At 31.0% G+C, this 144179-nt stretch overlaps 5 protein-coding genes and 1 pseudogene across 5 annotated transcripts in view; 1 reads left to right on the top strand and 5 right to left on the bottom strand.

Annotated features, from left to right (window-relative positions):
• Window positions 1–38912: 38912 nt before the first annotated feature.
• LOC110656868 (patellin-3) lies at window positions 38913–41496 on the top strand. Its single transcript, XM_021813848.2, has 4 exons — window positions 38913–40345; window positions 40437–40561; window positions 40674–40824; window positions 40906–41496. The coding sequence occupies exons 1-4, from the start codon at window positions 39098–39100 to the stop codon at window positions 41158–41160; spliced, it is 1779 nt and encodes a 592-aa protein (XP_021669540.2). The 5' UTR covers window positions 38913–39097; the 3' UTR covers window positions 41161–41496.
• Window positions 41497–54409: 12913 nt separating this feature from the next.
• Window positions 54410–57321, bottom strand: LOC110652697 (patellin-3-like). The gene is made up of 4 exons (XM_021808311.2): window positions 55794–57321; window positions 55580–55704; window positions 55214–55355; window positions 54410–55099 (listed from the first exon to the last, which is right to left on the bottom strand). Exons 1-4 carry the CDS (start codon window positions 57150–57152, stop codon window positions 54845–54847), a joined length of 1881 nt encoding a protein of 626 aa, XP_021664003.2. The 5' UTR covers window positions 57153–57321; the 3' UTR covers window positions 54410–54844.
• A 13622-nt stretch (window positions 57322–70943) lies between these two features.
• On the bottom strand, window positions 70944–79845 carry LOC110651745 (protein NRT1/ PTR FAMILY 5.10). Its single transcript, XM_021807136.2, has 4 exons — window positions 79507–79845; window positions 79212–79429; window positions 77484–78031; window positions 70944–71918 (listed from the first exon to the last, which is right to left on the bottom strand). The coding sequence occupies exons 1-4, from the start codon at window positions 79652–79654 to the stop codon at window positions 71114–71116; spliced, it is 1719 nt and encodes a 572-aa protein (XP_021662828.2). The 5' UTR covers window positions 79655–79845; the 3' UTR covers window positions 70944–71113.
• A 3101-nt stretch (window positions 79846–82946) lies between these two features.
• LOC110651746 (protein NRT1/ PTR FAMILY 5.10) lies at window positions 82947–93864 on the bottom strand. The gene is made up of 6 exons (XM_058130565.1): window positions 93854–93864; window positions 93444–93565; window positions 86324–86407; window positions 86035–86252; window positions 84812–85359; window positions 82947–83864 (listed from the first exon to the last, which is right to left on the bottom strand). Exons 1-6 carry the CDS (start codon window positions 93862–93864, stop codon window positions 83060–83062), a joined length of 1788 nt encoding a protein of 595 aa, XP_057986548.1. The 3' UTR covers window positions 82947–83059.
• Window positions 93865–102568: 8704 nt separating this feature from the next.
• On the bottom strand, window positions 102569–105509 carry LOC110668427 (protein NRT1/ PTR FAMILY 5.10-like; annotated as a pseudogene).
• A 33148-nt stretch (window positions 105510–138657) lies between these two features.
• LOC110668426 (protein NRT1/ PTR FAMILY 5.10-like) overlaps window positions 138658–144179 on the bottom strand; it is a 6778-nt gene continuing 1256 nt past the window's right edge. Inside the window, exons 3-4 of the mRNA XM_021829638.2 lie at window positions 143393–143940; window positions 138658–139668 (exon numbers count right to left, since the gene is read on the bottom strand). Coding sequence (XP_021685330.2) covers window positions 138864–139668; window positions 143393–143940 — 1353 coding nt within the window. The 3' untranslated portion in view covers window positions 138658–138863. The remainder of the gene's footprint in view (window positions 139669–143392; window positions 143941–144179) is intronic.

Raw genomic sequence — 144179 nt, 5'->3', positions numbered from 1 at the left:
CCCACTCTTATTCCTCTTCATTGCGACAACAAGACTGCTCTTCACATTGCAACAAATCCTGCCTTCCATGAAAGGACCAAACACTTAGACATTGACTACCATATTGCTTGTGATCAATTGCTTAGCTGCTTGGTTAAGCTGATGCATCTCTCTTCATATAAAAGAACATTCATAAAAATAATAAAAATTTATGCACACGAATATTTTTTTTTTGTCAAAGTATGCACACAAATTGATCATATAAAACTATGGAGACTCAATGAAAAAAAAAGATAGAGATTAAATAATGTGTTTTGCCAATTTTAAATGACACTATATTGTCATGCCATTATTGTAACAATAATTTTGATTCAACAATAACAATATATATATATATATATATATATATATATATATATATATATATATATATATATATATATATATATATAAGTGTATTCTATAGTTACTTAGTTCAAAACAAAGTAAATATTACTTTGTTATGGAAAATAACGAGATTTAACGAAATTTTATAATTCATCTCATTTAATTTTTATAAACAATATTTTTTTCCGTAAAATAACCAATTATGGAAAATTTATTAATTTAATGGAAGAAATAAAATTTCTTCATATAAAATAATATATATAATATTTTTTTAATAATGTTAAAATATTATAAATAAAATTAAATAAGATATATTTATTTAGTATCTCACATTTAACATATATTATGTTAATTAAAATTTAAGATATTGTGAAAATTAAGATAATTTAATATATTAAAGAAATTTTTTTTCGTTAAGTTAATAAAATTTTTGTAATCAACTCTTTACGAAAGAAAATATCATTTTACAAAAATTCAATAGGATAAATTTTATAATTTTGTTAACTCACCTTATTTTTTATAATAAAGTAATATTTACTTTGTTTTAAACCAAATAACCATAAAATACACCATATATATATAATAATAAAAAGTTGACCCCTTAATTGATAAAATCAAAATTAAGAAGTGGCCAATATTATTAAGAACAATAAAATTTATCATTTTTTTTTTTTTTACATTAGGACTTCAAAAGAATATCTTAGCAAGTATTTTCATAGCTTGCTTGTATATCTCGTTCGTGAATTTTTGTTGCGTTCTGTCATTGTAAGTTAAGTTTGTTTAATAATTGTTACCCCAGCATTAAGGATGGGGTTTTGATTGAAAAATGTCTTGTTTATATGCATTGATGATGAGAATTGCTTAGAAGAAATGCTTATAAATTAGTCTCTGCATGTTTTGCTTATGTAGTTTAGATGTTTGCAAGAATGTTTGTGAGGAAGGATGTTCTTATTAGGGACGTGCACAGTTCTTAAGGTTTCAAGCCGAATTGAAATTAGAATAGAAAAAAATTATTATTATAAGAACCGAATTGAACTTATATTTATTATATTGGTTTGGCTCTGATTCTTTATTAAAAACCAAATCGAAATCATACCAAATCAGAATTGAACCAAAGAACTGATTTTATACATATGTTTTTTAAATACATTTTATCATTTCAATAAAATTATATATATAACTTAATTTTTCTTTAATTATAAGTACATATAATGTTAGAATTATGACTCAAAATCCTAGTGGGATTTGGAGAGACCTTTTCCTAATTTGAATGAGAGAAATATTTCTCAATAGGATAGAGAAATATTTTCTATATAGAGTAAAACTTTTATTTAAGTGTTATTCCTAAATTGAGTAGGACTCCTAATCAGATTAGGATTAAAGGAATTAACACTATAAATAGGAGAATGGTAGAAAAGATTATTTAGCTTTCAGCTGATGGAGTGAGGCTCTCACCCATTGTAGAGAGGGGCCTTGCCAATTACTGCAAATTTGGCTCTGCCCATTGATGAGAGGCTTTGGCCATTGCAGTGAAGAGAGACTTTGACTTAAGGTAGAGAAAGGACATAGAATTTAAGAGGAAGGGATTCTTGTCCATTGGTGAGAGGGCTCTTGCCCATATAATTAAAGACACCATTTGTGGTGTAGTATTGTAATAGTAAATATATTGGATTATATCTAGAGGAGACTGAGAGGGACTAACTAATATATTTACTATGAGCAGTTTGATGTTATATGGGTTCTCTTGGGTGTAATTGGGTTGATGGATAGTATAGCTATGAGCTTGTAATGATGATTTATTTGTTGTTGATAGTGAAAGATGGCATGCCCGTGGATGTAGCCCAATATTGAGAAGGTGGACTATGTAAATATTACTGTTTTGTGTATTTGCTTTGTTTCTTTGCAGTTTATAGGCTTTCGCTGTGCACAACAAATTGGTATCAGTGCATGGGATGATCTTAGTGAGTTTGGTTGAAGGTGGAGCTACTGTGACATGTAGAAATTCGCACATGCAACAATGGTGGTGGTGGACAGTTGAAATTGAGGTGGAGCTCTTGATACAAAATCAAAAAGATGACATGAAAATTTTTTGAAGAAATAAACAAGTTATACCCAAGATGAAGATTGAAGAATGGAGATTTGAAGGGTTCAAGCTCAAGCATGTAGATTTGATGATTTGATGACACTTAAAAATTTGAGGTATGCAATGGTTGATGAATTTTGAGTCAAGATGGAGATTGTTAGAATTATGACTCAAAATCCTAGTGAGATTTGGAGAGACCTTTTCCTAATTTGAGTTGGAGAAATATTCCTCAATAGGATAGAGGAATATTTCCTATATAGAGTAAAACACTTATTTAAGTGTTATTTCTAAATTGAGTGGGACTCCTAATCAGATTAAGATTAAAGGAATTAACACTATAAATAGGAGAATGGTGAAAAAGATTTTTTGACTTTTAGCTAATGGAGTGAAGCTGTCGCCCATTGTAGAGAGGGGCCTTGCCAATTGCTGCGGGTTTGACTCTGCCCATTGATGAGGGGCTTTTGCCCATTGCAGTGAAGAGAGGCTTCAGCATAAAGTGGAGAAAGGACATAGAATTCAAGAGAAAGGGATTCTTGTCCATTGGTGAGAGGGCTCTTGCCCATATAATTAAAGACACCCTTTGTGGTGTAGTGTTGTAATAGTAAATATATTGGGTTATATCTAGAAGAGACTGAGAGGGACTAACTAATATATTTACTATGAGCAGTTTGATGTTATATGGGTTCTCTTGGGTGTAATTGGATTGATGGATAGTATAGCTATGAGCTTGTAATGATGATTTATTTATTGTTGAAAGTGGAAGATGGCATGCCTATGGATGTAGCCCTATATTGAGAGGGTGAACCAAGTAAATATTGGTGTTTTGTGTATTTATTTTATTTTTTTACGGTTTACACACTTCCGCGATGCACAACATATAATTTAATATTATCTTTTATTTTTTTAACTTTTTAAAATAATTTTTGTTCCTTAATTATATGACTAAATCACATGTTAGTCATATAATATACTTTTTAATTCTTAATTATATATGTATCTTTTAGTTACAGACTATATAATTGGGAAATATGCTATAGATAATATAATATTCTTATTAAGAAATATATTTTTGATATTAATAATATTATTATTTTAATTTTAGTATTATTATTTTATTGTTACTTTTTGTAACGCTCTACTCCAATCACTAGAGGATTGTCCGCTTTGGCTCACTCCATCCTGAGCCTCATTGTGACACTCCTTACCCGACTAAAGTGTGGCCGAGCAAGGCATGTCACAATCGGTACCAAAGCACCCTTTCTTATCTTACCTTATTCCTTTAATAATTTTAAACTCATTATATTTTAAAATAATTCATATTCTTTGGAGAAACTAACGGAGTTTCCTTTAGTTTATTATCGTTTGACGTGATTCACTATTCACCTATTTGAAATTTTTCAATAACATTCTACAATAAAAATCTCATTAATTATTCTCATAATCATCTCATATTTCAAATATCATCCATATATTTCAATTACATATTCATTTCCATGCATTTCCATTCATGCACAATTTATATATAGAAATTTTCAAGTTTCATTAATTTACATGATTTACAGACTGATTATATAAATTCATAATTTACATGATCTACAAATTAATTATAATTTCATAATCTATATTTCAACATACAATTCATAGTTTACATTACAAATATAACTAATTATAATGTACAAAATACATAATATGACCTATATGGGCCCTATTCACATGCATTGTTGAGGAGGTAACAAGCTTGAACACTCTGCAGATCCGAACTCCAAAATCTCAGTCTAATGTCCACTGGGCTTTGTCTTCAGTACCTGCGCGAGGAAACAAATTCATCGCGCTAAGCATTGCTACTTAGTGGTGCAATAATATAACAGAGGAAATAATATACAATATTCAATTATTTAACAATATTAAATTTAGTCTTAATTTATTATGAGAGATGCATTTGTAATATTTATTTACATTCTACTTCTTTTACAAATCTTCTTATCTTTTCACTAATTTATTTCTAGGTATTTTAAATCATTGCATAGTAAATAAAATTTTAAAACTAATTCTAGTTTCTTTCTTATTCATTCATTTAATTCACATTATTCTCAACAAATTTCACTGCCCAAGTAACCTATGACAGGCTGACTAAACTGTATAACGGGTCGTGGGCACTGGACACCGAGTACCTCTAGCCGTCATACCATGGGACATGAAATGCAGAACGTCAACCACGTATGCAGTCAGAATGACTAAAAAGCCATGATAACATATAATTGGGCTTAAAAGCCATGAGTGTGGGTATAAAGCCATGAATATAGGCATAAAGCCTTACGCAATACTACTAAAACAATACCTTATTGGCATGCCAATCTATCCAATCTGACACACGTGTCTAGCCAATACATAGGCACATTAGTACCATTAAGGGTTTATAAGTATCATTGTTTCTTTATATTTTCTATTTATATTTTATAACATTTTAATTCTCGTTAAGATGGAAGCATAATTTCTAAATCACACTTATACATAGTCTATGTACTCATCATAATTTATACATTCATTTGATCATTCATATGATCACAATTCATATCAATTATACTTCTATACCATTGTACACAAAGTATTTTTTCTTTCTACAATAACAAGAACTAATGTCTCATGCTTACATTCATTTATTCAATTCACTAATTACACTATATATATTAGTACTCATAATAGCTTCTTTAATTTCTTTTATTATTTCTTATGTCTTTGGGATTACTATTCATATATCACTATTCACTCAAATTCTTGACTTTTTCATATATAATATGTATACAAATGTTTGATACATAATACCATATTTTGGGTTCTAAGTTTGCTGGCATTGATTGCCAATTGCAATTCAAAGTCTCCTAGAAGTATTTTCAAAAATTTAATTTTTGTGTCTTATGTTTACTGTTTCATTGGTCTAAGCTACAGTGAGAATTTGGCAAACTTTTCTTCATCAAAGTTGTTCCTTTATGTGTCTTCTTTAATTCCCTTTTTGAATCACTTCATTTGGAGTTTTGTAGCTCAAGTTATGGCCATTTTACCATAACTGGCCAGATTGACCTATACCCAAAATTCTGGGCAGAATTGGTTCTGCCAGATTTAGTGTCTTGACTTTGGTGGACAATTCTGTTAGTAGTATGCCCTAGAGCATATCATTTAGTATGTATCTTGTACATGTTCTATTAATAAAAAGGCATTTTCACTTTTTCGTTTACATAATATATTTATGTGTAATAGAAAATGTCCATTGATATTTTGTTAGAAATTCTATTCTTAAGTTGTTAAGAATATGAGTGACAGTATTTCTAGCACAAAGTATCATAAATTGGTTCACAATTGAGGATACTTCACAATAAGGATATGACTTATCCAAAAAGATTGTAATCATGTTTGTTCCCAAGTTATTTATATGAGATGTAAATAAGATGGAATTGTGACTCTCATGCCATATAACAAACATGATAGGCACTTATACATGATAAGTAAGCCGAACCAGTAACAATGTGACACCCTTACCCGTCTACAGTGTAGCCGAACAAGATATGCCACACAGTGTACCAGAACACCATATTTTATCTCAATTATTTTTATCCTTCCTTAATTTATTTCTTCATGGTTATGAAGTGTAATTTGTGAAATTTAACTCATTTAAGTCATTTATTGAAATTTTAAATTCATTTGAGGTTCCGAAAATTTTATAGAAAATCATGCAAAGTACCAGCTAAAAATGGAGAAAACAGTTCTTCGGAACCTGTGAAAAACACTTCCAATAATCATTCTATTCCACAACTCCCAATTATCACATCAATTTTCAATAATTTCTCAATAATTCTTTTATTTGTCATACATTCATTTAGCATCATAATCATGTACATTTCATTTATAAACACAAATTTACAAATACTGACATTCATACCAAATTATATTACACAAGTTTCAATTTATACATGAGAAAATAAAAGTTTGATTACAAACAGTACAAACAGTATAAAATACCAAAATGGGACCTAGTGTCCTACCAATGCACTGTAGCCTGTGAGATGACATGGACACTATGCAGAACTGTGAACGGCCTCACCCACTCTGTGGTCTACTGGGCGCTCTGTTCAAATCTTCAGTACCTATGCATTGCAAAAGCGACGCGTTAAGCATAAAGCTTAGTGGTGCCAATAATAAAAGGAAATATAATATGCAAATAAAAGTAAAAATTTCCTAGTTATTGTGCTTATAAGAAATAAATAATTACTAACTTATTGTTTAGTCGAAAGCTAATTATATCTTATGATATTAACTCTTTCTAGCATTTTCTTAATTGTTTTCTTAATGATTTTGAGCCTCTTTTTATTGTAATCATTCTTGTTCTTTATCTTGATATTTAATTTCCTTACTTCCTTTAATAATCAATTCAATTACATTTATACTTTTCAATGTCTAAGTAACCTATACAAATTGATCGGACTGGATAAATGGGTGAACTAACACTGGGTACCAGGTACCTCAGGCCGTCACACCATCGGTCACAATGTCTCTCTCGGTGTGCAGACAGAATGGCTAATAAGCCATAAAAGCAATAAGGCATAAAGCCAAGTATAACATCATAATCAGTATAGCCATAGGCTATCATATCACAGAATGGCATGAAGCCATATGCAGTACTGCTATCAAAACCCTATTGGCATGCCAACCTATCCAAACTAATCACATTAGGCCTATTAGGGCATATTACAAAGTTATTTCTTGAATATTTATACTTAACATGTAAGGTTACTATTCATTTGGTCATTTAAGTCAAAATATTGACTTTCTCATAAATAATAGTTACATGAGTTTTAATCACATAGATTTACCACATTTTGGTTTCCAAAAGTGTTGGCATTAGTTGCCAATCATTTCTTCTAATCAATGGAGAATAAATTAAAAATTTCAATTTTTGGTGTTAGAGTTTACTGTTCCATTAAGCCATTCTACAGTGAGAATTTGGCCAAGTATTCTTAATCAAAGTTGTTCTTTATTGTTTCTAGTTACATTTCACTTTTTGAATCACCCCATTTAGAGTTTTCTAGCTTAAGTTATGGCTATTTTACCATAACTGGTTGGATTGTCTTTACCCATAATTTCTGGGCAATTTTTGGATATTGGCAATTTTGTACACTGACTGCAAGTGAGTTTTTGGACAGGTTATGGTCAAAATTTGAGTTTTTTTTCTTTATAAAAGTTATAGGGCTATATCTCATCTTTCTTTTGGTATAAAATTCAGGTCAATTGGACCTTTCTACACTGACTTATGACCAAATGAATGAACATTGTTCATTTGGTCATTTTCCAAGGACAGCATATTGGTGACCAGGATTATGTTACTTTTTAAAGCCACTTAGGTTGGTTTTCTAGGCAGGGTTCCTTTACCAAAATTGTTGCATTTTGTGTCTAGTTTAATCTTCAATTAGCCTTGCACCAACTGGAGTTACCTAGCTTGAGTTATAGCTCTAGTTATAACTTTAAATTCTTGCACTAAACTCATAAATTAATGTTTTAAGTGATACAATCATATCAAGGGCAGCCTAGTCACTCATTTAATCCAAGGAAATCATCAAAACCATAACAAGTCCATGGCTGCCGAAAATAGGGTGACACTTTAACATGTTTATTTTTAATGAAATTTCACATATCCTAGCTCAAATTATCATTCTAACAAGAAATATGAAAGAAAGAGAAAAGGAATTGGACACTAACCTCAATTGATCACTCTTCCAAGTTTCAAAATCTTCCTTTTCTTCTCTTCTTTTTGCTGCCTAGAGGTGTTCTAAGGTGTGAGGATCAAATTTAGTGAAGTCAAGTTAGGGATTTATGGTGATTTAAGGTGGGAAGTAAAGCTTGGAGTAGTTTAAAAATGGTGAAATTTTCTTCTCTCTCTCTCTCTCTCTCTCTCTCTCTCTTAGTTCGGCTAATTGGGGAAGATGAAGCAAATTTCTTTTTCATTTTTGTCTCATTTTTATTTAGTTTTTATCCCTTTTAAGAGACTTGTCAATTTCCTATCGGTTAGCAATTTTAATTACCTCATGCATGATGTCATTAATTTACTTATATTTCATTTTTCTTTTTCTTTCATTTCTACTCAATTTCAATTTAATTTGTAGCAATATTTATTCATATTTTAGATCATAATAATTATTTACTTAACTGGACAATTCGGCCAAAATCATCTCTGAAGTTGAAATGACCAAAATGCCCTCTATTTGGCTTATTGAGCCAAAATCGTCTGTACCAATTGAAAATTTTTTCTAAACATTTTCTTGGCATTCTAATGCCATATAAACCTCAATGACTCTTCTCTGGAGTCCCAAAATTATTTCATAAATTTTCTCCCGAGTTTAGGGCTTCTAGCTGCGAAAACTACAACTTCCCACTGGGTTACCCATCGCTAGGGTACCGGCTCATTTAACTTAGTTGTATTTTATTTCTAAAATTTTTTCTAAATTTTTCTTATTATTATTTGAGTTATTTATGACTCCTCACTCTAGTCTAAATATTTTTTCAGATGTTCTAGCTGTCAGGACCGACACTGAACACTGGAATAGTAGAATGTACAGAATTGCTATAGTGAGGGTGTTACAGACATTTATGACAAGCACATGGAGTTTACTCTTGTCAATGCATTATCATAAATCATATCAGTACATATAATCTTTTGACCTGAGATAGCACAATTATCTTGTATATAGGTAGTTTGAGTTTGATACTACTTTCATACTTGTACTGTGTATGGGTATATGGGCATGTGTTAGCTCCTACTAGTTATATATGGAGGTAGGTGTTGATCAAGATGGAATCTGTAACCCTAAGTAAATAGGAATAAAATCCTATTTCATTTAATTGTTCTTGATGTTTCAAGTTCCTGGACAAGACAGATAGATTTAATCAAAAAAGAGTTTCTGATGAGAAAATTTTTTTAATCAAGAATTGGAATTAAAAGAGAACATAATATTCATAGCAAATGGAGTTTGACACAAACCATGACTCCAGCTCGAATTGGGATTTTGTAACAGAGAGATTCTAGTGCATGGTAATATATAATTAAAGGTTCATTTAAGGTATTCCTTATTACTAATTGGGTGGCCATAGCATGCTATGCTAGGTGTTAACCATGGTCTATAAGGTGCATAAAATGATTTAGAGAAATCATTTATGGTAAGAAAGAGTTCTGATGATATTAAGAGTTAATATCATATCTCATTGCCAATTAGTGATGAGCCTAGTGAGTCATACACATACACAAGTAATCACCAAGTTAAATGTGATTTAATTAATTAGCCAAAGAGTTTAATTGATTAATTAAATAGGTTTGGTTTGCAATTAGATTGCAAAGTCCTTAGCATGGCTTGAAACCAAATCTAGGTTATTGGATGTATAATATAAGTTAAATTTATATTTAAAGTGTTTAAATATTAAATATAAATTTAATTATGAGAAATTAATTAATAAAAATTAATTTATTTATTTATATTTAATATAAATTGATTAGAAGAGGAGAAATAATTATTTTGGTTGAGAACTCAAAATTACAATACACGGTAATTTGGTCATTTCACATGGTGACATGTGGCACCATGTGATGGTGACATGTGGCACCATGAGATGGTGACATGTGGCACCATCACCATGTGATGGTGACATGTGGCACCATGAGATGGTGACACATGGCACCATATAAGCTTGTCATTTATCTTCCAATCATGTAAGATCATCAAAGTCGAGATTAAATCTAGCTTTGACACTTGGCATAATGTGATTGGGTCAATCAAAATTAAGGTGCAATCAGAAGATGACATGTGGCAAGGGTTTTAAGTGATGACCTAATTATATAATGTGATGTTATGAAAGAATAACATCATATTCTAATTTTATCAAAGAGGTGCCGCCACCCTTGAAGCTTTCATCCTCTCTTCTTCTTCATCTCTCATCAATTCAAAGAGAATTGCCCATATTCTCTTGAATTAAAATTGCTAGAAATTGTTTCTAATGTCCTATATACATCTACAACCTCTTTAAAGGCAAATCCCTAATTTCTAATTGGTTGGCAAGGCTTTAGAAGCTGTTCAAGGGGCTGCCATTGGTGATCTTGGTGTGGACAAGCTAGAGGGACAACATCTGGGGTCCTAGGTTGATGCGTCCCACATCGGTTCTACAAGGAGGTCTTGGGTGTTATATATATGGGTTTGCAAACCTCCCCTTGTGAGCTAGCTTTTGAGGTGGAGTTAGGCAGGTTCATATCATTTGGTATCAGAGCCTCACTCTGCATGGGTCGGTGGGCCATGTACAAAGGTTCCCTAACGTTCTTCGGGAGAGGTCGGGGTGAATGAGTCATGACCCTGGTTACTTCACAAGGACGTTCAGTCTAAAGGGGTCGGGAATGATGCGTCCCACATCGGTTCTGCAGGGAGGTCTTGGGTGTTATATATGTGGGTTTGCAAATCTCTTCTTGCAAGCTAACTGTTGAGTTGGAGTTAGGCAGGTTCACATCATTTGGTATTAGAGCCTCACTCTGCATGGGTCGATGGGTCAGAGTTGTGTACAAAGGTTCCTAACGTTCTTGGGAGAGGTCGGGGTGAATGAGTCATGAGCCTGGTTACTTCACAAGGACGTTCAGTCTAAAGGGGTCGGGAATGATGCGTCCCACATCGGTTCTGCAGGGAGGTCTTGGGTGTTATATATATGGGTTTGCAAACCTCCCCTTGTGAGCTAGCTTTTGAGGTGGAGTTAGGCAGGTTCATATCATAGGTGCTTCACAAAGGTACCAAACATATCTACAGTGCATCAAAAGGTTAGTGCACATGTTCTTGAATTAATCTAGGATTCTAATGAATTAATTTGTTAATTCTAAAATCTTAAATGGCAAATGTAGATCCTAATATATATTAAAAGAGTTTTAATATGCAATTGAACATTGAAATCAATAGGTAAATAATGAATCTTGCATGATGCATGAGACCCTAGAAGAAAATTTTTGAATTTAATGTTCTAATCTGATAATTTTCATGCTTTCGCTCCTTTAATTGGTATCAGAGCCACTATATTTGCCATTTAGATTGTTTAATATGAAATTTAATTGTGTGATTTAATCAAAAAGTTGATTGATAATTGCTGGTTGGATGTCCATGTGTGGCGGCACACATGGTGGAGTCACCATAGGTGGCGGATTCAAGAGCACCTCAATGGTGCAATTGTTGTATGTTTGATGCCTATTATTATGTCTATGTCTAATTAAATTGTTTAATTAGAATTATAATCACACAATTAAATTTGTTTGAATGTGATTCAAATCTGAATTTTTAAATTTGTTTGAATGTGATTCAAATCTGAATTTTTAAATTTGTTTGAATGAGATTCAAATATGGATTTTTAAGTTGACTATGAGATATTCAATTTAATCTTAGTATGTATATTTTATTTAATTGTTAAATGGTGATACGCATGATGGATGATCATGGACAATAAAAGACCAATGTGATTGGATTTATTTCTTTTATGTTTCTTTGGGTTGTAAATTAATTAATTTATTTTAGTGGCATGTATTATAAAGATTGTAATATTTTTGGGTTGTAATTTCATTTATTTGGTTCTTGTAAATTCACCTTGGTATGCCAAGGATTACTATATAATTGGATTGCAAGAAGATCAAGGAGGTTAAGAGCATTAGTGGGACCAGTGGGAGGAATTCGAGATCAAGTGTTGATTATGTACTCATTCAGCAACTCTTGTAATATGAATGAATGAAATGCACCTAGGAATGCCCTGATTCAATTCTTGGTGGCTCAGAAATGAATCCCTTAGAAAGTCCATGATCATACCATATTATATGTTTATCCATGAATGCATGAGATGTATGAGAATGTATGCAAGTATATGATATATGCATGCTAATTGGATAATGTGCAAAGTGAGACCATATTAGGCCGACCATAAAATCTTCCAAACAAATGATTAAGTTGGAAATGGTATAATTAAAGGTAATTATATAATGGGCCCTCTATTGAGGCAATTATTTTAAGAAATTTTAAATACTTACATATGATGCAATTAATTTAAGAGATTTTCTTAAGAATAATTGTTAAGCATGAGATGTTGTAAATATGTAAATGGTTTGGTGGCCAATAATGGATGTGCCTGAGGGCATTAAAATTATTTGCATGTTTACTGGCTCAATGGGATCAACTTAACTAATGCAAGATAAGTCAATAATGGATGTGCCTGAGATTTTGAGCATTAGGGGCTAGGTAAAAGGATTGAACCTCACATGAGATGTGATGGGCAAGGAGTTTCTCACTTACAGTTTATTGTAATTCCAATAATGGATGTGCCTGAGGATGATCAATAAGACTATAAGAATTCAATCACCCACTAGAAATCCATCCAACTAGGATTTTCGTTTTCTACTTTGGAAGTATAGGATTCGCTAAGTTAGTGGGAGGACCAATTTGATTAAAAGACCATAATCATTTTAGTTAAATACATGATACATTTACTAATTAATCTGGTTATTTTCTGCAGTTAATTTTCTGATAATAATGAGCACACCACAACCACCACCATCCAATATCCTTGCGAGCATACTTGATCATAATAGGTTGACATGACCTAATCTTTCTGATTGGCTAAGAAATTTGAAACTTGTCCTAAACATTGAACATATAGGATATGTTCTAGAATCACAGGTTTTGTCTGAGGGATAAAATGTTGGGGATCATGTCCACAAGATGATTCGGCTTATTGAGCAACTGGAACATCTTGACTTTAACATAGATTTCCAACTGCAAACGGATTTGATCCTTCAGTCCCTTTCTGAGTCATTTGGAAATTTTGTGACAAATTTTCATATGACTAAGCAGGAATACACCTTGGCTAGTCTACTTAACCTGTTGGTTATTGCCCAAAAGAATATGCCAGTAAATAAAGAAAAAGAGGTAGCTTTGATTGCATATTCTTCTACTAGAAAGTCCAACAAGAAGAAGGGCAATAAGAAAAAGAAACCTCAAATTCCTGGTCCTTCCATGAAGATAGCTAAACAGAAAGGGAAGACCAAAGCTGATGGAGGCAAAGGAAAGTGTTTCTACTGCCAGAAAGATGGGCACTGGAAAAGGAACTGCCCAGAGTATCTTGCTTCTCTGAAGGACAAGAAGGATACACCTTCAGAAGGTATGTCTATATCTTGTTATTTAGATGTTGATGATGCTCATAGTTTATCTACAGCTTGGGTTTTAGATACTGGTGCTAGTTCTCACATTTCTTATGATATGCATGAACTAGCAAACAGTAGCAGCTTGCATTCTCTAGATGTTAGACTCCGGATTGGCGATGGCTCAACTGTTGAAGCTTTAGCCATAGGATCTAAATCTTTTTACATGTATGGACACGTTTTGTTTTTGAATAATATTTTATATGTACCTGATGCTTTTAAGAACATCATTTCTATATCTAGTTTGACTAGAAATGGCTATGAATTTCAGTTCACAGATGATGTTTGCAATATTTATTTTGGAAATAAATATGTTGGCTCGGGTTATATGCATGATGGTCTTTATTATTTGGATAATAATAACAAACACAAATTGAATGCAAGTGATCTAAATGAATACAATGCCATGGTGAAAATCAACTCAAGTTCAAAATATATTTGGCACTTAAGATTAGGTTATGTTGCAGAAGATAGGATTGCAAAATTGGAGAAAATGGGGATTCTATCCTCATTGGGTTCTGAACCTACTCCAACTTATGAATCCTGCCTTTAGGGTAAAATGACCATATCACCCTTTGTTGGACAAGGGCTAAGAGCTGAAAATATTTTAGAGCTAATACATAGTGATGTATGTGGCCCATTTAGAGAAATGGCTAGAGGCGGTTTTCATTATTTTATTACCTTTACTGATGATAAATCAAGGTTTGAGTATTTGTATTTGATGAAATACAAACATGAATCCTTTGAAAGGTTCAAAGAATTTAAATCTGAAGTAGAAAATCAAACAGGAAAAAGTATTAAAGCTCTTCGATCATATCGTGGAGGTGAATACTTGAGTACTGAATTTAATGAATACTTGAAAGAGCATGGCATTGTTTCTCAGCTGACTCCTCCAGGAACACCACAGCTGAATGGTGTATCTGAAAGGAGAAATCGTACCCTATTGGATATGGTACGTAGTATGATGAGCTATACTGATATGCCAATCTCCTTTTGGGGATTTGCATTAGAATCAGCTTTGCATATTCTGAATAGAATTCTATCAAAATCAGTATCTTCCACTCCTTATGAGATATGGCATGGAAGAAAACCAAGTCTTAAGCATGTTAAGATTTGGGGTTGTTCAGCTCATATCAAAAAGCTGAACACTGATAAATTGGAAATCAGATCAGAAAAGGATCGATTTGTTGGATATCAAAAATAGAGTTTTGGATATTATTTTTATTTGCGTACATCACAAAAGGTTGTGGTAAGTAGAGATGCCACATTTCTTGAATAACAGTTTGTTCAATAAAGAGGCAAAGGAAGGTAAATAGAGTTAGAATTGGAGAATTCTGACCAACCAACAGATCAGATGGATATAGATCCATCTAGTCAACCTACACCTATTGATGAAACATCTACAGCTGTTCCTCGCAGATCAACCAGGATATCTCACCCACCAATGAGATATGGTTTTCTTCATGAAGAAGAACAAGAGTTGTTTACTCATGAAGAAGTAGATCATGGAGATGATCCACTTACCTATGAAGAAGCTATATCAAATATAGACTCTTCAAAAAGGATTGATGCTATGAAATCCGAGATTGATTCCATGTATAAGAATCAAGTTTGGGATCTTGTTGACTCACCTGAAGGTATTGTATCTATAGAGAACAAATGGGTTTTCAAGAAGAAAATTGGTTCTGATGGAAAGTTAAAGGCCTATAAAGCAAGGCTAGTAGTGAAAGGGTTTCGTCAAAGGCAAGGAATTGACTATGAGGAGACTTTCTCGCCTGTTGCCATGCTTAAATCAATTAGGATTCTATTAGCAATAGCTGCATACTATGATTATGAGATTTGGCAGATGGATGTCAAAATAGCTTTTATCAATGGATACATTGAAGAAAACATTTTCATAGAACAACCTAGGGTTTTTGAATCCCAAGATGGTTCCAAAGTATGCAAGCTAAAGCGATCCATTTATGGGTTAAAACAAGCTTTGAGGAGTTGAAACATCCGTTTTGATGAAGCCACTAAGTCATTTGGTTTCATAAAAAATGAGGATGAGCCATGTGTATATAAGAAGGTTAGTGATAGTGCTATCACTTTCCTTGTCTTATATGTGGATGACATTTTGTTGATGGGTAATGACACAGGTATGTTGACAGCTGTAAAGGTATGGTTGTCAAATACATTCTCCATTAAAGACTTAGGGGAGGCAACCTATATTCTTAAGATTCGAATCTAGAGATAGAGCGAAAAGAATAATTGGTTTATCCTAAAGTCTATACTTGGAAAAGGTGTTAAAGAGGTTTAACATGCTTGATTCCAAGAGAGGATTGTTACCAGTGATACATGGTATCCACCTTTCTAAAGAGATGTCTCTAAAGACACTTGAAGAAAGAGATAAATGGCCAGGATTCCATATGCTTCGGCTATTGGAAGTTTGATGTATGCAATGTTATGTACTAGGCTGGATATAGCATATGCTGTTAGTTTGACTAGCAGGTATCAATCCAATCTAGGTTTGGAACACTGGATAGCTGTCAAGAATATCCTTAAGTACTTGAGAAGAACTAAGGATTTATTCTTGATATATGGAGGTGGTGACTTGCAATTGGATGGTTATACTGATTTTGATTTCCAATCAGATATTGATGATAGAAAGTCTACCTCTGGGTATGTGTTCATTTATAATGGAGTTGCAGTCAGTTGGAAGAGTTCCAAATAGAGTACGACTGCAGATTCCACTGCCGAGGCTGAGTATATTGTTGCATCAGATACTGCAAAGGAAGTTGTTTGGATAAAGAAGTTCGTGACAGAACTTGCAGCAGTTCCTTCCATTGAGTCAGTAGTTCCACTCTACTGTGACAACAATGGAGCAGTCATACAGGCTAAGGAACCCCGGTCTCACCAGAAATCCAAACACATAGAAAGGTGCTACCACATTATCAGAGAGATAGTTGGGCGAGGCAATGTAGCCATGCAGAAAATAGTATCAGCTGAAAATCCAGCTGATCCATTCACTAAGCCTATGTCACAAGCTCAATTAGACCGACATCTTGAGAAGATGGGTCTAAGATATTGTAATGAATGGCTCTAGTGCTAGTGGAAGATTGTTAGTAGTATGCCCTAGAGCATATCATTTAGTATGTATCTTGTACATGTTTTATTAATAAAAAGGCATTTTCACTTTTCCGTTTACATAATATATTTATGTGTAATAGAAAAGGTCCATTGATATTTTGTTAGAAATTCTATTTTTAAGTTGTTAAGAATATGAGTGATAATATTTCTAGCACAAAGTATCATAAATTGGTTCACAATCGAGGATACTTCACAATAAGGATATGACTCATCCAGAAAGATTGTAATCATGTTTGTTCCCAAGTTATTTATATGAGATGTAAACAAGATAGAATGGTGAGTCTCATGCCATATAACAAACATGATAGGCACTTAAACGTGATAAGTAGGCCGAACTAGTGACATTTATGACAAGCACATGGAGTTTACTTTTATCAATGCATTGTCATAAATTATATCAGTGCATATAATCTTTAGACCTGAGATAGCACAGTTATCTTGTATATAGGTGGTTTGAGTTTGATATTGTTTTCATACTTGTACTGTGTATGGGTATATGGACATGTGTTGGCTCCTACTAGTTATATAGGGAGGTAGGTGTTGATCAAGATGGAATCTGTTACCCTAAGTAAATAAGGATAAAATCCTATGTTCATTTAATTGTTCTTGATGTTTCAAGTTCCTGGCCACAACAGATAGATTTAATCAGAAAAGAGTTTCTGATGAGAAAATTTTTTTAATCAAGAATTGGAATTAAAAGAGAACATAATATTCATAGCAAATGGAGTTCGACATAAACCATAACCCCAGCTCGAATTGGGATTTTGTAACAGAGAGATTCTAATGTATGGTAACATATGATTAAAGGTTCATTTAAGGTATTCCTTATTACTAATTGGGTGGCCATGGCATGCTATGCTAGGTGTTAACCATGGTCTATAAGGTGCATAAAATGATTTAGAGAAGGTGTTAACCATGGTCTATAAGGTGCATAAAATGATTTAGAGAAATCATTTATGGTAAAAAAGAGTTCTGATGATATTAAGAGTTAATATCATATCTCATTGCCAATTAGTGATGAGCCTAGTAAGTCACACACATACACAGGTAATCACTAAGTTAAATGTGATTTAATTAATTAGCTAAAGAGTTTAGTTGATTAATTAAATAGGTTTGGTTTGCAATTAAATTGCAAAGTCCCTAGCATGGCTTGAAACTAAATCTAAGTTTTTGGATGTATAGTATAAGTTAAATTTATATTTAAAGTGTTTAAATATGAATTTAATTATAAGAAATTAATTAATAGAGATTAATTAATTAACTTATATTTGATATAAATTGATTAGAAGAGGAGAAATAATTATTTTAGGTTGAGAACTCAAAATTACAACGCAAGGGTAATTTGATCATTTCACAGGGTGACATGTGGCACCATGAGATGGTGACACATGACACCATATAAGCTTGTCATTTGTCTTCCAATCATGTAAGATGATCAAAGTCAAGATTAAATCTAGCTTTGACACTTGGCATAATGTGACTGGGTCAATTAAAATTAAAGTGCAATCAGAAGATGATATGTGGCAAGGGTTTTAAGTGATGACCTAATTATATAATGTGATGTTATGAAAGAATAACATTATATTCTGATTTTATAAAAGAGGTGCCGCCACCCTTGAAGCTTTCATCCTCTCTTCTTCTTCATCTCTCATCAATTCAAAGAGAATTGCCCATATTCTCTTGAATTAAAATTGCTAGAAATTGTTTCTAGTGTCCTATATACATCTACAACCTCTCCAAAGGTAAATTCCTAATTTCTAATTGGTTTGCAAGGCTTTAGAAGCTATTCAAGGGGCTGCCATTGGTGATCTTGGTGTGGACAAGCTAGAGGGACAACATCTAGGGTCCTAGGTGCTTCACAAAGGTACCAAACATATCTACAGTGCATCAAAAGGTTAGTGCACACATTCTTGAATTAATCTAGGGTTTTAATGAATTAAGTTGTTAATTCTAAAATCTTAAATGGTAAATGTAGATCCTAATACATATTAAAAGAGTTTTAATATGCAATTGAACATTGAAATCAATAGGTAAATAATGAATCTTGCATGATACATGAGACCCTAGAAGAAAATTTTTGAATTCAATGTTCTAATCTGATAATTTTCATGCTTTCGCTCCTTCAAATTCCATTAGGTTAAGTCTAGAATTTGAGTTTGTGTTCTACATGAAGGTTGTTTTAAATTGTCTAAGCTTTCCATTGATATAAATTTCAAGTCAATTGGACATTTCTACACTGAGTTATGAGCAAATGAATAAACACTATTCATTTGGTCACTTTTACCAGGTCTAGAATTGGTTACTCGGATTTGGCCAATTTTTAGGTCATTCTAAGTCTATTTTCTGGGCAAGGTTGCTTCATCAAAGTTGTGTCATTATGTGTCTAGTTTCATATCCAATTGGCCTTGCACCAATTGAACCTACACCTCTCAAGTTACAGCTGCCCAAACTTGCTGGACTCACATCCAGCCCTGCAGGTCACCTAAGGCAGCATACCTAACCTCAATTCCATTGGCATAAATCACTTCAATTCCTCATCAAATATAGCCAAATGGTCACTAATTGACCATTAAGACTTCCATTCACCAACACATGAGCAAAACCCTAAGTTTGACCCAAACCCTAAGTTTGACCCAAACCCTAACTCCAAAATTCCAATTACATCAAACACACACTAATCAAAATCTAACTTAAACATACTCATCAAAAACCATTTCTTAGTAAATTTAATTCAACCAATTCAACAAATTCAACTCTCTCCCATGGCTACTGAAAATTGATCTTGCAATTTTTCATCAACTTCTTTCAATTTTATAAAAATTTAACTTAATTTACTACACTAACAAGGATTAAAGAAGGAAAATAAATTGATTATAGCACTAACCTTATGAACAGAATGTTTCCTCACCCAATCTTCAATTTTCTTTCACTTTCTTTGGTTTTCTTAGCTGCCAAACACCTTCCCAAGATGAGTGGACAAGTTTAAATGAAGAGAAGAAGGTATTTTATGGTGGAAAAATGGTGGAAATTAAGCTTGAGATGGCTTTCAATGGAGGTTTTCACTCTCTCTCTCTCTCTCTCTATTTGGTTCGGCTGGTTTGGGAATGAAGAAGGCAGATTTTCTTTCTAATTTTTATCTCATTTATCTCTTTTTATTTGATTTAAATGTGGTTGTTAAGTTTTGATTGGTGGAGGCCTTCTTAATGACATCATAATGATGTCATAATTCCAATTTTAATTCATTTTCTTTTCTTTTCTTTTCTACTTATTTTCAATTAAATTTTTAGCAATATTTATTTTTATTTTATGTCATATAATTTATTTACTCAATTGGACAAGTTCGTCAAAAATTATCTCTGAAGACGAAATGACCTAAATGCCCTCCGTTTGGCTTAAGGAGCCAAAATTATCTGTACCGATCTTAAAATTTCTCCTAACCTTTTCTTGACATTCTAATGCTATCTAGGGAGCCATAACTCTTCTCTGGCATCCCAGAAATTATTTCACGGGATTTCTCTCAGGTTTAGGGTTATTAGCTATGAAGACAGCAACTTCCCGTTAGAGTTACCCATCACTGGGGTACCGGCTCATTTAACTTTGGTGTATTTCATAGCTTAAATTTTTCTAAATTTTTCCTTACCATTATTTGAATTATTTATGACTCCTCACTCTAGTTTACATATAGTTTCAGTCATTCTAGCTATCCGGACAGACATTGGTCACTAGAATAGTAGAATGTATGGACTAGCTAAAGTGAGTGAGTCACAATTTTTCACCTCTTATAAAAATTTCGTTCTCAAAATTTACCTGATGTACGTAGTCGAAGATCTGCATTAGTGTCACCTCAACTCATATGAATGCAATGCATGTTATGAACACAATCTTATTTTACCTATCGATGCCTAGGAATGTCAAACCGTGCTCTGATACCACTAAATATGACACCCCTTACCCGACTACAGTGTAGTAGAGCAAGGCATGTCACACTCGGTGCCGGAGCACCCTTTCTTATCTTATCTTATTTCTTTAATAATTTTGAACTCATTATATTTTAAAATAATTCATATTCTTTGGAGAAACTAATGGAGTTTCTCCTATTTTATTATCGTTTGATGTGATTCACTATTCACCTGTTTAAAATTTTTCAATAACATATTCATTTCCATGCATTTCTATTCATGCACAATTTATATATAGAAATTTTCAAGTTTCATTAATTTACATGATTTACAGACTAATTACATAAATTCATAATTTACATGATCTACAAATTAATTACAATTCTATAATCTATATTTCAACATAGAATTCATAGTTTACATTACAAATATAACTAATTATAATGTACAAAATACATAATATGACCTATATGGGCTCTATTTACATGCATTGCTGAGGAGGTGATAACCTTGAACACTCTGCAGATCCGAACTCCAAAATCCCAGTCTAATGTCCACTGAGCTTTGCCTTCAGTACCTGCGCGAGGAAACAAATCCATCACGCTAAGCATTGCTGCTTAGTGGTGCTATAATATAATAAAGGAAATAATATACAACATTCAATTATTTAACAATATTAAATTTAGTCTTAATTTATTATGAGAAACGCATTTGTAATATTTATTTACATTCTACTTCTTTTGCAAATCTTCTTATCATTTCACTAATTTATTTCTAGGTATTTTAAATCATTGCATAGTAAATAAAATTTTAAAACTAATTCTAGTTTCTTTATTATTCATTCATTTAATTCACATTATTCTTAACAAATTTCACTGCCCAAGTAACCAATGACAGGCTGACTAAACTGGATAACAGGTCATGAGCACTGGACACCGCAGTGCCTCGGGTCGTCATACCATGGGACGTGAAATGCGGAACGTCAACCACATATGCAGTCAGAATAGCTAAAAAGCCATGATAACATATCAGTATGGCTAAAAGCCATGATAACATATAATCGAACATAAAAGCCATGAATGCAGGCATAAAACTATGAATACAAGTATAAAGCCTTACGTAGTACTACTAAAACAATACCCTATTGGCATGTCAATCTATCCAATCTGACACACGTGTCTAGGCAATACATGGGCACATTAGTACCATTAAGGGTTTATAAGTATTATTATTTCATTATATTTTCTATTTATATTTTATAACATTTTAATTCTCGTTAAGATGGAAGCATAATTTCTGAATCACACTTATACATAGTCTATGTACTCATCATAATTTATACATTCATTTGATCATTTATATGATCGCAATTCATATCAATTATCCTTCTATACCATTGTACACAATGTATTTTTCTTTTCTACAATAATGAGAACTAATGTCTCATGCTTACATTCATTTGATTCATTTATTCAATTCACTAATTATACTATATATATTAGTATTCATAATGGCTTCTTTAATTTCTTTTATTATTTCTAATGTCTTTGGGATTACTGTTCACATATCACTATTCACTCAAATTCTTGACTTTTTCATACATAATATGTATATAAATGTTTGATACATAATTATACCACATTTTGGATTCTAAGTTTGTTGGCATTGATTGCCAATTGCAATTCAAAGCCTCCTAGAAGTATTTTCAAAAATTCAGTTTTTGTGTCCTATGTTTACTGTTCCATTGGTTTAAGCTACAGTGAGAATGTGGCAAACTTTTCTTCACCAAAGTTGTTCCTTTAAGTGTCTTCTTTAATTCCCTTTTTGAATCACTCCATTTGGAGTTTTTTAGCTTAAGTTATTGCCATTTTACCATAACTTGCCAGATTGACCTGTACCCAAAATTCGGGGCAGAATTGGTTCTGCCAGATTTGGTGTCTTGATTTTGGTGGACAATTCCATTAGGTTAAGTCTAGAATTTGAGTTTGTGTTCTGCATGAAGATTGTTTTAAATTGTCTAAGCTTTCCATTGATATAAATTTCAGATCAATTGGACCTTTCTACACTGAGTTATGAGCAAATGAACAAATACTGTTCATTTGGTCACTTTTACCAGGTCTAGAATTGGTTAACTAGATTTGGCCAATTTTTAGGACATCCTAAGTCTGTTTTATGGGCAAGGTTGCTTCATCAAAGTTGTGCCATTATGTGTCTAGTTTTATGTCCACTTAGCCTTGCACCAATTGAACCTACACCTCTCAAGTTACAGCTGCCCAAACTTGCTGGACTCACATCCAGCCCTGCAGGTCACCTAAGGTAGCATACCTAACCTCAATTTCATTGGCATAAATCACTTCAATTCCTTATCAAATATAGCCAAATGGTCACTAATTGACCATTAAGACTTCCATTCACCAACACATAAGCAAAACCCTAAGTTTGCCCCAAACCCTAACTCCAAAATTCCAATTACATCAAACACACACCAATCAAAATCTAACTTAAACATACTCATCAAAAACCATTTCTTAGTAAATTTAATTCAACCAATTCAACAAATTCAACTTTCTCCCATGGCTATTGAAAATTGATCTTGCAATTTCTCATTAACTTCTTTCAATTTTATAAAAATTTAACTTAATTTACTACACTAACAAGGATTAAAGAAGGAAAATAAATTGATTATAGCACTAACCTTATGAACATAATGTTTCCTCACCCAATCTTCAATTTTCTTTCACTTTCTTTAGTTTTCTTAGCTGCCAAACACCTTCCCAAGATGAGTGGACAAGTTTTAATAAAGAAAAGAAGGGATTTTATGGTGGAAAAATGGTGGAAATCAAGCTTGGGATGGCTTTCAATGGAGGTTTTCACTCTTTCTCTCTCTCTCTCTCTATTTGGTTCGGCTGGTTTTGGAATGAAGAAGGCATGTTTGCTTTCTAATTTTTATCTCATTTATCTCTTTTTATTTGATTTAAATGTGGTTGTTAAGTTTTGATTGGTGGAGGCCTTCTTAATGATATCATAATGATGTCATAATTCCAATTTTAATTCATTTTCCTTTCTTTTCTTTTCTACTCATTTTCAATTAAATTTTTAGCAATATTTATTTACATTTTATGTCATATAATTTATTTACTCAATTGAACAAGTTGGTCAAAAATTATCTCTGAAGACGAAATGACTAAAATGCCCTCCATTTGGCTTAAGGAGCCATAACTGTCAGTACCGATCTTAAAAATTCTCCTAATCTTTTCTTGACATTACAATGCTTCCTAGGGCGCCGTAACTCTTCTCTGGCATCCCAAAAATTATTTCACAGGATTTCTCTCAGGTTTAGGGTTACTAGCTGTGAAGACAGCAACTTTCCGTTAGGGTCACCCATCACCGGGGTACCGGCTCATTTAACTTTGGTGTATTTCATAGCTTAAATTTTTCTAAATTTTTCCTTACCATTATTTGAATTATTTATGACTCATCACTCTAGTTTACATATAGTTCCAGTCATTCTAGCTGTCCAGACAGATATTAGTCACCGGAATAGTAGAATGTATGGACTAGCTAAAGTGAGGGTGTCACACTCATGGTTTTGTCCCATAGGTGGAATGGAGAACTTTCCAGGAGGTCACCCATGCTATGATTTCTCTCAAGCGAGCACATTTAACTCCAGAGTTCTTCCAACTCTCCAGGTCATTCCACCAAAAGGCGCCTCTAGTGATTAGTTTCCCCCATTTCAATGTATGATTTGGTTTATTCTTGCCCCCTGCCTTGTGTCACGGGGCCACTTCCTAGCTTGGACAGTAGTCCCGTGTGGCACCTAGACTTCCACCCAATCTGGGCCAGCCTACACATATTCAACCCCTTATAGAGGATCTCAAATGTTCTTATCGAGGGTCTTTCACGTATCCAGCCTAGTAATTGAGCATTGATATTCCTTGTAGCACGATGTCGCCCTTCATCGTGTACATCCACAAGCAACTTTCGAAAGCAAGGTAATAAGCAACATCCAACCGTATGGCTGAACCCAAAGCCAATCTATAATATTTGTTCCCCTATACCGAGTAGCATTATTGGCCCTTATACAGAGCAGCATCATCGGCCTTATATGGAAACCTCGAGCCTAGGAGAGATGCGCACTACAAGCCCCTCGGCCTTGTAGTGTCCATGAAGCTCCTTCTTCATGGAGACACCGAGCTCCTATCTCTCGAGAGCACGATGCCCGCCGCCTAGTATAATGAGTACGTAGGGAGCTCACTTAAAGTCACGCCCTTGCGCCAGTGACTCCAGGGATGGTGGAGAGCTTGACACCAATTTCGACAACTAGCTGGGCCCGACCGTGCTCACCAGTGGCCAACTAGTCACACCCCTCTAAAGAGCATTAGGAACATAGTGACCTCTGGCAGGAGGAGACATCAGTATGTCTCAGTGGTCACACCCCCCTGCACTTTTCCATATTTATAAAAGTATCCGCCAAACTTCTCATTCTCATCAATTGTGCCCTTACACCATTTCATAGGCCTACGGCTTGGCTGGGTTTGGCTAGTCCTCATGGGGTAACGGGCTATCCCCCTTACATTCTCCCCCACTTAGAAAATCGATGTCCTCATCGATTTTCCCCGAACACCTCTTATTGAACAAAGCTCTCCTGAACATCAAGTGCCTCTCCATGTTATTCACCATGTTGAACAAAGCTCTCCCAAACATCTTGTGCCACTTCAAATCCTTCAACATGTCTGGTTCTCACATATTGATCTCACGATTCCCTTATGTATCTTCATATGAACTTGTGTGTATCTTCTTACACCTTCTTCATATCATCCTCATGTTAGGATTGTGGCATGGTTGCCCCACTCGATCAATGATAGAAGTGTTTTATTCTTCCTTGTGACATTTTCCCTCACTTAGACACTCGACAACCCTGTCAGCTACTGCTGTTGTTACCATGGCATTACACTTTAGTGAATTCTCACTTTGATGGATCTGTTCAATCATCTGCATACTCCCCACTTAATTCCTCATATCTCATGTTGTGATGGTTCCTCCGATGCTTCATTTCTCCGTATTGTGATTAACATGCCTCCGCATAAATATCCTCGGCCTTCACTAAGTTATTCTTGTGGCTTTGCCTTATAGTTGCTCCATCGTAAGTACCTCGCAAAATAATCACAATACAAAACAGTAGTGTTATACATGAACTCAAGCATAAGGAAGTAATAGTATTCCATTTCGGAGCTATGCTATAATATTATAGTTGCCAATAAGGAACAACATAGTTATCATGTAAATGAATAGAGAAACTTACACATTACCGACTTCGTGTATCACCACGTTCCTCTCTGGAACTCACATTATGCTCGTGGGACTCATTGCTCATGCTAGTTTTGCCCTCATTTCCTACTGCACACCCATTGTTCATACACCCATCTCTTGATGCTACCGCCTATCGACAATAAACAATTCTCGGCTACCAATTGCTTCCGCTCGCTTCATTCTCTTCCTGTTTGGTTTTAATTCATCTTGGGCACCACAAAGTGAGTTTGGCATTTATGTTCTCTTGAGGTCTCCACCTTTTGCTACTTCTCATCTTCCACTTGGAATGTGGTTGACACCTCGAAGGGATACCATATTGCCTATGATTGCACTCTCCACCTGTAAAATTTTCACAAGATTGCCTCGAGGGACTTCTCTTATCCCTCATGCTTCTCATTTTAGCTTCCACAGTGAAAAACACATATACACAACTGCCACAGTCATCAAGCTCGTATTGTTATCGCAATCTAAATGCTTGGCCATCACAATTGCTTAGATTTCCCACAGATGTCTAGAACTCTATTTGACATCACTATCATCACAATTATGATCCCAAGATCATTTGTTTGCCCATAACTCAATGTCACTTAACAAGTGCTTCATCATCTCTAAGTATTCTCATTTCATAGGTATTCAAGGTGGCCTCAAGCTCTATGGCACACCCAATTCATCATGGAGTCATTACCCACTCTTCAAAAGATTACATCTAATGAGGCGTGCAGCCCTCCCACGCGTGGTATCACCACTTTTATCACAATGTGGCTCTCATCACCACCATCTCGTATTTTAAGATTGTTTTTGGCAAGCTTTTTCTCATATAAGCTACTACCATCAGGCATTATGACCTAGTTACCAGTACTAGGCATCCGAAACTTTGAGTTTTATATGAATATTCGGGCTACTGTTTACCAATGCAACTTCATAGTGCTTACACGCATAATTGGGCCTCCGCCCTTTCTCGTGTTACCACCAGCCAACTTGTTACCTCCGAAATTGGACCTTGGGTTTTATACCCTTTCTAGGCTTATCGTAAGCCAACTCAATTTCTATGCAACATGATTTGGGATCCACCTGTCCCTTTTCCCAAATTTATTTTGTAGCTGATTTTACTTCAGCCGCTCTTAGCATCTATCGCCTCATAATTAAATGGGATTCAATGGAATCCGTGCATAATCCAAACTTACCATCAATGGCACATAACGACCGTCTCGTCTCAAGTTGCGCTCTTGCAACAGTTTCACTTTCTATGTTATCCATAGAATAGCAACATTCTTATTTCAAGGGACTCAATACATTTCCCATCCTTCATTTGAAGGTTATAGTAGCCAACAGCAGTGGTTACTCTCCAGGGATAAAACAATCGTCTCCATACCGATTAAGGGTATTTCAACCCATCATTCCGAAGGTTTTCACAACTGTTAAGCTATCTCAAATTTCCCATCTCTTTACTCGCACAAAATACGTTAAGGTATTTTGAAGGCTTTCATAGCCAATAAGTAATTCCCAAAATTCTGGCTCTTAACCCAATTAAGGTAAGACACCATCTCAATGAGATATGCTAACCATTCCGCAACTCTTGGGGATAACACACCCCATATCTCGAAAGATTTCCACAGTCTATTAACAATTAGCAATGGTCTTATCAATCCTTGGGGCTTGCTCGTTCCCACACATCTCAAAGTCTGTCACAATCTTTTAAGCAATCCCAAGTATTGTATCTCATCACCCGACAAGGGTCATTCACCATATCAATGGCTTTAGGGCTACCATTTACCCCATATTTTCTAATGTTTTCTCAATATCGATCATCTCATTTTTTTTCGACCAAAGTCTCAAATGATATTACTTGCTTGGCAAATGTCATTTGCCAATTTTGCACCCCGTTTCGCCCATGTTAGCATTCTTTGTATTAATGATCCCCAATTGGTGTACTGCACTCGCATACCACCTCTTTAGGACTCAACAACATCAAGAATACTCATTTGCCCAACATATCACTTATACGTTGTGCATGTCACAATATGTTTCTAATAAGGACATCATGCCCTTCCCCCATTTCAGGGTTGTATACTCTGCTCACCCTTTCTCAAGGTGAACACACAGTTAGCTTTCATCGCTTTCCATCGTTTCTCATTATTTTTGTATCTCGTGTGCATCACACAATTGAAGATTTCTCAAGGGAGGTAAGGATTATTATCCATCACGAGCACTGACCTTACTCTGATACCAACTGTCACGGGGCCACTTCCTAGCTCGGACAGTAGTCCCGTGCAGCACCTAGACTTCCACCCAATCTAGGCCAGCCTACACATATTCAAGGGTCTTTCCCCTTATAGAGGATCTCAAATGTTATTATCGAGGGTCTTTCACGTATCCAGCCCAGTAATTGAGCATTGATATTCCTTGTAGCATGATGTCGCCCTTCATCGTGTACATCCACAAGCAACTTTCGGAAGCAAGGTAATAAGCAACATCCGACCGTATGGCTGAAACCAAAGCCAATCTATAATATTTGTTCCCCTATACCGAGTAGCATCATTGGCCCTTATACCAAGCAGCATCGTCGGCCTTATATGGAAACCTCGGGCCTAGGAGAGACACGCACTATAAGCCCCTCGGCCTTGTAGTGTCCATGAAGCTCCTTTTTCATGGAGACACTGAGCTCTTATCTCTCGAGAGCACGATGCCCACCGCCTAGTACAATGAGTACGTAGGGAGCTCACTTAGAGTCACGCCCTTGCTCCAGTAACTTCAGGGATGGTGGAGAGCTTGACACCAATTTCAGCAACTAGCTGGGCCCAACCGTGCTCACCAGTGGCCAACTAGTCACACCCCCCTAAAGAGTATTAGGAACATAGTGACCTCTGGCAGGAGGAGACATCAGTATGTCTCAGTGGTCACACCCCCCTGTACTTTTCCATATTTATAAAAGTGTCCGCCAAACTTCTCATTCTCATCAATTGTGCCCTTACACCATTTCATAGGCCTACGGCTTGGCTGGGTTTCGCCAGTCCTCATGGGGTAACGGGCTGTCCCCCTTACACCTTGGAACTCAAGCAACGCCCAGCCCTTTACCGCAATGTTATCTATATGGCTACTGCCATCCCAAAGAGGCGGGTTATTACAGGCCCACCAGCTTCTGCCTAGTTTGTCCTCGAACCACACATCTACTAGAAGGTGTGGACAAAGGTTAAAGAATAAATACAGTGGGTTGGAAAGATATCAACAATAGCAGAAATAGTAAAAAGGAAGTGGACAAGATCTAAATGATAAGAGAAAAGCTTGGTAGAATTGGTTACAATGATGAGAATAAGAAGGAACAAGTATGCTAGGGACACATTAAGAGATGTTTAAAACAAGTTATGGTGAGATGATAGGCTAAACGAATAATGGAGCCTCGATTTAAGTACCAATGTATCCAAAAGCACGTCAGATAGTAAGAAGTTTCAAGTAGAAGTCAATAAACTCTCTTTTCAGGAAATGAGTAGGCTATGATAAGTAGTGTTGACTGGGTGAAACTCTACACAACTAATTACCTAAGATAGGTAGAAATTGTTACAAGGAACTCTTTAGTGACACAAAGTAAGTTAGAAGCTTGCAGTATCATAGAATTAGGAAGGTAAAAATGTTTTTAGTATAGGCGGATCTAGCTAAAGCTTCAATGGCCAACAGAATTAGCAATGATCTTAGGTAAGGTGCATGCAAAAGTAGTTGCTTCATAAGGGTGTTTCATGAGACGTTGTAAAACAGACAATATGAGTCACAAATTACACCACAGAGATTGATAATAAAGGTGAACAAAGGCTAGTGCTGCAAGATACCATATCAGAGTGCAGAAGAAGCATAGCTGGTGTAGGTGCACTTGGCATTTCAATGAAACTCTACATGACTAGTTGCATAAGATGGACAGGAGTTAGTCTAAGGACCTTAGTAATGACATAAAGGAGATTGGAAATTCAAAGTATCATGAGAGTGAGAAGATGCATAGGTATTGACCATTGAGATCATAGAACAAGTAGAAATTTCGAATGAGATGCCTATGACAGGTGCTATAGGAAAGCATCTCATAGAATACTATAGGATACGGAATATAAGTTATGTCTTTGGGAAGTAGAGATTGTTGAAACAGAGGAATGGGGAGTGAAGTCACTAAGAGATACGTTAGGACACAATGAAGGAGAGGTAAGCACCAAAGCTAATTGAAGTTATGAGATATCAAGTTAAGCGCAATGGAGGTATAGTGAGTACTGAAGATGTCAGAAAAAGATTGAGGAGTGGTTTGAGGTACGAGTTTCGCTATGAAATGATGATGATAGCTAAGACACTACAGCAGACAAAAGAGCTATACTGATCCTAGGCAAAAGGATTTAGAGTTTGCAGTGGGCAATTATGTCTCTTTTCTTTTGAAAATTTGTAAACTTCTTATGATGCATGTGATATTGAATGGACTAGGTAGATGGCTTGGTTAGAGGGAGCTACGCTCCCATTTGATCTTATTGTGATTTGTGAATGATTGTAAGGGTGAGCTGAGCTCCCCAATGGATTGGATTTTTGTGTTTATAGGTCGAGTGAGACAAAAACTCCCCGTTAGATGGTCCATATTATGGCTAGACTATGTCTGGTTGTTTTCTTGAAATTTGGGTTGAAAGATAATTGGGCTTACTATGGGCTTCAGGAGCCTTATGCTGACCTAAGTCCTCCTGCCGGTCCGGCTCGCGAGTTTAGGTCATGACACTTTTACATTAGAAATTTAAGATTGTATTTTCTATTTAAAATAAACACAAGAATATTGTAGTTTTAGGTGTAAAAATTGAAATTTGAAATGAAATTAGAACCAAATTTGAAATCAAAATGGAATTGAAACTAAGATCGGAACCATACCGAAATTGTTTAAAACCGAAGTGGAATCAGAACCGAACACCCTTAGTTCTTATGCTAGGTCTCTTTTTCATAACATTTTGTTTTTAATATGAGATCCATTACTACCAAGTACCAAGTGGATGACTCTAGTCGGTAAATAGGTTGCGTATTCTCCATCTTCAAAGTATCTTTTCCACAAAAAGATTCTACAAAGTTCTCATATTAAGTAAGGTAAGAAGCAATAGTGCTTTATCTCCTCCCTCAATCTTTACATCAACTTTTGCCAATTAACTTAAAATCTCATTGAACTTGATCAAATGCTCCATCAGAATGTCCATCCTCAACCAACACAACTGCTTTAAATGCAACTTGTTAGACATACTTTTGAAATATAAAGTTTCCTAGCTTTTTCTAGTTATTCAAGGTAAAATCTTCATCAATAACATTATTCACAATGTTATCAGCAATGTAAAGCCATATTCATCTCTGCTTAAACTCTTCTCATTCTACATCAGTTGTTTTTTTCATGCTTTCCTTTCTCCTTTCCCTTCAATACTTTTGCCATACCTTGTTGAATAAGGAGATCCTTCACTCTTCTTTGCTAAAAGGTGAAACTTACTTTCCCACCACACTTCTCTATCATGAAATGTGATTACACATATTTCCTTAAGCTCATCATATCCTACATTAGTCATTTTTTCAAACTTTTTTTTCTCCTTCTCTTCAATACTTTTGCCAGACCTTGTTGACTGAGGAGATCCTTCATTCTTCTTTGCCAAAGGGTGAAACTTACTTTTCCACTAAACTTCTCCATCGTGAAAGTGTGATAAACTGCTTGCCTTCTTTTGAATTTTTCTATTGTCCCTCCCGAACCCTCAACTTTGATAGCAATAAACTCTTTTCACTATATGAGAATAATAAAACATGTAAAAAAAATAATATTATCTCTTGAGTAATCCTCACTCAAGATTCCGCAATAATTTGTATATCCCTCGCATAAAACAAAGAGCTACAATTCTTGCCCAAAAAGGAATTTACCTCCCAATTTATACAAAGAGAGGAGTTTGGTGTCATCTTTTACCCCTTAATTTAATCCATATTTTGATTTTTTTTCCTTTTTCTCTTTCCTATTTATTTTTGTCTCTATTCATATCAATGCCACTTATTTTGATTCTTTTCTTTTTCTTTTATCTAATAGAGCTTGATATCAATTTGATCTATTTCTGCAAGAGCTCTATGGGAGGGTGCTTTGAAGTGGCTACTTAGACTGGTGTCTCTAGGGTCATATTGTTGGCCTTGTACTAAAGATTGTTGAACCCTTAAGGCTAGATGAAATTAAGAGGCAGCTGTAATAAAGGTTATTGTTAAGGCTAGACAAAATTGAGACACCATTTAGCCCTGCCGTTCAAATCTCCCGCAGTCACCAAAAGCTTCTTTCATTCTGCATCAGTCATTTTTTTCTAACTTCTCCATCTTGAAAGTGTGATTACACATCTTTCCTTAAGCTCCTCATATTCTATATTAGTCATTTTTTAAAGCTTTCCTTTCTCCTTTCCCTTCAATACTTTTGTCAGATCTTGTTGAACGAAGAGATCCTTCACTCTTCTTTGCGAAAATGTGAAACTTACTTTTCCACTAAACTTCTCCATTGTGAAAGTGTGATAAACTGCTTGCCTTCTTTTGAGTTTTTCAATTTCCCCTTCCGAATCCTCAACTTTGATACCACTTGTTGAGAATTTGGTAAGCCCAAAATAAATGCCATGGAAAAAAATAAAAGAGACACAAATTTTTTACATGGTTCAACCAAATTTTTGTCTATGCCCACGGATAGTAATAAACTCTTTTCACTATGTGAGAATAATAAAACATACAAAAAAACATTGTTATCGCTTGAGCAATCCTCTCTTAATATCTCACAATAATTTGCATATCTCTCACATAAAACAAAGAGCTGTTATTCTTGCCCAAAAAGGAACTTACCTCCCAATTTATACAAAGAGAGGAGTCTAGTGTCATCTTTTACTCCTTAATTTAATCCATTATTTAAATTTTTTTTTTCTTATTTCCTATTTATTTTAGTCTCTCTTCATATCAATGCCATTTATTTTGATTCTTTCCTTTTTCTTTACCTAATAGTGCTTGATATTAGCTTGATCTATTTCTGAGACAGCTCTATAGGAGGGTGCTTTGAAGTGGTTGCTTACACTAGTATCCTTAGGGTCATATTGTCGACCCCGTACTAAAGGTTGTTGAACCCTTAAAGCTAGACGAAATTAAGATGCAATTTAGCCCCATTGTTCAGCTCTCCCACGGTCACCGAAAGGGTTATGCATTTTAATGTTTCTTAAGGTCCCTACTTCTGCTTGGAAGAATGGTTCCTTATGTTTAGTTTGTTTTTTCATCAGCTAAAACTTGCTTGATAAGGGATGGCAACGAATCGAGTTTTTGCGTGTACCCGATCCAATCAAACCTTAATAGGATAGGTTTGGGTAGTATATAATCGGGTTGGGGATAGGTTTAGGTTTGAAATTTGATACCGATAGCAAGTTAAGATTTTATATGTTAGGTATCCATTATCCAAATCCATTTATATAAATATTTAATTAAATATAAAATATATTTTTTTATAATAATATTTATAAATATTTATTTATTTTATTTTATATAAAATAAAATTGAAATATTTATAGAATTATTAAACTCTTAAAATATAAATTATTAATAAAAATAAGTTTTTATGTAGATTTTTAATTGAAATATATAAAATTAAAGGGGTTTGGGCATTTTTCAAGTAATAATAATCGAGTTTAAAATAAAATTTTGATAATTAGAATAAATTTTAATCAAATTTTAGAGAGATTCTGATTTTTAAAATATTAATTAAGTTTAGATATAATAATTTTCATAGATATCCTACCCATCGTCACCCATGGACTCGCCTCGCGGTGGCGCTGCTAAAGAAATCTCGTCTTCAAGTTTCGTCGAGCTAGGGTTGCTGCGCTTTGTATGTGGGCTGTGGGCCCTGTTTACGTATTTGGGCTTGTTATGTTTTTCTTCTTTCCATTTTTCAGTGTCTGGGCTTGCTTTGTTGGGTATGATTTGTTGCCAATTTGCCTCGCAATGCAACTATTGCCATTAAAAAAAAATGGCTATATTTATGAAGCAATTTTTCTTTGGTGAGTATAATGCAAAATAACCAAACCTAGGGTGAGCATTGTTGAAATTAGCCCGACAAGTCTCATTTAAAATTTCATCTATCAGACTGTACCACATTACTGAAGAATTGATTGTCTCTTACGGATGAGATGACAAAGATGGAGCATAGCCGACTTGAAGCTGCAGGTTCCTCAAGATCAACAACTGATTTGGTGAAGATGGAAACTATACTTCTTTACATCTCCTGGTCCAAGATTAACAAATCTGAAGCACCTTTTCTTGAATTTCTGCGATAATCATCAACTTTAGTTGCACAACAATTTGTGCAACCTGAAAAATTAAGTGTGTGTCATTGCAGGAAGATGGAATTTCTTATTGGGGTGGGGGAAGAAGAGAAATTACATCTGTTTTCCCAAAGCTAAAATTTCTGCGACTTCATAATCTACCAGAATCTGTGTCTTTTTTTGCTCTGATATGTACTCATACCTTTCTTGAGTGGCTATCACTGAGGCATTTACACCTTTGTGCCTGCCCCAAATTGAAATCGATTGATTTAGCAGTCCCAAATTATTGCTTACTAGCTAAATACTTGTGCTTTGCATGTAAATTTATTAATTTTTTAGTGTTTAAGTTTTTAATATATTTATATTTAAAGTTAATATTAACCAATTATTTTCAATTGTTTTCAATTTCAAATTTCAAGTTTCATAATCCTATAAACGATTTTAATACCATTACATTAAATTGTTTTTAAAGATGAATATATGATGTATTTGTATTGCTTTTTTTGTTTTTTTTAACATGTGTTTTGTTAAAATTCTTTAGTTAAAATTCATTATTTTAAGTTTATATTAATGTGTTTCATTTTGTTTATAGGAAGTTACTTGTCATTAAATAAGTGTATAATTATTATATGTCATTAATGTTTTTGTATTTGATAAATAAATAAATGAGGCATTTTTAAATGTTTTATACAAATAATATATTACAGTTTTTTTTGTTAGTTGAAAAATATTTGTCACATTTTTTTAGTATTTAAGATATTAAAAAAATATTAATAAAAAATATTTTCGAGACATTTTAAAAAAAATATATCTTTATTTCTTAAAAAGATAAAGTTATTTTTTATTTTTTAAATTTTAATAATTTTTATTACATAAACGCACACTATTAATTTAATATTATAACTAAAAAATTTATTTATAAAAAAATATTTTCTTTATATAAATTATTTTCTACAAAATAAACAAACTCTTAATATAAAAAAAAATGTAAACAAATAGTATATACTTAATTTTCATTATTCATGATAATGGAGACAAAGTTATCTAAAAAAAAATAATAATTCATAGGGACAAAGCTGGCATAATTTCGCCCCCTACTAATTTTATATCTATAAGAAACTTTTTTTTTTTTTAATTCCTCTTAAAATATACATAGAATTTTGCGAAAGATAGCAAAATTTTCTATTATGTGTGTAGAGAATTATTGCATGACACTCAATAAATTTAATAAGAGTATAAAATTTTTTTTAATTATACTTATATTAATTATTTTAAAAGAAAAATTAATAACAATGACAAATTTTACTATTGATTTCCTTTCTTTTAATCAGAGATAGAGATTTAAATTTTGTAAAATAAATAATAAAATATAATAAATTAAATTAATAATTGTGAGTATTGAATTTAAAAGCTTTAAATTTTCAAACCTAATTAATTTTTTTCAATTCTATCACGATCTGGATTTGTGCGATATAGGAATGAAAAGATCTTCTCTTCACCCTTATAATTTACCCCACATAATAATATATTATTATTATTTTATTAAAAAATAATTTATTTTTATATATTTAAATATTAAAAATACATATATTATTAAAATAATATTTAAAACTTATATTTTTAATTATATTTTATTTTTTAATAAATGAATTTATATTATATATTAATAAATTAAAATTTTAAAAAAAAATTCCTCTCAGCAAACTCGCTCCGCCCCCTTCCTCAGCGAAAAAGTCCCGCGTTAACCTTGAATTCTTATGGGGCGAGGAGGGAAAGAGTGATCCCACCACCCCACTTGCCCCGTTGCCATTTTTATCAAATATTCTTATTTAATAATTTGTGTGGGATTGTCACAATTTCATATATTTGTCTTTATTTTATGGTCAATAGTCATAAAAACAGTTTTTTTTTTTAATTATTTTATAGATGCTATATCTAAAATTATTTTATTATTTAATATTTTGTAATTGAAATATATTAAATTTAATTTTAGCATTTTTAAATTAATATATTCAAAAAATATTATAGATGCTTATAACCATTACAAAACATCAATTTATAAATAAAAAAATTCCTAAACATGAATGAATATTGAAGTGATAATTGAAGTGATAGTTGAAATTCTTTGTGGCATCCAAATCATATATTTTTATTTTTTAATTGATAATTTAAAAAAAAAATATATTTAATCTCAAAGAACAGCCTCTCAAATAACAAAATGGCTTGGCTTCCAACTCCAAGGCATTAGGAGGATTAACAACCCACGGTTTAATGAGACCCACTTGTTAGCTATGCATTCTCCTAAGTAAAATGAGTCTCTTTGTTTTCAATAAACAATACTAAAAATATTTGACTTTTATATATATATATATACATTAATAATATTAAATTACAAATAATTACAAGAAGGATAAAATCACCCCTATAAATTAAGCGTAAAATTTACTATTATAAATAATAAAATTCATTGATGTTTTCTGCTTAGAAATGATATTGACCAAAAAAAAAATCTAAGTAGTCATTAGTTTTTATTTGATTTGGATGAGAAAATAACCTCTTTAGATTATATCTAGATTATTTTTTTAGGAACCTAATGTATATAATGTACACTGATCAATTTTAGCTACTATATGTTAATGAAGGCACAGGTCTATTAGGCCCTTTTGGTAGAAAAAGATGCACATTTATAAATCAAAATCTAAAATCACCAACCAAATAAAACTAATGATCATAAATTTATTTATGATAACTAAAAATCAAAACCTCATAATAGAAGGAACATTCATAAAAATCGAGAAAAATAAATTCTAGATCTATTAAAAATAATAAATTTAAGAATAAATTCTCAATACCTTTTGAACAAATGTGAGAATTATTGGGGAAAAAAAATAGGAAAACAAAAAAAAAAAGAAAATATCTAAAGGAGGGAAGGAGGAATTGTCACTAACGGATGCTCCCTCATATTTGGAGATAAATTTTAAATTTTTATATTTTTTTTTTTAAAATTAAAAATTATAATTTAATTAATTAAAATTAAAAAAAAAAAAATAAATCATAAAAAATTCAAATTTTAACAAATAAAATCCTCTAACACAGTTTTATTATTTTATTGTTTTATCTGTTTTTTTATTTATTTTAATATTTTTTTATTTCTTTTTTTTTTTTTTTTAATTATTGTTTTTTTTTTTTTTCTCTCTAAATAATTTTTTTTTTTAGAAAAAAAAAAATTTTTTTTTTTTTTAAGAGAGAGAGAAATATTGATTTAACAACATAAAGAGCTATTCACATCGATTTAATTAAAAAAAAATGTCGAATCGAAGAGAGATTTTTTTTGTGTAAAATTTAAAAGTTTATGAAGTTTTATATTACATTTTAAAATTAAAGGATTATAGTATTATAACTATATAAATTTAGAAATAATTATTTAACTACGAGTTAAAAGAGTTATTATAAAGAGAGAATTTTAATTGAACTTATTTATTTACTCAGTAATATGTATATTTTAAATTTATGTTATGCCATAAAATTTGAACCAATCTCTAACGGATTGGATCCAAGAAATTCGATTTGACAGGTTAGAAGATCAAATTCAACTGAGTAGCATTCTAAGATGGGTTTGGGCGTCGACTAGAGCATGCTATGATCAAACTTAAAAGAGGTTGAAAAGACCGGTTAATCGAACTAATTTAGAAATAACTCGAATAGTTAAGAATGAGTTTAGGATGATGTGGATAAAGCGGTTAATACGCGAGATATTGGTTCAGAATCACATTGACAAGTTAATTTTTTATAGGATACAGTTGGACATTATCAACTAAATTCAAATAAGAATCTTTCATAATCTTATAGATAGACTTCAAACGCTTGTTTAAATACTTTTTTATTTTTATGATATTTTTTTATACTCTTTTCATTAATTATTAGAAGTATCTTTTAATTTAAATATAAGAGTAACTATTTAATTCAAAAAATTCAAAATTTAATCAGAATTCTCGAGTCAACAGAGAATACAAGACTATATCCCTATGGTATGATATATATTTAAGATGGCATTGCTCGAATTTCTATCTTTTTCCATATTTAGATTATGAAAATATCAATAATTAACATTAAATTAAATTATTATATATAAAAAAATTTCTAAGATATAAATAATCTTCTTTAATTAAAAAAAATAATAAACGTCTTATGTTTTTCCCTTGTTAAATTAAAGGAAATTACCTTTTTGCATATATATTTTGTCACAACATTAAAGACCTTGGAGAGAAAAAAATTAATGATATTACTAAATTAATAATATTAAAAAGTATAAAGACAAGTGAATGGAATTTAAGAAAATACAGTTCAAAAAAAATTTAAGAAAATATAAAGAATTGATATTATTAAATTAATAATATCTTTTATAAAATATAAAATAAAATACAATGTAAAATAAAATAAAAAATAAAATAAAATAAAATAAATAAGAAAAAGTTTAATTGATAGCATAGGATTCCAGATGTTCCCAACTCCATCAAAAAATTGTCCTTTTTCTCAATCTTAGAAAAGTTGAAAAAACAGCGGTCAGAACTCAGAACGCGTGACTCGTTTCCTCAGCATATACACACTCCCTCCCTCTTGCTTTCCTCTCTCACTTCACTTTACTCTTTCCTCTCATCTCTCTCTCTCTCTCTCTCTCTCTCTCTAACTTCACACTTTCGCTTCCTCCCCTCTCCTTCTTTTCAGACGAAACACTTCCTTGTCTCTGTCTCCGCTTCAATAGATGGCCGAAGATTCTTCGATTTCTACTCCTCCACCGCCACAAGTCCAGGCTTCACCACCTCCACCTGTGGCTGAAGAGAAGGAAGTAGAAGCCTCTCCGCCAGCTCCACCTCCGGTTGTGGAAGAGTCTGAATCACTGCCTATAATAGAGAAAGAAGAGCTACCACCGCCACCTACACCGCCGCAGGAGTCTAAATCACTAGCGGCGATGATGGAGAAAGAAGAGTCGTTCTCCTCTCCTCCCCCGTCTCTGGCTGTGGAGGAGAAAGTTGAGGAACTGGGCGAGTCTGTAGTTGCGAAAGAAGAGGTTGTGGTGGTTGAGGCTGTGAAAGAGAAGCAAATCGAGGAGCAAAAGATTCCTCAGACTTTGGTTTCGTTCAAGGAAGAGAGTAACAAAGTGGCTGATCTCTCTGATGTTGAGCGGAAAGCTTTGGAAGAACTGAAGCAGTTGGTTCAGGAAGCTCTCAATAGCCACCAATTTAGCTCTCCACCACCACCACCAACAACAAAAGAAGAAGAGAAACAGAGTGTTACTCCACCAGGACAAAATAGTCAAGAAATTCCAGCTGTGTCCTCTGGACCGACCTCAGATGCTCCTGCAAAAGCTGAAGCACCCTTGTCAGAATCCGATGTCAGTACAGAGAAACCACCACCCCAAGAATCAAAAGTTGAAGAACAACCTCCTTCCAAGGAATCCCAAGAAGGAGTTAAAAAAGAAGAGCCAAAGATTGCATCTTCACCAGAGGAAGTCTCCATATGGGGGATTCCTCTGCTTAAGGATGATAGAAGTGATGTGATACTCTTGAAGTTCTTGAGGGCCAGGGAATTCAAAGTGAAAGATGCATTTATCATGATCAAGAACACAATCCGATGGGGGAAGGATTTTAAAATCGATGAACTTCTTGATGAAGATCTCGGTGATGATTTGGATAAAGTGGTTTTTATGCATGGTCATGACAGGGAGGGTCATCCCGTATGCTACAATGTCTATGGGGAATTCCAGAATAAAGAATTGTATCAGAAGACATTTGCTGACGAGGCGAAGAGAACGAGGTTTCTACGGTGTCGGATTCAGTTTTTGGAAAGGAGTATCAGGAAACTCGATTTTAGTCCTGGTGGTATTTCTACCATCTTTCAGGTTAATGATCTCAAGAATTCTCCTGGACCTGGAAAACGTGAGCTTAGGTTGGCTACCAGCCAGGCTCTCCAATTGCTTCAAGACAATTACCCTGAGTTTGTAGCTAAACAGGTATGGTTGGATTCTTTGTTGGATTCTGATTGAAGGGCAATTGGATAGTATACTTTGGTTTGTGATTTGTTTTGGTTTTGGATACCTATAGGTATTCATCAATGTTCCATGGTGGTATCTTGCTTTTTATACAATGATCAGTCCATTCATGACTCAGAGGACCAAAAGCAAATTTGTATTTGCAGGCCCATCAAAATCTGCTGATACACTTTTCAAGTTAGTGGAGTCTCACTTTATACATTTTTTGCCAAATTGAAATTCTATATTGGTTTTGTAGTTTCTTTTGGTGGAAAATTTGAACAGTGAATTTTTTTTATGGTTAAAACAGATATATATCACCTGAGCAAGTGCCTATTCAGTATGGTGGCTTGAGCGTGGATTACTGTGATTGCAACCCAGAATTTACCGTTGCTGATCCTGCAACTGAGATAACTGTGAAACCAGCAACAAAGAAAACTGTGGAAATTATAATTTATGAGGTACAATTGAATTTCTTCCTTACGGTTGTGATCGTTGAAGTTTTGCTGTGTGTTTAGTAATTTCAAATTGGTCCATTGCAGAAATGTATAATTGTCTGGGAAATCCGGGTTGTTGGGTGGGAGGTGAGCTATGGTGCTGAGTTTGTGCCTGATGCCAAAGACGCATATACAGTTATCATACAGAAACCGACGAAATTGGCCTCAACTGATGAACCAGTGGTGACTAGCAGCTTCAAAGTTGGTGAACTGGGTAAAATAATGCTCACAGTGGACAATTCAACCTCAAAAAAGAAGAAACTTATCTACAGGTTCAAGATCAAACCCTTCTCAGATTGAGGATTTCATTGCATCCAATGCCTTGGGTTTCGTTTCAGATAGTTTGCTGTGGAAATTGAATTAATTTTTCTCTAGTTCTTGGGTGATATTTTTCTTTTTCTGTTTTTGGGTTCGGTTCTTGATGGTGGGTAGCAGTTGCACGCTGGGGCTGGTGGTGAATAGCAAATGGGTTTGGCCATGTTTTCTTTTTGTCAAGCACATATGAGGGTAAATGGTCAGAAACATGGTTGTAGAACTTTTTGAGGTGTTTTGCAGTGTACATTTACTTGCCTGTGGATGTCTATATTTTGGACCATTTTAGTAATGTACACTAAAGGATTATGTTTTTGATTGACATATTTATATCTTCATGCGATTGTTTAATTTGAGCATTCCAGTTATTCCATTTCCCTCCAGCAGAATGCGTAGTTTGTGTGGCTGCATTTGTATCTTTGATGGGTTTTTTGCGTTAAGTAACCTCTGTCAACTTTCAAAACCCAGTTTGTTCAGTTGAATTCTGGTTCCATGCATCCATAGTGAGCTTCCAGGCAATGTACAAGTTGTCTTTATGTTCCCTTCTAATGCCACAGGATTATATTTGAAAGTTTCTATTTGCTAATGTCCCAAACATCAACCGAATTCACACTCTAATTGGAGCATGGCCTGTACCTTATTCAGTAGGCAAGCATTGTGTGTGCATCTGTTTGTAACTACTCTATTCAACTAAATCTTTATCTCAAAAATTTATTAGAGTTACTATATGGATTCTCTCTCTTCACTTTAAACGATTTTGGATTACATCATCAGAAATGTGTGATGCTTTTAAGTCATATTGTGCTACTCTCTTTCAAATTAATTTATGTCTATTTTTTTTTTTCTATCTCAATATACTCTATTTATCTAATTGGAGCCCAGTTTGTAACTAATAAAAAAAAAAAATTAAGTTTGTTGGAATATTAAAAAGGAAATAAGTATAAATAAATTTAAAATCAAATTTTAGGTTAAATAAATTTTTATATTTTTTAATTAAAATAGAATAAGTTTTCATTTAATAAAAATAAAATATTATTCTTTATTTTTTAATAATAAAATATTAAAAATAATAATTTTAATATTAAATCATTTTTATTCTTTAAGTTATTCGATTTTTATTTTATTTTAATTAAAAATAATAAAAAATTTTAACATTTAAAATTAAAAAAATAATTTTTTATTACTAAAAAATAATATTTTATTAGGTGAGATTTATTTAGAGATTTATTTAATCTAAAATTTAATTAATTTTATTGAATCTCAATTAAAAATACAATGAATTATTTGATTTTTTTTTCTATTAAAAAGAGTAAGATTTACTTTGAAAAAAAAAATGTTTGAAATGGTCCCTAGTGGGATATGCTTGAAGAAGATAAACATTGTCTTGATTTGGTAGTAGAAGAAAAGAGGACAAATTGATCAGCAGATACACATGCCTTGCTTGTAGGCTCTGTTGTTGTCTACTGCTTCTCTGTTGTTATCTTTAATGTAAAGAATTCAGCAAATTGAAAGGGCCTTCATGCTTGGACCATGTCACTGATGATTGCATCATATGCTCATGCTAAGAAAAAGCCTTCCCATTCCAGCTATGGAATGACCTGTTCACATAAAATAAATGTGTTGGAAGAAGATGCCTCATCAGTTGCATATCACAAGTTAAAAAAAGATAAAGTTCATCTCCAATGAAAAGTTTATAAAGTTTATAGAGTTCATAATAAATTAAACTCTGTTTATTTTACTGAAATTATTTTCTTTAAAAATATTTTTCAGCATTTGGACATTCAATAAAATGATTAATAGAAATTTTTTTCTAATTAAAGAAAAACTAAAGCATTTTAAAAGAAAATGATTGATGAAAAATATTTGATACTTAAAGAAATACTAAACCATTTTAACAAAAAAAAAATTACTTTCTTTAAAGAACTATTTTTTAGATTTTGAAAATCATAATAAAATGTAAAAATATTTATAAATATATAATATAAATATATCCCATTAATTTAATATTAAAATTAAATAATGAAAAACTTTTTATAAAAATGTATTTTATTAAAAAATATTTTTCATAAATAAGTTATTTTTCCCTAACCAAATGAAACCTAAATTTAGGTATTCTCAAAACTAGATCAATTCAATTATCAAAATATAGAAAGAAGTATTAATTAGGAGATTATTTCTCAATAATTTATTGTCATTGCAAATCTTAATTTTGACATATATAATCCATCATATAACATGATCATAAGATACCAATAAAAATAAAGGTAAATTATTTTTTTAATGTTATATAATTAATATTTAAATATTTATATTTTAAAATATAGGTAAAAAGATTCATAATATGAGGATGAAAAAGAAATAATTTATCCAAAAAATGGATGGACAATGCCATTAAATTCTGATTCTTCTTTATGATAATTAGTTGTTTTCTTTGTTGTATACGTTAGTAATTTTCTTTGGAAGATTATGTTTATTTTTCCAGATTCATATGCTTGTAGGACCACAGGAGTATAATGAAGACCATCAATTGTCATTGCTTCCAAAAACCACTGATATTTCTGTTATCACTAGTCTGGCTTTGTTCTGTAGTGCCTGCTTCTCACACTACAGACTTTTTTTTTTCACTGTCATCTTATGCTCATCTTAAAAACTAAATCCAAAACTATCAAATTCATGCTCTTGAAGAGAAATAGTCATCTCGTGTGGTCGTGATCAAATAGAATAGTTGTTGGCACTGGATGGAAAAATCTTAGTGGGCCAAATTAAGATCACTTTAGCCTATAGTGCTTGAATTGTCACGCTATCAGTGGTTAAAATTATATTTTTATTAACAATTTAAATTTTTTGTATGATGATAAGTGTTTGATCCTATAATTGGTATAGAGTCGAGATTATAAGTTCTATTTCCTAGCAAATGTTGGGGGATTGTTGGTACTGAGTGGAGATAGCTCAATCGGCCAGCATCTCACCTAGATCCATTTGGCCTGTAACGTTTAAACTATTATACTATAAGGGGTTAAAATTGGGTCTCTATTAACAGTTTAAGCTTTTGGCATAGTACTTGGGGATTGTTAGCACATAGGTTCTAATTTCCTAGTAGGTTCTGGAGGATTGTTGATACTGAGTGGGAATAACTCAATGGACCAATATCTCGCTCAGATCCATTTGGCCCATGACGCTTGAGCTACTATATTATAAGGGGTTAAATTTGCATATCTACTTTTGACACGGTGATAAATGCTCAATCCTAAAATAACAAAACTAATTTAAGAAGAAAATACATATTTATACATGTATGTATAATTATTAAATTGTTTTCAAGAAAATGAAATTTTAAATTTTAATTGAAATTTTATTAAATCAATTATATATAGGATAAATTTTGACAACTGTTCTTGAATTTATCTAATTGTAACATTACAATCCCTTAACTTAAAAATGTAACATAAAACTCTATCAACTTTTAAATTTTGCACAGTAAAATTCCTCTAACCTCTAATTATCAGTTTTTCAATTAGACGCTGACCTGGATAGTTTCAGCATGGAGCTTAGTCATTATTTCTTTTTTCTCTCTCAAATCATGTGTAAATTGAATCTTTTTTCTCTCTATAGACTGAATAATTTTTCATGCTTAAATAGAATAATTTTATACTTTGCATAAGAGATGAGAGAGAAATATTAATTAAGCATCATGCGGAAGCTATTCACATCAGTTTCTAACTGAAAAATCAATAATTGAAAGTCAAAGGGATTTTACTGTACAAAATTTAAAAATTTATGAGGTTTTATGTTACATTTTAAAATTAAAGAACTGTAGTGTTACAACTATATAAGTTTAGGGACAGTTATTGAAATTTATCTATTATATATATAAAGACTAGGCTAAAATCCTAATAAACTACAAAGTTTATCGCTTCCAATGTAGATTTAGTTCTTTGTCAAATTATTAAAATATTTTACCCTAAACAATATTCGTTAATGGGTATAAAATTACCTTTGATTATCACTAAAAATTTGAGGTAATCTCAAGCACTTTATCAACGTTTAGATAGAAAACATGAGTGAAAAATTATCATATTAAAGAAATAGTTAAATGAAGGACATATAAATAGTAAATTACAAACTTAATATTTTTATACTCTAAGTCGAATTTAATCTCAAGTTCATGAGTGTAATTTTCTTGACATTGCTTAACATCAATCTTTATTTAGTAACATTTTTTCACTGGTTATTCATCACAATGAGTAGTGAAAAGTATGAGTGCAGGCCTAGAAGATTGTGAAATCAAATGGTAATTTTTTTGCCTTTTTTCATGTTTATTTACCTCCATTTTGCATATCACATAGGACCCAAACTGGACCCTTAATTTCCATCTTGCATGGTCACCGATCGGAAAGGTTCCCCTATTTTGTGCTTCTTAGTTTGGTAGTATACGTTTCCTTCTTCCTTTCAATGCCAGGTCTCATAGTTCAAGTCGAATACTGATCTAGTTCTAGGGTTTTAATGTTATGTCTGTTTCTTGCTATTGCTTACCATTAATTTCTATTTTGTGACATTTTACACTTGTTACTCAATGGGGTGAGGAATGAAAAGCATGAGTGTAGGCCAAGAAGGTTGTGAAATCAAATGGCAATGTTTTTGCCTTTTTTTTTCATGTTCATTTACCTCAATTCTGCATGTCATATAGGACCCAAATTGGACCCTCAAATTCAAATAAAAAGAGCAACTTTTGAGTGCTTTATTTGCTTGATACATGATTAAGGTTTTAAAATTGTTGGTTTTGGTTATGATTACAGAGTTTAGGTCTACAAATTAACAACCACAGCAAGCATTATTTGAATAAAATAAGTTTGTTGGGCTTTCAATTCTTAGGTTGAGTATGTTAGGTGGGTGGGTGCGTTTCCTTTTCCTTTTGCATCACAATCATTTATTTCTAGCTTTTTTAGCCTCATTGTTTTACATGCTAACAGAAATCTTAAGCATCAAATTAATGCTAATGTAGTGTTTGGTTGTTAAATTTGTAAGCTATTCACTTTCATTGGTCTAGGTTAAAGTATAAATATAAAATATAGCGAATGCGCTTTATTTCAAGAGCGTTGGAATTGCTTTCAGAATTGTGAAGTTTCAAATTCAAATTTTAGCCGAAATTAATTATATAAAAAAGTTTATATATAATATGTGGATGTTATATTCAGATTTATTGATAAAATATTTATAAACTAAGAATGATGAAATCCCAGTTGCATGCTGCAAGCATGAAATCTAAGGAATATTAATGCCAATGTAACTGTGTTTGTGAACACAACAAATGCCTTTGGAGTTTTGTGTCATGCCTCACATGGATGGGAATCATCATTAGGACTCATTATTTCTCAAATTTAAAAAAATCTATTTGTTTATCCTATATTATGTTATAAGTATTATAGTGTAATTAATAAAAAAAATATATAAAGTGAATGAATTTTAATTCAGTACTATTATTTATAAGACTTTGATATTTTGAATTTAAACATTAATCAAAATTAATTATATAAAAAAATTAAATATATTTTTTAATATGATTATATTATGTTAGGTAATTAAAAGATGCTCTACTTTTGCATTGCTAGCTTGTTTACTTTTGTGGTTTCTTTGTGTTTCCTCTTGATTTCATATGGAATGAAGGTTTTGCCTCTTTCCCTTCAAAATCCAATCTTTTCATGGTTTTAATCTCTCCTTTAGAAAAATTAATCAATTTGAACATTGATTGAATGGAATTTACCATAATTAACTGTTAAAAATATTTTTTTTTAATGTTAATTAAATGATGATTTATCATTGCCTTGATCAAAATATTTGTTTAGACATGAATAGCAGAATATTTTCTATTAAGCATGGAATAACTATTTGCTTTTTATTTTGGATAAATTACTTTTTTTTCTTGAATTATGTTAAAATTAATATATATTTGTATTTTAATTTTCAAAATTTGATGGTTTAATTCTTGTATTTTGATTTTATCAAATAGCAAGTCCATCTGTGACATATTTGAAAATAGTGTATTTTTTTTCAATTTGGCGAAATTAAAAAAATAGAGACTAAATTATTAATTTTAAAAAATTGATATCTATATAGAGAGAGATAGAGAGAGAGAGACAGAGAGACAGACCTATTTGGTATTAGTGTAAGAACTGCGGTTAAGAATATCAATTTTTCAATATAATAATTAGAAAGTATTAAAAAATAATTTAAAATTAAATTTAATAATTAATTATAAAAACACCAAAACAACGAAACAATCTTTTTCAAACTATTTTTTTTAACAGTGTTTTATGACACTTTTATTCAGAAAATTAGTTATGACCTCCAAAACTCAATACCAAAACAGACATGGAAAAATAAATAATTTATTCTTTTATTTTTAAACACCAAAAAGTACTTCAATATCTTTCTTCTAGTTGAAAACATGGTTGTGAACTTGTAATTCAATATGAACTAGTTAGTGGCCTATCTTCTTCTTCTTCTAAAGTAACAATCTTGTCTTGAAGTATTATTCATTGTCTAAAAAAGCCCACAAATTTTTTTGGTTTCTAATTTTTTTTTAAAACACTAAAGAAAAGATTCATTCATCAAGGCTCAGATGAGCATCAGTAAATAATAAATGAGCCAACCTTGGAGGTTTATTAGCTAACCTACATACATTACAGTATCTATCTAGGGCTGCTTTCACCATAAATATATATGATCCTTTATTTGTTTCCAAGCTTCAAAATAAAAATGATAGGAGGCAAAGAGCAAGCAAAAGAAATGGTTTGGTTGGGTCCCTAGTCATTTTCACCCTGTTTATTTTCTTTAACTGGAATCATTTCCCTTTAAACAATATTTTGTACTCAAAGAAATTCATCTTCTCTTTTACCAAATTATATAAAAAAATAAAAAAAAATTCTATATTGTCATAAGAAGGAAGTCCAAAGAATTTAAGGCAGTTTGTTTCTACATGGTTTAAAACACACAAGTAAAACTTCCAGACAAGCAGTTAGAACCTAAAAAAATCTAAAAATTAAATACATTTCAGTGACTTGGCGAGGAGAGGCGAACGGCAAAGCTCGATAGCGTCTCAATCTCATGTAGCTTAAGGATTAACAACCACAAAGTATGGCCGACGAAAGTATCCCAAAGTGTCTATCCACAAAGCAATAAAAACACCCTTTCTCATAAAATCATCTTCCCTAAATTTAAATTCGATTAACATTTTCAAAATTTGAATCCGTTTCAAATTTAATTAAAATTAATTTTTAATTACTTGAACACATTTCAAACTTATTATTAATACTCAAAAATTGTTTAAATATATTTAATTTTATATTTTTTAATTAATAATATACTTAAATATTATTTTTTATTAATAATTTATATTTAAAATTTAATAATTTTATAAAACATTTAAATTTTGTTTTATTTAAAATAAATTATATAAAAATTTATAAATATTATTATGAGAAAATATATATTTTTTATTTCATTAAGTTTTTTTAAATAAATATTTAATTAAATATTTATATAAATAAATTTAGATAATAAATACCTAATATACAAAACTTGAATCCAATCAAAATTTGTCACATATATTATTTCTTAAATCTAAATTTTTGTTAAATTCGATTATATATGATTTAAATTTATATTATTAAAATTTAATTAAATTAAATATTTATAAAAATTTGACCATTATTATCCCAGAATTCTACATGTGCCAAAGCACCGCAACTTCATCGTAAATTCATAGATAAATCCTTACCCACAAACACTGGTATGCACTAACCAGGAGAACAAAACGCTAGGGAACAATCCAACAGACACACGCAACAACCAAGTTAAATGTGTGACTTTATATAAGACAAAACAGCGGCTAAGCACATGGGGGCCTGTTCCCCGCAACTGCGGCTGCTGCTATTGCTCTTTGCTAATACACAACCCATGGCCATGGGTTTTAATTGTCATCAAAGTCAAGAAAGACAAGCAACATTTGATATCCTTACTTATCTTTTCTGGTATAACATCCATGTTCATCATCTTCAGATACACAACATCAACAGATATTCATGAGCAGCCTTAGCCATACCCACATGCCTAGTTCCTTTAAGTCAATGGACCTACTCACTTTCAAAGAAGGACCACCAATTAGGTGGCTGCACATTGATGTGTTTACTTCTGATTCCCAATAAATAAAAGGAGGACTTAAATTTATAGTTTATGCATCAGTTTATTAAGATCAGTTAAGAACATTTAATAAACATAATTTTTAATTTAAAAAATTTTATATTTAAAATTATAAACATATTATTAAAATTTAATATACAGTTCTTAAGAGTCTTGAATTAAATTAAAAAATTATATTTAATTAGATTTATTTTATTATTTTAATTCAACTCTAATTTTTCACTAAAAGCTAAACAAAAATCATACGAAATCAAAAACTGATTTATACATGTTTCTTTATATGATTTTTTAAATGTATTATAAACTTTTAATATAACTATATATTTATATACAATTAAATTATAATATATATTATAATTATTATATTATATTATACATATTATAATTATATATTAAATTTAATCTAATATTATCTTTCATTCCTATACCTTTTCTTGATAATTTTGATCATAAACACATCAAATCACTTTATAATTATTAATAATGAGCATAATGTTATATTATACAACATGTTTATTCATTAATTATATATATATATTATATATAATATTAAGAAATAACTAAAAAATATATTATATGATATACTTATATTAATGTATTATAATATATTTAATTTTAAATTATTTATCTACTTTATAGTTAAAAATTATATAATTAAGAAATAATTAAAAAATATATTATGATATATTATATATTAATGACTAATTTTATTTAAATAATAATTTAAGTGTATCTTTTATAAAAATAATTTTATATAATTATTTTAAGTACTAAAATTTCAATTTTATTTTAATTTCTAGACAAAACTTAAATTAAAATTGAAACCTCTCACCGTTTTTAAGTATCGATTGATTGTATGCCCTAAATCAAATAACTTCTAACCCTTAAGAGGCTTGTCTAATGAATCCTCTCATCTCAACAAGTCCATGAGTGTTTGGGCTCCGCAAAATTAAGAAGGCCATTCCAAACTAACCACCAAGCCCTTTCACTAACAAATGTCAAGGAATTTTATTAATGGGCCTTAAGTATTAGGCATCAAAATTGAGAGTATGTTGAGTACCACATCGAAAAATTATAAAAAAAATTAAAAGATAATATAAGTAAGGAAAGTTAAATTAAATTCATTTAAATTATTTTAATGAAAATAATTCCGAGCTTGAATAAATAAGTCATGTGGATGACCTTTAGCACTCTTTGGATAAAAAAAATTCATATGATATCAAAGTAAGTTATAATTGAAGACTTGAAAAAACATAGCAGGCAATGCTACAACGAGACGATCCAAATAAATTTATGGGCTAAAAAAATAAAGAACTAGACTCTTCAAGTCAAGCTCCAAAGAAGAAGTCGAACTCTAAATAGGTCACTACATGCAAACATTTAAGTTAAGTCTAATTTCACTCGAGAGAGAGTATCAAAATTTCACACTAAAAAATTACAAGAAAATATAAATAAAGGAGAAATAAAGTTAAATTGACTTGATGAAGGTAGCCTAAACTTAAATAAATAAATTATGCCAACATTTTCAACACTCTCCAAATAAAAAAAATAAAAAAAATCACAAAGCATCAATGAGCTTTTCGAGAAATCACAAATACAGACACAAGGGCCGGCAGGCAAGTAAGGAAATTGTAGGACATGGAGGCAACCCACTTGTACTCTTTGCTCTTATCATTCTCACACGTTTCTTCAATTTGTACTTTGTCCTCTATTTTTATTCCCACATTTTTCTATCTGGTATTCTACAATTGCACCCCACTGCAAATATCCAACCATCGTTGTCCTTCCATCTCTATTAAAAATAATTTTAAAAAAATAATGAGAAAAAAAAGAAAATTATTTGCAAAATGTGCTGTTTAAATTTTATATTTATTGAAAAAGTTTAATTTAATTAATTTTTTATTTTATTTAATATAAAATTTTTAATTTAAATTTAATTTAATTTAAAAATTAAAATTTATGAATTAAATTTTTGAATTTAAATAAAAAATTAAAAAATTTAATTTCTTAATTATAATACTAAATTTCTTAATTTAAACTTAAAAATTAAAAAGTTTAATTTTTTATTTTTTTAATTTTGAGTTAAATTGAGTTTAAATTGAAATTTTTTATTAAATTAAATAAAAAAATTAAAAATTAATTAAATTAAAATTTTTCAATAAATATAAGAATGTAATTGAGTTTTAAATCAAAAATTATTTGTTATTGTCTTCTGCCTTGTAATCCATTGTTAGCTTAGAATTATTTAAATTATTTTCTTTTGTTACAGTTTGACTCTAAATCGAAATTAATCAAGAACTAACTGTCTTGATTTATAGGGTTATTAATTGGAATCAGTCATTAATATATTCCCATAATTTTAATTTTAATTCAATTTGATTTGATTTAATTTTTATTAAATTAAATAGTTTAATTTTTTAAAATTTTTAATTTTCAAAATATATAAAAAAAAAATAATCCAAAACTAAATTGATTAGTTGCAATCTAATTCAGTCATTATTAACTCTAAATATATACATATCATGCATTTTAAAATTTGATTTTGCTGCATAATTTCTTTAAATATGTATGATTAATATATCAAATATTTCATTTATCTATCATTTAAAAAAATTTATCTTTAAAATAAAAATTTTAATGAATAAAAAAATATTTATATAACTAGAATTTTAACTATTTTAAATATTATCATTACACTATTTTTCCAGATAAGAACGGCTATGATCTCAGCATCTCTAGACTTGACAACGATTTCTTTTCTTATGATAAGGGCTGCACTTGAAAACGACGTCGAGTGCACAATATATAAATATAAAAACTATGGATTCACAAGGGATTGATTTGGTGCTTTTCCATGAAAATAACAAGCAAGAAAATTCTTTAATTTTTAATCAATAAAAATCGGTTAAATCCATTTGCTGATTATATATTTTTTATAATTACCGTCGGGTGTATTTTTGGACCAGCTTCTTCTCTCTAGATAATTTCAAAAGTATACTCTCCCGTATAGATTAGTGTATTCAAAATAAATAATTCTAGAGTGTTAATGCATTGTGATTAAATTTTTTATATGATTAATTTTAAGGGTGTATTATCTTATTTCAATCGAACGCATTCAAGATAAATAATTTTTAAGGATGTATATGTCTCTCGACTATTCCATTTTTTTTCGATGTAAAAATTTTATACTTACATATTTTTAATAATCTCTTCTTCAAGTGTGAGCTTCTTACACGTTGAGCTTTAAGCCTACCCCGTTGAATGAAAGCCCTTTTTTTTTCTTAACTCAATAGTATTACTATTATAGCAAGTACGTAAATTTAAGATACTTAAATTTAAAACGCACATAATCGCACAATCATATAATATAGAAAAAAGAAAAGAATAATGTAAATGTAAAGTTTATATGATTTGACCGCAAGGTTTATATCTATGAGTAAGATAAGAGAAAAAATTCCGTTACGATAAAAAAATATATAAGATATAGTAACTTAGACCTCTCAAATTTTAATCTCAATATATTTTTCGAATATCTCACAAATTTGTTGCAAAAGGCAGAATATTACGATATTTATACTAATCTACACCCTTCCGCTACCACTACAAACCTCACATTTTATTCTAATTAGATTTCAGCATGAAGTTTTCAGATTAGATCATATAACTCGAATCTATAAAGATATATCCAAAACTCAAATCATATAAAAATTAATAGTTATCGAGTATTAACTCGAGTATAATGAAGTCATCAAGAGCCTAATTATTCCATCATATCCACTGCATACATTATTAAGAGTTATAGTAGAGCCATCATATATACTGAGATTATATTTATAATAAATAATCAAGAGTTGAATCCTAGTTAATTAAAAAAAAAAAGCTCTCATTTTACCAACTGCCTAATTATATTAAGCTGCTGATTATATATTTATTTATTTATTGATGGATTCTATTACAATTAAGGCTGCAAATGAAGCTTTCAATTTGTCTTTGTTGATTGATAAGAATTAAGAGCAATAATCAAATCACTATCTTTCTTTTCTTCAACGAGGTGGTAGGTGGAGAAAATGATCAGAGGCCAAAACTTGTATTTCTATTATCTAAATACAAAGGAATCAACTTAAATGAACAGGCCTTTCTGTAAAGCGCTTTACAGATTCACTGCCGCCTGCTCTTTTTTAAGCTAAAGCTACCATTTTTTTTAATTAATTTATGATTAAAGTTGATATTAATAGTAATCCACTCACTTTGTTCTCCATGCAAGCTTGGAATATCTAGTAATAAACTCCTGTGTTCTTGATACTTCACCCCATTTAAAAAGCATCTTCACTCACCAATAACTCGGTGGTGATAGAGTTTAACGATGGGGATTAGTCGTTGATCATTAATAATTAATTATCAAATTTAATGATTTTTTTATAATAAAGAAATCATTTTTATTTATAAATAATTATACAATATTTATAATACCTCATAAAAAATATCCCAAAGAATAAAATCATGATAAATTTTACAACAATCACTTAACTTTGTTAATTACGTTATTTTAATTATTTTATTTTATTTTAATAAAATTACTCATTTTTTAATTTTTTTTTTTATTAATAATCACTCAAATAAAATCTCATAAAATTTTCTATAAAGCTCTTATATGGTGTATCGGCTTTAAATAAAAAAAAATTATACACTTACTGGATTAAGTTAAATTTTATTTTTTAATTTAAATTGATAATAAAATAATTTTTTTATGATTTAAAATCACATAAAAAAACATGTTATAAAAAATAAAAAATAATAATTTTATTAAACAAATTACAAAAACAACTAACAAAGTTAGGAACTATCCAATAAAATCACTTTCAGATAGCGGTCTAAACAGGTAAAGAAAAATTGACTTGGTGTTTGCGTTTCCAAAAAGCAACTGACCATTCACACAGAAATCTCATCTAAATTGAACCCTCCAATTCTATTTCCTTAAATCTGATTAACATTTTTAAAGCAAAGAATTAAATTCCAGTTCAAATCTCACAGGGGAAGATGACAAAATTAATCTATAGATAAGTAGAATAGAAAAGCTTTACACTTCAAATTTACACAAATTTTACAGGCATGAGTATGAAGAATGATAGCAGAAACACTGTTCACAGAGGAGACTCGTACATTTATATTCAACAATACATAATAAAACCTGAAATGTGTACCTCCATTGCAATCCCAGATTGTTCTTTACCAGTAATTGTATCCAATCCAACACCAAATAACAACCCCCACAAAAGAAAAAAAATAAATAAATAAATATAAATAAATGCTCCACTTTATAGAACAAATATCAAATTTGAACAGAAAAAACAATAAAACAAAAAACCCCTGTTTTAAATGACAAAAGACTTTTCTTATTTCTGCAATTCCATTCCATGTCTTTTAATTGATTGGAAACTGAAACCCCACAATGGCATTAGATTGTTGTTGAAGCTCATTCAGATAAGGGTTTGCTCTTGGACCTATAGAGAAGCTTCTTCTTCTTGGAGGTTTGGTTATCAATGGTAAGAACTACCTTGCCAGATTCACTAATCTTGAAGGTTTCACCAATTATAGGTTCATCAGTTGGACTAACCTTCCTGGTTTTTGATACAATAACAGTGTAACCATCCTCTGCACTAGGTACGAACTCAGCTCCATAGCTCACATCCCAACCCACAACTCGGAGTTCCCAAACCAGAAGGCACCTCTGCATATTCAGTAATCCAATTTAATACTATCATTAAACGCAAAATTATAAAAAATTATTAATATTTTTACACATTTTAGATTGAAGAGGGATTTGATAAATATAGATGCCCACCTCAGAAAATAAGAATTCAACGGTATGTTTGGTTGTAGGCTTAATTATAAGCTCTGTGACAGAATCAGCAACAGTGAATTCTTGTTCACCTTCCCTGCTTAGTCCACCATACTGAACTGGCACTTGCTCAGGAGCTACGTATCTGTTATTAGAGAGAGGGAGAGAGAGAGAGAGATTAATTGGCAATCCATTAAAAAGGAAAGAACAAAAGGGATTTTTTAGAGTAAGACTTATTGAACAATAAGGAGGAAATGAAATCAAGGATGATGAAGAGATAGGGAAAAATAAAGAACAGTAAGATTCCTACAAATCCATTAATGATCAATCAAGAAAAGGAAAGCCAGGTAAAGAAATTTTTAAACTTACTTGAAAAGGGTCTCGGCAGATTTGGATGGACCAGCGAAAACAAACTTGCTCTTGGTCCTCTGTGTCAGGAAAGGACTAATCATCCTATTGAATGCAAGGTACCACCATGGAACATTGATGAACACCTACAAAGAACAAAACCAATATCAAATCAAGATTGACAAAAAAAAATTGAATATTGAACAATCAACGCTCAATAGATTGTATAGGCTACCTGTTTGGCAACAAATTCAGGATAGTTATCTTGAAGCAAGGCAAGGGCTTGATTGGTGGCCTGCCTGAGCTCCCTCTTAGCAGGCCCAGGAGAATTCTTGAGATCGTTGACCTGTACAATAGTGCAGACACCATTGGGACTGAAATCAAGCTTCCTGATGCTCTTCTCCAAGAATTGAATCCTCCATCGCAGGAACTTCACACGCTTCTCCTCGTCAGCAAAGCAATTTTGGTACAGCTCCTTATCCTGAAAAGCACCAAAAACATTGTAGCACACAGGGTGACCTTCTTTGTCAAATCCGTGCATAAACACAGCTTTCTCTAATTCATTTCCAAGGTCTTCTTCAAGCAGAGCATCAATTCCAAACTCCTTTCTCCAGCGCACAGTATTCTTGATCATAGTGAAGGCATCCTTAACCTTGAAATCCCTGGCTCTCAGGAATTTCAGGAGGATCACATCACTCTTCTCATCTCCAAGAAGTGGAATTCCCCAGATGAAAACTTCCTCCGGAGGTGGCGGAGGAGGAGCGGGGGTTTCCTCAGCTTTGGGTTCCTCTACTGGAGCAGCCTCAACTTCTTTAGCGGGGGCTGACTCCTCTGCAGCAGGAGGAGTCGAAGAAACCGCTATTACGGTCTCCTCAATTGCCTCTACTGTCTTGGCTCCATCCTCATCAACAGTAGTCACCTTCGCCACCACCTCTTCAGCGACCACAACAGCTTCCGCCACTGGCTCATCCTTCTTTTCTTCTTTTACTTCCACCTTCTCCTCTTCTTTCACTTCAACCTTCTCTTCCTCTTTCGCTTCCACTGGCGGTTGGGGTGGTGGGGTTACAGTCTCAGCCTCGGCGGGTTTAGGTTCTTCAGTTTTGGCCTCTTCACTCGTAGATGGAACATCAGGAGTTTTCTCTTCTTCCTTGACTTCAACCTTTTCTTCCTCCTTCACTTCAACTTTCTCCTCCACCTTCTCCTCAGCTTTTTCAGGCTCAGCCGGCTTCTCCTCCTCTTTAGCAGGTGGCGGCGGCGGGGGAGCAGTGAACTGATGCTTATTAAGAGCTTCTTGGATATGCTGTTTCAACTCATCAAGGGCTTTCTTTTGAGCGTCAGGGAGTTCACCAACAACATTAGTCTCTTCCTTAAAAGAAACCGATTGGGTAATTTTCACTTCCTTAGTTTCCTTAGGTTTGTCAGCTTCAACAGCGACCTCCTCTTCAACAACAGGTGCAGGCTTTTCCGGTGCCTCAGGTTCCGGTTCAGGAGCCGGTGGAGGCTCTTTCTCAGTAACGGGCTTCTCCACAACTACTTCCTCAGTTGAACGAGCCTCAGGTGCAGGTGCTGCCGGCTTCTGGGTCTCCTCAGCCATCGTCGATGATGATGATTTGCTTTTGATAGATCAAGAAAAGAAAAAAAAAATCAATCTTTACAGAAAGAGAGAGAGAGAGAGAGAGAGAGAGAGAGAACAGACGAGTTGAGAGGGAAGGGTAAGGGCGTAGCGCTTAAAAAACAGAAGCCGAAGGAGGCGAGAGTTGAAGAAACCAGACTGTCAAGACCGGTTTGCCAGCTATTACGCCACTTTGTTTAGTGGACCCCATCTCTTCCCTTGTTAACCTTAACCGCTTTGCTGATTTTGCTTGGTGCTTCACTATTAGTGTCTCCTCTCTTCTTTCCATAATTATCATTTTTCATAATTATCTCAATTGTCATTTTTATTATAATTATTTTATTTCAAATAAAGTAACAAAATATTTAATTTAAAATAAAGTAAGATTATTAAGTGGGATTATTTTAGTTAAAAAAACTTAAATTTTAAAAAATTTATTACTATTTTTTATTATTAAAAGTAAATAATTCGATTTATTATTAATAATAATATGATATCTTATTATATTAATTAATAAAAACATAAAATTACCATTTTATCCTTTTGTCTTCTCTTTCTCTCTATTGGGATGGATGCTGGCAACCAAAGGTGGTGGAGTTGGTCGAGAATGGAACGTCTGGCCATGTGGAGAGTTGAGCGCCGATCAAACATCACCTATCCAGTGTCAGAGACAGTCGAAAATAGTTGAAGATGACACTTTGAATTCGCGGTTCTCCTCCATGATTTTATCGTCGTTTTTTCACTCAACCTCGTCGTTGTTGGAGCTCACCGGCGTCATCTGGTTCTATTGCTGGCGTTGATCAGCGTCGGCGATGAGCAGAAGAAAAAGGAGAGAGGTTCCTGGGCGCTGAAACTGAAGGGTAGGAAGGACGAACTTGGACTCATCGTCATCGAGATTTTTTTTTCTTAAGGAACATTTTCTTTTTTTAATTAATATTAATTTAATATTTAATCAAAATAAATTACATTTATTATTTTATTTTTTATAGTATTATGTTAATAAATTATTATTAGCATTATTATGTTGTTATAAATTTATTTATAATTAATAATATTACTAATAAATTTATAAAATAAAATAATTTTATTGTAAATAATTATTAATTAATTTAATTATAAAAATTAAAAAGGAAAAAAAAAGAGAGAAAAATAGTAGAGAGGCAAAAGAATATTTTATTTCCTTTTAAACTGAAAAAAATTATCGTTATGTATTAGAGAGATTTTTTTAAATAAATTATAATTTAGGAATTATATATATGTAAAATTCACTTAATCTATTCATTAAAAATGAAGTAAATATTAGGAGAAGAAAATTTAGTCCAAATGATTCAATGGTGACATCCACCCATATGGATTCATCTTATATGAAATTGGACTTTGAAATTAAAATAGTGGTTATAGTTATAAAAGCTTAAATTTATATAAAAATAAATTTAATAATTATTAAATTAAATATTTATATTTAAATTTAATTGTTATTAAATTCATAGACAAATAAGAGATAATCTAATAAATTTCAATATAAATATTTATTTTTAATTTAATGATTATATAACTCCACCTAATTTTAATTCAATATATATAATTTTGTTGTTCCTAACATGATGTATATCAATATCACTACCCAAGTCTGGATCAAATTCAATGAAAAATTATCCTTTAATTAATTTTTTTTTTAAATAGTTGAATTAAAATGCAAGCTAACACCTTATCAAGTCCCAATTCAGACAATGACAGCTAACCTTTTCCATTTTCAACTAAGAAGGAAATGTTGATTTAAAATTTCAATTAATATTATAAAATAGACATTTAATTATTAACTAATAATGATATTAATACTATTTAGTTAACATTTATTGAATAAGCAATTTTCTTATTGTAATTAAGATTTTACTTGAGATTGTGGTTTCAAATTACTTTTTGAAAAATTATCATTTTAAATTTCATTAAAAAAATTGTGTAATTATTTTTAAATTTTTGTAATTAAATACTTTAAATTAACTTAAAATTTTTTAACTAATATATTTAATATAATTTTTTTAACAGTAACTCAAATAATAGTATTAAATACATGCAAGTAATTATAAAGAGAAAGATATAATATTCAAGCATTAAAATTATTTTTTTTTAATTCTTAAATTTTAATTATGTAATATTAAAATTGCCTTTTTTTAAAAAAAAAAATTGTGATCTAACTAGTTTGAAATTTGAACTCATTGTTGTCTTATATTCATAATTGATGAAATCCATATAACAAGGAATATTCTAGCATGTTGAAACTTTAATCATGTGGATGGAAGAAAAAAGGATAAATATAAACTTTTCTTTTCTAATACCTTTTTCCTTTTAAAATAGACATCTACTTCTTTTTTTTTTCTTTTTTAAGCTTTATTTATTTTATGAAAAATTATTTATGTATAAAAAATATTTTTTCATGAAAAATATATTTTTCATAAAATTATTTTTCTTGTTTTGATTACAATTTCAAATTAATAATATATATTTATTATATATATATATAAGTGTATTAATATTTTAATGAGATTATTAAATTTTAAAAAATGAAAAATAATTTATTATTTTAAAAAATAATAGTTATTTTCTAAAAAATATAAAAAATATTTTATAAATGAAATAAATAGTCTTAATCTTAAAATAATAATAAAAAAAGAAAGGCTAAATATTATCCTTAAAAATATTAATAGATATACACATTTTACCTTTGAAAACATAATCATTACATGTTTAAGAAAAACATTTTTTTGCTAATATTACCTTTATAAAAAACATTAGAATATATTTTATAAAAATAAATCCAATTTTTTGAGGGAAAAAAAATCCCGATTATAGGACATAGTCACCAATCACTAATATACTTAACTTTTTTCATAATCTTATGATTAAGATTTAATTATGAATGATTATTACATGTAAGTAAATAAATTATTACCTTTTGCTTTAAATACTCATAAAAGATAAGTTTTTTTTTTTTTAATGCTTTTAAAGATATGTGATTAAATCTTGATCCTTGCGGCCTACTTTTAAACATTCTAACAAATATATGAAGAGATGACAAATTTACCCTTTTGGGAGCGAAATATGTGTTTGATTTTTATATGTATTTATGATTAAAGATATTTTTAGATCGATTTTAATGTATTAATAACAAATTTATTTTTTCGATAACTTTACTCTTTTGTATTCATCTTCATGTAGTCTAGTCTAAAATTTGATTTCAACTGGGTCGGATTTACCATATTCAAATCCAATTTCATATGAATCGAATTCAATTATAAATCACCTCAAACGTTGTTTAGGACGTGTCAAGTCATCTCCGATCTTATTAGCCAATATAATTTATGATTAGTATTGGATGTCTCCTACTATAGTATAAATAAGTGTCAAACGCTTATTCAATACGCTTTTACACTCTCTCAGTAATACCGTTTTATTGCTATTACACTCTAAATCTTTCATAGAATAAATGTTTAGTTGAGTTGAATACACTCTAAATCTTCCATTGACTTAGTGTTGAAGTGGCTATGAAACAACCACCGACCTTACTTTGTTCTTGATTTCAAGCAACTCGAAATCCAACTCTATTCATCCGATGACCCTGGAGATCCACAGCAACATCAAATTTAGTGTATTTAATGATGATTTTAATAATGTATTTTTTAACATCAATTTGATGCAAAAAGAATTTTATGTTATGCATCAAAATTTGAAACAAAAGATTTAAATTTTATTTTAATACAAATTCTTAATACATCAAAGATTTTAAACAACAACATTTTATTTATTAAAACTTTTTTTCAAATAAATTTTAAATAATATTTTTTTATGAATGATTTCAAATTAATTAATTTGAATTCCGAAACAATTGAAGAAAATCTACAATTTTATTAAATTGGAATCTCACATTTTAAGTTTTCTATCTAAATACAAAGTTAAATAAATAATTTCAAGTGCTCTCTACCAAAACTAATTCTTAGTTGAGAAGAAATCATATTTTTCCTTCTTATTAATTAAATTATCCTTATCTTAGGTTACGTGTTTGTTGAATTTCAATATCAATTTTTATTCCATTAAAGATAATAAAGTGAAATAAATTTAAATCGTGATGTCCTACCTTATCTCAATTTTAAGAAAATATATATTTATTTTATAATTTTAATTTATATGAATATATAAAATAAATTTAAGGGAGATATTGATTTAAATTTAAATAAAAAGTTTAATAAATTGGATAAAAATTTAAAAATATAATAAAATTAGACAAAAAAAAAATTCAAGGACAAGAATAGGCTTTCATAGAAAATCGAATTGTTAGAAACAATGGGCCGTGCCAAGCCAACCTCAAATTAAAAATACACTTTATTCTTCAAAATCCAAATGAACAATTATACACTCTCACAGAGCTGTCAGACTTATTATAATCACAGCACCCCCGCTACCCCCTCATTGGGTAATTCCTTTGACCTTTCTTCCACACCAAATTTCTCAGCAGCACCTTTCCTTCATCTGATACGTGTCTTCAAAACTTGAGCAGCCTGTCACCTTACCCTTTCGTATACTACATCTGATTCTGACTAGTCGATTCCAATGATAAATTAAATAAAAAGAAACTATTAAATGCTCCTATAATATGAAAATAAAGAAAAAAATATAAAAAAATATCATGTGTTTCATACTTTCATGATAATGATTTAATTTTTATTGAATTGATATTTTACATTTTTTTATTAATAAATGTCACTTAGAATATTAATTATTATTAAATAATAAATATATAATATTAATATGACAACACGCATTCATTATATAAGTGTCATGTGAATGCTACAAAAATAATATATTTATTATTTATAAATTGATTAAATATATACAGCTCTAACTAAGTGAGACTTAAAACTCTTATTTGATTTTATTGTTGAGATTGTTATTAAAAAAATTAAAATTTTAAATATATTAATTATAAAATATTAAAAAATAATTTAAAATTAAATTTAATAAATTTTAACAAATATTATTAAAATAATAAAAATTATCTTTTTAATAATATTTAAAATAATATTTTAATAAAAAAAAATTAACTTTTCAACTCAATGATAAACCAAAACTTACTCTTTTCTATCTCTAAATCGTAACCATGAGTTTGTTAACATGCGAATTCGATTTAAAAAAAAGAAAAGTTGAAAATTAGACGTTGTTGTCCTGGAAAAAGCCGGCCGGAAAAAGATATTTAAGGAGTGGTGAGGGGTAAGGTAGGACCCACAAGATTCTCTGGGAAAAGAAGGTAGGATCCACAGGGCCAGCTCAGCACTGCTTAAGCTTGCAAAAGGCGGAAGCAAGTTGAAGCTGTTGGTTTTTTTTTTTTTTTAGCCGTTGTTCTCTTTACGTTTGAATTTAAAAAAAAATGAAATGAATTTTTTTTTTAGAAAAAAAAATATATTACTTTCTTTAAAAAATCAAAAAGGAGGTAAAAAAAAAGGGTGTTCGTGTGGGGGGGTAAAATTATGTGGAAGCCAGTTTGAGACGGTAAAAAGCAGTTGTGGAAGCAGTAAAGGCAGTTGCTTACAAATGTATTGTTGCTTGTCGACGTGGCATGGAAATGTTATTTGGGAATGTTTTCTCACACAGATTCTGAATGAAAAATTTAATATATTTAATATATTAAAAATAGTGTATTATATATCTATATTATAGAGTGATTCACTCGCCAAGAGTTTTCAGGTCTGAATTTAGTCACTAATTTTTTTATATTATGATATATTTATGTCTAATTAATTTTATTTATAAAAATATTTAAAATTTCAGTCCTAATATAAGTCTAATAGAGATATTTCTAGCATATTTTTATCAAAATAAAATAATATATTATATAATTTAAAAAACTAATTTTTTTTTATAAATTATAAAGAATGAATTTTGTATTATAATATATATATAGATAATTAATTAACCCAGTAATTCAAGTTCTTGGATAGTGGATAAGCCTAATGCTATTTAATTGTTCAACTATGAGATTCGTTTAATTAGTTCAACCACTGTAAGACTCAGTCAATAAAAAAAGAATCTTAATTAAAGATAAACAACCTTGATAAAATTGTCAAATATAGTAATGCATATAATTATGTACTATAAATAAAAATATAATTCCATAATTATGCTAGCTCATAATATCTATATAATTATATGGTTGACTTATCATAATCAACCATTGTCTGTACCCTATATAAAGATATTAAATCATCTATGAAGGTATGTTCTTTTTTACTGGTCAATTTAATACACTATTCTATTATACTAACTCTAATTTAAGCGTAGGAGGGTCCTTACTTGGTCCATACCCAGTGAACTTCTGACCCATTTATTTTATGTTTTGCAGACTTATATCCACAAAAAACTTCTATAGACTGCAACATATATTTTAATATATTTAATAGTATTGAAATCGCTTTTACAATTATAAAACTTTGAATTTAAGTTTCAATCATAATTATTTATATTCTTGCAAGGCTAAATTAGAGGACTTAGGCCACATTAATTCTCGTTATTTATAATTACCATTTTTTATTTTTTTTAATTCAAATAAAATAAAAATATTTTCTCTTCCTTAATAGTTATAATTGATATGTTATTTTGAAAAATATAAATTAAAAATATTATTTTTAAGATTAATTTTATAATATGAAAATTATAAGATAAAAAAAATTACTTGCATATGTTTGTATTTGAAACTTATAAATAACTAAGAACTCAAAAAGTTTTTACCAAAAGTTTGACACTTGGTTCATTATTAATTAACACTTGGAATAATTAAAAAGTATAATTATATTTAAAATTTCACTATAATTTATCTCTTTCTAATCATATATTTAATTATTAGTATTGAGAATGTTTAACTAAATAGTTTTATCATAAAATATATAATTATTTAAATTTGAAATATAAGATAAAATGAAAGGTATATGAATATAATTTAAAAATTTTTCAATATGTATAAAAACTTAAAAATGATATGTTTTGAAAATAAATTAATAATTTATTTTATAGATAATACATATAAGATATAATTAATATGAAGAAAAGTTATATTTATTTCATATTTCAAAATTTTTCAAATTTTGATATTTTGTAAATATATATAAATACGTATAAAACAAGTGTTAATACAATATTAAATAAATAATATATAAAAACAACTCTTATATATACAAGCAGTTCTCTAAAAATATATAATGTATAGAAATATAAAGTATAATTAAATAATTAATAATACTAAAAATATGGGTTATATTTTTAAATTTTAATTTGTTAATTTTTTGTTACATCTTTTAAAAATTCTAAAATTCTTTTAGGCATTACAAAACTATATTTATATTATATAACTCTAAAAATCAATCTTTTTAACAATTAAATTTTTGGTGAATTATTTTTTTAAAAATTATATTAATATATATATAAATAATTATTAAATAAAAATTATTTATAAAATTTAAACCTTTTGAATTATATTTTATATTTAAAATTTAAGAATTTTAATATAGGTCAAAATTACTATATGGCATGTCTTTTTTTTTCTTTGTTTATGCTTTTATTGGCATATGTCTAATAATTAAAGAAATAATAGAAATAATTTACTAATCAATTTATAATTTTTTTATTAGTAATTAACGTAAAATTAAAGTTAAAAAATTTATCATTAACAAAACATTATAATATGATTACGAAAATTTAAAATAAAAGATATATATTAAATTACATTATCAAGATAAAATAATAAATAATTTATACAACGAGTAGACAAAATTATATATATATATATATACCTTAAAAATGGCTTTACAAGAGTGTGCCACATATTTTCATAAGAGTGATTAAAAAAAAAAATCAGCATGTGACATTTACAATTTTTTTTAATCTTTATTTTTATATTTTTTATATAGAAAATTAGATTGTTATACTAAGTATTAACTTTTATCTAAATATTTTTAAATTTTAATTGCTAAAATAGTATCTCCTAAAAAAACATTTATCTAAAATTCGTTCTACTGCATTTTTTTAAGAATTTTAAAATTCTTTCAAGTTTTATAAAGCTGTTTTCATATTACATATCTCTAAAAATCAGTCTTTTTTTTTATTGATATATGTCAATAATTTAAAAAAATAAATAATTTATTAATTTATTTATTAACGCTCAAAATAAAATTATAGTTAATTATGATTTTATCATTAACAAAATTTTATAATATAGTCATGAAAATAAAAAATAAAAAATAAAAAATTATATTATATTATTAAAATAAAATAATAAATAATCAATACAACGAGTGAACAAAATCACTAGTTAGATAATTAATGTTTAATTTAATAATTTTATCTTAATTTAAGTTAAAATTTTAGTTTAATTATAAATTCAATTTTTATTCCCTAAACTGAAATTTTGATATATTAAAAACGTCTTTTAAAATATCAAATTGATGTATCATCTTTAAATTTAATTTCATATAGTAGTCGGTATTTTTTTGGCATATTAAAATTTTATTCTTTCCTTTTTAAATTTAGCTACCAAATTAACTTTAGACGGTAATTACCAAACGCTTGCAGTGATCGGTATTTTTTTTTATTATTTTAAAATTTTATTTTTATTTTATATTTAAATTTACTTTTTAATTTTTTTAGTTTACAATTATTAATTAAATATTTAGTCAATACATTTTATCATTCATTGTTACTTTTGTTGCCATTCTTGGCGCTACTTTTACCTACTAAATAACGTGATCGATAAATTTTTTATCAGAAATCATTCTATATTTTAATTTGTAAAAATTAATTTACATTTTAATTCTCTTGAAATCCCTTTTTAGTCAATAAATAGTAGGTAATTAGCAACTAAAATTATTTAGCTAGTAATTTTTGTAACTTTTTTAATTTCTTGTAATTATATAACTACTAAAAATAATTTATCAGATATATTAATAAATCATATATATTTTTTGGACATATTTATTTTTTTATTATATTTTTTTACTTAATACATTCAAATTATTTCATTCCTTCAGGTATTTTAAAAGAGTTTTTACTAATTATCTTTTAAGCTAAAAATTATAATTCTACCTTTTAAAATTTTCAGAATTTCTGTTATTTTTATTTTAACTCGATTGATTATTTTGGTTTAGACTAAAAACTAATATATATATATATATATATATATATATATATATATATATATATATATATATATATATTGCCAAAATAAATAATTTAATCAATATTCACTTAATTAATTTAGATTAAATAAAAATAAAAAATTTAAATTATTACTGCTGATTAGTTTCCATTCAATATAAAAGTATAATTCTAACGTTTAAATTCAAAAGTAAAAATTTTTAGAATTTGAAGATAAATTAGTTTTTCTTATATTTTTCAATCTTTAGTAGTTGTGTTAAAAAAATATCTCATGTCATATCCAACTTCTAATTACAATTTATTTTTAAATTAAGTTTGATATATTTTAATAATACTAAATAAAAATAATTTTAAAAAATTAAAACAATAATTTCAATTTTTTTTTAAGTTGTCTGAATTTTAGTTCTTATATGCCTATTTTTTTTTCTAAAAAAAGAATTTTTCGAATATGACGATTATAGTTCCTTTAGGTAGAGAATTGGAGTCACTAATTGACATTTTCAATTTAATCTAATTTCATAAGAAGGGATCTACCGTCGAACTTGAGATGACACTCAATAAGACGAATCATTAAATGACTTGTCGCTTCTTCTCATTGCACTATTAAATAGAGATAATATTTAATCATCATATTAACGCAGTAAACAAAGACAATATTTAATCATTATATTGACGCGGTAAATTAAATCAAGAGAGAGAGAGGATAAAATATCTCATTAAATCAACCACTAGACTATCATATTTGGTGATTCTTATATGTCCAGCTACAACTACAGCTACAGACAAATGTTTACATATCCTAATTCATTAATTTCTACACCATTTTAATTAGGTGATGGTATATAAAATTGTGGTGTGGATTAAATAAAATTTTCTGAATAAAATATATGAGCCAGTAAGAGGCTTAGGCAATCATGAATTAGGTCATTTATGTTATATAGAATTCAATTAAGATCACATTAAATCTTAGGAAAAACAATCTTTCATAATATTAATTCAAATCAAATTTGTCATCAATAGTTTCTCTAAATAATAAGTTTGGGACAAAATAAGATCATTGAATTAAAAATAATTTGGTTGAGTCATATTCATAAACCCTTATCTCTTAGAAATGTGGATCATTCTCCAAGAACAGTACTTCAAAAGGGAATTGACACCAATAAGATAAAGGGATTTATTTAGGTGTAAACTCAAATTTGCTTTAACCATCTTTTAGAATTAATGGTCTAAATTAATTAATAATTATATATCTCTCAGTAATTTGTATGCTTTCTATATAATGATTTGAGCCTATTAATTTTTCAAGAGTTGTATTCACTACGGAACAATGGAAATTGGCAAATTTTGGCACCAAGAAAATTCAAAAATTTAATATCAAACGGTAATTTATACAATCATTTTCAAGTTCAAATTGGATATATGAACTTCAAATAAAATGATTGCAAATTTATACTATTTTGAGGACATTTTTTGGTTCGTGTCTTGAAAGATTTGAAATGGATTGATAGGTGTCAATTCTCAATGATTTCAGTCTCTCTCTTTATGATATTTTGATTTTAATTTAATTTAGATTAGGATAATTTAATAAATTAAAAATTCAATTTTTTTAAATGATTTAAATCTAATTAAATCGTTAATTTTAGTTCAATTTAATTGAAAATTAGAGATGGAAGAAAATTAAATCTAAAAATTATTGATGAATTTGGTAATTGCTTTCCTTTATTTTCCATTGATTTTTTGTTTTTTTACTTTTAATAACTCTCAAAACTATATTCATTTACAATATTTTAAATATATTTTGATAAATTTTAAATGAATAAATCTGTAGATTTTTAGTTTTTATTATATTTTTTTCGGAGTTATTTTATTTTATTTTTATTATTTTCTTTAAAGTTATAATCTATAAGGTGCAAATATTTATTCAAAGTGAAATTTAAATTTATAAATTATCTAATGGAGCTTAGAAAAAGATTATAAAATTAAAGAGTAAGGCACGTAATTTCCGTTGACAATTTATATACTTTGTCAATACTATCAGATCTTTTAAATTTTCTATATAAATTGTTAGTTTTATTTATAAAAAAAATAATATGTTTGATTTTCTCTTTATGTTGTTTATCATGATTCGAATTATGTTATAATAAAAATTGTTTTTCAACGTTCTAATTTTCTTTGTTTTAACCTCAATTTTTTTTTTTTATTGAATTGGGGAGTTAAACTTAAAAGGTATGTGAAAGCTATCCTATTAACATTTTTTTTCTTTAGTAGATAATTAGGAGTGCAATCTTGGCTGTGTTGGTTAATTTTTAAGATAATGTTTAATATTTTAATTTGAATTAAGATATTATTTTTTTTATTTATATTGTTCGATTGTATAAATATTTATATTAGTATTTAAAAGTTGAAAGAATGAGTGATGAAACGTCAGCTTTTAAAATAACGTTTAGTATTTTAATTAGAATTAAAAAATAATATAACTATTTTTACGTTTGACATATAACTTAATAATTATTTTTATTTTAAATCACTATATAAATTGTTAATAACTAATATTTAACAGTTAATTACTAGTAAAATAATTATTTAAAAATTTTAAATTATTTTAATCTAACAAGTTAAACTACCTATTAATTAATGATTTTAACTATTGTATAATTTTTTATAAAATTTCTTGTGGAAGGTTCAATTATTGATTAGGTAAAGTTATTTTATAAAATTTCAAATAATGAGATAAAAATACAATATTTAAATTATTTTATTAAATTAATATCTTTTTAAAAAATTTTAAATTAAATTACTTAATTGTATAAATATTTTTATAAAAATTATTAATTTTTTAATTATAATAATTTTTATAAGATAAAATTAAAATAATAAATTTTATGAAAGAAATTAAAAAATAAAATTGAATTTGAAAAATTGTGTGTAGATTACCAAGGTATTTAGGTTGGAAATGGCAATGATTAAGGAATGGCCCAAAGTGATAAGGTGGCATTGGCTGACAGGTAAGGTCCAACTACTACTTGTCATTCCAGCAATGCTAATTGCTTTCTATATTTTTCTTGGTATGATATAAAGCTTCAGCATAATTCTTTTTCTAAATCTCTTTGTTCTAAGTGTTCCAGCTTGGATTCATACCCATATATTCAAATGCTTGCAAGTACAGGTTGTAATCTTTTTCTTCTTCATCAATTGTCAATTTTTGGCCTTTTGATTTGCATGCTTTTTGTCAAAGCAAACTCATTTAGAGGACTATTATTCCAATTGGATTTTCAAACTTGTGTTAACTTTTAGGCTGTTTTATTCTAATAGCCCTAATTACTCACACAAGTCTCTGAATTGATGTAGAAAGTAGGAAAATGGCCAGAAATTCAACTAAATTTTTAGGGCTACTACCTACCAACAAGTCTTGTAAACTTGAAAAAGTGATGATTTGCTTCTCAATCTTCAACCAATACTGGGGATGAACTTTATTTTTTATTTTTTTAATTTCTTTAGAATAAATCATATGTGTAAGAAAAAAATTAAATTAAAATTTCACATAATTATACAATTTCTAGTCTAATTTCTATTTTTTTAAAAATAAAATTCTATTTTTTTAAAAATAAAATTCTTTTTTTTAATTAAAAAAATTAAATTCTTTTACTTATTATGTTTTTTAAAAATAAAAATTGACAAAAAAAATTAATTGAATTAAACTTTTAGAAATTTTTAATTTTCAAACAGCCTGAAAGTGGTAGGCCTGGAATCTGACTATTCTGGACTGTTAATTAAAAAAGGCACGAAACCGATCCTGACAACAATCACAATTATTATTTTTTTTATAGCAAGTCATGTATATTGTAGAGGTTAGCAGTTAGTTGTTGGAGAGACTCCAGCAGTGAAGAATCCAGCGAAGAAACTTCCTCGATTTGGTGCCCAGTGGCCTGACAATAGTCACATTACAGGGTATGGTAACTGAAAGGGAGAAAAAAGCCCTTAATTTTTTTCTTTTTACCCTAACTGCTGGCAAAAAGATTTATTTATTTATTTATTTATTTAAAAGAAGGCTGGGATTAATTCAATATATAAGGAGTAATTATAACTTGTTGGCAATAATTTCAATTTGAATTTCATATATCCCAAGTAGGCCAACCATTAGCGGCAAAAGGCCAAATTCTTGGCAAATTTGTCTGACAAAAGTATGGGTCACTGAAATGCATGTGTGTTTGCTGACCCAGATTCATTGGTTTAAGACTTGCCCCAACACGGACAGACTTGATATATTTGTCTTTTCTTGTATTTTTCAGGGCACTGGCCATTATGGAGTGTCATGGTTCTAGATATCTAGTTCCACAATCCATGTAGCCTTCTGGTTTGAAGTTCATACACATCATATTGTGTGATTTAGCTGATCAAAATCTTCCATGGTTTGGGAAATGTAAATTACAGGCGAACATGAGTGATTAGATGATGTAGAGATCATGATGCTCATTGGGAAAATGTAAATTACATGTAAGCTGACAGGTAAATGCACGTATTTCAATGATTCTAGGGACTCGAATAAGCAATTACAAATATTTGGAAAGAGCTGCTGAGTATACAAAACAGTAAATTTGGCTGATTATACAAATTGTTGTACACTTACAGATTCAGATTCACCACAGGTACTTACAACAAGATCTCTCTCTTTTTCAAGAAGATATAAATATCTCTGACTACGTTCATCAATTATAATAATAGCAAGAATCACTGCATTTATACTGTGCTCACCTATTATACACATAATTCTTTGCAAAATACAAATAAGCAACCGATTGTACAATGCTTAGCGCAGCAAGTAGCCAATAGAAGTAATCAAGATGACCCCGATTCAAATTATTAGCGAACCAACTATCATGGCCTTCCCCGCCAGTAGCTTTTTCAATGGCAGAGACGAGAAAGCTGCTTATAAAGCTTCCTACACCAAAGATGCTGAGGTAGAGAGAGAGACCCACACTTCTTAATTCACTGGGTACCTGATCATAGAAGAATTCTTGCAGACCTACCATGGTAAATACATCAGCAAGTCCAAACATGACATATTGAGGAACTAGCCACCAAATGCTCATTGGAACTGTCACATTTGGCTTATCAATTAGCCCATATTCTCGAGCAACTTCAAGCCTCTTAATCTCAATCAAAGCAGCAATTGCCATAGACAGAACAGATAAAAACATTCCAGTTCCAATCCTCTGAAGCATTGTGATGCCAGAAGGTTTCCCAGTCAAGGCCCTTGCTATGGGAACAAAAACACGGTCATAGATTGGAATGAATAAGACAATGGCAAGGCTGATAAAAGATTGAAGTGCAGCTGGTGGTACTTCAAAACTCAGGGAAATTGATCTATCCATAGTTACTCCTTGCTTGGTAAAGAAAGTTGAGGACTGTGCATACACAACAGCATATACCAAGCATGTAGCCCATATTGGAACAAGCCTAAGTACCGCCTTCGCTTCTTCAACTTCAGTAAGGCTACACACCTTCCCACTTTCCTTGGAGCCATTTGGTGCAAGCAGGGCCTTGTTGAGGAACCTGGCACATCAGAAGATCCAATTTGGAATTTTAGAAGAGCTTTTGATATGTTATAAAGTTGAGTTGAGTTTTCTAAGCATCACTGTTTCAGCAGCATGAAGAACTGGACAGCATAGGTTAAAGTTCAAGGAGACAAAGTTGTTTTATTCATCACCTAAGAATTACTTTAATGCCATAATCAAGTTTTCCTTTCACATCCATTTGACTAGAAAAGAAATTTAAAGGCATTTAAAAAAAAAAAATAAAGCACCCTGGAGGCGTTGTTCACAATGACTACTCCCCTCTCCATAATAATTGAAAAGTGATTTCCAATAAAACCCTAAAATGCATATCTTCATGCAATGAGCAAGAACACCACACAGCCTTTGTTGAATGTTACTATAAACATTAATCACACACATTTTATAGTTATATAAATCATGCTCAGAACATAAATATCAAACAAGGACATGAAACAAGGCAGTGCTAATATAGTGATATAACATGGCAATAGAAAATATAGTGCTAGAGCTGTTCAATCCATTATGCTTTTGGGTGGAATAATTTAACATGTAGAGCCTGGTTCATGGAATGCATTTGTCAGGTATTTGTCCCAAATTGGTCATAAACAAATTTACCTACAATTTTAGTTGACCTTTCTCGGGTTAAGAGGTGTTGAGAACAAGGCTTAATAGTGAAATAAGGCTTAATATGTAGCAATAAATTCTTTACCAGCCTACTTTAGGATTGGATGCATAGCAAATCTGTTATGATCTCTCGCCCAGGATTCAGTCATGGGCCTATTAATATTGAAAACTGATTCAAAAGATTAAACTTTTGCTTTATCTGTTTTTTTTCTTGACCTATTGTTGCTGAAAAATGTGAATTCGTTAAAAAGGAGCTCTAAACTTAGACTCGTTGGAGAACAGAAAGTCTAGATCTCAATTTAGTTGAAAATAATTATGCTTAATTTCATTAATTCAAGCGACTCCTTTTATAAGAAAGGTTTACATAGGATTTATTAGAAATAGAAGTCCTAATAATAGTAGCAAATCCTATAAAAGAGGGATTATAATTCTAAAAAGGAAATAACTCTTAATTAAAACCATAGTTATTAAACGCTTAAGGAGCCAAGGAGTCCTGGAACCTAGGCGCACGTGCACACCTAAGCGAGGTGAGGAGCAAAAGTTAAAAATTTTAAAAACCCATAAAAGTTGAATAAATGTGATGCTTTTTTTTTTCTTTGGCATATATCTTGAATTGGATTTACTGATTTGAATTTAATTGGTAGTCCTTTTTGCCAATGAAAGTGCTCGCTAAAGATAAAAATAAAGAAGAGAAGTCTTTTTAGAACCTTGTGCCTAGAACAAAGGTGCATACCTAGGCACATAAAGCGCTTACCTAGGCACATAAGGTGCCATGTTTCGAGCCTTGCAAGCCTTGAGCCTGAGACACGCCTTTAACAACTATGATTAAAATAAGACTTGATATATAATAATAATAGGAAGTAAATTCCAAAAAATTCAACCAGGGATCACACAATGCGTCCATAACATCACTCCCCCCATGGAGAAAGAGCTTGTCCCCCCATAGTAGGATAAGATTATGAATCACCCTAGTCCCTTTGTCCCGTTGCTTCATCTACACCATCCATCTCTAACCAAAATAACTTCTTACATTGATGCCTAAGAATATAGTTGTCACAATTATAGCAAAGCTCCTTTGCTCTTTGCTTAGTCATCTCTAGACAGCTCAATCTTTTAATAAAAGAAGATGAAACACTTCCCAAACTGGAATTCTCTAATATGCTAGCAGCCTTGGTTACAGGCAGAATTGATAAAGTAGGCGTTGTTCTTGTATTGGACCATGGATTGTCCAATTTTCTTCTAGTTGTTGTTTTCTTTCAAAGATGCCTAATGAATGGAGGAGTATTTTATTACCTATTTTTAAAATAAGGGAGACATACAGAGTTGCTCAAACTATAGAGGAATTAAACTCGGGAGCCATACTATGAAGTTGTGGGAGAGAGTTGCGGAACATTGACTATGTCATGATACTTCTATTTCTCCCAATCAATTTGGCTTCATACCCGATCGTTCAACTATGGAAGCGATCTTTCTCATTATAAGCTTGATAGAGAAATATAGAAATGTGAAGAAAAAAATCTACACATGGTTTTTATCGATTTGGAAAAGGCTTATGATAGTGTTTCAAGATATGTCTTATGGAGAGTATTAGAATAAAAGAGGGTATCTATTAGGTACATACAAGTGTTCAAAGATATGTATGAAGGAGCAACTACTATTGTGCACACAGTGGGAGGGGACACGATATTTTTCTATCTCAATTGGATTACACCAAGGTTCAGTAATAAGCCCTTACCTTTTTACATTAGTTTTAGATGAATTGATGAAACATATATAAGAGAGTATTCATTGGTGCATGATGTTTGCGGATGATATAGTTCTGATAGATGAGACACAAGAAGGAGTCAATAGAAAGCTAGAGCTTTAGAGAAGTACTCTAGAGTCAAAAGACTTTAAGTAGAACGAAAAAAAAATACATGCATTGCAAGTTCAGTGCATGCCGAACTGGTGATAGGGAAGGAGTTAGTTTGGATGGAGTGGTACTGTCCCAAAGTAATCACTTTAAATATCTCGGCTCAGTTCTTCAAGTAGATGGGGAATGTGAGGAGGATGTTAGTCATAGGATTAAAGCCAGATGGTTAAAGTGGAGACTTGCCATGGAAATTTTATGTGATCGCAAGATTCCCAATAAGTTGAAAAGAAAATTTTAACGCACAGTCATACGACTGGCCATGTTATATGGTAGTGAGTATTAGACACTGAAGGAGTTGTATATGTCTAAGATAAGAATTGTGGAGATGAGAATATTAAGGTGGATGAGTGGCCATACTAGACTAAATAAAGTCCATAATGAGATTATTAGAGAAAAGGCAGGAGTGGTGCCAATTGAGGATAAGTTAAGAGAAGGGAGATTGAGGTGATTTAGTCATGTGAAGCGTAGACATACGGAGGCTCCAGTTAGACAAGTAGAACATATTAGGCTAGAGGATAGAAAGAAAAGAAGGAGTAGACCTAAACTGACTTGGAGGAGAGTAGTACAATATGAACTAGAAGCATTACACATTTTCGAGTATTTAACCCAAAATCGTTTAGAGTGGAAAAACAGAATCCATATTACCGACCCCAAATTTTTGGGATAAAGGCTTAGTTGAGTTGATTTAAGTTGTTTTATTTCAAAGGCTCTTGCCAGGTTCATAGTTGCTACCAAACTCGAGGGATTTTGCATCTCTACATCAATTTGGATTGAATCTGTCAGGCTTGCAATAAACAAATCAACTAGTTAATCTACCCGAACTGTTGTTGCACGAGTTAGAAGGCTCTAGAACTAGCGTTGGTATTCTTCCCTGTCATTGTCTACTTCAGAAATAGCCAAATCACCCAAAGGATTGCTACTGAATGGAGGCCCGAATCTCAAATTGCAATATTCTTTGAACGCATTCCACGATAGTCGGGGCTCTTCTTGTTCTAATATGTAAAACTAGAGTTGTGCCTCTCCCGTTATATGGAAGGTTGCAAGATTCACCTTATGCGTCCATAACAAAATCATTAAAGTTATTAGTTATCCATGTGACTGTTCTAAAAAAAAGATAGAGCTCAGAGCTGAAATTACGTTCACAAGCTATGGACGCATTACATTTACAATAATAGCAATCCCTACATAAGAGGAATTTTTGGGATTTACGTTCACAATTATCCATGTGACTGTTCTGAAAAAAAGACAGAGCTCAGTTGAAATTACGTTCACAAGCTGAAATTACGTTTACAAGAAAAGTTTACACAAGATTTATTAAAATTATAATAGAAATAGAAATCCTAATAATAATAGCAATCCCTACATAAGAGGAATTACAATTCTGAAAAGAAAATAACTCTTAATTAAAACAAGAATTAATATCTAATAATAATAGGAAGTAAATCCCAAAAATTCAACCAGGGGTCACACAATGCGTCCATAAAAAAATCATTAAAGTTATTAGTTATCCATGTGACTATTTTGAAAAAAAGATAGAGCTCAAAGCTGAAATTACGTTCACAAGCTATGAATCTTAAATCATCAAACTCTACAAGGGTTTCAAATTAGGGAGGCAAGGCTTTCTCCAAAATTACTTAAGGGCCTGTTTGGTTAAAATGAATTTCACAAGATTTTGTGGAGTTCAATTGAATTCCATAGTTTGTGTGTTTGGTTTGTGAAAAAAGTAAGAATTTAATTCTAGAAATTCAACTCCATAGAGTTGGTTATAATTAAGTTTAAAACCAATTCTCTTCAAACTTGATGGATTTGAAATGAATTCCATGAAATTAATACAAATATATATATATATATATATATATATATATATATATATATATATTAACTACATTACCCTTGGAAATTTAGAAGCTCTTATTTATTTGTATTACCTTTTCAATATCTAAGTTTATTATGCACTTAGGTGATGACAATATTTATGTTTTTAACTTTTTATGGACCTCCATATATAAATCGTTAATTGGTTCATATGTCCATTAATTATTATAAATTTATATTAGATAAAAGATTTTTTTTGATATAGAAGGAAATCATAATTTTTTAATTTTATTATGAGGGTAGTTTAGAAAGCGAAAATAAATGAATTTCAATAATGGAATTACACCAAATATGAACTATATGAAATTAAACTGAATGATACATTTTAAATTGTATCCTGCTAAATGGTGAATTCATTTCCAAATGAATTCTAATTAGAATTAGAATTAGAATTCATTTGGAAATGAATTCTAGGTTTGTAGTTGATTTGAACCAAACATGGAGCAAATGAATATGGGCAAATAACTTTACAATTAGTGCTCCAAACAAAATTTATATATATTTTATTTTACCTATTAACTAACACTTTGTTTGGATAGGTGGAAAAGGGAGAGGAAGGAAAATAAGTAGGGGAAAATAACTTTGAAAAGACTTTTTCATTGTTTGGATAAGAGAAGGAAAATAAAGGAGGGAAGAAAAATAAATTTTATTTTCCTTTAGTTATTTTCTCTCCAAATTGGAGAGAAACTAAGAAATCAAAGAAAAAGAACTAGATTTTAGTGCCAACTCTTTTACTTTCCCTCTTTTATTTTCCACTCATCCAAACACAAGGAGAGAAAATAAAGAATGAAAAATAAAAAATATTTTTCTTCTTTTATTTTCCTTTCTCTCCTAAAATTTATCCAAACATAGTGTAAAAGAAGAAAAAATCATAGGACTTATCATACACATTTTTAAGGGAAAAAAAAAGAAGAAAAGACTGGTAAGAATTAGTTATTTAAGAATTTACTAATGAATATATTATTAAATTTAGGAGTTAGTTTATTGGAAATTGGGCATATGACTGATTATCTTAAAATTAAATGAGCACTAAATTGTTCATTTGTGAAACAGTTATGCAATAATACACATTAACTATTGATTTATTATCAATATATTAAAAATTGTCCAGATATCTTGATACATTTGAGAAAAAAGAGTTATTTTTCTTACTTGAATTGCTCAGAACGTTGGTGAGGCAGCATTCCACGTGCTTCTTCCTCTAAAGCTATTGCAGAAGAAGAAGTTCGCCAATTCTTAATTGCTGCAACAAATACCTTACCAATCCTTAGAAATGCACTTTTCTCTTCTACTTTGACACTATAGCGATATGTCTTAGTTCCAAGTAAGAAGAGAATAAGTGCAATGACCATCATAATACATGGAATTCCAAATCCAAGAGCCCAATTAAGGTTGTCTTGGATGTAATTTAAGACTAGTAGTGTTAGTAGGGTGCCACTACACATGCAAAAGTACCACCAATTGAAAAATGAGCTTTTGGCCTTGCACTCCTTAGGGTCTTGTCCATCAAACTGATCCGCTCCAAAAGCCTGAACGCAAGGTTTGTGCCCACCTTGCGCAAGTGCTACCAAATATAGAGAAAAGAAGAATAAGACTACCTGAATTGGATTAGCTGAACACGAGGCGATAATGTTGATGCTTGGGCAGTCAGAAGCACTGAAAGAAGGAAGCATTGCTGATAGAGTCAACAAGCCAAGTCCCTGTGATCAAATTCCAAACATGGAATATATTTTAAAACAAAAGACAATGAGAACTTATTATTTGCAACAGAACAAGACAAGCATTTTTATCTAACTTCTTGAAAAGTTAGGGAAAGAAGTAAATAGCAATCTATCTAGTTTCTTCGTCCATATAATGCTGACAAATTTAAACTAGATATGTACCACAAGTTCAAAGAGAGGTTAAAAGAAAAAAAAAAAGCAGGTTTTGCACAGGTATTTTCAACACTTATACTCTACTTTGGTTTAAGCGCAGTAAGAAGTGGGCATCACTTTCTAAAATTAACTTGGAGGGCAGGAAATTCCTGAACTGTAGCCATAACCATCTATCCTTGTTTCTTTCTCTTTTTCAAGAGAAACTACATTAAAACATAGAATCTAAAGCTATAGAGCAAAAAAATTGGCTTAAAAATGGTTGCAAAGAAATCCCATGACTGACTTGACTTGATTTAGACAACTGAAAAGTGATAAACACCAATTAAGGCTTTATTGTTTTTGTCAGTTTTTAACCTTATACAGATCAGGTTAGAAATATTTAGTCTGGACTAGTTTCAGTAAGCATATAAATCCAAGAGAAATAAGAATCCTAATGGGCAGAACCTGGATATAAATTTGGTTTCAGGCAGGCTTTACTCTTTAGCATATCTGAACCTAACTATTATTTATTAGTCCATCTACATAGATGGTTATATATACAAAGGTAAATGCGTGAAAGTATTCCACTTGAACAAAATATTTCATAAGCATGCGTCAATTTTCATTCAACCCAAGTTACAACGTTAATTATAGGATAACGTTAAAACCCTGTTTGTATTACAAACCCTGTCCTAACTTTATGGTAACCTCTATGCCTTTTTTATGGAATAGCATAAATAACGAGGGAATGGAACAGCTATTCCAAAAATTGTGGAAACAATTTGAGCACATAAGTATAATCATTTCATTCATTCTTTATAGTATTCTATTCTATTAGATTCATAATATACACAGAGTCCATGATCAAATAATAGAATTCCAGCAGTAGTTACTCCTTCGGTAAAATAATTCTAATCTTAATAAAAGCTATAAAATTTACTTATACAACATAAATATACTTTATAATTTCTACCAAGAAAATGGAAGTCCGGAAGTAAAAAATAAATCAAAAAGAGAGGAATTTTACCAATATGTAGGTAAGAGAGGCAACAACAATGGTACGGAATCTCCCAAGAAATGAATCGGCAACAAATGCACCTAACAAAGGCAGCAACGACGCCGTTCCCGACCAGGCGTTGACGTTCTCCGCCGCAGTAGCCGTCGACTGACCAAGTGGCCCGGTCAAATACGTAATAAGGTTCGACGATATCCCATAGAAGGCAAATCTCTCTGCAACCTCCACTCCTGCGCGCAATACACACAACAAAATTAATCAAACTCATCAATGCGTACTCTGATCTAACAGAGAGATAAAATTTTACCTATTATAAAAGACGCAGATCTCCAGCCGCCTGAATTGGATTTATAAACGGGACGGCCTTTGTAATCAACGGAGCCCTCGACGGTGTCGTATAGGAGAGGAGCTTGGACGTCTGGTGAGTCGGAACCGGACGCGCCGGTGATAGCCATCTGCGGTGACAGTAAGGTAATGATGATGGCCACCACTTGCAGCCTATCCTCTGGTGTTAAACAATGTGAAAGCAAAATAGCATAGCGGCCGCGTCAATTATTATATAATTTTTCAGTTAATTATTTTTATTTATGTATTGTCTGTTTTTGTATCTATTTGTATGGAACGAGATTGTTATCATGCAGTTTTTTTCCCAAATAATATTTCACGTTTTATTTTTTTTAATATTTTTTTTTTCTTTCAATTCATAAAGTTGTTCTTGGAGTTGTATGCAGCGCATGACACTGAATTTGGCTTTTCTTTTTGGGAGCTTATTAGTAATTATTGGCGCCTGGAGAGGCCATTTTTTTATTATTATTTTTATTTTCATATAGGTCTGAAATATCTACGTGCGTTGAATTATTCCAAGCCTGACGAAGCCTTTCCAACTTCACTTAATCCTTATTTGATGTTGAATTTATAAGATCTGAATTATTTTTTTAATAAAAATATTATTTTAAATATTATTAAAAAAATAATTAATAAAATTATTTTATTATTTTAATATTTTTATAATTAAAATTTATTAAATTTAATTTTAAATTATTTCTTAATACTATCTAATTAATATATTTAAAAAAATAATTTTTTCAATAACAGTATTAACCCTTAACCAGATCAGTCAACTTAATTGCATTTACAATAAGGAAAATTCCTATGCTATGTTTGGATATGTAATTGGAGAGGAAGAAAAATAATAAAAAGAAAATATTTTTTACTTTATATTTTTAATTTTCTCCCTCTTTGTTTGGAATGGGAGGAAAATAGTGAGAGAAGAAAAATAAAATTTATTTTTTCATGTTTGGAAAGGATATAAAGGAAAATAAAATAATACTTTTCCTTTAAATTACTATTTTACTCTTAATTTTATAAATTATTTTAAAAGTTAAAATAAAAAAATAAGGATATATATGTAATTTTATTAATTGAAGTATAATTTTTTCCTTTAATTACTTTATTTTTTCTCCAAATTAGAGAGAAAATAACAAGGGTAAAATAATTTTTATTTTCTCTACTCCCCTTATTTTTCCTTCATTTCCAAATAATAAAAAGTGTCAATCTCAATTTATTTTCTCTTGTTTATTTTCCTTACTCTCCATTTTCCCTATATCCAAACATAGTGTTAGTGTACAAAAATATATTTACAAAAAAATGTACAAATGACGTGAAATACCTATTTTACCCTTATATCATTTTAGCTTTGCTTTTCCTCCAAAATGCAACCAATTATATTTTCTTCTTTGACTAATCAATCCTCACCAATCTCACAATCAATCATAACACTTATCTTCTTTGACCAATTACATCCAATCAAATGTTCAACCAATCAATAGTTCCAACTAATCTCTCAACTAATTATAGTCAACAAAAAATTCAACAAATTATATTTTAGCACATCAAAATTTCAACCAATCACAATTTATTTCATATAGTTGTTTGAATCGAAACGAATCGACTAGTCGATTCGATTTAAGCTAGAATCAGACCATTGATTCATTTGGTTTTATCAGTTTGGTTCAAGTTTCAAACATTTCATTTAGCAAACCAAAGGTGACCTGGCTAAGTAATTCGTGAACTAATTAGATAATAAATAAAGTAACTATGATCATGATCAATTGGATTAGTTAATCAAGTAATTAGAATCAATTATATCATAATTAATTAGATCAACTAATTAAGTAATTATTAATGATTAGATTAATTAATCAAGTAACTATTAATCAATTATATCTTAAATCAAGTAATTATGATCAATTATATAGTAATCAAGTATGATCGAATAATTTATTAGTTAATCAAGTCATAATAAATTAAGTAACTATGATCAATTAGATCATAATTAAGTACAATCGGGTATTTTAATTAATTAATCAAATATATTATAATCAATTAGATAATAAATTAAGTAACTATGATCAATTGCATCATAATCAAGTACTATTTGATAATTTATCAATTAATCAAGTAGATCATAATCAATTAAATCATAATTAATTATGTTATAAATTAAGCAATTCTTATCAATTAAATTATAATCAAGTACAATAGGGTATTTTATTAATTAATCAAGTAAAGATTATAATCAATTAGGTTATAAATCAAGTAATTGATCATAATAAAGTATAATAGGGTATTTTATAAATTAATCAATTAGATAATAATCAATTAGGTCATAAATTAACTATGATCAATTAGATCATAATCAAACACTATATGGTATTTTATAAATTAATCAAATAGATCATAAATCAAATAACTATAATCAATTATATCATAATCAAGTATAATAAGATATTTTATCAATTAATCAAGCAAATTATAATCAATTAAATAATAAATTAAGTAATTATGATCAATTACATCATAATCAAGTACAATCAGGTTTTTTTTTAATTAATTTACTAGTTCTTAATCAATTAGATGATAAATCATCTAACTATGATCAATTAAATCATAGTAAACTACAATCGAGTATTTTATTAATTAATCAAATAGATTATAATCAATTATATTATAAATTAAGTAATCATAATTAATTATATTATAAGCAAGTATTATAAGGTATTTTATCAATTAATCAAGTAGATCATAATTAATTAGATTATAAATTAAGTAACTATAATTAATTACATTATAATTAATTAATCAATTAGAGAAGGATGAAAATTATTTTGTTCATATCGAAATAATCGATCGAACCGATTTAATTTAGAAATTTAGTTTGATTTTTGTTGAATTTTAGCTCGATTGAATTTTGATTTTTAAATTTTCAATTTATTCGATTTTGTTTTAGAGACAAAATTTCCTTTTTTTTCTTCACTATTGTGAAAATCGGATCGCCTCCTATTGTTGTAGAACTTCAAAGACATATGAGATGAAAAATATAAATTTGATACAGGAGAAAAAAAAAACAAAAAAAGAAAAAACAAAAATAGATACACGAAGAAAATGCTTGAAATGAGTTTATAGAGTCTTTTGTTTGAGAAGAGTTATGGAGTTAAAGATTAAAATGAGTCATTATTAGTTAAAGTAATAGTGAGATCTGATAGGTTAAAGGGATGATGAGTTTTGATAGGTTAAAAAGATGATAGGATTATTTCTAATTAGTTAAATAGTTGATGAAAAATGATAGATTAAAGAGTTAGTAGTATTTGATTAAATAGCCAATAATAGGAAAAAAGAGAAATTGTAAAATTTAAAATTCAAATATGAAAATTTCATTAAGGGCTAAATAGATACTGCACGTTAGAAGGTGCTTAATATTTATCCAATTATCTCCATTTATGCATTTTTTTACGCTAATTTGTATACACTTAGCAAGTCCTTGCAATAATAGCAAGGCAACACTGCATTTACAATGGGCCTCACCTATTATATATGTAGTTTTTTGCCAAGTACAAGTAAGCAACAAATTGTACCATGCTTAATCCAGCTAGTAGCCAATAAAAGTAATCAAGATGACCCCGATTCAAATTGTTGGCGAACCAACTATCATGCCCTTGCCCACTTGTAATTTTTTCAATGGCAGAGATAAGAAAGCTGCTAAGAAAGCTCCCTACACCGAAGATGCTGAGGTAGAGAGAAAGACCCACACTTCGTAATTCCCTAGGGACCTGATCATAGAAGAATTCTTGCAGACCAATCATGGTAAATACATCAGCAACTCCGAACAAGGCATATTGAGGAATTAACCACCGAGCGCTCATTGGAAGTGTCACGTCTGGCAAATCAACTAGTCCATGTTCTCGAGCAACTTCAAGCCTCTTCATTTCAACTAGAGCAGCTATGGCTGTTGTCAGAGCAGATAAAAACATCCCAGTTCCAATCCTCTGAAGCATTGTAATGCCAGAAGGTTTCCCGGTTAAAGCCCTTGCTATGGGAACAAACACACGGTCATAAATTGGGATGAATAAAATGACCGCAAAGCTGCTAAAGCATTGAAGCGTAGCTGGTGGTATGTCTAAACCCTTTGAAATTGACCTATCCATAGTCAGTCCTTGCTTGGTGAAGAAAGTTGTGGACTGTGCAAACACAACAGCATATACCAAACATGTAGCCCATATTGGAATAAGCTTGAGTACAGCCTTAGCTTCTTCAACTTCACTAAGGCTACACACCTTCTCATCCCCCTTTAAGCCATTTGGTGCAAGCAGGGTTTTGTTGAGGAACCTGACACATCAGAAGATCCAAATTGATATATTGGAAGAGCTTTGATTTGAAGTAATTAAGATTTTTCCAAGTACTCATTGTTTTGACATTTCAACAGCATAAAGAATTGAAATTGTCCCTGTTGGTAAAAAATTCATAGAGACAAACAAGTGATTTTATTTCTTTAAGAGTTCCTTCATTACGATAATCAAGAATTCCTTTCACTACATTGCGACAAGATAATTAGAAAGCGTTTGAAGGAAATAAAGCATCTTAGAAACATATTGTGCACAATGACTACTTCCCTCCCCATAAATGATAATAATTGAAGAGTAATTTCTCACAAATCCTCAAATTCATAATGAGGTATGAAAAACACACCACCTTCATTGAATGTTACAAGGAAAATAAATCTGACTAATTTTAAATGTCTTATAAATCATGCTCAGAACATAAATCCCACATTTGTATTATAGGATAAGAGACAAGGTTGAGTTAATACAGCAATAAAATACGACCTAATCTGGTGATAGAGCCACTCTATCCATTAACATAAGCTTTTGGGTGAGATACATTTACATGTTAGAGCCTCATTTTTGGACTACACATGCTAAGCCTTTGTCTCTGTTTAGTGGACTTTCTTGCTTAGGAGGAGTTGAGGAAAAGAATTCCACATCCACTGGACCTGAAATCTAATGACTTGGAATACTACGGCTTAATATGAACAACTACACTATTTGCCAGCCCAAGGTTTAGGGTTGGATCCTTAGCAAATCACAACAGTGATTAATTATCCAACCAATGATTCAAAGAAGTCATAGAGCTCAGATTACTTTCAAAATCTATAATCCTAAGTGGGCAAAATCCACAAAAAGCTTTGAAACTGTGTTCAAAATCTTCCAGACATCTTAATGCATTTATATTCATTTCTATCCTGAATTATCAAAGAGCAAAAATTTATCTCTTACCTGAATTGCTCAGAACCATGATGAGGTAGCATTCCACGAGCTTCTTCCTCTAAAGTTATTGCAGAAGGGTAAGTTCGCCAATTCCTAATTGTTGCAAGAAATACCCTACCAATTCTTAAAACTGCACTATTCTCTTCTGCTTTGACACTATAGCGATATGTCGTAGTTCCAAGTAAGAAGATTAATAGTGCAATCACCATCGTAATACATGGGATTCCAAATCCAAGAGCCCAACCAAGGTTGTCCTGGATGTAGTTTAAGGTTAGTACAGTTACTAAAATGCCGAAATTCATACAGAAATACCACCAGTTAAAGAATGAGCTTTTGGCTTTGCACTCCTCAGGGTCTTTTCCATCAAACTGATCTGCCCCAAAAGCCTGAACACAAGGTTTATGCCCACCTTGCCCAAGTGCTGCCAAATAGAGGGCAAAGAAGAACAAAACTACTTCAAATAGATGAGGAGAGCAAGATGTGATAGTACTGGAGCTTGGGCAACCAGAAGCACTGTGTGAAGGAAACATAGCGGATATAGTCATCAAGCCAAGTCCCTGTCATTAAATTCCAAAAATGCGTATATTTTAAAACCAAAGCCATGAAAAACACGCTAACAATTATTTCCAACAGATCGAGGATAAAATTTGTTTGCAACAAAGTGGGGAAAAACTTAGTAACAACCCATCTAGTGCCTTGATCCATAAAATGCTGGTGGGTTTAAAATTACTTTTGATTGAAAAATCAATTCGCTCAATGAGAAAACAATGAGAAAATTGGTCAGATTCTTCAGAATCAAACCTGTGGGACTTAAGTATGTCCCAACAACTTAAATGCAGGTCAAGAAAGTAGATTTTGTCCAAGTTTTCTCAAGAATGCGTTTGTTTCAACTATTAGGAGCAACAGTTAAATCTTCAATCCAGTAGTTATACATTTCAATCAACAGCTGATAGATTTTGGAAGACCAAGCGGTCGTATCAAAGATCAAATATGGAACTTCTACTGATTAAAATCATATCACACATAAAATCCTTGATCAACAAATGAAATTCCCATATGCACCTAACTGTTTGAAAATAAAACTAAGCAACTGAAATGGAAGTGCAGAGGTAAAATAAATTTCCAGACCCAACATATATATAGTTATATATAGCATTAGCACATGTTCCACTAATAAGCAACTGGAATAGAAGTCTCCGGAGGTAAAATAAAACAAAAACAGAGGAATTTACCAAGAGGTAGATAAGAGAAGCAACAACAATAGTGCGATATCTCCCAAGGAAAGAATCGGCAACAAATGCACCTAACAAAGGAAGCAACGACGCCGTTCCCGACCAGGCGTTAACGTTCTCCGCCGCAGTAGCCGTCGACTGACCAAGCGGCCCTGTCAAATATGTAATAAGGTTCGATGATATCCCAAAGTGGGCAAACCTCTCTGCAACCTCCACTCCTGCGCAAACTACACACATCAAAATCAAACTCATAAATGCGTCCTCTGACCCAACAGAGATAAATTTTCACCTATTATGAAAGACGCAGATCTCCAGCCACCGGAGGTGGATTTATGAGCAGGAAGGCCTTTATAATCAACGGTGTCCCACAGCTCTGGTGCATAATGAGCCAATAGCAAAGCACTGAAGCGACCACTTCAATCAATGACCGACCTTTTTTTTTATTTCTTAATCTGTTTTCATATGGAGGGAGAATGTTTGCATTGGATGTCCCGCATGATAAATTATATTATATATAAATCAACGAATATTATAAATCTATCTAATAATGTACAATCAATCTATTTGTTTACTTACCATATAATCTATCTATATTAATATAAAAATAAAAAATAAAATTTAATTGACTATTAAAAATTAATTTATTTTAAATTTTATTATTTAAATATATTTTAGAGTTTATGTAAATTTAAAAATATTAATTTCATTTGTAATTAAATTTTATTTAATTAAGTTTTTTATTATAATTCAAAATAAAATTTTATAAAAAAATAACTGAAGTAACAAATTATTTGTATAAAAAACATTGTTTTCTTTTTATTAAAAAAATTTAGTTTGTTTTGTGAAAATTAAATTTAAAAAAATTCACTTTTGTTAAAAAAATTTGATCATTTTTATAAAATTTAACTAAAAAATCAGAAATTTATTTTTTTTTATTTTTCTATTTTCAAAGATATTGATAAATATTAAATTAAAATTTAAAATGATAATTTTATTTTTTTTATGACTTTTTTCTTTTATGGCGAATTTTTAATTAATTATTAAAATTTATTACTTTATTTTAATGTATGAAAATATAATGATAAAAAGATATATACTAATATCATCATTATTTACTTATTCATATATATTTTAAGTAATGATATCATTTCAAAAATAAAATATTTATTTTATTTATTAGAGAAAGAGATTTTACATGACGAGATAATTGGTGGTCTCTACTGCTATGACTATTTAGATATATATTCACTATTATTTTATATATTTTTTTCTATATTTTATTAATAAAATTATTTTTACATGTGCTAAATTGCAAAAAAAAAAAAAAAAAAAGCATTTTAACCATGTTCTAAACTTAAGACTTTACTTATTGTGACTTTTTGAATTCAATAAATGTAAAGTTATAAAGAATTCCCATTTTTTTCAACAATTTTATACTTCTAAACTTAATTAAACTAGAATTTTAGTAGAAAAATAATATTTTAATGATTTTATAACTATTTAATTTTTTTAAGTTTTTAATATTATAAATAATAAAAAGAGAATTCTATTCATTTTAAAATTAATTGTAGTTTTTAATAACTAATTAAATTTTTTTTAGTTTTTATATATATATAAATTATTAAAATATGAAGTGATTATATTTGTATATATTTATAGTCTCAATCTAAAACTGATAATATATAAATGGCAATATTTTATAGTCTTCGCTAATTTATAAAAAGTATTTTAATTTTTTACATAATGCATATTTTTAAGAAAATTAAAAAAAATCTTTTAAAATATTTTGAGATTTATTAGTTAATTATTATGGAAATTTTCTAAAATTATATATAAAAAAATTAAATCACAAATATTAACAATGAATATAGCGTGCATTAACAATGCATATTATAAAAAAGAAATTAATAATAAATAAATGTACGAGGTGGAGTGTGATTACCAAAAATATCAATAGTAATTTAGTATTATAATAATAAATAATTAAATTTAATTGATTATGTAATAAAATTAATTATAATAATTAATATTTAAATTTAATTGGCTGATGAAAATTAAACTTAATTTTAAAATGAGTAGGATTATTTTTATATTATTTATGATATTAAAAAATTTTAAAAACTTTATTAAACTATAAAATCGTTCAAAAGAGAAAAAAAATTATTTTCCCAAAATTCTATTTTAAGTTTATAAGTATATATAATATATTTTGAAAGAAAAAATATATATTAAATAAAATAAAATAAAAGTATTGCAGAATTAAAAAAAAGAAATAATAATAATAATATTTTTTATGAAGAATTATATATTATTAGTATTTTTTAATTTATTATATAGGAATAATTTTTTAATAAATAATAATTTATTTTTATAGATTTAGTGATTAGTGATTAGTGATAGATTATTTATCGCTAATGCTTTAATAGTAATTATAATTATACTAAAAATCTTATTTAATTTATATGCTTAATCCTATTGTAAATATTATTAAATTATTAACAAATATTTAATTCATTATAATAAATTAATAAGAAATATTAATATTAAATATTAAATCTCACTTATGCTAATTTATTTTTTTAATTATTTTAAATATTTGTGAACTTATAATATTAAATTATAAAAGTACTATTAAAAACAACTATTTAATTAACATAATTATAAAATTATTATTAAAAATTAATTATTTAATTAAATTAAAATTTATATTTATATTAATATATATAAAATTCTAATCCTATTTAATGAAAAATATTTTATTTGTTATAAATTTATAGCTATTGTTTTGAAATATCAGTTCTAAATAACTTTTATATTTATACACTTTATTTTTATGCAATAAAAATTTAGTTCAATTAATTTTAACTTATAATATGATTTTTTTTATTTACTATATTTCTGTGTCTCTTTTTTTAAAGGGTAAAATAAATTTATAAATCTTTAAATTTTTTGAGATTTTGCATATCACGTGTGTCATTCTTACGAGGATAATTGTAAGTTAATGTGATTCTAGATAGCAAATAAAACTAATATCCTTTCAAATTTAATGATATTTATATACCATAAACTATATTGATTTTTTATTATTTTTTTTATGTTTAATATTGATACATCCTATAATATTTAGATGATTAATATCATTTTTACATAAAAAAATATATTTTACATGTAATTATATGATATTTTAATTTTCTTAGGCCAATTTAGTTTAAATGTAAACTAATTTTAATTTGTTAATATCCTCATGTTGATGCACATTTTTTTTATTTTTAATTTATTAATCAATTTCAATTATGTTATTGATTTTGACCACAAGATTATGAAAAGCCTAATTATATTTTTATATATATATTTATGTGGAAAGATATGCCCCTCTCAGTATTAATTTTAAGTTATTATGTTTTAAATTTTCACAATAATAAAAACAAAAAGAAAATATGAAAAGGATTAGAAGAAATTAATGAATTCATATTAATTATATAATTAATATGAACTCATTAAAAATGTATTATTATAGTTATATTTATATATAAATCTATAATGTATTTATAACATATATAGTATAATCTGTAATTTAAAAAAATAAAAAATATACATTAAATATATTAAATAAGTTTTAAAATTATTTATATTAAACAATATAATAATATAAAATTTTAATATATCAATATAAAGAAAATGAAAATTTTATAATAATAATTCACTAACTACATCATATATTTTAAAAATTATCCTATTTTCTAATTTTATAAATAATTTTCTTTAGCTATGTAGCCTCATTATATAAATTAATATTATTTTAAATTATAAAAAATATAATACAGACAAATCAAACTTATTTGAAAAAAAAAAACAAAATTTGAATGAATTGAATTTAATGAGTTAATTTATATTTTTTATTAATTTATTTTAATATTTAAACATCTTCACCCATTTATATTTTTAAAACTTATTATTATATTTTTTATTATATTACATTTAAATTGATAATTATGTTGTTATTATCCTATATATAATGATTTTAAATTAATAAATATTTTTTTTATATATAATTAATTAAAATATTAAATTTAATATTTTAAATATATGATAATATATTGATAATATTATATTATTTATAAAAAGATAACAAAAATTATATAAAAAATTAAATCGCAATATAATAAAAATAATGTATAATGCACGTTACACAAGTATGAAGAGGGAGAGTATTAAGATTTTTCAAAATACTCTTCATTATTTTTATTATTTATATTTATAATATTTTTTATTTTTTAATTAATTTTAGAATTTATATAAATTTAAATTTTTTAATTTTATTTGTATTTAAATTCTCCTTAATTAAATTCTTTTATAATTCAAAATATTTATAAAATTATAATATTAAATTTTATTTTAATTTCTGAATATATATATATATAACCACTTTATTAATTGTAAATTTATAGTTTTTTCTGGAAAAAAAGATTATTATTGGTAAAAAAATACCTTTAGAGAAACTTGAAATTTGTTTTTTATAAATAAATAAAATTTCATTTATTTAATTTTCATCAAAATAAAAATAAAATATTTTATATTCTCAAATTAAATTGTAGTATAATAATTTAAAAATAATTTTTATTGAAAACATTAACAAAATTAATTTAAGTAAATAGAATAAAATTAGCACTAATTTTATAATTTTAATAAAAATAAATAAATTAAAAATTTAAATAAAATTAAAAGTGGTTAGATTTTTTTATTAATTATATTTATTTTTAAATAATTTTTTGTCAATAAAATATTTTAACTTATAAATTTATTAAATTAAAATATATTTTCATAAAAATTATTTAGACTTTGTTTAGATGAATAATCATTTAAACAAAATTAATTTTAATTTTACATTAAAATAAAATAAAACAATCATATTATGAAATTCAAACGATTATTCATCTCAATTGTTTTATCTATTTAAATAAGTTCTATATTATTATCTAATTATATAAATGTATAAATATTTATAATTATATTAAAGAATGCAATTAATATATAACAATGTATTTTTAAATATATAATTTAAGTTTTCATCATATATTACGATTTATATTTTTTATTTATTAAATTTCAATTTTTAAAATTTTAATTTCTATTATATAAAATTTATATATAAATAAAAAATTATAAAAATTCATTCAATTATTAATAAATTTGTGCTTATAGTCTTGTATTCTTTTCTAATAATTAAACAATATATACGAATGAGGGGTAAACTTATGTACAAACAATAATATTCTTAATTTTTATATTATTTATAACTATATACATTATCTTTTATTATTAAAATTAATTTTAAAATTTATAAAAGTTTAAAATTCTTTGTCCTATTTATATTTAACTTTTATTTAATTAATTTTTTATTGTAATCCGAAACAAAATATTTATATAAAATAATTAATTACCATAAGAAATCTTTTTTTTTTAAATCTAACTTCCATATTTTTAAAAATAAATTATCAAGTTTCATAGAAAAAAATTAACTAAAAAAATGATTTTACAAATTTTAATATTTAAAAAAAAATCATCAATACCAATTGAAGCTCAAAGTGTTTTAATTTTGTTTTTTATAACTTTATTTCTTTTAAGTTTGTTTTACTTAATTATTAAAGTTTATTATTTTATTATAATATATGAAAAATATTTTTTATAATTTAAAAATAAAAATTTATAAAAAATTAATAAAATAAAAAAGTCATTTTTTCCAAATATAGCTTTCATATTTAAAAAAAAAATTATCGATTTTCATATATAAAAAGAATTAACTGGAAAAAAAATGCGTGAGTTTCTAACTAAAAAAAAAAGAGTAATTTTTAACTTTTAAAAAGAATTTATTAATAGCAAATGAAACTCAAAGTGTTCTAATTTTATTTCTTATGTTTTTTTTAAGACCATATTTTTATTATAATATGTGAAAAATATTTTTATTATAATTTAAAATAAAAAGTTTTAAAAAAATAATAAAATCATATTTTAAAAAAAAAAAAATAAAATCATATTTTTTTAAAAAAATCAAAACTTCCATATTTAAAAAAAATTTGATTCTTATAAAAGGAATTAACTAAAGAAGATGAGTACATAACTTTTAAGATAATTTATCAATACCAATTGAAACTCAAAGCATTTTAATTTTATTTTTTTATGACTTTTTTCTCTTCTAATACTATTATTTTGTATAATTATTAAAATTTATTAATTTATTATAATATATGAAAAATATAAATGATAAGGACATATATTAATAAATAAAATAATATGTAATTTTATTTATTATTTATTAAATTAATAAATTCGTTGCATAATTTATAATTTAACTTTTTTATTAATATATTATTATTTCTTTGATTAATTTATAATATTATATTATTTCTTTTTATTAATAAATTATATATATAAATAAAATAATCAATTTAATTTATTTTCTTATTTAAATTTGTAAGTTTTATCTTGTAATTATTATTTTTTTTATTTTTGTTTGTGATTTTTTTACTAAATTTTATTTTAAATTGTCGATCAACTTGGTGATAATATATTAGAATTATTTCAATAGGAACTAAAATGCACATATTATAATAGTAATTAATTATAAATATTTTTTACACTTATATTAATTTATTTGTTTTCTATGAACAATACTTTTATAAAACAGTAAAAGATTTTCTTACCATTATTAATTTATTATAATAATATTTCTTAAGCAATTTTTTTTATAATTTTTTTTTATTATAAACACTATTACTTTAAAACAATAAGTGATTTTGATTGACATATACAATCAAAATATGTATTATTCAAAATACTAAAATAATATTGTTAATATTATTTTAAAATATTATAAAATAATATCTATGCGTCTTTTCATAATATTTATTTAGAGTTGGTTATGTATTAAATGTTTAAATAAAAAATTTAAATATTATAATATAAATGAACTTTATTATATTAAAAAAAATTATAAAATTTTTATTATTTATATTTTTAAATAAAAAATTCAAAGCGTAACATATTAAAAATGTGTTATTAAAAATTAATGAATTATAGTAATATTATGTTATATATAAAAATTAACAAAAGAATTACGTATAAAAAATTAAAATATAAATATTGTATGATGTACTAAAAAAAATAGTGGTAATAAATAAAAAAAAATGTAGCAAAATTAAGTTGCATTTTTTTTTTAATCGAAAGAAATCATGTAAAAAAGAAAGGAGCATTTACAATATAGGTCTGCAACACACATCCAACAGGCCTGGAATAACCAAGGCCATAACAACTAAAAGGCCCAGAAAAATTCATACCTCAAAACTAAGCCCCAACAAAACTTAGGCCCAAAATCTGGACTAAAGAAACCTTAGGGCTCAATTGGTTCGAACCGCAGGGATTCGAAACAGATGGCAAAAAGGCAGTAACAGGTCGCTTGCACTGGTGTTCCGCGCAACATAAAACTGTAAACGGGATCGCTAAACGCAAATAGAGGAGTCGTTCCACCTGAGACCTATATTAAAAAAAAGTATTATAGAATAATAATAATAATAATAATAATAATATCTTTTTTTTAAAAAGAATTATTTATTATTAGTATTTTTTAATTTATTATATAGGAATTTTTTAATAAATAATAATTTAATTTTATAGATTTAATAATAAAAGTGTGTCACTGATTATTTTTAGTGATAAATTACCTATCGCTGATAGTTTAAGAAATGAAAAGTGACGACTTTTTTAATACTAATACTTTCAATAGCTATTTTGTATAGAGTTATCACTAATAAGTTTTAGTTACACGCTATTCATAGCTAATACTTTAATAATAATTGTAGTTATATTAAAAATCTTATTTAATTTATATTCTTAATCCTATTATAAATATTATTAATTTATTAAAAATTATTTAATTTATTACAGTAAAATTAATAAATAACATTAAATATTGAATCTCATTTATATTAATTTATTTTTTAATTATTTTAAATATTTACAAACTTATAATATTAAATTATAAAATTACTATTAAAAATAACTATTTAATTAACATAATTGTAAAATTATTATTAAAAATTAATTAAATTAAAATTTACATTTATATTAACATATATAAAATTCTAATCCTATTCAATGAAAAATATTTTATTTGTTATAAATTTATAGCTATTATTTTAAAATATTAGCAATAGATAACTTTTATTTTTACAAACTTTAATTTTTACGCAATAAAAATTTAATTCAATTAATTTTAATTTATAATATAATTTTTTATTCATTATATTTTTGTGTCTTTATTTTTCAACAGGTAAAATTTATTTATAAATTTTAAAATTTTTTAAGCTTTTATATGTCACAGATATCATTTTTATGAGAGTAATTGCATGTGAATGTAATCTTAGATAACAAATAAAACCAATATCCTTTCAAATTTAATGATATTTATATATTCTAAAATAGATTGATTTTTTTATTTATTTTTTATGTTTAATATTTAAATATCCTATAATATTTATGATAATTAATATTATTTTTACATAAAAAATATATTTTACATGTAATTATATGAGATTTTAATTTTCTTAGACTAATTTAGTTTAAATGTAAACTAATTTTAATTTTTTAATATCCACATGTTGATACACTTTTTTTATTTTTAATTTATTAATCAATATTAATTATGTTATTGATTTTGATCATAAGGTTATAAAAAATCTAATTATATTTTTGTATATATTTATGTGAAAAGATATGCTCGTCTCAATATTAATTTTAAGTTATTATGTTTTAAATTTTTACAATAATAAAAAAAAGAAGAAAATATGAAAAGATTAGAAGAAAAAATTTTGACTACATGAGATTATTAATTATATAATTAATATGAATTCATTAAAAATGTATTATTATATTTATATTTATATTTTAATCTATAATGTATTTAGAACATATATAGTATAATCTATAATTTAAAAAAAAAATAAAAATACTCATTAAATATATGAAATAGGTTTTAAAATTATTTATATTAAACAATATGATAATATAAAATTCTAATATATCAATATAAAAAAATAAAATTTTATAATAATAATTTACTAAACTACATCATACATTTTAAAAATTATCCTATTTTCTAATTTTATAAATAAATTTCTCTCACATGAATCTCGCTATGTAACCTTATTATATAAATTAATACTATTTAAAATTAAAACAAATATAATATCAACAAATTAAACTTATTTAAAAAAAATAACAAAGTTTTAATGAATTGATTTGAGTTAATTTTGTATTTTTATTAATTTATTTTAATATTTAAACATCTTTATCCATTTATATTTTTAAAACTTATTATTATATTCTTTTATTACATGGCATTTAAGTTTATAATTATGTTCCTATTTTTCTATATATAATGATTTTAAATTAACAAATATTTTTTTATATAATTAATTAAAAATAATAAAATTAATATTTTAATTTAAATAATTAAATACAATATTTATAATATATTGATAATATTATATTATATATAACAACATAACACAAAATTATATAAAAAATTAAATTACGAATATATATAATAAAAATAAATAATAGCTTGTATTGCACATTAAATAAATATGAAGAAAGGGGAGCATTAAGATTTTTCAAGATACCCTTCATTATTTTTATTATTTACGTGTATAATATTTTTTTATTATCTAATTAATTTTAAAATTTATATAAATTTAAAATTTTTAATCTAATTTATATTTAAATTCTTCTTAATTAAATTCTTTTATAATTTAAAATATTTATAAATTTACAATATTAAATCTTATTTTAATTTATGAGTAAAAATATTTTCATATATATATATATATATATATATATATATAACCACTTTATTGATTATAAATTTATAGTTTTTTTTTTAGAAAAATTATTATAATTGGTAAAAAAAATAACTTTAGCTAAACTTGAAATTTGTTTTTATAAATAAATAAATTTTCATTTATTTAATTTTCATTAAAATAAAAATAAAATATTTTATATTCTCAAATTAAATTGTGGTATAATAATTTAAAAATAATTTTTATTGAAAATATTAACAAAATTGATTTTGGTAAATAGAATAAAACTAGCACTAATTTTATAATTTTGATAAAAATAGATAAATTAAAATTTTAAATAAAATTAAAAAGTGCTTAGATTTTTTTATTAATTATGCTTATTTTCAAATAATTTTTTGTCAATAAAATATTTTATTTTATAAATTTATTAAATTAAAAAAAAATTTCATAAAAATTATTTAGACTTTGTTTAAATAATTAATCTAAAAATTATTTAGACTTTGTTTAAATAATTAATCATTTAAATAAAAATTAATTTTAATTTTACATTAAAATTAAATAAAAAAAATTATAATATGAAATTCAAAAGATCATTCATCTCAATTTTTTTTATCTATTTAAATAAGTTTTATATTATTATCTAATTGTATAAATATATAAATATTTATAATTTTATTAAAAAACACAATTAATATATAGTTTTAACAATTTATTTTTAAATATATAATTTAAGTTTTCATAATATTTTTTATTTTTTAAGTTTCAATTTTTAAAATTTTAATTTCTATTATATAAAATTTTATATATAAATAAAAAATTATAAAAATTCATTCAATTATTAATTAAATTTGTCTTTATAGTCTTGTATTCTTTTCTAATAATTAAACAATATATACGAATAAGGGGTAAACTTACATAGAAATAATAATATTTTTAATTTTTATATTATTTTTAATTATATATGTTATCTTTTATCTTTAAAATTAATTTTAGGGTTTATAAAAATTTAAAATTCTTTATCCTATTTGTATTTAATTTTTACTTAATTAATTTTTTATTGTAATCCAGAACAAAAAATTTATAGAAAATAATTAATTACCATAATTTTTTTTTTGAAAATCTAACTTCCATATTTTTAAAAGTAAATTATCAATTTTCATGGAAAAAATTAACTAAACAAATGATTTCACAATTTTTAAAATTTTTTTAAAAAATTATCAATACCAATTGAAACTCAAAGTTTTTTAATTTTGTTTTTTTATAACTTTATTTCTTTTAAGGTTTTTTTACTTAATTATTAAAATTTATTAATTTATTATAATATATGAAAAATATAAATGATAAGGACATATATTAATAAATAAAATAATATGTAATTTTATTTATTATTTATGAAATGAATAAATTCGTTGCATAATTTATAATTTAACTTTTTATTAATATATTATTATTTATTTGATTAATTTATAATATTATATTATTTATTTTTATTAATAAATTATATATATAAATAAAATAATCAATTTAATTTATTTTCCTATTTAAATTTGTAAGTTTTATCTTGTAATTATTTTTTTTTTATTTTTGTTTGTAATTTTCTACTAAATTTTATTTTAAATTGTCTATCAACTTGGTGATAATATATTAGAATTATTTCAACAGGAACTAAAATGCACATATTATAATAGTAATTAATTATAAATATTTTTTACACTTATATTAATTTATTTGTTTTCTATGAACAATACTTTTATAAAACAGTAGAAGATTTATTACCATTATTAATTTATTATAATAATATTTCTTAAAATTTTTTATAGTTTTTTTTTTATTATAAACACTATTACTTTAAAACAATAATAAGTGATTTTGATTGACATATTAATCTTTCATTATAGATATTACTATTATTATCATTAAAATATGTATTATTCAAAATAATAAAATATATATTGTTAACATTATTTTAAAATGTTATAAAATAATATCTATGGATCTTTTCATAATTATTATTTAGAGTTAATTATGCATTAAATGTTTAAATAAAAAAATTAAAATATTATAACATAAATGAACTTTATTATATTAAAAAAGAAAATTTTATTATTTATATTTTTAAATAAAAAATTTAAAACATAATATATTAAAAATTTATCATTAAAAATTAATAAATTATAGTAATATTATGTTATATATAAAAATTAATAAAAAAGTATATATAAAAAATTAAATTATGAATACATATAATAAATATAAATATAAATAATATACAACATACGTTAAAAAAACTAGTGATAATAAATAACAAAAAAAAAATGTAGCGAAATTAAGTTGCGATATCATGCGAAATTAATTAATTAAACTCCGCCTAAGTAGTTTGCGCTTAGCCGATCCCAAGCCCGGATAAAGGAAGAGGGTTGCGGTAGGTGACAACCAGCGTAAAAATTTCGTCACACCCTATGATATGGATTCAAAAGATATAAACGTTGGGGCGTCCTCTACTAACGACGTGCTACATCGGAGCCCGGGTGTAGTGATAAATATGCAAGGGTGTAGGGCGTTCACCGAAAGCGACGCGCCATGCCAGCGCCCGGGTGTGGTGTTAAATGAGCAAGGGTTCCCACATCATGGACGGGTGTGGGTAAAGAAGTTAGTCCATAGGACAGATAGTAGAACAAATAGTGGAATAGAACACAAGATAGACATAAAAAACAATAGAAGATATCATAGAAGGAGACCGATTAAGAAGGAGCAGGATAGGAGGAGGATCAGGGTTGGTACTTGGAATGTTGGATCACTTACAGGAAAATTAATGGAGCTTGTGGATACCTTGGAAAGGAGAAGGGTGAATATTGCTTGCATTCAGGAGACTAAATGGGTAGGAGAGAAAAGTAAGGAAGTGGGTAATTCAGGGTACAAATTGTGGTTTACCGGAAAGGAGAGAAACAAGAACGGAGTGGGTATAATCATAGACAGAACATTGAAAGACGCAGTAGTAGCTGTGAAAAGAGTAGGAGATAGAATTATACTAGTAAAGCTAGTACTAGAAGGAGAAACAATAAATATAGTTAGTGCTTATGCCCCACAAATAGGACTAGACAGTGAGAGTAAACAAAGGTTTTGGGAAGATATGGATGATTTAATGCAAAGCATACCGAATGAAGAGAATGTTTTCATTGGTGGAGATTTGAATGGACATGTAGGAAGTGATAGACAAGGTTATGAGAATGTTCATGGAGGTTTTGGTTTTGGCAGTCGAAATGAGGAGGGAAAAAGCATCCTGGATTTTTCTATAGCATACGACCTAATTCTAGCAAATACCTACTTTATAAAAAGAGAGTCACATTTAGTGACTTTCAAAAGTGGGCAACATAGAAGCCAAATCGACTTCCTCTTAACCAGGAAGACAAATAGAGCTCTATGCAAGGATTGCAAGGTCATTCCAGGAGAGGCTTTAACAAGTCAACATAGGTTGGTGGTCTTGGATGTCAAGTTTAGGAACAATTCAAGTAAGGTTAGAAGAAATAGTGTAGCTCGAACAAAGTGGTGGGAGTTTAAAGGAGTAAAGCAAGTGAAGTTCAAAAATGAGCTTCTCGAGTCCGAAGTATGGAAGCTAGATATGGAGGCCAATGATATGTGGATACAGATGGCATCAAAGATTAGAGAAGTAGCTAGAAAAGTACTTGGAGAGTCTAAAGGACATGGACCACCCTCAAAAGAGAGATGGTGGTGGAATGAGGAAGTACAAAAGGCAGTGAAGAGAAAAAGGGAATGGTATAAGAAATTACCTAAATGTGATAATAATGAGGCATATGAACAATACAAGATAGCAAAGAAATAGGCAAAAAAGGCAGTTAGTCAAGCAAGAGCACAAGCCTTTGAAAAGATATATGAGAAACTTGGAACTAAAGAAGGGGAGAAAGATATTTATAGATTAGCAAGGAGTAGAGAAAGGAAATGTCAAGACCTCAATCAAGTTAGGTGCATTAAGGATAAGAAGAAAAAGTGTTGGTGAAAGATGAGGACATTAAAGAAAGATGGAGAAATTATTTTAATGATCTCTTTAATAATAGTCAAAATGGAAATAGCGTGAATATAGATTACAGAACAATAGAAAAGAATGTAAATTATACTAGAAGGATTAGATCTTTAGAAGTAAAGGAAGCACTTAAGAGAATGAAAGTGGGTAAAGCCTATGGACCCGATGAAATACCAATTGAAGTGTGGAAGTATTTGGGAGATATGGGAGTGGCATGGTTAACTAAATTATTTAATAAGATTCTAAACTCAAAGAAAATGCCTGATGAATGGAGGAAGAGTATTTTAGTACCTATTTTTAAAAATAAGGGAGACATACAGAGTTGCTCAAACTATAGGGGAATTAAACTCATGAGCCATACTATGAAGTTGTGGGAGAGAGTTGTGGAGCATCGACTACGTCATGATACTTCTATCTCTCTCAATCAATTTGGTTTCATGCCCGGTCGTTCAACCATGGAAGCGATCTTTCTCATTAGAAGCTTGATGGAGAAATATAGAGATGTGAAGAAAGATCTACACATGGTTTTTATTGATTTGGAGAAGGCTTATGATAGTGTTCCAAGAGAAGTCTTATGGAATGTGTTAGAACAAAAGAGGGTATCTATTAGGTACATACAAGTATTGAAAGATATGTATGAAGGAGCAACTACTATTGTGCGCACAGTGGGAGGGGACACAAGAGATTTTCTGATCTCAATTGGATTACACCAAGGATCAGCCATAAGCCCTTACCTTTTTACATTAGTTTTAGATGAACTGACGAAACATATACAAGAGAGTATTCCTTGGTGCATGATGTTTGCGGATGATATTGTTCTGATAGATGAGACACGAGAAGGAGTCAATAGGAAACTAGAACTTTGGAGAAGTACTCTAGAGTCAAAGGGTTTTAAGTTAAGTAGAACGAAAACAGAATACATGCATTGCAAGTTTAGTGAAGGCCAAACTGGTGATAGGGAAGGAGTTAGTTTGAATGGAGTGGTACTGTCCCAAAGTAATCACTTTAAATATCTAGGCTCAGTCCTTCAAGTAGATGGGGGATGTGAGGAGGATGTTAGTCATAGGATTAAAGCCGGATGGTTAAAGTGGAGACGTGCCACGGGAGTTTTATGTGATCGTAAGATTCCCAATAAATTAAAAGGAAAATTTTACAGTACAGCCATACGACCGGCTATGTTATATGGTAGTGAGTGTTGGGCACTGAAAGAGTCATATGCATCTAAGATAAGAGTTGCAGAAATAAGAATGTTAAGGTGGATGAGTGGCCATACTAGACTAGATAAAGTCCGTAATGAAAGTATTAGAGAAAAGGTAGGAGTGGTGCCAATTGAAGATAAGTTGAGAGAAGGGAGATTAAGGTGGTTTGGTTATGTGAAGCGTAGACATACGGAGGCTCCAGTTAGACAAGTAGAGCACATTAGGTTAGAGGATAAAAAGAAAATAAGAGGTAGACCTAAATTGACTTGGAGGAGAGTAGTACAACACGACTTAGAAGCATTACATATTTCTGAGGATTTAACCCAAAATCGTTCAAAGTGGAAAAAGCGAATCCATATAGCCGACTCTAAATTTTTGGGATAAAGGCTTAGTTGAGTTGAGTTGAGTTGAGTTATATCATGCGAAATTAAGGAGCATTTACAATACAGGTCTGCAACACACATGCAACAGGCCTGGAATAACCAAGGCCATAACAACTGAAAGCCCAAGCGCCTACAAAAACTTAGGCCCAAAATCTAGACTGAAGAAACCTTAGGGCTTAATTGGTTCGACCTGCAGGGATTCGAAACAGATGGCAGGAAGGCAGTAACGGGTCGCTTGCACCGGCGTTCCATGCAACATAAAGCTCTAAACGGGATCGCTAAAACGCAAATAGAGGAGTCCTTCACCTGAGACAAGTAAATTAAAAAAAAAAAAAAAAGAAAGAGAGAGATGTTAGAGAGTGCCTCTACAACTAGTCACCGCCAAAAGATCTCTACGCTGCTAAAAACAAGACAGGCTTCTCAAAGACTCTGTGAGGAAGGGGCTAGGCAGGTCTCTTGGCAAACCAGGCTATGGAGGGACTGGACACTATTGTGGCATCAGTAATGTCTCTAGAGGTGCCTATTCCCAAGAGCCTCGTAGAGATAAACCCAGCTCCCAGAACACCAAATGGTAAAAGAACAGTAGCCGCTTAACTATCCAGCACCTGTGCCGAGCAAGTCTCCCAAAACTGATCACCCGTCCAGCAATTAACTTAAACCTGTTAAAGCTACCGACCAACAAATCTTCTCAACTTGAAATTTGTGATTTCTATAGTTGTAGGTCCTGAAACTAGACAATCCAGGACTGTTTACTGATAAATGCATCCTGACAACTCTCACCACTGGATATTAATTTGACATTTTGCATACAGGCATTATGTTTATGTGCTAATTAATAATAAAAAAAAAACTTATTTTTCTCAATTTTTTCTTTACAACTGGGGCCCAAACTTATGGCAACAGTTTTGTAACTTAAATTTGTTAAAATAAATCAAGCTAAAGTACAAGGTGTGAAGTGAAATGAATTGTAATTTGTGATCCTGAATTTCCAGGCTCGTAAGCTAAGGAATATCCCAACTGAACATTGGACATGAGTTTCCAGGATTGCAGCCATGCATCTTAATGGAGACGAACTGAAAATTTTACAAGTTGGCAACAATTTCCATTTATACATAACATGATAGCAATCATGCATAACAATTACAACAATAGAATGGTGAACACCACATTTACTTTTGTGGCTCAACTTTTATATACATATTTTTTTGCAAAATACAAGTAAGCAACCAATTGTACCGTGCTAAGTCCAGCCAGCAGCCAATAGAAGTAATCAAGATGAGCTCGATTCAGATTATCAGCAAACCAACTATCACGGCCTTCCCCTCCAGTTAGACTGTCAATGATAGAGATAAGAAAACTGCTAATTAAGCTTCCCACACCGTAGATGCTGACGTAAAAAGAAAGACCCACGCTCCTTAATTCTCTAGGGACCTGATCATAGAAGAATTCTTGCATACCAACCAAGGTCAATGCATCAGCAACTCCAGACACAATGTATTGAGGAATCAGCCACCAAATGCTCATTGGAACTGTCACATTTGGCTTATCAACTAGTTCCAAATTCTCGAGCCACTTCAAGCCTCTTCATCTCAACTACAGCAGCAATTGCCATATTTAGGGCAGATAAACACATCCCAGTTCCAATCCTCTGAAGCATTGTAATGCCAGAAGGTTCTCTGGTTAAATCCCTTGTTATGGGAACAATGATTCGGTCATATATTGGAATGAATAAAACAATAGAAAGGCTGGTAATAGATTGAAGTGAAGCTGGTGGTATATCGAAACCTGCTGAAATTGATCTATCCATAGTTGCTCCTTGCTTAGTACATAAAGTTGAGAATTGTACATCCACCACACCAAATAACAAGCATGAAGCCCATATAGGAACAAGTCTAAGTACTGCCTTCGCTTCTTCAACTTCACTAAGGCTACACACCATCTCATGTTCCTTTGAGCCATTTGGTGCAAACAAGGCTTTGTCAAGGAACCTGGCATATCAGAAGATCCACTTAGCTATTTCACTTAAAAACTTTTAATTTTCAAAAAGTAGAAGCTTATTTCTCTTACTTGAATTGCTCAGAACTACAATGAGGTAGCGATCCACAAGCTTCTTCCCTCAAAGCTGTTGCAGAACAAGAAGATCGCCAATTTCTAATGGTTGCAACAAAAACCTGTCCAATTCTTTGAAATGCACTTTTTCCTTCCACCTTGACACTATAGCGATACGTCTTAACTCCAAGTAAGAAGATGAATAGCGCAATGACCATTGCAATACATGGGATTCCAAATCCAAACGTCCAATTAAGGTTGTCTTGTACGTAGATTAAGATCAATTGCGCTATTAAGATGCCTGAACACATAGAAAAATACCACCAGTTGAAGAATGAGCTTTTGGCTTTGCGCTCCTCAGGGTCTTTTTCATCAAATTGATCTGCTCCAAAAGCTTGAACACAGGGTTTGTACCCACCTTGCCCAAAAGCTAACAAATATAGAGAAAAGAAGAAGAAATCTACTTGAACTGAGCTAGGAGAACAAGATGTCAAAGTATTGGTGCTTGAGCAATTAGAATCATTGAAAGAAGAAATAGTAGCCGATAGAGTCAACAAGCCAAGACCCTGTGAAAAAATTCAAAACGTGGCATATGTTTCAAAATCAATGCCATGAAACATACTTATTTAGTTATTCTATTTTAGTGACAAGGAAAAGTGAAATTAAATTCACCCAGAAAAGGAAGCAACATCAGATAAAACGGAAGGCCGTATGGAATCAGGCACTCCCCCAATCCAAATTGACACAACACCATCATCAATGTTGGGGAAACTAGCCAAATGATGAGCCACCATGTTGGCTATCCTAGGAACAAAGTCATAACTCAGTAGAACCATCAATAACCTCTAAGATGAATAGCCCCAGTTGAGATAAAAACATATTTATAATTGTTAAAACATGGAGTTTTTTCCCATCAATTTGTAGCTGTTAGAAATTACTATGATATTCATTGTGAAATAACTTCCTCATTCTATCCAAAACTCATTAATAGGCCTTTTCCTATCTATAAATATATGATGGAATCAAATTGGATTACTTATAATTTAAAATAATTTAAGCATAATCCGATATTATTAATAAACTGTCATGCAGAGTACTTGAAAAATTAGTAACGATATTTATATTTGTAAACAAAATAAACTGCTATTTAGTACTCTGAAAATCTAAGAAAAATCAATTGATATTTTATTAATTAATATTTGTTAAAAAAAAAAAATTTCAGAGGAATTTACCAAAATGCAGATAAGGGAGGCAACTACGATGGTAAGATATCTTCCAAGAAAAGAATCAGAACCAAAAGCACCAATTAGAGGAAATAAATAAGACGCTCCGGACCACAAGTTCACGTTCTCCGCCGCATTCGCCGTTGACTGACCGAGCTTCCCCGTCAAATACATAATTAGATTCGATGCTATTCCGAAGTACGCAAACCTCTCGGCAAGTTCCATCCCTGTCGCAAAGTCAAACATTTAATATCTGATATTTAGCACCTACATTTATTTTAAAAAAAGAAAACTGTTTCTTGAACCTAATATGAAAGACGCCGATCTCCAACCGCCGGAGTTTGACCGGTAGATCGGGAGGCCTTTGTAGTCAACGGAGCCTTGAACGACGCCACGTATGAGAGGAGTTTGGATGCTTTCCGGTGACTCCGAACGCGAAACGCTTATGATGGCCATATCTCAGATCTGTTAAGCGTACAACAACCAACACTCCACCTTTTCTACTTAGAAATTAATCAATTTTAGAAAACAGCCAAGGAGTATGCCATCGCTACCAACAAAATCATTTCAATTTTAAATTCTCGGTCACTGATGGTGATGAGTGAGCAGTTGAGCAATGTATTGGTTCAAACTGAGCAAAAGGCCACTTCATTGTTTCTCAGTCATGTCACGTGTCACTGAAGGATAGCCTTTCTTCTTTGATATTTACATTTTCTTATTAAGCTTCTTCTTCTTATTATATTTTAGATATATATTTTTTATCCATTTAATAACTAGTATTTTGAAAAAAAATATATCAAATATTTTCGTTTAAATCAGCAACTTTAAAGATATTTTAATTTATTTTTTAAAATTAAATTAAAAATATTAATAATAATAAAATTTAAGTACAAAAAAATTATTTACTTAAATATTTCTCCTTGTTATTCTATAGGAAAATTATTATTTAATTTTTATATTATAATAAAATTAATTATTTAATTTTTATATTTTAAAAAATATATTATTTAGTTCTTATATTTTATTTTTATTAAATTATTTTGTTCTTTTATTATTTTTTTTGTTATTTTATGCAGTCACATTATTATTTATTCTCTCTATTTTAATAAAATTAATTAATTAGTTCATACATTTTAAAAAACATATTAGTTAATCTTTATAATTTAATTATATTAACTGTTTCGTTCTATAATTATTTTTTATACAAAAATTATCCTAATCAACCTCCTTATTTCTCTCTTACCATCCATTATTCCTCTCTCCCTAAGTGTTGTCTCCTTTGCACCCATCCTTCTCTCCTCATAGGAAAATTATTTTCTAATAGAGGAAATGCAAAAATGAAACTTAAGAAATTGAATGAAAATACCTGAACAATTTATAAAAAATGTGTTTTTTAAAATATAGGGACTAATTAATTAGTTTCATTAAAATAGAGGAAATAAATAATAATATTTTTTAAAATATAAGGATTAATTAATTAGTTTTCTTAAAATAAAAAGAGTAAATAATAGTTTGATTAGTATTGTCTAATAGAAAATTTAATAGAGAAATTATATAGCTTAATAGAAGAAAAATATATAGATTAAATAATATATATATTTTTTAAAATATTAAATCAAATAGTTAATTTTATAAAAATATAAAGACTACATAGTAATTCTTTCTCATTTTATTAGTGAAAAACATTAAAGTATAATTAGAAAATGAATAAAATAATTAAAGTATTTAACAAAACTAAACTTTTGGAAATTTTTTAATTTATGTTTCACATTAAAAAAATTAATAATGATAAAATATAAAAAAATAATTTACCGTAATGGTTTCAATAATGAGTATTTGGAGTATACCTTATGTAACGTCCTAAATTTTTAAATAATTATTTTATATAAGAATTAAACGGATCGCCAAGCTCAGGAGGGGCATTATGTAGTTGTTGTATTGTGGACTTGAGACCTTTTAGATTGAGAAATATTAATTGAGTTATTTTACAAGTTGGGTATGTCCTAGGTACTTGGGAAATTCTGATGGATTTCTGGCATAAACCTAGAGTATCTTAGATTTTATAATTCTTTATTTTGAGTTAATATTGATAAATTTCTTGAATATGATTATTTAGGTGATTTGAGTCAACCTTCCTCATCTTCTCAGCCGCTCCAGTAACATTTGGATAATTTGTGAGTAGATATTGATTTTGTTTATAATTTCAATATTATTATATATTCAAGGCATGTTCATGCATTCACTTGTAAATATATTTATGTAGTTAAATATTAAGAATGCCTTGTATTAAATTTTTATTTGAGGAGACTGTTGTGAATGTCGTTTTAAGGTAATTTGGAGTTGTTTGCGTGTGTCGGCGTGCGTGTGGTGTAATTATGGATATGGGTAGGATGGGTAGTAGTAGTTGGAGCTTGACTCACTGGGACCCGATCATTTTTGTGGATAAATCGGGGTGAGTACGGCTATGAGTTAATCTCGCTAACTCCTGCATGTGGATTATTAAGTAAAAGTCCGACTCGAATTGATCTCGCTGGCATGTATTAGAATTAAGAGAGCTGTATAGGAGATCAACTCCCATATGTATATATATATTGATGTGACACATGGGTGTGTGAGTGCTCCAAATTATCTTTTGTGTGAATATTGCTTGAATTGTTTGATATTATGTGACTATGCTGCATTTCATATCCTAGCAACGTATTAGTTCTAGATAGTTATAAAAATTATATTTAAAATTAATATCTTACTCTATGAGTCAAACGCTCATCCCTGTTCAACTATTTTTTCTCAGGTGACTGGTGGGCCCCTTTTGTGAATAACTTGCTTCTTTTCTCATAGGTTTACATAGCAGAAGCTTGTTTGTATTTTATTTCCTTAAATTATAATCTAGAACTCTGCATGTGCAAGTAGTGTCCTAATTGTGTTGGGACTGTAATAATTTATTTCTTTTGAAGTTGAAAACCTATTACATGGATATGTTGGAATGTATGAGATGAGTATCCACTTTGGATGAGGGAGCCGAGCTCCTATTTGGTTATTTATTGTTTTGAGGATTGAAAGGGTGAGCTGAGCTCCCCAAATTGAGTTATTTTTGTGTTTACAGGTTGGGTGAGTTAATACTCACCATTGGGTAGTTCAATTTATGGTTGAACTCTGTCCGTTTGATTTCTTAAATTTGGACTACAGTTATGGACCTTATGGTTGGGCTAGGGATAGTTAGGCTTACTACGGACTTTGGGAGCTTTATACTGACCTAAGTTTTAGTGTTGGTTTGGCCCAGAATTTGAGTCGTGACAAAGTTGGTATCAAAGCTTAGGCTCTAAATTTATGGAAAAGTGTGTACTTGGAGTTGTCACATACAGAATATAGGTTCCTGTTTCATTTTTGTCTGTAACTCCTTGTTTCTAGATTTTGTGTTATTCTTTGGGTAGTGTAAGAGTACTTCAATTTAGTGTCTCAGTCTTGATGAAGTACATGGTGATGTGAATTTGAGCTAGTAGACATGTTGAGGTCTGCCAGCGGAATACATACTCTAAGAAATGTCATATTTTCGTCAAAATAAGGCTAATTAACGTGCCTATCTAGTGTAAGGCACGAGTACATAAATGTGAGTTATGACAGTATAGCTTCCCTAGATGGAGGTAAGGGTATCACTGTTGGCAGTTATCAATGGACAGCCTAGTGAAGGCAAGTTTATAGTATCAGTGGGTTAACAAGAGATAAGAGGTTGGAAAACTTGATTTGTTAAGACGTATCGTAGTGACCTATGTAATATTCTCATTCTTTGTGTAGTAAGTTGCATATTATAGTACCGACATGGGATTATTATGTAGAACTACGTGTATCCCTAATGTGTTCTATGCAGATATTTGTGGCTAGCTTTTGTTTTGGTATGGATATACCAAAATAGAGTTCTATTTTTGTAAAAGAGTTTGAGACTCCTTGTAACGCCCTCACCATAGGTAGTCCGTACATTTTACTGTTCCGACAACCAATGTCTATTTGGAAAGTCAAAATGTCTGAAACTATGCTTAGACTATAGTGAGGAGGCATAAATTGATGAAATAAATGTTAAGAAATTATAGAAAAAAAATATTTTGAGAAAATAAAATAATAAAAATAAACCGATATACACCATGAAGGGCATTTTGGTCATTTCACCCACAGAGGTGAATTTTGACCTAAATGTCAAATTTTAAATTTTGACAAATAAAATAATTAACATAAAATATTTTTGTGAATTTGAATTAGGGAAATGAGGGGAGAAAGAAGAAGAAAAGAAAAGAAAAGAAAAGAAAGGAAAAGAAAAGAAAAATGGATTATGAAAAAAAAATAATTTAAAGTACACAAATAGAATATATATATATATCATAAGATGACAAAACCTACCAACCTTTTCTCTCTATCTTCTTCTTTTTTTCTCCCTTGTGCTGCCACCCTTGGTCTTCATTTTCTCCATCAATATTCAAGCTTCCAAGCTTGATTTCTCAAGCTTAATCCACCCAAAACCCATAACTCACTTCACAAAAAATTTAGCCCACACCATAAGGAAGCTTTAGATACCCATAAGAAGAAGAAAGGTTAAAGTTTGAAGTGGGTTACAAAAGGTTAGTGCCTAATCTTCCTTTCTTCCTTTATTAATCCTTGAGTTAAGGTTAAAATGTAGTGAAATTTGTAAGAAACTAAAAAAAAATAGGTGACTTATGAGGGGAGTGAATTTTTAGTACCCATGGTGAGTGATGGTTTTTGATGACTATGATGTATATAAAGTGATTTAATGATGTTGACTGATGCATTTATAAGTATTAAAAGTTGATTTACATTGAGATTTTATGATGTTGAAATTGTGAGTTAGGGTTTGACCTAACTTTGGTATTTTTATATTATACCATGCAATTGGGATTGTTGAGATGTGTTGATGATATTTAGAAGTGCCTTGAATGTCAAATTGAAGTAAGGAAGTTGGAGGAGAAATGAATTATTGGAAGTGCTATTTTCTGCAGGTTGTATTTGATGAGGGCAGTATACATTTTAGGCCATAAATGAAATTGTGTGACCCTAATTGGTATGAGGCTAATTGGAGATGAAACTAGACTCAAAATAGCCCATTTTCTATGAAGAAACCATACCCAAATTCTGTCCAAAACTTGACCTAAATACTGCCTAAATCCAGATTATCCTGCACCAAACCCAGAAGATGACCAAATGAACAGTACGTGTTCATTTGGTCATAACTCTCTCTATACTTGTCCAAATGACCTAAAATTTCACCAATGGAAATTTTAGACATAGGGCTACACTTTTCATGAAGACCACTTAACCCAGTTTTGCCTTTAACCAATTCAAATTGTTAGCACAAGTTGGGTCATTGAAACTACCAACTTAGAAAATGACCAAATGAACAGTACGTGTTCATTTGGTCATAACTCTCTCTATACTGGTCCAAATGACCTAAAATTTCACCAATGAAAAGTTTAGACATAGAGCTACACTTTTCGTGAAGACCACTGACCCATTTTTGTCTTTAACCAATTCAAATTGTTAACACAAATTGGGTCACTGAAACTGCCAATCCAGAAAATGACCAAATGAATAGTACGTGTTCATTTGGTCATAACTCTCTCTATACTGGTCCAAATGACCTAAAATTTCACCAATGGAAAGTTTAGACATAGGGCTACACTTTTCATGAAGACCACTTGACCCAGTTTTGCCTTTAACCAAATCAAATTGTTAGCACAAGTTTAGTCACTAAAACTGCCAACCCAGAAATTGTCCCAAAATACTATTCCTTTGTATTTTGACCATAACTTGAGTTCTATAACCCCAAATTCAGTGATTCAAAACTAAAATTCAAGTTTAAACATAGAGGAGCAATTGTTATGAAGGAAGTGTAACAAAATAGACATCCTAACATAGTCAAATTCCTAGATAAAGATAACACATCAACATGAACCTAAAGAAAGGTTCATGGGAAAAAATTGCTATATAGGATAATTAAAATACTCATAAGGAAAATTTAATATTAAAAATGATATGAATATGTAAATTAGGACTAATGTCCTATTAATATGATATTAATGGTACCAATGAACAGTACTAAAAAATAGGAATAGTGAATAGTGCTAAATTAATTAAAAATGTTTAATTGCCCATAGTATACTTAGACTTATTTATTTAGTTTGGATAAATTGGTATACCAATTAGAGACTACAGATAGCAGTACTGCCTACCGAGAAAATCATGAACTGATAATATATGTCTGGTATGATTGTTCTACAGGCTATATGCCTACTTACTGGCCATTGTGCCCATTTTATTTCTGGCTTTACAAGCCTGACAGCGGGTCTCGTGCCTGACATCTGGCCTCGTGCCTGACAGACGTATACTGGATAGACATATGGCTGTCTAACCAGTATACACCCGTGCATCCAGCTTTTATAATTTGTTATAGGTTTTCTTGGGCACTGATAAAAAAAAAATTAATTAAGACTTAAAATACAATAAGTAATCATAAAAGATCCCGATAATCATAATTATTTTCAAAGAGCAATAAAAATGTAAAAGACCCAGAAATTATGAGTTGCATATATTGTTTCAAATTATTAAATTATTGTTATTATAAATTATGCACTATTAAGCGATATGCTTAGCGCGTTGGTTTTCTATCGCGTTGGTACTGAGAGATCACCCCAAGAATGCAATGGCAAAGAAGAAGACCAAAGAGTGCAATCGACAGAGCTCTGATCAGATCTGCCATTGTCCAGAGTCATCTCACTGGTCTTTTGTATTTTGGTAGGGCCCATGTATAGACTAGTATTTTGGTTCATTATGTTTAGTCATGATGTAATTACTAGTTTATGATGTATTTCATTTTGGACTTGAAATGAAAACTTATAATTTATTATCTATGGATTTCCATATGAATACAATAGATGGCACTTCATTTTGAGATCTCATAAATAGTTGTGAATGATATGATAAAAGAGAATATGATATGAAAATATGTGAGATGACTATGAATATGTTAACAGGTGATAGTGGAACCCACCAGATGCTAATAAAACAGAGGAGGATCTGTCCGGGTCTCCACAGAAATAAGATATTAAAAAAAAAAATTTCTACACATAAATTACCTGATTTAAATAACATTAAAATTTACAATAGACATGACAAGACAAGATAGGGTGCTTCGGCACCGAATGTGGCACTTAATGCTCGGCTATACAATAGACGAGTAAGGAGCGTCACATTTAGTGGTATCAGAGCAGAGGTTTAGGCAGTCCTAGACCTAGATAGATAGAAAGAAATAGTTGCATCACATGCATGGGCTTTTAAATATAATCGAGGTGACACTAATGCAGATCTGTTTCTTTGTCTGTTTTATAGGATCGATGGCATCTGATCTTTCAGAGCACGGACCTCCAGGACTGATAGAGGAGGAAGTAGAGAGTCATGCACCTGCTCCTAGTCGGGGGAGAAGTGGTAGTAGAGCAGAGTCATCTCGAGGTACTGTGAGTAGGGCACAACAGGTCTTCTATGAACAGATGACACAGTTGTTCTGTCAGATCACTGGAGCCATTCCCCAGCCACAACCGCCTCCACCTCCACAGCCACAGCCACACCCACCACCACCACCTGTACAGCCCCCTCCACCCCTACAGCCACAACCTATACACAGATCTCCACTAGAGAGACTGCAAAAGTATGGGGCAGTTGACTTCAGAGGTAAGAGGGATGATGATCCAGCCGCAGCAGAGTATTGGCTGGAGAGGACAGAGAGGGTATTGCAGCAGTTGCACTGCACCCCAGAGCAGCAGTTGGAGTGTGCTCTGTCACTGCTACAGGAGGATGCATATAGATGGTGGGTGACAGTATCTAGAGTGGTATAGCCTGCACAGATCACTTGGGATTTCTTTCTGACTAAATTCAGAAAGAAACACATCAATCATGTGTACTTGGAGGCCAGAAGGAGAGAATTCCTAGCACTGAGATAGAGGCAGCTGACAGTCTTCGAATATGAGCGAGAATTCATGAGACTTAGCGAATATGCATTGGAGTTAATGCCGACAGAGGTTGATAAATGCAGAAGATTTGAGGATGGACTGAATGACAACATCAGGTTGATAGTGACATCTCACCACTTCATAGATTTCTCTTTGTTGATAGCATCAACCCTTGATGTGGAGAGAGTCAGAAATGAAGAGTAGTCCAGAAAGGATAGGCAACGTAAGAGGGGTTCTAGGTCTGGTCAGTCCGGTTCAGCAGACACAATTAGTAAGAGACCCAAGGAGTCTCAGGGTCAGACTCAAAGTAGGGGCAAGAAATAGAAGTCTCGGTTTGCTCCAAGGAGAGGAGGAGGACAATCTGGTGTATCAGTGGGTAGTTCACCAGGTGCAGCTACACGGGGATCAGCCCCACCACTTGCTTGTGTACATTGTGGTAGATCCCACAGAGGAGAGTGCAGATTGTTGACAGGTGAATGTTTTAGATTTGGGTCTACAGATCACTTCCTGAAGGATTGTCCACAGAGGAACACTAATGCTCCCACTGCTCCACCTCAGATGGAGAGGTCTGCCCTAGCGACACGTAGGGTAGGAGACTGCGAGGCCCGTCTGATTGGCACATCACGAGGCCTACTGCAGACACCCGAGGCAGGAGATTAGGGTAGCACCTCGTGCTTATGCCATGAGAGCTCGAGATGAGCCAGAGCCAGCTGATGTCATTAGAGGTACATTTTCTTTTTATGACCTGCTAGTATGTGCATTGATTGATCCAGGTTCCACACATTCATATGTGTGTATCACACCACCAATTGATAGAGGGGTACAAGTAGAGGAGCTAGAGGAGGACATACAAGTCACAAACCATTTAGGCCATAGTGTCATGGTGAAAAAGGTCTACAAGGGTTGTCCTTTGAAAATACAAGGGTATGAGTTTTTAGCTGACTTGATTGAGCTACCATTCCATGAGTTCGATGTGATATTAGGTATGGAATGTTTATCATGTCATCAGGCGATGGTAGATTATCGGCTAAAGAGGATGTCACTATAGACAGGAGATGGGGATGTAATTACAGTTGTGGGTAAAGGAACGGGTTGTCTTTCCACCATCATATCAGCCACAACAGCCAGGAGATTGATAAGAAAGGGCTATGAGGCTTTCTTAGCACAAGTGGTTGACACCAGGAAGACTAGCCCAAGCATGCAGGAGATCCCCACTATATGTGATTTTCCGGATGTGTTTCCGGAAGATTTGCTGGGTTTGCCACCCGATAGAGAAGTGGAGAAGGCTATAGAGGTTATGCCGGGTACTGCGCCAATATCCATTGCTCCATATAGGATGGCACCTACTGAACTGAGAAAGTTGAAAGTTCAGTTATAGGAGCTACTAGACAAGGGCTTCATATGCCCTAGTGTGTCACCCTGGGGAGCACCAGTGCTATTTGTGAAGAAGAAGGATGGTACCCTTCGGTTATGTATAGACTATCGGCAGTTGAATAAGGTGACTGTGAAAAACAAATACCCTTTACCTAGGGTAGATGACCTATTTGATCAGTTGAGGGGAGCTGGAGTATTCTCCAAGATAGATCTCAGATCAGGCTATCACCAGTTGAGAGTAAAGGAGACAGATGTTCATAAAATTGCTTTCAGGACTCGATATGGACACTATGAGTTCCTAGTGATGCCATTTGGGCTAACAAATGCGCCAGCAGCTTTCATGGACTTAATGAATAGCATCTTTCGTCCTTACTTGGATCGGTTTGTTGTGGTCTTTATAGATGATATCTTGGTGTATTCTAAGAACCGGGAAGAGCATGATGAACACCTGAGAGTGGTACTACAGACACTACGGGAAAAACAGTTGTATGCCAAGTTATCCAAGTGTGACTTCTGGATGGATGAGATATCCTTTCTTGGACACATTGTGTCAGCAGATGGAATCAGGGTAGATCCAAGGAAGATTGAAGCAACAGTTGAATGGAAGCCTCCCAGAAATGTAACAGAAGTCAGAAGCTTTTTGGGGTTAGCTGGATACTACAGGAGATTTATGAAGGGATTTTCCTTATAGCAGCCCCATTGACTAAGTTACTGTATAAGAATGCAAAGTTTAACTGGAATGAAAAATGTCAAACCAGCTTTGAGAAGCTGAAGGCTATGCTTACAGAAGCTCTAGTGTTGACACAGCCAGAGTCAGAGAAAGACTATGTGATCTACAGTGATGCCTCTCACAATGGGCTTAGGTGTGTTCTAATGCAGGAAGGGAAAGTAGTTGCCTATGCTTCTAGACAGCTAAGGCCACATGAAAAGAACTATCAAACTTGTGATCTGGAATTGGCGGCAATAATATTTGCATTGAAGATATAGAGGCATTACCTATATGGTGAGAAGTGTTACATCTACACTGATCACAAGAGTCTAAAGTACTTGCCAACTCAGAAGGAACTCAATCTGAGACAGAGGAGATGGATTGAATTCCTTAAAGACTATGACTGTGTGATTGACTACCATTCTGGGAAAGTAAATATAGTGGCTGATGCCCTAAGCAGGAAGTCCATGATGGCTTTGAGAGCATTGAATGCTCGGCTGTCTTTAGCACAGGATGGGGTACTTTTGGCTGAGTTGTGTGTAAAGCCAAGTTTTGTTACAGTAAATACAAGAAGCACAGTTAAGGGATAAAAAGTTGCTAACTGTTATGGGCAAAACTCAAGAGGGGAAGGAGACTGATTATGAGTTGAAAGGAGATGGGTGCCTGTACTATAAAGGCAGAATATGTGTATCAAGAGATGAGGAACTGAAGAAGAATATCTTGAAAGACGCGCACAGTAGCTTCCATGCTATGCACCCAGGAAGTACAAAGATGTACCAAGACCTGAAACCACATTATTGGTGGCTTGGAATGAAGAAAGAGATTGGTGATTTTGTGACTAGATGTTTGACATGCCAGCAGGTTAAGGCTGAGCATCAGGTTCCATCAGGGTTGTTGCAACCTATATCCATACCAAAATGGAAATGGGACCACGTTACCATGGATTTTGTGACTAGGCTACCATTGACACAGAGGAAGCATGATACTATATGGGTGATTGTGAATAGATTGACTAAGTTAGCTCATTTCCTACTAGTTAGAACCAACTACTCATTAGAGAGATTAGCAGAAATTTACATAAATGAGATAGTCTGGTTACATGGAGTGCCAACATCGATCATATCTGACCGAGACCCGAGATTTACTTCGAGGTTTTGGAAGAGGCTATAGGAGTCTTTAGGCACTCGACTACACTTCAGTACGGCTTTTCATCCACAGACGGATGGACAGTCAGAACGGGTGATTCAGGTAACCTTTAGAACCTAGTAAATTATTATAAATGTTAAAAGACTACTAAAAATGACATGAATCACATAATAGGTATTGGAGGATATGTTGAGAAGCTGCATCATTAATTTTGAAGGAAGTTGGGAGAAGTATCTTCCTTTAGTAGAGTTTGCTTACAACAACAGCTACCAAGCCAGTATAAAAATGGCTCCATATGAAGCGTTGTATGGGAGGAGATGTAGAACTCCCTTATGCTGGACAGAAATGGGTGAGGAGAAAGTAGTGGGCCCAGATTTAGTGAGACAGACAGAGAAAAAGTAAAACTTATCAGAGCCAATTTGAAAGTCGCCTCGGACAGACAGAAATCATATGTCGACTTGAGGAGAAAGGATATAGAGTATGAGGTTGGCGATAAGGTATTTCTTAAGGTATCACCTTGGAAGAAAGTGTTGAGATTTGGTAAGAAGGGTAAGTTGAGCCATAGGTTTATTGGTCCATACGATGTCATTGAGCATGTGGGTCCAGTAGCCTACAGGCTAGCTTTACCACCTGAGCTGGACAAGATCCACGGTATATTCCATGTATCGATGCTCAGAAGATACAGATCAGATCCTTCACATGTCATTTCAGCAGAGGAGATAATTGTGCAACCTGATTTGACATATGAAGAAGAACCAGTCAGAATCTTGGCATGGGAAGTGAAAGAACTCAGAAACAAGAGGATCCCACTAGTGAAAGTCTTGTGGAGACACCACAACACGGAAGAAGCGACATGGGAGAGCAAGGAGACGATGAGGCAACAGTTTCCTCAGCTCTTCACATCAGGTAAATTTTTAGGATGAAATTTTTATTAGAGGGGAAGAATTGTAACGCCCTCACCATAGGTAGTCCGTACATTTTTACTGTTCCGACAACCAATGTCTGTTCGGACAGTCAAAATATCTGAAACTATGCTTAGACTATAGTGAGGAGGCATAAATTGATGAAATAAATGTCAAGAAATTATAGCAAAAAAAATATTTTGAGAAAATAAAATAATAAAAATAAACCGATATGCACCATGAAGGGCATTTTGGTCATTTCACCCCCAGAGGTGAATTTTGACTTAAATGTCAAATTTAAAATTTTGACAGATAAAATAATTAACATAAAATATTTTTGTGAATTTGAATTAGGGAAATGAGGAGAGAAAGAAGAAGAAAAGAAAAGAAAAGAAAAGAAAGGAAAAGAAAAGAAAAATGGATTATGAAAAAAAAAAATTTAAAGTACACAAATAGAATATATATATATCATAAGATGACAAAACCTACCAACCTTTTCTCTCCATCTTCTTCTTTTTTTCTCCCTTGTGCCGCCACCCTTGGTCTTCATTTTCTCCATTGATATTCAAGCTTCCAAGCTTGATTTCTCAAGCTTAGTCCACCCAAAACCCATAACTCACTTCACAAAAATTTTAGCCCACACCATAAGGAAGATTTAGATACCCATAAGAACAAGAAAGGTTAAAGTTTGAAGTGGGTCACAAGAGGTTAGTGCCTAATCTTCCTTTCTTCCTTTATTAATCCTTGAGTTAAGGTTAAAATGAAGTGAAATTTGTAAGAAACTAAAAAAAAAATAGGTGACTTTTGAGGGGAGTGAATTTTTGGTACCCATGGTGAGTGATGGTTTTTGATGACTATGATGTATATAAAGTGATTTAATGATGTTGGTTGATGCATTTATAAGTATTAGAAGTTGATTTACATTGAGATTTTATGATGTTGAAATTGTGAGTTAGGGTTTGACCTAACTTTGGTATTTTTGTATTATACCATGTAATTAGGATTGTTGAGATGTGTTGATAATATTTAGAAGTGCCTTGAATGTCAAATTGAAGTAAGGAAGTTGGAGGAGAAATGAATTATTGGAAGTGCTATTTTTTGCAGGTTGTATTTAATGAGGGCAGTATACATTTTAGGCCATAAATGAAATTGTGTGACCCCAATTGGTATGAGGCTAATTGGAGGTGAAACTAGACCCAAAATAGCCCATTTTCTATGAAGAAACCATGCCCAAATTCTGTCCAAAACTTAACCTAAATACTGCCTAAATTCAAATTATCCTGCACCAAACCCAAAAAATGACCAAATGAACAGTACATGTTCATTTGGTCATAACTCTCTCTATACTTGTTCAAATGACCTAAAATTTCACCAATGGAAATTTTAGACATAGGGCTACACTTTTCATGAAGACCACTTAACCCAGTTTTGCCTTTAACCAATTCAAATTATTAGCACAAATTGGGTCACTGAAACTGCCAACTCAGTAAATGACCAAATGAATCATATCTCTCTCTATACTGGTCCAAATGACCTAAAATTTCACCAATAGAAAGTTTAGATATAGGGCTACACTTTTCATGGAGACTACTTGACCCAGTTTTGCCTTTAACCAATTCAAATTATTAACACAATTTGAGTCACTGAAACTGCCAACCCTGAAAATGCCCAAATGAACAATACGTGTTCATTTGGTCATAACTTTCTCTATACTGGTCCAAATAACCTAAAATTTCACCAATGGAAAGTTTAGATATAGGGCTACACTTTTCATGAAGACCACTTGACCCATTTTTGCCTTTAACCAAATCAAATTATTAGCACAAGTTTAGTTACTAAAACTGCTAACCCAGAAATTGTCTCAAAATACTATTCCTTTGGTATTTTGACTATAACTTGAGTTCTGTAACCCCAAATTCAGTGATTCAAAAACTAAAATTCAAGTTTAAACATAGAGTAGCAATTGTTATGAAGGAAGTGTGACTAAATAGATATCCTAACCTAGTCAAATTCCTAGATAAAGATAACACATCAACATGAACCTAAAGAAAGGTTCATGGGAAAAAATTGCTATATAGGATAATTAAAATACTCATAAGGAAAATTTAATATTAAAAATGAAATGAATATGTAAATTAGGACTAATGTCCTATTAATAAGAAACTAATGGTACTGTTCAGTGCTAAATTAATTAAAAATGTTTAATTACCCATAGTATACCTATACTTATTTATTTAGTTTGGATAAATTGGTATACCAATTAGGGACTACAGATAGCAGTATTGCCCACCGAGAAAATCATGAACTGACAATATATGTCTGTATGATTGTTCTACAGGCTATATGCCTACTTACTGGCTATTGTGCCTATTTTATTTCTGGCTTTACAAGCCTGATAGCGGGTCTCGTGCCTGACAGTTGGCCTCGTGTCAGACAGACGTATACTGGATAGACATATGGCTGTCTAACCAGTATACACCCGTGCATCCAACTTTTATAATTTGTTATAGGTTTTCTCGGGCACTGATAAAAAAAAATAATAATTAAGACTTAAAATACAATAAGTAATCATAAAAGATCCCGATAATCATAATTATTTCCAAAGAGCAATAAAAATGTAAAAGACCCAGAAATTATGAGTTGCATATATTGTTTCAAATTATTAAATTATTGTTATTATAAATTATGCACCACTAAGTGATATGCTTAGCGCGTTGGTTTTCTATCGCGTAGGTACTGGAGATCAGTCCCAGCAGCCGCAGCAGCAGCAGCACCAGTAGTGCATTGACAGAGCTCTGATCAGATCTGCCATTGTCCAGAGTCACCTCATCGGTCTTTTATATTTTGGTAGGGCCCATATATAGACTAGTATTTTGGTTCATTATGTTTAGTCATAATGTAATTACTAGTTTATGATGTATTCCATTTTGGACTTAAAATGAAAACTTATAATTTATTATCTATGAATTTCTATATGAATGCAATAGATGACATTTCATTTTAAGATCTCATAAATAGTTGTGAATGATATGATAAAAGAGAATATGATATGGAAATATGTGAGATGACTATGAATATGTTAACAAGTGATAGTGGAACCCACCAGATGCTAACAAAACAGAGGAGGATCTGTCTGGGTCTCCACAGAAATAAGATATAAAAAAAAAATTTCTACACATAAATTACCTGATTTAAATGACATTAAAATTTGCAATAGACATGACAAGACAAGATAGGGTGCTTTGGCACCGAATGTGGCACTTCTTGTTCAGCTATACAATAGACGAGTAAGGGGCGTCACAGTCCTAGTTAGAGGTTTAAAACCCTTGAGCTAGAATATCGAAGGTCCTAGTTGAGCAGCAACTAGAGTCAATGACTTAGTTACCCTAGCATGAGCTAGAGTCACATCAAGAGTTGCCATAAAATTAGAGGTTTAAATATAGTCACAAGTAAAGGTTGTACCTACAGATTGAGACCATCTGGTCTCTAATATGAGGTCTTGAACAGTTTTGGCATTATAATAGATGTTTTGCCTAAACTTTAGTAAAAATAGTATCTTCTTTGTGTGGTAATAAGGTGCAGAGTATGACTTTGCTCCCCTAAAAAGGAGACCGGATGTTATGAATGGTGTTCATAGCTTATAACATGATGCTTTAAGGAGTTTGCAGTATGATAAGAGAGTAGATAGCCTTACATGGTTATGGCAAGGTGATAGATGCAGTACCTCCTTTGCAGTTAGTTATGATGTAAGATATGGTTTTATCCTTTCAGGAGGGATAGAAGATTACTACTGATAATAATGACCTACATAATAGTATTCTAAATGGGACTGTAGAGTGAGGTAGAGAGTTATTAGCTCAGGTATTCTGGAGAGGGTATAAGTTTCATTGTAGTAATCATTAGTAATCAAATCATGATGGATGTAAAGCCTTTGAATTGAATGACAGGTTTGGGTACCTGATATCTTAAGTTTTGGCTAATTGAGTGGATATGAGAAAATAGAATCCCTACAGATCCTCTCCTTAAGATAGTAAGGGGTAGTATGTAGTATAAAAGATAGGGACAGAGATCACACAGTAAATGCATAGCTGCAATTCTTTGAGTTTCTTTTCAACTTCTTATTACTCAAGAAAAGAGTATACTTTAAATAGAATAATGTGAAGGGTAGTAAGTCAGTAAAGGCAAATTACAAAATGCTAGTAAACATAGGAAGTGTAGAAATGAAAATTTTGACAGGTAGTTGTAGACGCAACATAACTCGAATGCTAGTGGAAGTACTAGCTAGAGTGGTCAAATGATCAATTCTGAGTAACATCAAGGTATGAGTGACTTCGTATAGATAATGAAAAGGTACAAGATTCTGACATGACAGTCAGGTCAAGAATAAGAATAGAGCTAAAGAATAAAATAGTCAAAGTTTGAATTTGGGTAAGATAAAAGGAGTTGGCTAAAGAATAAACTGAAAGGCCCAAATTAGGTTAAGATTAGGAAGAGTAGAGTTAGGATACAGAGGAGAATATTTGTCACAGTATAAAATCCAAAAATGCAGAACTCATAGCAGGTTGTAGTGGGTGCAGTGTTAGGAGCCAGAATATGAAGCTTCAAGTTATAGGATTTGGAGTAGACTTTGTTTATTTTCTATCCCTAAAATAAAATAAGGGACAATGCGATAAGGACCTTTTAGATTGTTAATAGTATAAGAAAAGTTAGGTGAGGTATGCAACCAAAGCAGGTAGTAATCAGAGGGTGTGCAATGGTAAATTGAACTGTCTTATCAGACAAAGAAACGAAGTCAGTAGATAGTAAGTTGAATAAAACTCAACCTAATGGATTCAAGTATGGCTGATGAGAGAAAAGAATGAGGGATAATGGCACAGAGATTTGATGCTAGAATTTAGAATGGTGAGACCTAGAGTCCATAATCGGGAGTTAGGCAAGTGTTTTCAGTGTAACCAACTTGGTAATTTTGTGAGGAAACATGAGTAACAGTTTGATAATAGGTAAAAGAATAATAGTAGAGGATAGGATAGGTAGAAATGTTACTCACAATTTACTAAGAAGTACAAAGATCAAAGTAATGAATATAAGACTAGAGATAGTTCTGGAAGGATTTGATAGTGAGAGGTATCTTCCAGAATATCATAGAAGACAGGGACACAGGATAATGATATTAGGTATGAAATGCAAATGGAGTATAAATAAATATAGTAAATTATAAGATTATATGCCAGGCAAAGTAGTAGTGCAATAAGGAGTTAGTGCAGTGAAATCCTGTAAGTAGAGCACAATAATTATAGAGAGAAGATAAAAATTGAAGTGGAGGATCAAGTGTGTGACACCCCTTACCCGTCTACAGTGTAACTGAGCAAGATATGCCACACAGTGTACCGGAACACCATTTTTTTTTTCAATCATTTTAATTATTTTTATCCTTCCTTATTTATTTCTTTCATAGTTATGAAATACAATTTGTGAAGTATAATTCATTTAAATCATTTATGAAGAACATAAATTTATTTGAGATTCCGCAAATTTTATAGAAAATCCTGTAGAGTACCGGCTAAAAATGGAGAAAACAGTTCTTCGAAACTTGAGAAAAATACTTTCAAAATTCTCAATCAATCCCAAACTCCATTTCATCATCAAAATCTCAATATTTTTCAACAATATTTCCATTTCTCAATCATTCATTTCATATGATATTTATATACAAGTCATACATAAATATTCAATTTTTTTCATTCATAAACACAATTCTTACCATTTACATTAATACCAAAATACATTACATGAGTTTCAATTACACATGAGAAAGTAAAAGTTAATTACAAAATATCAAAATAAAACCTAGTGTCCTACCAATGCACTGATGACGGTGAGGTAATACGGACACTATGCAGAGCTTAGGAGGTCTCACTCAGTCTGTGGTCTACTGGGCTCTCGATCAATCTCTCCAGAACTGACGCATGGCAAAAAGTAACGTGCTAAGCAATAATGCTTAGTGGTAATAATAATAAAATGTAAAGAAATAACAAAAAATAAATATGCAGTGCATATTCTGATGTCTTATGCAGATAATTTTTCGATCATTATTTGTAATCTTAATTATTTTGTATTTATTATATTCATAATTTCATTAAATTTATCCATTTTCATTTCTGGTTGCCCAAGTAACCTATAGTGGATGACTGGACTGGATAAACGGGTAAACTAGCACTGGGTATCAAGTACCTCGGGCCGTCACACCATCGGTCACATATGTATCTCCCAGTGTACAATAGAACAGCTAATAAGCTGTAATAACATTAGGCACAAGGCCAAGTATCAACATAATGACAGAATGACTAAAAGCCATGAAATCACAGAATGACATAATGCCATGTGCAGTACTGCTAACTGAACCCTATTGGTATGCCAACCTATCCAAACCAATCTTGCTAGGTGTACTAGGGCATGTTACACTTTTAAAATTTTCAATTCTTGAAATTTAAGTTTAGGTGTTACTATTTATTTCATTAGTCAACTAAAATGTTGAATTTTGCATAGACAATAGGTACATTGGTTCTAATACTCTCAACATACCATATTTTGCATTCTAAAATTGTTGGTATTGGTTGCCAATACCATTTCTAAGGTTAGTGTTAGTTATTCAAAATTTTCAGATTTTAAGCCTCATATTTACTGTTCCATTGGTCATTTGTACAGTAGGAATTTGGTAAAATTATCTTCATAAAAGTTGTTCCTTATTTTGTCTAGTTACATTTCCTTTTTTGAATCACTCCATTTGGAGTTTTGTAGCTCAAGTTATAGCCTAAAAATCATAATTGGCCGGATTGGACAGAATCCAAAATTCTGGGCAAAACTGGTTCTGCCAGATTTGGTAACCTAAGTTTGGTTGGCAATTTGACTAGGTTATGGTCAGAATTTGGATTTGTGTTCTTCATGAAAGTTGTAGGTCTATGTCTTAGCTTTCTGCTGGTAAAATTTCAGGTCAATTGGAAATTTCTACACTAAGTTATGATAAATGAATAAACACTATTTAGTTGATCATTTTGCCCAGGTAGAATGCAGGTCACTCAAATTAGGGTAATTTTTAGGTCAACTTAGTTTGATTTTCTGGGAAAGGTTCTATACCAAAGTTGTGTCATTATATGTCTAGTTTTATGTCCAATTGGCCTTACACCAATTGAACCTACACAACCCAAGTTATAGCTGTCCAAACAAGCTAGACTCACATCCAGACCTACAGGTCACACAAGGCAGCTCAGCCAAACTCAAATCCCAAGCTACAACTCACTTCAATTCTTCATCATACACAGCAAATGGTCACTCATTGACCATTTAAACTTTCATTCACCAACACATGAACAAGATCCAAGTTTTTATGTCCAAACCCTAGCTCCAATTCAAGGTTCACACAACAAATGTCAATTAGGCATACTAATCCATTTCAAATTTATGTCTACACATCAACACCATTTCTAAGCTATTTTAAATCCATCAAAAACATCAACTAACACTCCCATAAACCTAGTCAAAATTCCATTCTCAATTTCACTCATGATTTATCTCAATTTCTTAATTATTTGTTCATATTCAAACTAAATTTTAAGAAATAAACAAGATTAAGTAATTAACATGCACTAACCTCTTTGGTCTCTTTATTGGCTTGTATAAACCTTGGAATTTCTTTACTTTATGATAATCAAAACCTTGCTCTTGATGTGGGGGTTAATTTTTGTGAAGGGTGTTTAGGGTTTTGGGGTGAGATTTGGTGAGTTATGAAGCTTTGGTAAGCTTTCAATGGTGGAATGGGTATGGAGGAGAGGGAGACGGCTGATTTTGGGTGGGTGTGGCTGATGACCTTTTTTTGGTTTATTCTTATCTCTTTTCATTTGTTTTAAGTGAGCTTAGTTAATTGTAATTGGTGGTAAATGTTTAATGACATCATGGTGATGTCATAATTAGCCTTTTATCTCATTTTCTCTTATTTTCTTCTCTACTTATTTTCAATTTAATTTTTGGCAATATTTATTTACATTTTGTGTCATAATAATTATTTACTTAATTGGACAAGTCGGCCAAAAATTACCTCTGAAGGCAAAATGACCAAAATGTCCTCCGTTTGGCTTAACAGACCAAAATTGTCTGTACCGATTGAAAAATTTTTCTAAATATTTTCTTGGCATTCTAATGCCATAGGAACCTCAATGACCCTTCTCTGGAGTCTCAAATATTATTTTATGAATTTTTCCTCAGGTCTAGGGCTCCTAATTGCGAGAACCGCAACTTCCCACTAGGTTACCCTTCGCTAGGGCACCGGCTCATTTAACTTAGTTGTATTTTATTTCTAAAATTTTTTCTAAATTTTTCTTATTAATATTTGAGTTAATTATGATTCATCATTTTAGTTTAAATATTTTTTCGGACGTTCTAACTGTCCGGACTGACACTGGTCACCGGAACAGTAGAATGTACGGAGTTGCTACAGGGAGGGTGTTACAAAGTGATATATGTAAATTTGAGGTTGAAGTCTGAAAAGCTCTAGGCAATAGATGTGGCTATATCAAGAAGAATGAATGTGTAAAGTATCTTGTCTGGAATTGTGGTATAACAATCATTTCTCACTACCATGATAGTTCAGGTAGAAATTATAGGTTCAAGGATACCTATCTAACCATGAAGATCAATTCCCTACAAAGGATAGTAGGGAACGATAATGTTTTTATGGTCATGTTAAGAAGGAGACACAAGAAGGATCATCCATGGTGAATGGTCAGTGTTCCATAAAATGAGTAGTACTATAGTATGATACCATATGGTAGATGTGCTAGTGGAAATCAATCACAGAGTTAGGATTAAAAAATAATAAAAGGTGTACTTCCATATTCCTGAAATGGAAGAGTTTAGCTTTGATGGTGACAGAAATGTAGCTTCATACAATCTAGTGTCAGCCATAAGTGCTGGAATGATGTTAAGGTGTGGCTATCAAGGTTATGTGGCACTAGAGAGGGACACATCTGTTGAAGATACTTATGTGAAAAATGTACTTATTGTTAGGGAATTTATGGATGTTTTTCCTAAGGAGCTTCCTGAGATGCCACCTGATAGAGAGATTGAATTCTGCATAGATACTGTGCCGGGTACAAACCCAATTTCTGTACCGCCTTATAGGATGGCGCTAGCGGAGTTAAAAGAATTAAAAGAATAACTACAAGAACTTATGAACAAGGGTTTTATACGGCCAAGCACATCACATTGAGGTGCTCTTGTTTTTTTTGTAAGGAAGAAAGATGGGTTATTGAGGTTGTGCATTAACTATAAACAGCTGAACAAGGTGACAGTTAAGAATAAGTATCCATTCTCTCGGTTTGATGACTTGTGTAACCAGCTATAAGGAGTAAGATACTTCTCTAAGATAGACCTACGATCGAGCTATCATTAACTAAGAATAAGGAGTGAGGATGTGTCATAAATAGCATTTAGGACTAGGTATGGTCATTATGAGTGCTTGATGATGTCGTTTGGACTCATTAATGCACCAGCAGCTTTTATAAATCTAATGAATAGGGTGTTTAGGCCATTCCTAGATCGCTTTGTCATTGTATTCATAGATAACATTTTAGTGTATTCTCGAACCGAGGAGGAACATGTTTAGCACTTAAGGATAGTGTTGCAGACCTCGAGGGAGCATCAGCTGTATGCTAAGTTTTCAAAGTGTAAGTTCTAGTTGGAGAATATTTCATTCTTGGGACATGTGGTCTCCAGTGAGGGTACTCAGGTGGTTCCCAAGAAAATTAAAGTAGTAACTGATTAGCTTAGGCCTACCATAGTCATTGAGGTGTAGAGTTTTCTAGGCTTAGCAGATTACTACAGGTATTTTATCTAGGATTTCTCTAGAATATCAGCTCTTCTGTCTCACTTGACTTGAAAGAATGTCCCATTTTTCTAGTCAGATGAATATGAGGAAAGCTTCCAAAAGCTTAAGGACTATTTAACGATAGTTCCTGTGTTGACTTTACCTATGAGTGGAGAAGGATATGCCGTATACTATATTACTTCTAGGTAGCAGTAGTCTTCGCACTAAAAATCCGAAGGCATTATCTGTATGGTGAAGTGTGTAAGATATGCACCAACCATAAAAGCTTAAAGTATATCTTTCAACAGAGGGATTTAAATTTGAGGCAGAGGAGATAGATGGAGCTTTTGAGGACTATGATTGCACCATCCAGTACCACCAAGGTAAAGCAAATGTGGTAGCAGATGTTTTAAGTAGGAAATCTTCTAGCAGTTTGGCACATATATCAGCTGAGAGGAGACCATTGATTCAGAAGTTGCATGAGTTGATGGATCAGGGTTTGATCTTGGACATAACTGATTTGGGTGCACTTTTGGCACATTTTAGAGTAAGGTCGGATCTATGAGACAAGATTAGGGTTTTTCAGCACAAAGACCCATAATTAATGCAGATTGTAAAAAGGGTACAGTAGGGAGAAGATTGTGAATTTGGATTTGATGGAGATGACACCCTCATATAAGGCTCCATGGTATATGTGCCAGATGTGGACAACCTAATAAATGAAATAATGTAGAAGGCACACTATACACACTACAGTGTTCACCTAGGATCTACAAAGATGTACCACAATGTAAAAGATGGGTACTGGTGGAATAGCATGAAGAGAGACATAGCAAATTTTGTGTCCAATTGATGAGCTACATCCACACCAAAGGATTTCATCCAAGGTCCAATTACTAGAGCCAGAGCTAAATCACTTCAAAATTTAATTTGTAAAATCTTAAGGAGCAAGGATTATAAGCTGGAATGGCATGAAGAAAATTATAAAGGATTAAATATGGTGAAAATTAAGCTTGGAAGTGACCAGGTGTCATGTGGAGTATTAGGTTACATGGAATAAACTGTGGACATGCATGTACCAGATCCAACCCATGTACATGCATCTGCTGGCACCTTTTTTGAAAGAATATTCCTTGCTGTTATAACCACCTCTCTTTTAGACTTAAATGCCCTTATTTGCTGCTGTATTAAATTTACTTTTTATAAGGAGTTTTTAGACTTTTGATAGATTAATTTTTGTTTGGACTTAAAGCTCCTTGCAGCTGTTATTAAAGTAGGGATATTTTGGTCTTTAGCTTTGGAGCCAAGAGACTATAAATACAAGTGTAATGAGAGAGTGGAGGACACACTTTGAATATTAATGAAAGATTGCTTCTGCTCCTTTAGTGAGTAAATTTGTTGTTGCCTTTGTTCTTGTGAAGCTCATTAACTTGCTGAGATTTCTATATTGCAAGGTTTAATGTGCATAATATTCTTGGTTTATTCATTCTCCATATGAATTAGGTCAAGAATCCCATTTCTGATATTTTCTTTGAATTACACAGCAATCTGATTGTGTTGGTTCAAAGAATCAAATTCATACATCTTGATTTGGTGCTTTCCATATTGTTCCTTTAATCCTTGAATATGGGTTTTCAAGTTACCAATTACTTGAAGGTTCACATCAGTTTTTGGTATCAGAGCAAAGGGACGTCCAAACAAGGTAGATTCTCTATTTGCTTCTTATTCTTTGTGTGTTTGTTACCTTTTTCATATTTGCTGTTTGGCTCTAGTTCTATATTTGTTTCTTCTTCTTCATCTTGCATCTGGTTCTTTCTTGCTAAACCTTGTTTTGCTTCTTATTGTGTTTCTGTTATTCACATTTTTGTTCATTGTATGCCTGACCGAAATTGGCTCTTGGGGTTTAGTATGACTTGTTTGTTTAAAAATTTGTTTTGTTGAGTTTGTCTTAGGGTTTTGGGTTAATCAAGCCAAAGCCATTATTCTAACTATCCATCTTGCTTCCTTCATTTTGATATCAAGCATGAGAGATTATTTGGGTCATTGAGTTCAACTTACCTATTAGGCCTAAAACTTTACCAACATTATTTGGGTGTGTTTAAGACGTTAGGTGTAAATTTTGGGGGTTGTTTGATATTGTTTGCCTACTGAATCAAAATTTTACGGTAGACCCGATCAAATTAAGTTCACATAGCAAATATAGCCAGAAATTTCTGAAAAATTTACCGGGTGTTTATACCCCACTTCAGTAGTTCCCAAATTAAAATTCAGCTTAATATTCAACCATTTGTGTGGGGAACCAAAATTTTGCAGCAGAATCAATCAAATTAAGTTCACATAGCAAATATACCCAGAAATTTCTGAAAATTTACCGGGTGTTTATACCCCATTTCAGTAGTTCCTGAATTAAATTTCAGCTTTAAATTCTTCTGTTTGTGTGGGGAACCAAAATTTTGCGGCAGACCCGATTAAATTAAGTTCACATTACAAATCAGCCCAAAAATTCCTGAAAATTTACAGGTTGTTTGTGCCACATTTGAGCTATTCTCAAATTAAATCTCAGCTCAAAATTTAACCATTTGTGTAGGGAACCAAAATTTTGCAGCAGACATGATTAAATTTGGTTTACATTGTAATCCTGTTAAGAAAAGCCTGAAATTCTAGCAGCAATTAGTCAGTATTGGGTTGCATTTGCCTACTCAATTTTATATCAAAATACACTCGTTTGCTTGGTGATCCTAAATTTATGCAATTCTTGGTGTATTGTGTGAACTGCTGGTAATTGTGATAAGTTGGTGGCAAATTTGGATATTTAAGCTTGATATCACTTCTTTAGGTTGTCACTTTTCCAGCTTAGTACTCTTTTATTTTGGTGTCTTCTTTCTTGATTCCTTATTGCATTACATTTCCATGCTTGAGCTTTTCTTTTCTTGACTTCTTGAGTCACATTATTGCTTTGTTGATTACTCGTTTTGATCCATCTCGTTCAAGAATTTTATTGTGTGTTAAATTTTTTGTGAGTATAGTCTTGGTTTGAGTTACTTGAGTTTGATAAGAACTTGTGGACATAGCCAAGAGAGGTAAAAGGCACAGAGTGGTGAGTTCATAAGAGGGGAAAAGCCTTGTTGAGTTAAACACGAGTGGAGTGTCCCCTGTTGAGTGTAAACACATAAGGGAGTGAGTGAGTGAGGTGTTTTCTTTACACTAACCATTTTTTTGCAGGTCTAAAAACATGTCTAGAAGGGGTGATGGTAGTGAGGGGGAAGGTGAAAATCCATTCTACATGCAGGCTGTCAGACAACAATTTGAAAGAATGAATGTTGTGTGCAATGGAATCATAGATAGGTTGGAAAGATTGGAGCAAAGAGATAGGCAAAATGAGAGAAGGCCAAATAGGAGGGATCTTGTACCTCCCGTAGTTGAATCTGATGAAGATGAGGTTAATAACTATGATTTTGAGGTTGAAAGACCTAGGAGGGGAAGGTACGAGAGAAGAGCTGAAGATAGGAGGAATTGGGATAGGAGGATAAGAAGAGAGGAAAGAGAAAGGAATAGGGTAGATGACAATATCAAAAGTATTAAAATGAGCATCCCTTCTTTCCAAGGGAAAAATGATCCGGATGTATATCTTGAATGGGAAAGGAAGGTAGAAGCTGTGTTTGATTGTCATCGCTATTCAAAGGAAAAGAAAGTAAAGTTAGCAGCAGTAGAATTTACTGATTATGCTTTGGTATGATGGGATCAAGTGTTGATTAGTAGAAGGAGAAATTATGAGCAATCAATTGCAACCTGGGGTGAGATGAAAACTATAATGAGGAAGAGATTTGTTCCTAGTCATTACTATAGAGAGCTACATCAGAGGTTACAAAGATTGACTCAAGGTTCTAAAAGTGTTGAATATTATCATAAAGAAATGGAAATTGCTATGATTAGAGCAAATGTGGAGGAGGATAGAGAAGCCACCATGGCTAGATTCTTGAATGGGCTAAACAAGGAGATTGCTCATATTGTTGAGTTACATCACTATGTTGAGTTGGAGGATATGGTCCACATGGCTATGAAGGTAGAAAGGTAACTTAAAAGCAAGTCAAAATTTGGAGGAAATGCAGGTACTTCTTCATCTTAGAAGTCGAACTGGAAGGAGGATAGGGAAAATGCTATTAGCAAATATAAGAAAAATGAGGAAGAGGAAAAGAAGGTGGAGAAGAAATTTGTAGAAAGTAAAGGAAAGGAGGTTGCAACTACTACCCGAAATAGAAATGTGAAGTGTTTTAGGTGTTTGGGCAGTGGACACATAGCTTCTCAATGCCCTAACAAGAGAGTCATGGTCATGAGAGAAAATGGTGAGATAGAAACGGAGGAGGAAATTGTGAGTGATTCCACATCTTCTGGGGAGGAGGATGCAGAGGTAGAATGTGTTGCTGAAGGAAGTGCTCTAGTGATTATAAGAGCATTAAATACTCAAGTAAAGGAGGATGTTGGTGATGAATTGCAAAGATAAACAATTTTTCATACAAGGTGTCTTATCCAAGACAAAGCTTGTAGTGTCATCATTGATGGGGGAAGTTGTGCCAATGTTGCTAGTACTATTTTGGTGCATAGATTAGGGTTGAGGACTTTGAAACACCCTAGACCCTATAAATTGCAGTGGTTGAATGAATGCGGTGAGATGAAAGTAACAAAACGAGTGCTGATTTCCTTTGCAATAGGAAAGTATCAAGATGAGGTTATGTGTGATGTGGTTCCAATGCAAGCTGGCCATTTATTACTTGGCCGACCATGGCAATTTGATAGAAAAGTGATCCACGATGGGTATAAAAATAGGTATTCTTTTGAAATGAATGGAAGGAAAATCATTTTGGCACCTATGACACCAAAACAGATTTATGAAGACCAAACAAGGCTTAAGCAAGCAATGGACGAGGTAATATCAATAGTGGCCGAAAAGAGAGCAGAGAAGAAAAGAAGGAGTGAAAAGAAATTAACTGAAAATGTTGTGAGTGAGCAAGACAAGGGTGGTTGTGAGGAAAAAAAAGGGAGTAAAGAAAACATTCCAAGAGTGCTTAAAAAAGGTGAAACTTCGGCGCAAAAGGAGAGCTGTGCGGAAAGAGGGGAGAGAAAATTAAGCTTGTATGCTAAAGGAAGAGATGTGAGGAATGTCATGTTTGCCAACAAGCAAATGTTATTAATTGTGTTTAAGGACTCTTGTTTATCCACATCTGACCTTGACCCCAATTTGTCTAGTGTTGTTATCTCCCTTTTGCAGGAATATGATGATGTGCTACCTGAGGAGATGCCAGCTGGACTACCACCTATTCGAGGGATTGAGCACCAGATTGATTTTGTACTTGGAGCATTTATTCCCAACTGTCTAGCTTATAGAACTAATCCTGAAGAAACCAAAGAATTACAAAGGTAAGTTGAGGAATTGCTAGCTAAGGGTTACGCGAGAGAAAGTATGAGCCCTTGTGCTGTACCCGTACTTTTGGTACCAAAGAAAGATGGCACATGGCGCATGTGTGTGGATTGTAGGGCGGTCAACAAAATCACTGTAAAGTATCGCCACCCTATACCTAGATTGGATGATATGTTGGATGAACTTTGTGGTGCATGTGTTTTTACCAAAATTGACTTGAAAAGCGGATATCATCAAATTCGTATGAAAGTAGGTGATGAATGGAAGACTGCATTTAAAAAAAAGCATGGACTATATGAGTGGTTAGTGATGCCTTTTGGGCTAACTAATGCTCCTAGCACTTTTATGAGATTGATGAATCATGTGTTGCGTCCTTTTATTGGAAGATTTGTTGTTGTTTATTTTGATGATATATTGGTTTACAGTAGAGACATGAATGAACATATGCATCATTTAAGAGCTGTATTCGATGTGTTAAGAAAGGAAAAATTATATGCTAACTTGAAGAAATGTTCATTTTGCATGGAAAAAGGTTGTCTTTTTAGGATTTATCATTAGTGCTAATGGTGTTGAAATTGATGATGAAAAAATTAGAGCTATTAAAGACTGGCCCATTCCAAAGTCTGCATCTGAAGTACGTAGTTTCCATGGACTAGCTAGTTTCTATAGAAGATTTATTAAGAATTTCAGTACCATTGCAGCACCATTGAATGATCTTGTCAAAAAGAATGTTAATTTTGTTTGGGAACAGAAACAAGATGATGCTTTTCACAAAATTAAAGACATGTTATGTTCCGCTCCTGTGTTGGCTTTACCTGATTTTTCTAAGACTTTTGAGATTGAGTGTGACGCATCAGGAATAGGTATTGGAGCCGTTTTAATGCAGGATAAGAGACCAATAGCATACTTTAGTGAGAAGCTTAATGGAGCAGCTTTGAACTATTCTACATATGACAAAGAGTTGTATGCATTGGTATGTGCCCTGGAAACGTGGCAACATTACCTTTGGCCAAAACAATTTGTCATCCACACAGATCATGAGTCATTGAAGCATATCAAGGGGCAAAATAAGTTGAGTAGGCGTCATGCAAAATGGGTTGAGTTCCTTGAGACCTTCCCATATGTGATTCAATACAAACATGGGAAAGAAAATGTGGTTACTGATGCCCTATCTCGAAGGTATAACCTTCTTGCCCTTCTTGATGCAAAGTTATTGGGATTCGAATATGTGAAAGAATTATATGCTGAAGATAATGACTTTGCTAGAGTGTATGCAGCTTGTGAAAAGAATGCTTTTGAGAAGTTTTATATGCATGATGGATATTCGTTTAGAGAAAATAGATTGTGTGTGCCTAAGAGTTCCATGCGTGAATTACTTGTGAATGAGTCTCATGCTGGTGGATTAATGGGTCATTTTGGTGTTGCCAAAACTTTAGATGTGTTGAAGGAACATTTTTATTGGCCGAATATAAAAAGAGATGTTGAAAGAGTATGTGTTAGGTGCGTTGCGTGTGCTAAGGCTAAATCTAGAGTTTTGCCACAAGGTTTGTATACACCTTTGCCTACCCCTAGTGATTCTTGGGTTCATTTTTCTATGGATTTTGTGTTGGGATTACCTAAGTCTAAACAAGGCCATGATTCAATTTTTATTGTTGTTGACAGGTTTTCAAAAATGGCACATTTTATTCCATGCCATAAAACTGATGATGCTACAAATGTTGCAAATTTATTTTTTAGAGATATTGTTAGGTTGCATGGCATACCTAAGAGTTTAGTTAGTGATAGGGATGTTAAATTCCTCAGTCACTTATGGAAGGTTTTGTGGGGAAAATTGGGCACTAAGTTGTTATTTTCCACCACTTGTCACCCACAAACCGATGGTCAAACTGAAGTAGTAAATAGGACACTAACTACTCTTTTGCGTGCTGTGGTTAAGCAAAATTTGAAGTCATTGGAAAATTGTATTCCACTTGTTGAATTTGCATACAATAGAAATGTGCATTCTTCTACTGGCTATTCTCCATTTGAAATTGTATATGGTTTCAATCCTTCAACTCCTTTGGATCTTTTACCTTTGCCTGTGAACGAGCTTGCTAGTTTAGATGGAAAAAGAAAAGCAGAATTGGTAAAGAAAATCCATGAACAAGCCAAGCTTCAAATTGAAAAGAAAAATAAAAAATATGCTAGTCAAGCCAACAAAGGAAGGAAGAAAGTCACATTTCAACCTGGAGATTGGGTATGGGTTCACTTGCACAAAGAAAGGTTTCCCTCTCGAAGGAAATCAAAATTACAACCAAGATGTGATGGACCTTTCCAAGTGCTGACCAAAATTAATGATAATGCCTACAAAATAAACCTGCCCGGTGAGTATAATGTCAATGCCACCTTCAATGTTGCTGATTTATCTCCTTGTGTTGATGTAGGAACAGATTCGAGGACGAATCCTTTTGAAGCGGAGGGAAATGATGAGAATCAAGCTACATCCACACCAAAGGATTTCATCCAAGGTCCAATTACTAGAGCTAGAGCTAAATCACTTCAGAATTTAATTTGTGAAATCTTAAGGAGCAAGGATTATAAGCTGGAATGGCATGAAGAAAATTATAAAAGATTAAATTTGGTGAAAATTAAGCTTAGAAGTGACCAGGTGTCATGTGGAGTATTAGGTTACATGGAATAAACTATGGACATGCATGTACCAGATCCAACCCATGTACATGCATCTGCTGGCATCTTTTTTGAAAGAATATTCCTCGCTGTTATAACTACCTCTCTTTTGGACTTAAATGCTCTTATTTGTTGTTGTATTAAATTTACTTTTTGTAAGGAGTTTTTAGACTTTTGATAGATTAATTTTTGTTTGGACTTAAAACTCCTTGCAACTGTTATTAAAGTAGGGATATTTTAGTCTTTAGCTTTGGAGCCAAGAGACTATAAATACAAGTGTAATGAGAGAGTGGAGGACACACTTTGAATATTAATGAAAGATTGTTTCTGCTCCTTTAGTGAGTAAATTGGCTGTTGCCTTTGTTCTTGTGAAGCTCATTAACTTACTGATATTTCTATCTTGCAAGGTTTAATGTGCATAATATTCTTGGTTTATTCATTCTCCATATGAATTAGGTCAAGAATCCCATTTCTGATATTTTCTTTGAATTACACAGCAATCTGATTGTATTGGTTCAAAGAATCAAATTCATACATCTTGATTTGGTGCTTTCCATATTGTTCCTTTAATCCTTGAATGTGGGTTTTCAAGTTACCAATTACTTGACGGTTCACATCACCAAGTGCTTAACTTGTCAGAAAGTAAAGTTTGAGCATCATAGGCCATCAGGGAAGTTGCAGGAGATTCCTATCCCAAAGTGAAAGTGAGAAATGATTATCATGGACTTCGGGCTAGGTTGTCTCATACTACCCAAGGGTATGATTCTATATGGGTGATTATGAACAGTCTAACTATGTCAGCTCGCTTTTTGCCTGTACGAACCACCTATTATGTTGCTCAGTATGCAAAGTTGTACATCTGTGAGATAGTCAGATTGCATAGGATTTCTACTTCCATAATATCTGATAGAGGCCCCAGTTTACTTCTCGGTTCTAGAGGAAACTTCAGGAAGTACTTGCTACACAGCTAAATTTTAGTACAACTTTGCACCTATAGACAGATGAGCAATTTGAAAGGATAATTCAGATATTGGAGGATATGCTTTGCATGTGTGTCATATATTTTGGAGGTCAACGGGATGATCAACTACCATTAATAGAGTTTACTTATAATAACAGCTATCATTCCAATATTGGAATGATGCTCTATGAGGCATTATCTGGCAGGAAGTATAAGTCCCCTTTGTGTTGGATAGAAGTTGGAGAGGCAAGAGTACATGATTTAGATCTAGTGCAGTACACTTCAGAGATGGTTCTTTTAATCAGGGAACCTTTAAAGACAGCTTTTGGCAGATAGAGGAGTTATGCAGATCCAGGGAGGAAAGATATAGAATTTGCAGTAAGTGATTATGTGTTCTTAAAAGTCTCTCCTATGAAAGGAGTTATGAGATTTGGAAAGAAAAACAAGTTGACACCCCATTACATAGGACTTTTTGAGATCACAAATAGAGTGGAAGCAGTTGCTTATCGATTGAAGTTGCTACCTAATCTTTCTTATGTCCACCCAGTGTTGCATATTTCCATGCTTAGGAAATATGTTCCTGATCCTTCTCATGTGCTACAACCAGACACAATGGAGTTAAATGAGAACTTGACTTTTGAGGAACAACCACTGGCCATAGTGGACTATCAGATGAGGCAGCTTCGGTCAAAATAAATATCTATGGTTAAAGTCTTGCGGAGAAGTCAATCTGTAGATGAATGCACCCGAGAGTTTAAGTAGGATATGCACAACACGTACTCATACTTGTTTAGTATGTAACTCAGTATACTTGTTCTGCCTTGTATAAAAATTGGAGGATGAATTTTCTATAAGGAGGAAAGAATGTAATGTCCTGAATATTTAAATAATTTTTTTATGTGAGAATTAACTAGTTTGCCAAGTCCAGGAGGGACATTGTGTAGTTATTGTATTGTGGGCCTAAGGCCTTTTGGATTGAGTATTAATTGAGTTATTTTGTAGGTTGGGTAGATCCTAGGTACTAGAGAAATTTTGTTGGATTTCCAGCATAAACCTAGAGTGTGTTAGGCTCTTTAGTTTTTTATTTTGAGTTAATATTGATAAATTTCTTGAATATAATTATTTAGGTGATTCGAGTTAATCTTTCTAATATTCTCAATCGCTCCAGTGACATTTGAATAATCTGTGAATAGATATTGATTTTATTTGTAATTTTAATATTATTATATATTCAAGACATGCTTATGCATTCACTTATAAATATATTTATGCAGTTAAATATTACGCACGCCTTATATTACATTTTTATTTGATGAGACTATTGTAAATGTCGCCTTAAGGTAATTTGGAGCTGTGTGCGTGTGTCGGCGTGCGTGTGGTGTGATTATAGATATGGGTAGGACGGGTAGTCGCGGCTGAAGCTTGACTCGTTGAGACCTGATCCTTTTTGTGGATAAGTCAGAGTGAATACAGCTTTGAGTTGATCTCGTTGACCCCTGCATGTGAATTATTAAGCAAAAATTCGGCTCGAGTTGATCTCGTTGGCAGGTATTGAAATTAAGAGAGAGCTGTATAGAGAATTAGCTCCCATATATATATACATATTGATGTGACACACAGGTGTGTGAGTGCTCCAAATTATCTTTTATGTGAATATTATTTGAATTGTTTAATATTATGTGACTATGATGTATTTCATATCCTGACAATGCATTAGTTCTAGATAGTTATAGAAATTGTATTTAAAATTAATATCTTACTATATGAGTCGGACGCTCACCCCCTGTTCAACTATTTTTTCCTCAAGTGACAGGTGGGCTCCTTTTGGGAATAACCTGTTTCCTTTCTCACAAGTTTATACAGCAGCAGTTTATTTGTATTTTATTTCCTTGAATTATAATCAAGAACTTCACATGTGCTAGTAGTGTTCTAATTGTGTCGGGACTATAATAATTTATTTCTTTTAAAGTTGAAAACCTATTATATGAATATGTTAGAATGTATGAGATGAGTATCCACTTTGGATAAGAGAGTCAAGCTCTTATTTGATTATTTATTGTTTTGAGAATTATAAAGGTGAGTTGAGCTCCCCAAATTGGATTATTTTTGTGTTTACAAGTTGGGTGAGTTACTACTCTATCTTGGGTAGTCCAATTTATGGTCGGATTCTGTCTGTTTGATTTTTTAAATTTGGACTATAGTTATGGACTTTATGGTTGGGCTAGGGATAGTTAGGTTTACTACAGGCTTTAAAGGCCTTATACTGACCCAAGTTTTAATACCGGTCTGGCTTAGAATTTGAGTCGTAACACCTTAATACAGTTTAAACAAATCTTGAAATTCAACTCAAACTATGAGTTGTGAAATTATCTAACAGAATTGAAATATAAAATTTATGATTATATAAAATCCCCTTAATTTTATTAATTTAATCTAATTTTTAAAGATTAATTATAATTTTATTTAATAATTAAATTTTAAGTTGAAGGTATTTATGTGGCATTTAATTAGGACAAAAAATATTATTTTTTAATTATGTGGAAAAATTTTAAAAGTAATATTTTAATTGAAATTATGGGAATTTTCTTATTTAAAAACATTATTTTAATTAATTGCCACATGAGCATTCTTATTTTAATTTTGATTATTAAACAAATTTGCAACAAATTCGTAAATTGTGTTAACCTAAAGCAAGCTAAAAGCATAAGGTGCGAAGAGTGATGAATTATGATTTGTAATCCTGAATTTCCAGGCACGTAAGCTAAAGAATATCCCAACTGAACAATGGACTTGGGTTTCCAGGATTGCAGCCATGCATCTGAATGGAGACGAACTGAAAATTTTACAAATTGGCAACAATTTCCATTTATACATGACATGATAATATCAATATTACATATACACATTTATTAGGATACCTCTAGAAAAATTCTTATTTAAACTTAATTTATCATAAATTTAAAACATAATTATGTAAAATCTATATATTTAATAATAGAATCCCATTAGGTTTATGGTGAACACCGCATTTACTTTTGTGCCTCACCTTTTATTTACAAATTTTTTTGCAAAATACAAGTAAGCAACCAATTGTAGTGTGCCTAGTCCAGCTAGTAGCCAATAGAAGTAATCAAGATGAGCTCGATTCAGATTATTAGCAAACCAACTATCACGACCTTTCCCTCCAGTGACTATCTCGATGATAGAGATGAGAAAACTGCTAATCAAGCTTCCTACGCCAATGGCGCTGATAAAGAGAGAAAGACCCACACTTCTTAATTCTCTGGGAACCTGATCATAGAAGAATTCTTGCATACCAACCGCGGTCAATGCATGAGCAACTCCATCCGTGATGTATTGAGGAACCAGCCACCAAATGCTCATTGGAAGTGTCTCATTTGGCTTATCAACTAGTCCATATTCACGAGCGACTGCAAGCCTCTTCATCTCAACTATAGCAGCAATTGCCATACTCAGGGCAGAAAAAAACATCCCAGTTCCAATCCTTTGAAGCATTGTAATGCCAGAAGGTTCCCTGGTTAAATCCCTTGCCAAGGGAACAATGATGCGGTCATAGATTGGAATGAATGTAACAACAGAAAGGGTGGCAATAGATTGAAATGAAGCTGGTGGTATATCGAAACCTGGTGCAATTGATCTATCCATAGTTGCTCCTTGCTTAGTACATAAAGTTGGGAACTGTACATCCACAACACCAAATAACAAGCATAAAGCCCATATGGGAACAAGCCTAAGTATTGCCTTAGCTTCTTCAACTTCACTAAGGCTACACACCTTCTCACGCTCCTTTGAGTCATTTGGAACAAACAGGGCTTTGTCAAGGAACCTGGCATATACAACTCAACTCAACTCAACTCAACTAATCTTTTATCCCAAAAATTTGGGGTCGGCTATATGGATTCGCTTTTTCCACTCTGAACGATTTTGGGTTAAATCCTCAGAAATGTGTAATACTTCTAAGTCATGCTGTACTACTCTCCTCCAAGTCAATTTAGGTCTACCCCTTTTTTTCTTTCTATCCTCTAGCCTAATGTGCTCTACTTGTCTAACTGGAGCCTCCGTATGTTTACGCTTCACATGACCAAACCACCTCAATCTCCCTTCTCTCAACTTATCTTCAATTGGCACCACTCCTACCTTTTCTCTAATACTTTCATTACGGACTTTATCTAGTCTAGTATGGCCACTCATCCACCTTAACATTCTCATCTCTGCAACTCTTATCTTAGATGCATACGACTCTTTCAGTGCCCAACACTCACTACCATATAGCATAGCCGGTCGTATGGCTGTACGGTAAAATTTTCCTTTTAATTTATTGGGAATCTTACGATCACATAAAACTCCCGTGGCACGTCTCCACTTCAACCATCCGGCTTTAATCCTATGACTAACATCCTCCTCACATCCCCCATCTACTTGAAGGACTGAGCCTAGATATTTAAAGTGATTACTTTGGGACAGTGCCACTCCATTCAAACTAACTCCTTCCCTATCACCAGTTTGGCCTTCACTGAACTTGCAATGCATGTATTCTGTCTTCGTTCTACTTAACTTAAAACCCTTTGACTCTAGAGTACTTCTCCAAAGTTCTAGCTTCCTATTGACTCCTTCTCGTGTCTCATCTATCAGAATAATATCATCCGCAAACATCATGCACCAATGAATACTCTCTTGTATATGTTTCATGGTTCATCTAAAACTAATGTAAAAGGTAAGGGCTTATGGATTATCCTTGGTGTAATCCAATTGAGATCGGAAAATCTCTTGTGTCCCCTCCCACTTTGCGCACAATAGTAGTTGCTCCTTCATACATATCTTTCAATACTTGTATATACCTAATAGATACCCTCTTTTGTTCTAACGCATTCCATAAGACCTCTCTTGGAACACTATCATAAGCCTTCTCCAAATCAATAAAAACCATGTGTAGATCTTTCTTCCCATCTCTATATTTCTCCATCAAGCTTCTAATGAGAAAGATCGCTTCCATAGTTGAACGACCAGGCATGAAACCAAATTGATTGAGAGAGATAGAAGTATCATGACGTAGTCGATGCTCCACAACTCTCTCCCACAACTTCATAGTATGGCTCATGAGTTTAATTCCCCTATAGTTTGAGCAACTTTGTATGTCTCCCTTATTTTTAAAAATAGGTACTAAAATACTCTTCCTCCATTCATCAGGCATTTTCTTTGAGTTTAGAATCTTATTAAATAATTTAGTTAACCATGCCACTCCCATATCTCCCAAATACTTCCACACTTCAATTGGTATTTCATGGTCCACAAGCTTTACCTACTTTCATTCTCTTAAGTGCTTCCTTTACTTCTAAAGATCTAATCCTTCTAGTATAATTTACATTCTTTTCTATTGTTTTATAATCTATATTCACGCTATTTCCATTTTGACTATTATTAAAGAGATCATTAAAATACTTTCTCCATCTTTCTTTAATGTCCTCATCTTTCACCAACACTTTTCCTTCTTTATCCTTAATGCACCTGACTTGATTGAGATCTTGACATTTCCTTTCTCTACTCCTTGCTAATCTATAAATATATTTCTCCCCTTCTTTAGTTCCAAGTTTCTCATATAACTTTTCAAAGGCCTGTGCTCTTGCTTGGCTAACTGCCTTTTTTGCCTCTTTCTTTGCTATCTTGTACTGTTCATATGCCTCATTATTATCACATTTAGGTAATTTCTTATACCATTCCCTTTTTCTCTTCACTGCCTTTTGTACTTCCTCATTCCACCACCATCTCTCTTTTGAGGGTGGTCCATGTCCTTTAGACTCCCCAAGTACTTTTCTAGCTACTTCTCTAATCTTTGATGCCATCTGTATCCACATATCATTGGCCTCCATATCTAGCTTCCATACTTCGGACTCAAGAAGCTCATTTTTGAACTTCACTTGCTTTACTCCTTTGAACTCCCACCACTTTGTTCGAGCTACACTATTTCTTCTGACCTTATTTGAATTATTCCTAAACTTGACATCCAAGACCACTAACCGATGTTTACTTGTTAAAGCCTCTCCTGGAATGACCTTGCAATCCTTACATAGAGCTCTATTTCTCTTCCTAGTTAAGAAGAAGTCGATTTGGCTTCTATGTTGCCCACTTTTGAAAGTCACTACATGTGACTCTCTTTTTATAAAGTATGTATTTGCTAGTATTAGGTCGTATGCCATAGCAAAATCCAGGATGCTTTTTCCCTCCTCATTTCGACTGCCAAAACCAAAACCTCCATGAACATTCTCATAACCTTGCCTATCACTTCCTACATGTCCATTCAAATCTCCACCAATGAAAACATTCTCTTCATTCGGTATGCTTTGCATTAAATCATCCATATCTTCCCAAAACTTTTGTTTACTCTCACTGTCTAGTCCTATTTGTGGGGCATAAGCACTAACTATATTTATTGTTTCTCCGTCTAGTACTAGCTTTACTAGTATAATTCTATCTCCTACTCTTTTCACAGCTACTACTGCGTCTTTCAATGTTCTGTCTATGATTATACCCACTCCGTTCTTGTTTCTCTCCTTTCTGGTAAATCACAATTTGTACCCTGAATTACCCACTTCCTTACTTTTCTCTCCTACCCATTTAGTCTCCTGAATGCAAGCAAAATTCACCCTTCTCCTTTCCAAGGTATCCACAAGCTCCATTAATTTTCCTGTAAGTGATCCAACATTCCAAGTACCAACCCTGATCCTCCTCCTATCCTGCTCCTTCCTAATTGGTCTCCTTCTATGATATCTTCTATTATTTTCTATGTCTATCTTGTGTTCTGTTCCACTATTTGTTCTATTATCTGTCTTATGGACTAACTTCTTTACCCACACCCGTCCATGATGTGGGAACCCTTGCTCACTTAACACCACACCCGGGCGCCGGCATGGCGCGTCGCTTTCGGTGAACGCCCTACACCCTTGCATATTTATCACTACACCCGGGCTCCGATGTAGCGCGTCGTTAGTAGAGGACGCCCCAACGTTTATATCATTTGAATCTATATCATAGGGTGTGACGAAATTTTTACGCTGGTTGTCACCTACCGCAACCCTCCTCCTTTATCCGGGCTTGTGACCGGCTAAGCGCAAACTACTTAGGCGGAGTTGAACCTGGCATATAAGAAGACCAAATTTGCTATTTTAGAAGGGCCTTGGATGTACTGAAACAACTAAAATTTACTGTCCTTTCAATCCAATATTTTGAACTTGTAAGTTGGATAATTTTACATTGTGTCCTGGTTTACAGGAGAAAGACATATCAGGGCCTTTGTCTCCACTGGTTATCAACACATATCTCAGTTTTAGTTGACTTATTTGGTTTGGAGGCATTGACGACTAGAGTTCCGTATCTACTAGGATAGGGTGACTAATTATAAACATGACTACAAAAGAAATTATAAAGAAATTAGAAGGAGCTGTGAACACTAAATGTTCAGCCCTTTGCATATTAAGATCTTCAAGACATGTTGATGCGCTTGTATTCACTTAAGAACTTTTAATTTTCAGAGAGTAGAAGCTTATTTATCTTACTTGAATTGCTCAGAACTACGGTGAGGGAGTGATCCACAAGATTCTTCCTCCAAGGCTATTGCAGAACAAGAAGATCGCCAATTTCTAACGGTTGCAACAAAAACCTGTCCAATTCTTTGAAATGCACTTTTTTCTTCCACCTTGACAATATAGCGATACGTCTTACTTCCAAGTAAGAAGATGAATAGTGCAATGACCATCACAATACATGGGATTCCAAATCCAAAGGTCCAATTAAGGTTGTCTTGTATGTAGACTAAGAACAGTCGTGCTAATAAGATGCCCGAACACAGACAAAAATACCACCAGTTGAAGAACGAGCTTTTGGCAATGTGTTCCCCAGGGTCTTTTTCATCAAATTGGTCTGCTCCAAAAGCCTGAACACAAGATTTGTACGCACCTTGTCCAAAAGCTACCAAATATAGAGAAAAGAAGAAGAAAACTACTTGAAATGGGCTAGGAGAACAAGCTGTCGAAGTATTGGTGCTTGGGCAATTAGAAGCACCGAAAGAAGAAATTGTAGCCGACATAGTCAGCAAGCCAAGACCCTGTGAGAAAATTCAAATCGTGGCATATGCTTAAAAACCAAATCCATTACTTACTCTATATTTTAGGGTAAAAAAAACTGAAATTTTATTAACCCAGAAAAGGAGGAAACTGCAGATAAAATGAAAGGCCATATAGAATCAGGCACTTCCTCAATGCAAACTGACACAACTTCCTCAATCCGAACTGCCACAACCATCATCAATGTTAGAGTGATTAGCTAAATGATGAGCCCCCATGC

The sequence above is a fragment of the Hevea brasiliensis genome, chromosome 12 (assembly GCF_030052815.1).
Source record: "Hevea brasiliensis isolate MT/VB/25A 57/8 chromosome 12, ASM3005281v1, whole genome shotgun sequence".
Lineage (NCBI taxonomy): Eukaryota > Viridiplantae > Streptophyta > Magnoliopsida > Malpighiales > Euphorbiaceae > Hevea > Hevea brasiliensis.
Note: the sequence above shows the minus strand (reverse complement) of the source record. Positions and strands in the feature narration are given on the sequence as shown.

What these genes read in the sequence shown, in the direction of transcription:
- LOC110656868 (XM_021813848.2), top strand. Translation starts at nt 39,098, where the DNA reads ATGGCCGAAGATTCTTCGATTTCTACTCCTCCACCGCCACAAGTCCAG. An exon ending in TCTGCTGATACACTTTTCAA is followed by an intron (nt 40,562 to 40,673) that starts GTTAGTGGAGTC and finishes TGGTTAAAACAG; the next exon opens with ATATATATCACCTGAGCAAG. An exon ending in TGGAAATTATAATTTATGAG is followed by an intron (nt 40,825 to 40,905) that starts GTACAATTGAAT and finishes GGTCCATTGCAG; the next exon opens with AAATGTATAATTGTCTGGGA.
- LOC110652697 (XM_021808311.2), bottom strand. Translation starts at nt 57,152, where the DNA reads ATGGCTGAGGAGACCCAGAAGCCGGCAGCACCTGCACCTGAGGCTCGT. An exon ending in CTGAATTTGTTGCCAAACAG is followed by an intron (nt 55,705 to 55,793) that starts GTAGCCTATACA and finishes TGTTCTTTGTAG; the next exon opens with GTGTTCATCAATGTTCCATG. An exon ending in TTGAATTCTTATTTTCTGAG is followed by an intron (nt 55,100 to 55,213) that starts GTGGGCATCTAT and finishes CTGAATATGCAG; the next exon opens with AGGTGCCTTCTGGTTTGGGA.
- LOC110651745 (XM_021807136.2), bottom strand. Translation starts at nt 79,654, where the DNA reads ATGGCTATCACCGGCGCGTCCGGTTCCGACTCACCAGACGTCCAAGCT. An exon ending in CCTCTCTTACCTACATATTG is followed by an intron (nt 78,032 to 79,211) that starts GTAAAATTCCTC and finishes ATTTGATCACAG; the next exon opens with GGACTTGGCTTGTTGACTCT. An exon ending in CAACGTTCTGAGCAATTCAA is followed by an intron (nt 71,919 to 77,483) that starts GTAAGAAAAATA and finishes CTGATGTGCCAG; the next exon opens with GTTCCTCAACAAGGCCCTGC.
- LOC110651746 (XM_058130565.1), bottom strand. An exon ending in CTTCTCTTATCTACCTCTTG is followed by an intron (nt 85,360 to 86,034) that starts GTAAATTCCTCT and finishes ATTTAATGACAG; the next exon opens with GGACTTGGCTTGATGACTAT. An exon ending in CATGGTTCTGAGCAATTCAG is followed by an intron (nt 83,865 to 84,811) that starts GTAAGAGATAAA and finishes CTGATGTGTCAG; the next exon opens with GTTCCTCAACAAAACCCTGC.